Source organism: Dinoponera quadriceps, unplaced genomic scaffold (genome assembly GCF_001313825.1).
Source record: "Dinoponera quadriceps isolate SergipeBrazil2010 unplaced genomic scaffold, ASM131382v1 scaffold2167, whole genome shotgun sequence".
Lineage (NCBI taxonomy): Eukaryota > Metazoa > Arthropoda > Insecta > Hymenoptera > Formicidae > Dinoponera > Dinoponera quadriceps.
This window is the reverse complement of record NW_014556702.1, coordinates 640,051-770,022: the sequence shown is the minus strand read 5'-3', so window position 1 is coordinate 770,022 and position 129,972 is coordinate 640,051. Positions and strand designations below refer to the sequence as shown.

General features: G+C 44.0%; 11 protein-coding genes across 34 annotated transcripts; 8 read left to right on the top strand and 3 right to left on the bottom strand.

Moving 5' to 3' along the window:
- Window positions 1–12,857: 12,857 nt before the first annotated feature.
- Window positions 12,858–31,171, bottom strand: LOC106748007 (transcription cofactor vestigial-like protein 4). Of its 2 annotated transcripts, XM_014626138.1 has the most exons (5): window positions 30,898–31,171; window positions 24,031–24,357; window positions 16,074–16,232; window positions 14,261–14,467; window positions 12,858–14,129 (listed from the first exon to the last, which is right to left on the bottom strand). In XM_014626138.1, exons 2-5 carry the CDS (start codon window positions 24,086–24,088, stop codon window positions 14,050–14,052), a joined length of 504 nt encoding a protein of 167 aa, XP_014481624.1. In that variant the 5' UTR covers window positions 24,089–24,357; window positions 30,898–31,171; the 3' UTR covers window positions 12,858–14,049. The 2 variants fall into 2 exon arrangements, with proteins under 2 accessions (XP_014481624.1, XP_014481623.1); XM_014626137.1 differs by lacking the exons at window positions 24,031–24,357; window positions 30,898–31,171 and adding an exon at window positions 19,019–20,400.
- A 1,133-nt stretch (window positions 31,172–32,304) lies between these two features.
- LOC106747994 (ubiquitin-like modifier-activating enzyme atg7) lies at window positions 32,305–37,543 on the bottom strand. Of its 7 annotated transcripts, none has more exons than XM_014626107.1 (10): window positions 37,330–37,543; window positions 37,087–37,250; window positions 36,751–36,983; window positions 36,077–36,554; window positions 35,635–35,954; window positions 35,242–35,542; window positions 34,270–34,620; window positions 34,016–34,131; window positions 33,499–33,796; window positions 32,305–33,247 (listed from the first exon to the last, which is right to left on the bottom strand). In XM_014626107.1, the coding sequence occupies exons 3-10, from the start codon at window positions 36,963–36,965 to the stop codon at window positions 33,188–33,190; spliced, it is 2,139 nt and encodes a 712-aa protein (XP_014481593.1). In that variant the 5' UTR covers window positions 36,966–36,983; window positions 37,087–37,250; window positions 37,330–37,543; the 3' UTR covers window positions 32,305–33,187. The 7 variants fall into 7 exon arrangements, with proteins under 7 accessions (XP_014481593.1, XP_014481594.1, XP_014481595.1 ...); XM_014626108.1 differs by having other exon boundaries at window positions 37,108–37,250; XM_014626109.1 differs by having other exon boundaries at window positions 37,147–37,250.
- Window positions 37,544–38,339: 796 nt separating this feature from the next.
- On the top strand, window positions 38,340–46,898 carry LOC106747993 (cyclin-G-associated kinase). Of its 2 annotated transcripts, none has more exons than XM_014626105.1 (8): window positions 38,340–38,641; window positions 38,990–39,277; window positions 40,636–40,697; window positions 40,782–41,367; window positions 41,758–42,530; window positions 43,150–43,941; window positions 44,111–45,265; window positions 46,515–46,898. In XM_014626105.1, the coding sequence occupies exons 2-8, from the start codon at window positions 39,148–39,150 to the stop codon at window positions 46,620–46,622; spliced, it is 3,606 nt and encodes a 1,201-aa protein (XP_014481591.1). In that variant the 5' UTR covers window positions 38,340–38,641; window positions 38,990–39,147; the 3' UTR covers window positions 46,623–46,898. The 2 variants fall into 2 exon arrangements, with proteins under 2 accessions (XP_014481591.1, XP_014481590.1); XM_014626104.1 differs by having other exon boundaries at window positions 38,987–39,277.
- A 1,472-nt stretch (window positions 46,899–48,370) lies between these two features.
- On the top strand, window positions 48,371–62,848 carry LOC106747979. Its single transcript, XM_014626073.1, has 8 exons — window positions 48,371–48,501; window positions 49,235–49,771; window positions 49,861–50,879; window positions 52,061–52,928; window positions 53,723–54,072; window positions 54,594–54,966; window positions 55,410–55,480; window positions 55,756–62,848. The coding sequence occupies exons 2-8, from the start codon at window positions 49,319–49,321 to the stop codon at window positions 56,738–56,740; spliced, it is 4,119 nt and encodes a 1,372-aa protein (XP_014481559.1). The 5' UTR covers window positions 48,371–48,501; window positions 49,235–49,318; the 3' UTR covers window positions 56,741–62,848.
- Window positions 62,849–64,171: 1,323 nt separating this feature from the next.
- Window positions 64,172–71,606, top strand: LOC106747980 (kelch-like ECH-associated protein 1). Of its 8 annotated transcripts, XM_014626074.1 has the most exons (8): window positions 64,554–64,742; window positions 65,803–66,982; window positions 67,481–67,800; window positions 67,944–68,108; window positions 68,433–69,100; window positions 69,190–69,459; window positions 70,029–70,327; window positions 70,933–71,120. In XM_014626074.1, exons 3-8 carry the CDS (start codon window positions 67,492–67,494, stop codon window positions 71,118–71,120), a joined length of 1,899 nt encoding a protein of 632 aa, XP_014481560.1. In that variant the 5' UTR covers window positions 64,554–64,742; window positions 65,803–66,982; window positions 67,481–67,491. The 8 variants fall into 8 exon arrangements, with proteins under 8 accessions (XP_014481565.1, XP_014481560.1, XP_014481562.1 ...); XM_014626079.1 differs by lacking the exons at window positions 64,554–64,742; window positions 65,803–66,982 and adding an exon at window positions 64,172–64,454; XM_014626076.1 differs by having other exon boundaries at window positions 64,554–66,665.
- A 452-nt stretch (window positions 71,607–72,058) lies between these two features.
- Window positions 72,059–75,313, top strand: LOC106747957. Its single transcript, XM_014626014.1, has 6 exons — window positions 72,059–72,116; window positions 72,216–72,411; window positions 72,528–72,779; window positions 73,541–73,783; window positions 73,863–74,027; window positions 75,072–75,313. Exons 1-6 carry the CDS (start codon window positions 72,059–72,061, stop codon window positions 75,208–75,210), a joined length of 1,053 nt encoding a protein of 350 aa, XP_014481500.1. The 3' UTR covers window positions 75,211–75,313.
- Window positions 75,314–75,447: 134 nt separating this feature from the next.
- LOC106747982 (glucoside xylosyltransferase 1) lies at window positions 75,448–79,343 on the top strand. 2 transcript variants are annotated; one of them, XR_001374708.1, is made up of 3 exons: window positions 75,448–76,398; window positions 76,512–77,294; window positions 79,020–79,343. XR_001374708.1 is itself a non-coding variant. In XM_014626082.1 (2 exons), the coding sequence occupies exons 1-2, from the start codon at window positions 75,949–75,951 to the stop codon at window positions 77,166–77,168; spliced, it is 1,107 nt and encodes a 368-aa protein (XP_014481568.1). In that variant the 5' UTR covers window positions 75,448–75,948; the 3' UTR covers window positions 77,169–78,526. The 2 variants fall into 2 exon arrangements, 1 of the variants encoding a protein (XP_014481568.1); XM_014626082.1 differs by lacking the exon at window positions 79,020–79,343 and having other exon boundaries at window positions 76,512–78,526.
- A 592-nt stretch (window positions 79,344–79,935) lies between these two features.
- Window positions 79,936–94,874, top strand: LOC106747988 (PDZ domain-containing protein GIPC3). The gene is made up of 6 exons (XM_014626099.1): window positions 79,936–80,341; window positions 89,330–89,718; window positions 91,944–92,040; window positions 92,307–92,689; window positions 93,237–93,318; window positions 93,482–94,874. The coding sequence occupies exons 2-6, from the start codon at window positions 89,338–89,340 to the stop codon at window positions 93,637–93,639; spliced, it is 1,101 nt and encodes a 366-aa protein (XP_014481585.1). The 5' UTR covers window positions 79,936–80,341; window positions 89,330–89,337; the 3' UTR covers window positions 93,640–94,874.
- A 1,230-nt stretch (window positions 94,875–96,104) lies between these two features.
- On the top strand, window positions 96,105–99,974 carry LOC106747987 (succinyl-CoA:3-ketoacid coenzyme A transferase 1, mitochondrial). Its single transcript, XM_014626098.1, has 7 exons — window positions 96,105–96,497; window positions 96,917–97,297; window positions 97,389–97,814; window positions 97,935–98,043; window positions 98,449–98,665; window positions 98,735–98,946; window positions 99,176–99,974. The coding sequence occupies exons 1-7, from the start codon at window positions 96,408–96,410 to the stop codon at window positions 99,361–99,363; spliced, it is 1,623 nt and encodes a 540-aa protein (XP_014481584.1). The 5' UTR covers window positions 96,105–96,407; the 3' UTR covers window positions 99,364–99,974.
- Window positions 99,975–100,072: 98 nt separating this feature from the next.
- Window positions 100,073–119,989, bottom strand: LOC106747986 (ATP-binding cassette sub-family G member 5). 6 transcript variants are annotated; one of them, XM_014626094.1, is made up of 7 exons: window positions 119,912–119,989; window positions 119,312–119,448; window positions 103,425–103,676; window positions 102,240–102,815; window positions 101,691–101,913; window positions 101,186–101,400; window positions 100,073–100,798 (listed from the first exon to the last, which is right to left on the bottom strand). In XM_014626094.1, exons 3-7 carry the CDS (start codon window positions 103,618–103,620, stop codon window positions 100,131–100,133), a joined length of 1,878 nt encoding a protein of 625 aa, XP_014481580.1. In that variant the 5' UTR covers window positions 103,621–103,676; window positions 119,312–119,448; window positions 119,912–119,989; the 3' UTR covers window positions 100,073–100,130. The 6 variants fall into 6 exon arrangements, with proteins under 6 accessions (XP_014481580.1, XP_014481577.1, XP_014481582.1 ...); XM_014626091.1 differs by lacking the exons at window positions 119,312–119,448; window positions 119,912–119,989 and adding exons at window positions 105,610–105,888; window positions 106,351–107,145; XM_014626096.1 differs by lacking the exons at window positions 119,312–119,448; window positions 119,912–119,989 and adding exons at window positions 105,610–105,879; window positions 106,440–107,145.
- LOC106747985 (ATP-binding cassette sub-family G member 8) lies at window positions 105,152–125,522 on the top strand. Of its 3 annotated transcripts, none has more exons than XM_014626090.1 (8): window positions 105,152–105,531; window positions 118,078–118,202; window positions 119,149–119,414; window positions 119,932–120,153; window positions 120,478–120,760; window positions 122,127–122,632; window positions 123,197–123,663; window positions 124,296–125,522. In XM_014626090.1, the coding sequence occupies exons 2-8, from the start codon at window positions 118,090–118,092 to the stop codon at window positions 124,890–124,892; spliced, it is 2,454 nt and encodes an 817-aa protein (XP_014481576.1). In that variant the 5' UTR covers window positions 105,152–105,531; window positions 118,078–118,089; the 3' UTR covers window positions 124,893–125,522. The 3 variants fall into 3 exon arrangements, with proteins under 3 accessions (XP_014481576.1, XP_014481575.1, XP_014481574.1); XM_014626089.1 differs by having other exon boundaries at window positions 119,869–120,153; XM_014626088.1 differs by having other exon boundaries at window positions 119,854–120,153.
- The last annotated feature ends 4,450 nt before the right edge of the window (window positions 125,523–129,972 follow it).

The following is a 129,972-nucleotide window of genomic DNA, read 5'->3' as shown; positions in this document are numbered from 1 at the left end:
TATATATGTTGGATCACCCTGGAAGTTTTTTTTTTTCCTGTGCCATTCGAGTGTATGCGCGCGCGAATAGTGTCTATATTTATTTTTTAACAAGAAGAAAAGATTGTCACTACAATAGTTCTGACGAACTGCGTTCAAGCAGAGAAATTCAACAAAGACCCTCCCCCCCGATGATCGATTACCTTCGTTGAAAGTGCAAAACGCAAATGTATAAAATTGTTGTATATTACTCTCTATAACGTACGTCTGTATATAAAGTTATTTCTATCGTGTTAAAACGCCATACTTACCATGTTTACTTATTAAAGGAATTATTTATAAGCGGTTGGCAGTTCTCACTTTTCTCCCCAAACGTGCCCCGCTCCAGTACGTCGGCCGTACGACGTTTATTTTTATAGACAAGTGCGACACACTTGATAGACGCAAAATTGCCAATAACAGTCTCAATAGTATTTTTAACGTAATCCCCTGTATCTTCGCATGATCATTCATGTTTATTATGAATTATACAGAATTGCACAAACAAATAATATCCGAATTAAGGGAGGAGATACGTCGGAGCAAGAATTAATCTTCCAATGCGCTCAGAAAATTCAAATTCTTTCGAATTTTTCTAGAAGACTAAGAAGACTAGTAGCTAAATAAACGTAATTAAAATTCATTGTATGAAACTTTCGAATCGACCGATTTTTATTAGAAATTCGAGTTAATATCGATGAGAATATTTCAAATGTGAATATCATATATTAATACTTAGGATCCTTAGTTGAAAAGAAATTAATTTAAATATATACAATTTTTTGCAGCATGCTGTAATACATTAATATATGATATTCAATAAAAAAAAAAGAACAAAAGTAGTTTAAAGGTGATATCATATATTAATGTATTAAAGTTGCAAAAAAATTACATATATTTAAATTATAATCTCTTTTTCTCTTCAATTAAAAAAGGATAAAGGTAGTTTAAATGTGGCTATAAATTAATATATTACAACGTTCTCTCTCTCTCTCTCTCTTTCTCTCTCTCTCTTTGCAAAAATAAATTATATTTAAATCAGTTTTCAATTAAATGAAGAATGTATGCGAAGAGCGATCGTCGTTGCATTGAACACTTAAACCTCTCCGAGTCGGAGATTCGGAGTCGGAGGATTCGTTAGACTAGTCCAAGTGGTCTAATTACCGGTGATCTGAATGCCAGTGTTGGGGCGCAGCTAACTACGAATGGAAGCTAAGTGAATCTTTCTGACTGCGAGCTTAGTTAATCCCAGTCGGTGACTGTCGGTTAGAACAGGGCACGATTGTCCGCCCCGTCGGGCGCGTGGACTCTCGTCGCTTTGTCGCCGGCCAAGAAGAGAAAGCAAAGAACGCGCGACAATAGAAGAGAGGGTGTTCAAAAACAAAAGAAGTTTATTACTGGGCTTGGGTCGCCGCCCCGAAACCGTAGGCAGAAGGGGATGCTCGACAGAGAAGGCTGGTGGGGGGAGGGGGCAACCACTGGTTCCGCCACGAGTTCACCCCCGTCGTACTTTGTACCGCTTCTCTCTTAACTAGAACTTCATGAGTCGGCCTGGTCTTTTAACATGAGTACGTAGCGCGCATATAAAACGAAAAATCAGCGGTTTTTCCGAATTTTGTCGTTCAACAAATTCGTTCTCACGCGAGTGAAAATATTAACTGTAATTGTGTAATTTCTTTACAAAGAAATACCATGAAATTATATACGAATGTATTCAAAATACATTTCTTATTTTATTATCTACGGTCGTTGACAGGTTGAAGTCGAACTACAACAGATAATATAATTATTATTAAAAGCCTCTAACGGGTTAGACACAACTATAATTATTTGTTATTAGCTTAGAACAAATCGTCATCTTATTTTGCCACCTTCACCTGCCTTTCTCCTACATTAGATAACTTGGGAATGAATTCGGAGCATCTCTACTGCAATACTCTCGACCTACCACGAATTTGCCGGCCCTTCCGGATCATGCGGGTATATTTGAGATCGGAGCGGATATATCAAAAGCACATCTGCGCACGATCTTTGTTACTCGTCACTATGAGAGAATGATTTCAAATGCCGCGCGCACTGCGTCATCGGCGCCTGTGCGAGTCGATCGATCCGCGTGTGATCGATCTATTCGACCGCCAAAATTCGGGCGCCCGTTAACTCGGCCAGTCAATATTCAAGTGGTACGCAAATGTTACCGCAAGATTGACAATTATCAACCAGTGGCACATAAGCCAACACGCAGAAAAATGCATACTGCATTCAAATAAATGTGACTTGCTTTGAGGTCGAGAGGTCTGTGTCGAACGCTTTACGTTCCTTCCGTGTGACAACGGGAATAATCCGAGACACATGAAAGCGATATTCCATTAAACGCGTGTACCCTGATAGACACAATTCTTCCCGAGGATATCATTTAGCTTATCCCGACTTTCACTAACCAAGTTAGATGGACAATTGAAACTTCGGTCACCAGGCTCGGCGTCTTGCAGCGGAACTAGAGGCGCACACAAAGCAAGCGTGTCTGTGTGAGCCGGTTTTGTCCCTCCATTCTTTAAAGAACACTTATATGTTATAAACTAACTATTAATAAATACATTTAATAACTCATGATAAAAGTAAATCAGGTTTTATTCCAGTAAAAATAAAAAATATAATGATTAAATTGTGGCATAAGTAAGAGAAAGAGAGAGAGAATTGCACGTCACCTTTTCACCTGGGAAAATAAAGTTACTTTCAATCGCGTACGCACGAAAAATTTCTGTGCGCGTCCCTGACGGGGACATTTTGTCGGGGCGCAAAATAGCGTCGTAGGGGGAGAGGGGGGTGAAGGAGCGAAGATCGTCGGAGGGGCGCGCAGAGGGAGCGTCGAGGGCTTCGCGCGTCGTAACGAGGAAGGGGTACGCGGAGAAGAGGACGAGAGCATCGAAAAAAGAGAGAGAGCGAGAGGAAAAAGGAAAAAGAGGACGGGGAACGGGGATAAGGGGACAGAAGGAAAGCGAGAACAGAGGCCATTGTGCGAAAAGAATCAGGTACCGCTCGCGTATGCGTTTTCAGAAGGGGGTTCTCACCCGTGGCGTGTTGCGGCCCCCGGGCTCTCTCTCTCTCTCTCTTTCTGGCGGAAAGAAAAGAGGGGGCGCGAAGAGAAGGGGAGGAGAAGTAGCGGCCATACGTGAGCGACGTGACTACCGCCGAACGAGCGGCCCTCGCTTACTCTAACGAAAGAAAATCGATATGCATGATTCACGCACGCGAGAGCGTGCCGTAGGGGGTTGGAGGGGGGCGAGCGGGGTGCTTTTGCGAGGAGAGCAGAGGGATGGAGGAGAGAGAAAGAGCGAGAGAGGGAGAGAGAGAGAGAGAGGGGCAGAAGAAAGTCGTGCGACGGAGGGAGAGAACCAAGGGGGGAGGGGGTCTCTCTTTCTCTCTCTTTCTCTGTGCCAGCGCACTTCTCTCTTCCCTCGGCCGCCTCGTTCTCGAAGCGCATGGGGGACGAGCCTCCGGGTGTACGACGTGGAGTAGTGTACGCACGAATACGCGTACGTACGCACACACACACACACACGCGCGTAATTCTATACGTAGGCGCGCGCGCCCGCGCGTCTGTGACGGGAGGGGTATACCCCGCGATGCTACCCCCTCGGTCACTCGATCAGTCGTGTCCGAGGTACCCGCGCCGTCATAAACCGTCGCGTACGCGTCCCGCGTGTTTTCTCTGGGCCGGCGACTACGCGCGACTTCCGGTTAACCGAGTTTTCGCCACCCCGCGACCGGCTGCGCGCGTGTTCGCGCGCTTGTGTGCGTAAGCGTATGTGTGCCTCAGTGCGTGTAAAATCGTGTAATTTCGGTGAGCTTATGATTATTCGGCGCGGAAAACTATCTGTCTCTGTCTCTCTTTCTCTCTCCCTTCCGCGTGAATCACCGAGCGCGCCTCGCGCTGTCACGCGCGAAGAAATCGTTTTCGGGCCGTCGTAATTAGAATTCACCGAAATTGCACCGGTTCTGATCCCCCTCCCCCCTTGCTCTTCTTCCCTAGCCGTGCACGAAATGCCGTTGCGCGTGGAACCCCGGAACTGCGTCTTCGCGCGAAGCCGGGAAACTGCGCGACGGAATCCGCACGGACAAACGCGAAGTGCAATGTAAAGCATTCGCGATCGGCACGTCACGCGGACGTTACTCGTCGTGTGCGCGGACGAAAAAAATTTGACGTCGACGTCGATTAACGCCGACGATCGGCCTTCGATCGTCCGAGGATATATTAGGGGCGGGGCGCACAAAAATATAAGCAATATGAAAGCTGACTAGTTGCGACAGATTATTTTTCTTACGGTCGAGAAATAATCGACTGTGATTGGTCAACTTGCTTTTGCTTCTCACGTCTTATCGCTTACATTTGTCCGTGTGCCGTGGACATATTTTCCAGAAAAGTGAGGGATTTTCGGAGTTCCGTGATTCGTACACAAAATCGGCGCGAATCTGTAACTGCGACGAAATAATTCGGAAAATAAGGGTCGACGACGCGCGCCGCCGCGGCTGCGCGCTTTTCCGCCACGAGGTGTAGTAACGGCGTAAGAATGAATGGGAGTGCGGAGGGTGAATCGAATCGCCCCGCGCGAGTGTGCCGTTGGCGTTGCAAAACACGCGCTGGCTCAATGGAGATAATTTCAATGAGAACAATCGGCTTTTCGGCGCGCGGCTCCGCGCGAGAATATTCACGAGGAAAAAAATTGGTGTTGAATTTATCTGAGAAAATGGACAAACTAAACGCGTCTTCGAAGTGCGTTGAGTTTTCTGCGCTGAGATCGGATTACTCCTCCAGATTTAAAATAATCCAATCCCAGCTCGGAAAATTTCCAACAGTTGCAAAAAATGAACGTTCCGCTGGACGCGTCGAATCTCGAGGAGGTGCGTCGAGGACCGGAAAAAAATTTCGTTGAATTTACCAGACAGCGAAGAAACCAAACCGCGTTTTGATCGAAGAAAACAGAATTTCCGATTCTTGTGAACGAAATTCGATTGCAAGAACTAGAAATTCCGTTTCCTCCAATCAAAACGGGTTTGGTTCGTTCATGATCCCGTTGATCCGATCGATCTTTTCTCTCCGTGTACTTTTCAACATATTCACCTTGCTAAAGTAACAGACAAATTTGAGTGAACCATTTGTAACAGAAAATATTTTTACTCTGTATGTTTAAAATGCTTGCATATCTCCGACTTGAAGATCGAACGAAAAAAGTAGCAGCAGCAGCAGTTCTGCGTGAAAGCGCTCGAATGTATTTGTACGTTTAAATTAGAGGAATAGCCTGCGCGCTTTGATCGCTTGCTAAAAAATCAGTACTTCGAGCAATGAAGATAACGAAAGTGTGACAAATATTGACAACGTCCGATAGCGTATCGATGATGCAATGACTCACTGCTCGAGATTCGCAGAGTCGCACGCGTGTCCCATTCTAGTTTGCAGCGAGGGGCCGAAATAGGGGACGAGAATCGACGCGCGTTTCCGTTAGATCCGCGATCGTGCAAGGACTCCGGCGGTTCGAAGGACTTGCGCAATCGTTTTATGCGCTCGCTCGCTCGCTCGAGGCCCGGTGGCGGCCCCGCGAGTTACAGCGCTGTAATGGGATTACGAAAGGGACGGGAGCAGATCGATTACGCGTAAACAACGAACGACAGCGGCCAACTTTTCCAACGTTGGATTGACAGTGTGCGCTTTCCCATTTACACAGTCAAAAGTTTTGTGTAAGCAACGGTCCATTGCAATTTTTGTGTCATTTTTAACATGAGAATATGTTAAAAAGTACACAACTGCTAAATTAACTTTCGAATAAAGATAAATAACAAGATTAGTTGAATGCGACGGATATTCTAATGCTCCTGCGAACGCGCTTGTAAAGCATTATATTTCAGGTATTTTTTTTATTTATTTTGCGATACATTTTATTTACTTTTAAATATTTTCCAACTTATCGTGAGAATAAAAAGTGCCTAGTCGGAAAAATTAGTTGAAAAAACTACATTCTACAGGTCGGATTCCGTATGAACTTTTGTTAACATGTTACTTTTATAATATACCTTGTTAAAATAACACAAAAATTTCAGTGGACTGTTATTTATATGAAATTTTTTACTGTATAATGACACAAGTCGACACGAGCATCATTTTGTCTTCGTTCCATGTTCAATGAGTTCAATAAAAGTTTAATAAAAGGATAATGTTTGTGTGTCGACATGTGTCATTAGATGGAAAGCAGCCAGTACGACTCAGAAGAGCCGATACGCGGGTCGGGAAAAAATTCGCGTAGAATTGGCGTGACGTGCTGAAATGCACGTCGGACGGATGAGTCAATGGCGCTTCCGCTTATCCCCGAGTGCGATTCAGGGATGCGTTCCGCTTCTGACAAAAATTCGAATGGGAGGCGATGAAAAACACACACGAACGCCTCTTATCCCTCGTTCAATCGAAAGCGTGGGTTTAACGGACTCTTCGTTCCGAGATTAATTACGGCGATATGTAAACTTGAAGCGACAGGAGATGGCGAAGGAAGATCGCGCAAAGTGCTCTTGCCGGGTCGTGAGCGACCGATAGATAAGGGCGCGATGACGAATGGAGGATAACCCACGGCGGGACGACAGAGTATCGACCCGAGCCGACCGAAGGATCGAGGATTATAGCCCGTTTGTCGAGAAGTCACGGAATAGTAATCGGCCTGATTCGCGTGATAGGGAGTGTTTTCAAGCGGGACGATTCGCCGCGGCCCGAGGGGACCCGCTCGACGTTCGCAGGGGGTGGCTCCGGGGATTTCGATGCAAGGCGTGCGGCGTCGCGGCACGAGTCAGCGCAACGTTACGTCCTGCCGCGGTCCCTTTCCGTAATAGTAATTTTTACACACTGAGAGAAAAGTCTAAAAAAATAATAAAATATTCATTCAATGGATGCTAATAGCATATTGTTCTAATTAGTAGAAATATTTTTACATTGTGAAAAAATTTCTTCAAATGAGAAAACATACATTTTCTCAGATAACTTTTCATGTGGAAGCAATGGTTTATTTCATTTAAATAAAAAAATATTGAGGTTTAAGTAAATATGTACTCATCGAATAAATATTTTTTATCTTTTAGATATTTTTCTCTTTTAGTGTATCTCTTTTTTCCCTCGAGAATAATGTTCATCCGTAACTTTTTGCTGTTAAAAAGAAATTGGTCAACGAGTCTTCTTCGTACGGGCACAGAGAAAAAGATTTCTTTGGATTTGATAAAATTTCTCTGATTGAAACAAATTTATCTTTTGGAATAGAGCAAACAAACGAATGTTTGATTCAACAAACAATAAATATTTTTCAAATAACATATTACTTTCATCCAAGCGTTACTATGGTTGTCACATGGAGTAAGTTATTTGAGAAAAAGTAACGCTATGTTAGACAAATATCAAAGAACTTTTTTGTTTCGCTGGAACAATATTTAATATATAATAAAATGAATTTTTTCTATCGAAAACGAAATATTCTTTCTTCTAAATAATACTATTCTTTTGCTATTAAACAGAACAATATTTGATATTAAATTATGTTGTTCGTATCAAATTCAAGTCAGACGAACACGTATACTAAGTTCAAAGGAACCTTTTTCTCGGTGTCGGGTCTAAAGTGACCGAGGGGAAATATTGATTCGTGCGCGTTCATGAAGTGATAGTTTTCCTAAGATGAAGCCTTGCTTTTCGAAAATTTTCCCCGGATACCTCAGAATCAATATACATTTTTATTCCGTTGTGGATGAATTTTATGGTATCATGCGGTTCGGTTTCAACTTCCTCGCTCACGAGTCGGGCTTTGCTGTATCTACGAACGTTTCACTCGCTCTTATCTTCCTCGTCTCTCCGCAAATCGCTTACGAAACGTCCACTTATCAACTGATTACCGTCGCTGCGACTCGCGCGCGCGGTTACTTTGTGTTTTCTTTGTAATTTCGTACAGCGTTCCGCGGAGAGTTCGCCAAGAACGAGAGAAAAAGGGTAGAACCGCGCGCTCTGTTCAATTCTACCCTATTCTTCGGCCGCGTCGCACCTTCGACTTCCTGCTTCTCTCCCTCTTTCTTTTTCGCTTTTTCCGCGGACGCCGCCGACGTGGACGCGACGCGCGTAACCGTAAGAGAAGAAAACGGGAAAATGACGCCGGCCTGCGGTCGGCCGGATCTGGTTCCGAAACGAGATACGCCTGAGAGACTTGAGATAAACAAACGGTGATGTCGCGTCTCCGCGAGCGTTGATAGAGACTAGAACGCGAGCAACGCCCGATACGTGCCTATCGATCCTGCCAATCGACGACACGTAAGTGCCTAAAAATTCATCTCATCGCACGATAACGGTCGATTTCACAAAACATTCTCTGAGCAAATGATTTCTTATTCCATGCGCGGAAAACAAAAAGTTTGATTGAACTTATCGAACAGTAAACACGAACTAAACGCGTTTTGATTGAAGGAAACAGAATTTCTGATTCTTGTGACCCGAGTGTGGTTCTTATAATTTCGTTTTCTGATTAATACAATCGGACTTTTTTCGATGTAAATTTGTTATTGAAAAGTACTATTGAAAAGTGTTTTTTCGACGGATCAAAAGTGCGCCTTTTCGATGAATGAATTAAAAACGCCTCGGAAATTACTGGCGCTTCGACATTTATGTTCACACATTTTATTTGCTCAATCATATTCTTTTCTTTTCTTTTTTGTCATGTAAGCGAATATAGTCTGGAGATAATTTGTGGACGATTTCCTGAATTATCACGACCGAGACTGAGAACGAGAGAATTTCAGAGACGTGTCTCAATCGCGGAACGAGCCCTTAGACCAGACGATATTCGATTTTATTTATTTTTATTTTACTCAATATTTAATATTATGATGTTAAAAATATTGAAGTAAAGTTTTCTGCTTTCGACGTTTAATTTTGTGTGTTTGTTGTGTTTCGAAGTTTATGTGCACTTCCATGCTATAAACGCAACTTATAGGGGTATTGTAAAATCACAGGATGGACGAGATCGTGGCTTCATATTTTACACCTTATCTCATATAATCGTAAATTTTTCCCTATTTTAACATTGTAAACCACGGAAAAGTAGTGACACCCGTTCAAACATGCACGAAATTTGGATTCGCTTGACGGCTCTACGACCAATATGCCTTACCGAGGCGAAGCAACACCTGCGCATTGTCGGGAAATGTTCGAATGCGAGCATCTGCCATAACGTGATCCACTAGCCCATTTCCAGCTGCGCTATGTGTCCCGGAAGCTCACCTCGATTAATTATAGATTATGACGGGAGAACGCAACGTAAAAGTCTACTCCATTTACCCATCCCTTACCTGACGATGAATTAAATAGAGTCCACGGAAAGACCGCATTCTCTGATACTCAAAAATAAATCGGAAATCGTTTGAGAAAAAAAAGATCTCTAAAATTTTAGCAGTAAATGAATATTTTTCGAATGTTTACTAATACTGTCTTACAAATTATAGAAACAATAATAATGTGCTTAATATTTCTTCTGATTTAATTAATTTTTGATAATTTTTATCATTTTGAACAGACTCGAAAGCGTGCGAGTTTTTACAAATTGTTTGATCTCCGAAACGAACTTCGATCGAGGTTATCCAAAGAGAGATCTACATTTCAAACGTTATTAAATAGCGCGTAGAAGAGAAATGCGTAGATGATAATGCAGTTGGCCTCAGCCCCAAGGCCGCTGCACTTTGAGGACACCTGTCTCGCATTTCATTGCAAATCGCTCAGTGGGGAGGGGGGNNNGGGGGGGGGGGGGGGGGGACAATCAGTACCACTTGTGTCGAGCATTTTCCAAGTTTTCCAAAGTTAACTTTCTGCCGTCCCCGAAGGGGGATTTTTTCAAAATATGGCCACACTGGACCGCGACGGACGACGAAAATAAATAAAGACAAAACCGCTATTGTGAAGGTACAGGGTGAAAACGGGGGCCGGTATGAAAAGCGAACAGGACCAGAGCGGAACACTACAGCAAAAGGGAAGAGAGAAAAAGAGGTAGAGACGTTGGCAATTTGCACCTAGCGCAGAGAGAACAACCGATATCTAGTATCCCACCGTGTTATTACGCTCGAGGGATCCCGGGTAAGAGGGAAACGAGGTCCGGAGATGACTGAAGACGGGAGGAGAGGAGGAAGGGAAGAGCGGAAGAGTTGGTACGTCGGGGACAGGCAGGACGAGGAGGCGGGGAAGGGGAATATAAGGTGTAGACTTACTTTGGACTCTGTGGTGTGGGATTACCGTACTTATATTCAGCTCTAATATTAAGTTACCACTTTGCTTTACGGCAAGTGAACAGGCCGCCTGCATATAGGAAGCCATCCGAGCGCTCCTGGGACAGTCTGTCTCGCCCGTCTGGGCCCACCTACGAATTACAACGTTCGTTCGTTCGTTCGTTCGTTCGCACGTTCGCTCGCTCGCTCGTCGGCTCGGGGAAAGTCCAGCGCGTACCCCAGTTGTTCCCCCACGAAATATCGGCGAGCGCGAGTTTCCCCGATCGATCGCGGTCCTGTCGCTCGGCCAAGGGAGGGTGCGAGTTTTTGAGACAGTATTCACGTATAGGTCCGTCTAAGATCGCGTGTTCATTCCTCGTGTTACATTCACCCCGAGACGACTGGCGGCAAACGTCACCCTCTCTAATCGAATGAAATTGCGTTGTCTTCTGCGACGAGACGAGGTATGTAGTAATTGGATCAAAGGACGTTTCTGCATAGAAAGAAAGGTCTCTTTGGATTTAGTATACGTGTTTGTTTCAATCGGGTTTGTTTAATACAAACAACGTAATTCAACATAAGTAAACAACATAATTTAATATCAAATATCATTTTGATGTTATCCTAGGAAATAATATCTTCTTTTCAATAATAAAAATTTATTTTGTTATATATTAAATATTGTTCCGTTGAAAGAAAAAAATTCTTTAATATTTGTTTAATGTAAAATATTTCTATTATATTGTTTTAACATAGTATTATTTTTTTCAAATTGTTGTTTGTGACAGCCATTGTAATGTTTGGATGAAAATACAAAATAAATATGTTATTTGACGTAATGATATTTATTATTTGAAATATCAAACAATTCTATTTATCGAATCAAACATTCGTTTGTTGGCTACAATAGACAAATTTGTTTCAATTAAAGAAATTTTATCAAACCCCAATCTTTTTCTCTGTGCGACGATATTCTCTGTGAGTCGATTCCCAATCTTCGAAATCGGGGGTTGTTTCAGCAATTTTAATGTTGCTAAAAAAGAAAACAATCGAGCAGTAAAAGCGAGTCGAACAAAAATAATGTACAAAAATTTGTACATCCATTTCTGATTCTAAAAATTAGAAATTCGTAACTTCGGGGGATGAATTATCACTCCGATTTCTTGTGATTCCATCACCGCTTATCGCAGTTTTGCGAATTAACCTTGACCTTTCGATGGCGACTACTTCGTAAGGTTTCACAGTAATCCCGTTTTAAAGTTTTCCATCAGTTTGCAGTGCGCATAAAATGACGTGGAAATTCCGGAGCGTGCTCGAGAATTCGAAATTTTGCACGAGAGTGCTCAGCGAATGCACGATTTACCTTCAACACTCGCTGAAATTGCTGCGACTCCAATGTTGTTTTTCATTCATCATCTGGAAGCTCGACGAACCCTTTCGTCTCGTCGACGTTATATAAACTCTTCTTATCCATCTTGCACGGAGTGTCGTTATTACGTAAAAAGTGTCGTGCTCGAAATACGCACAGTCGACATGCGGCTTGAATCTTTTGCCGTCACGAATAACATATTTTTACCGTTTCTGTGTACAGGGTGTCTCAGCAATCGCGCGTTTTCTACGAGTTAGAGACGTCAGAAGCAAGAGGAAAGAGTTGTTGTTCTATTTTCGTATTTTACACACGGAGCAGAACTCGGTTAATGTAACGGATTTTCTGCATAGAAAAAAATATTATTTATATTGGAAAGAAAAACAATTATTCGGTTTATTTATTTTTTTTTTTTTAAGTAACGACGAGAATTTTCGATTGCGACAACAGAGCTATCGTTCCTTATCAAACGTAAAACGTCTCGCAAACTCTCTAAAATAGATCAACATTTCTTTCGACGAAACACTATAGATCCGATTGCTTCAATTAATTTTTCTCAATTCTCCTATTTTTTGCAGGTGCGACTGTCAAAATTTTCCTAATTTATTTTTTCTCTATTAATAAAATACGAAGAAACCGGATGCGATCGAATGCTGGGAGGTTTGCTATATCCTATACGCATTAAACTCAATAATATCGCGAAATCTGGACTTTCAGGTAGCGTAATCGTAAACGTCAATTACGTTTACGTTGCGTTAATTATGAGGTAACAGTAAATATTATATCAAAAACATTATATATTAATAATAAATAAGATAAGAAACTTTCAATAATCGAAGTTTCACATGTAAGAAGATAGAGGTACTGACTTCTGTGCGTGCTGGGGTATGTGCTGGACTTCCTAGCACCATTCGAAATCAGTACTACTCTTCTTAGCATTCAGCAATTTGCCGGAGGAAAGAAGGAAGAAAGGACTTGATATAATTTCTAACGCTTTCTCATATTAAACTGATGGGATGATCTTATATTCGAGGAATCGGGAAAGGGGGAAATTGATTCCACTGTGTGAAAATAATGAAACGTTTCTTTTAATCCTTCTCGTATGCCTCGTATTATATCCTTTCGTTTATCTTTACAGTTTCGGCTTCTCGACCGATACAAAGACGTAATATTTATACGCTATTTATATTATTGCGGTGCTGAATCTGTCTTATTAAATTACACAATCATCTTACCAGCTTTCTCTCCTCTCTCTCTCTCTCTCTCTTTCTCTCTCTTTTACGCGTCTAATTCACGAAGATTTCCCGATAACGATCGTTATAACATGTGTTATAGAGTCGTACGCCTATGTAAATATCGTTACGTACATATGTATACATAGTATAAACTTATTAAACTTATCAAGCTTTGCGAGGAAGTGTGAAGTATCATAATAAATAATTTTATATCCGTACACAACTCGGGACTATACGATAATGACTGGCGATGGCGTCTCGTAATATGGGAATACGTGCCTATATACAATATCAAATTCGCCCACGGTACACACTCACCGTACAAAATACAGCGCGCAGACCAGTCTTCCTGATGCCTTCTTGCATGCATGTCTCCGACGAAAAAGCGACAATAACGAGCATCGAGTTGAAAAGCGAGAAGATCAAGGACACTTGATACCCTTCTTGCGCAACGTACGGCGGTACGTTTTATTAAAGCAAAATATCTACCGAAGATATCCGAGAGGAAAAAGCATACAAATCGTATAATCGTGGATTCTACAAGAAGAAGCAACTTGTGGTAGAGCGTGAAGGGTGAAAAGAGGAGGGATAAGTCAATTTCAATCGAACTTGCAGGAGCATAAATTTAAATTCTTACATAATTTTTCATTGTAACGGTGTAATTTATTTAGAGATTACTTCGAAGACCCAAGAAAACGATACTAAAACCAATTACAACTCGTAGTTCTTTAGACTTTCGATTTGTATCCTTTTTCCCCGACGTCTGCTTTCAACGATACGGATAGGAATAACGCGACTTTGCTCTACGAAAACTCAATCGGACGTCGATACAACAAATCCAGTTGCCAATCCCAGAAATCCCCGAAAAATCCTAGAGACCTGCGCTATAACGAGATCGTACCGCCTGCCAGTTCAAGTTTCAGCGTGTGTGTTTCTTTAAACTTCTCTACTCCAACATCGCGTCGATACGACTCGTTCGAAATGCGGGCGCGTACCTTCGATTAGCTCTTATTGGTAATGATTTATCACTAGTACGTAATTAACGAGCGAGACTGGAACGTTTTCACCCGAACGGGTTGCGACGATCGTCGAGCGACAAACGAAGACGAGGATAACGACGACGACGATGATGACGACGATAAGATTCCTGGCGAGGTTGCCGGGTAGTTAGGTGGACTCCTTGCTTCGACTGGTCGCCTGAAGCCTCGTCCAGGTCTCGCCGAGCGCTTTCGCGAAGTGAGCGTCAACTGTGCAAAGAACGCGTGAGACAAGCTCGTCCGGACTGGATTCAAACCGCAGCGCGTCTACTCTCCTCCTATTCTCCTATCATGCTCGGGTGACGAGTAAACATTTTTTAGCATTTATATTCCGTACTTACCACTTAGGACAGTTTCTTTTTCGGTGGTGGTCGCGTTGAAGACGGCTGCGTACTCCTCCAGCCCCAGTGACCGTTTGAAGTGCTCGTCGATCGCTGGGTCGCTGTCCGAATCCACGTTTCTGATGCCGGTTCTCCGCCCTCCTGCAGCCGCCGCGGTCGGCGTCGCCGTCGGGGTAGGCGTCACAGCCGTGTCTTCGATCGTGGTGCCTGAAAAAACATTGGAAATCAAAGGTGATTGAGACTTTCCGCTTGAGAGGACGATATTAAGATAACGTACTAAACTGTTAAATTTAATTATTATTAATTATTATCTCTCTATAAATATAAAATATCTACGCAGAGAAAAAATTTTTTTCGTGTTTAATACGATTTCTTTAATTGAAATAAATTTGTCCTTTAGAATGGTGCAAACAAATGAATGTTTGATTAGAGTTTTGTTTGGTTTCTAAAATAATAAATATTTTTTTACGTCAAAGGACATATTTCTTTTGTATTTCCATCTAAAATATTGCAATGGTTGTCACAAGCAATAAATTATTTAAAAAAGTAACGCTATGTAGAAAAATATTAGAGCTTTTTCATTTCAGTCAGGAACAAATTTTTATAATATTTATGAATGATGTGTTATTTCTCTAACAATTTGGGGACAAAATCTATTCTTGTAATAAGTATTTATCATCATCGTCGAGATTTGAATATCCATCACCGTATTATTCTGTCTATGACTAATACGAGGATTTATGTTTCAGGAAAGCCTGTAAACACGTAGGAATGTCACGGCATTGTTGGCATTAACCGTATTTCTATTGAAAGTAGCATCTGCATCTGCACCCCAGTGCAGCGCGGTGCATTGTCATCAAACGCACCCCTGAAAGAGCGCGGACAATGGGGTCTCGGGACACGATGCCTAACGACTCCACAACCGTTGTTAGATGGGGTTCGGTAAAAAAATACAAAAAACTATCAGGCAGCATGAGGCTGGAAGGCGCGATTTGTCGGTAAAATTTATTTTTCACATCTTACGTTTAATATTTGCACATAGTGTTCTGTGCAATGAGGGCAAGACGACATTCTCCATCGAATTGTGAAATCTTAACGAAAGATCGACAGGAGACATTTTCACTTGAAATTCTTGAATTTTTAATGTAAATTTTTTGTTAAGTGCAACTATGTTCTCGATGAAAAATTCATTCATATAATTATATTTTAAATTAAATGATAAGTGCAATTTTGCTACCTATCTGCGTGGCGAAATCATATGTGAAAATAATTTAGGTTTTGCCTTAATTTTCTACGTATTTTGTTTTAAATAATTAAATGCAACATCCGCTCGTTGTATCACGTTTCTTGAAGAATTTCATACTCTAATGTCAAAAATTATTTCAATTTGAAAAAATAAAAGTTACAAGGCTCTGCGATATCAAATAAAAAAGAATATATAGGACCAATTAGAACCAAAGCACTGATTTCTTAGTGCCATTAATACAATCAAAGCACATTTTTTATTACAACTGAACAATGTTAAAAGATCGAAAGAGGTCTAGACGCTTCGACTTTAACATCGTTCAGTTGTAAGAATAAAAGTTCGTTACAACGTCGAATTATTGCTTTGACTGAATTCACGCCACTAAAATTCCGTGCTTTGGCTTTAACTGACTCTACCCATTGATTTTTCTCCTAAATTTGCTTTCAATATTAATACTCCTCATCTCCCATTGCTTAAAAGTTTTAGAAATCAACATGAAATTGTTGTGCTCATTTCCTTTCTAGCCCGAGACTCTCCGATTTCCCGACATCATTAACGACTGCTTACCGGCTTGCGGAGTGGTAGGGACGATCACACTCGGCCTGCTGTGGTGCACACGTGCCGCCGACATATCCAACGCCTCGCTCTGGATCGGATCCCTCCTACGCTCCTTGCGCCACGCGCTGCTCGGTTTCCGATGCAGATTCGTCGTCTTCGGTCTCCCCTCTGCAACATATATAAATACTAGAAATGCCACTGTGAACGAGGAGAGATAGGAATTATACGTTACATCATTTCTAACAATAACGTTACCATTAAGTTAGTTACATTCAACAATTACATCACACTAAATTTTTGTGTTTTTTTATCTCCCCACGTCTCCCCTTCACCTTAATTTCGTCACAAAGTATTTGCCCTCTTCCAATATCACGTGACATTTGAACTTATCTCCTCCTCTCCACCGATATATAGAATAAAAAGATAACTTGTAACTATATTGTGGATAATAATTATTAGACTGCACGCTACTATCTTTTTCTAAAATACGAATGATATTTTTAGGCATATAATATCAAGTTAATTACTTTACTTTATAATTTTGATTAATAAAAGTTATATTTAGAGAAAAGTAAATATTAAAAAATTAACACTTTCATTATTAACACAAAACCATGTCAAAAATTGTCACCAAAACATTATAACAAATTATACAATTATAACAAAATGTATCACAAATGCAAACAAAGTTGATAACTACGCGCATCCATATTTACAAGTTATGCCATCTAATATCACGTTCATTGGCCTTTACTCTCCTTTCCCTGCTATCACCGACTGTCACGCAAGTTAATAGACTCCACCTCCCATGATGTAACATAATTGTTGAATGGTCCTTTATATATATTTTACAAATAATACAAATATCGTGCGTCGTGCTATTTGTGATCGCATGTATAAACACGATTAATCATTATCTCGTGAAATAGAGAAATGCTGAAATAGAGACTCCGTTTACTTGAAGAAAAAGAGGAGTATTTAATGCGCGTTTCGAAGAAAGCAATTTTGTGATACAGCCTATTTATAATAAGATCGTGACCGGGCAAATTTCCGTTTGGAAACCGTTACATCGAAAACTTTTGAACGAGTAGGTAAGAGAACTCTTTCCTATGATGCGTTACATAGAAAGTTATTATTTGACGTTTGCTAGAGAACGACGTATCTAACAATGAATGCTAGAGTGTAGGGTAAACCAAATCGAATCGGATCACAAGGCGAATCAGATTAATATAAGATTTGAGTTGTCGTTAGTTTCAAACGAGTGCGGGGGAAGCGCACGGAGGTAACTGGCACGATAAAACAGCTTGTTTGAAACAAAAACTAACTACAATTGTCTAAAAATTTATATTGACCCAATTCTCTCTCATTGCTCCAATTATTGTGTAGTACGTGTGTAATCTTTTTCATTTTTTATGATAAATACTTTTAAAAGTCATGTCGGTCTCTTATTAGACAGACTGTATGTGATCTTTTATGCTCCCGACTTTTATGCTCCCGACACCACGTGCTGGCTGTGCAACGGCCCACCGGAATCCCATCGAGATAATTCGTAGCGGGAGGTTCTGCTCGCATCGTGAGATAACTCGCGAGGATGATAGGCGGAGGCGGTGCGTGTTAGACTTCAGAAAAAGCGCCGGCAAGGGTTTTTCCTCACGACGACACTCCCGTTTTTATCGGGCAACGAGACGGAAGAACAACGCGTAGAACGTCGACCGACATTATTCCGAGTCGAGGGTCAAAGCGACGACAAGGAGAAGGATGAGATACGAATTCCGTGCGCGTGTCCTTGCAGACTGCGTTATCGATCGGAGTCTATGAAATCGCGAGGGTCACCTATTTCCGCGCGGCGATATATCTAAAATTAGAAAGCTATCTAACGACAACCCTTCGTCATGATCGAGAGACACGGACGAGAAGGAGGAAGAGAAGGTGGACGAAGGACGAGAGAGACGATAAAAACGGGTTCGGTTCCCAGGATGGGCAGGAAGTGCCTAATAGCCGTGAGAGGATCGCCAGGAAGACGGCGAAACTGGTTTAGAGCTGCGTAGAGCAGGGAAAAGATGAATGGACCGGTGGAGGAGAAGAAGATAGGGAGGGTTTCCTCGAGAGTTGATCAACTTCTCGATATGTCGCGCTGATAATTACCAAACATCCAAACGACTCTCCTTCTATTTATCTAAAGCGATAATGGCTGTTCCTGCGTTTCCGGCGGTTAAACTATCGAATCGAAAGAATCAGAATTCCTTTCGGTTCAACATCCCAAATTTTATAGCAGACACATATTGTACTCGTGCATATATCTCTCGTTGTCCGTCGGACACGACACGATAACCGATATAACCACTTCGATAAACGCTAATTAAAACATTAATTGTCTAGTGATTTTTCCTGTATTTCTTTTTCACTTCTATACACGATCTATTCTGAGACACTCGGTACGTCCGGAATGTAAAATGCTCTTAATCGGCTATAATTACGCAAGAAGGATCCAATCCACAAAATTATGATTTCTGAGATTTTATTACCAATGGTTACTCTATACACTGAGAAGAATTTCCATCGGATAAACCGATTGAATGATGTATCCGATTGTTATTTTTATTATCCGATCAAGTAATGGACACCTTTATCCGATGAATATCTGATGAAGTTACCGATAAAACCTAATCGGAAAATGAATCGCCTTTCGTATGTCGCCTTGTAATTTTCATCGCATAATGACTTGATCGGATATATCCGTTTGTTCTTTTTCAATTGAATTATCCGATTGGATTATCAGATATGATCGGGCATTTATCTCAATGTACTCCTACATAAGACTAAAAGCCTTACGGGCGCCTAAAATTAATTAAAAAAAAAAACAGTTTTCATTTTCTACTAGTTGTGCCACTTTTCACTAGTTGCCTCTCTCTTATCCATTTTTTAAGGGTTAAGCTTGCTGATAAATGACGTACCTTCCGGTTTGCGAATCAATCGAAGAGTATCGGCATTGAGCCACGGCTGCCAAAGACGCCGTCTCCTGGTCGAGATCTCCATGTTACCGCCCTTGAGAGCATCAATCGCGAAAGTCAGACCGCGGAACCGCCTCCTCTCAACGACCGAAACGAAATTGCGCCGGAAATTTTTTCCTGTCCTCTCTCAGCGAGCACGCGCACTGAATTTCTTCTAGTCGAAACCTCCGTCTATCGTCTCTCGCGTTCGCCCCAGCTGGTTTCCTCGAGATTGTAATAACTCATAGTAATTCTCTCGATAAGCTCTATCGTCACTTCTCCCGGTGAATTTTTTTACTTCAGACGCAGCGATAGAGAGACATTAAAACGGACAATCGCGGCGGGCGCGACGGACGTGATAATGAGCGTGAATAAAATTCAGCTTTGACACTTTGACCGGACAAAACGAGTGGTCTTCATCGATCTTCGTCGATGAGTTCGCTTTCGCTTCTTCTCACCGCGCGATTATTTGCGGCGACTCAGCACCGGATATCTCGGCGTTTCGCGAAATCTGCCCGGAAACAAACATCGGCGGCTGCACCGTCGCGCTCTCGTTAAGATCCCGACCGACGCTTCCCACACATGATACGACATACGTCGATCATTTCGATTCAGCGAATGGATTAACGGTCACTGCTCGATCATCCCGTTCCCGGAGGAGGGAAGACGAGGAACTCGCCTCTGAGGCGCAATTTCTTCTCTCTCCTTTTCCTCTCGCTTCCTTATCCTCGGCGATTTTTATTCCTTCGCGGTCACAGTATCACAGTAATAACCATGCGATAACCGCTGCCATCGTCCACAGCCCGATTCACCGCACTCTTGCGCGCGAGCGGAGACGCGGCTCGACCGCGTTGACGATCACAAAGTCGGGGAGCGGCGCCAAAGTGTTCGGGACGTGCGACAGGGAAGCCGAGCGAAACCGCAAACGATGCGGAGAAAGAGACCAACGGCGAACGAGGCAAACAGCGAAGTTCGACGGCGAGTTCCTCTCTCGCGAAAGACGGATGGCAAAAACGACGAGAGACGGTAAACAGGGCGAGAGAGTAACACACGGGCACACTCGCGCGACGTGTGAAAGAAAGTGTGTGCGGGAGGGAGGGAGGGAGAGAGAGAGAGAGAGAGAGAGAGGTGCACAATCGAGAATCGCGATTGTGTATATGGACACAATGCGCAGGAGGAAAACGACGACGAAGCGGCGACGACGACGAGCGACGGCGACGTTGAAGAAAAGCCGCGATCTTCAAAAAGCGCGTCTCTCAAAGGCGTCGTGGTTTCGTGAATGCGCTTCTCACGACTGTCTTAAGATTCATTCATTCATCCGCCTCGGCTCATCGTCCGTCTCCCCCCCCCCTCACCCCGCCTTCCACGTGGAACCGAAGGAGGTTGCCTTCTACGCACGCACACATACACACCGCTGCGGCACACGTGCGCAGCACACATCGCGCGATATCTGCACGGACAGGCCGTGGATTAAACGTGTATTTATAAGGTGGATACTAAGCGCGCGCGGCTCAAAGCCAACTCGTCTCCTTTCTCGCTTTCTCTCCGCCTCGCTCCTCTCTCCGGCTCTTTCTCCCTTTCGCAGGTAGACGACGCGATGTACAGGGTGTGCCGAGTTTAAAGGTGCGAATCCCTTGCGGCCACTCGGCGGCCCGGCGATATAAAAACGGGCCGCCGCTCAAAGTGACGACGACATCGCTGTTCTCGTGGGCGCTACTTGAAGAGAGTAGACGGACGCGTGGAAAGTCGCTGCGGCGCGATTACCTCGCGAATAACGCACGCGTGCCATGGGAGCACGCACGTGGGAGAAAACACATGCGCGGTCGATTCGGAGACGTGGCCGAATGAAACGCGCGCGCTGTGTAAGGCCTCTGTACAGTACGTCGTGTGTCGATAGTCCAATGAAGAGAACTCGTATCTTATTTCATCTTTAAGCGAAATTAAACATTTTTGATTTGTCGTACCAAAGCAAAAGCGACACCTGAAATGCTTTAATTTGCGCTTATCCCATTAAGATTAGTGCAAATTAAATTAAAGTATTTCAAGTGTCGCTTTCGCTTCAGTACGACAAATTTAGAGTTCTAAGTTTCGCCTAAGGCTAAAATAACGCCGGTGCAATCAGGCCTAAGTTGCTTTCCAACGCGCACCATCGTCGGAGCGCCCGTCAAATGACTGGAATAGCTCGCGTATTTGTCGAGCTGCGCGTAAGCGGAAGGACGAAAGACGACGGTTCTTCTTTGCGCGCGACCCTGTACGTGCATGGATACGCCCGATGCACCAGGCGCATCGATGCGATGCACGCGCGAATGCGTCGTCGGCTGTGATAGCGCGGCGAAGCGTTTATTTCAACTCTTTCGATATATTCATGCGCCATGTATCGCACATCGAGTACCATTCGCTCGAAGCTTGCGATATTCTTGCGCGAAGCGTGTTATTTTTTTAAATGCTAATCTCCACTTATCTCTTTCTCTTTCTTTCCCCCGCGACGACAATCTTCTTAACTACATTATTTGATAGAGAAAAAGAAATAAAGTTTATTTAAAAGGGATAATATTTCGTTTTCAATAAGAAAAAATCGATTTTACTATTTATTAAATATTGTCCCACTGAAACAAAGAAATTCGTTAATATTTTTTTAACATAGCGCCACTTCTTTCAAATAAATCTATTGCTTGTGACAAACACTGTAATATGTTTGGGTGAAAATACGAAAGAAATATATATTTGACGTGAAGATATATTTATTGTGTTTTTCAGAAATCAATCAATCTTGATTCAGAAATCAATCAATCAATCTTGTTTGTTGAATCAAACATTCGTTTGCTTGCCCTATTCCAAAACACAAATTTGTTTCAACTAAAGAAATTTTATCAAATTCAAAGGAGTCTTTTTTTCTATATTCTACTTTCTATATTCTAAAATTCTTCGAGAAGTATCTCAAACTGTCTATGATAAGTCGATAAGTGAAGATTAAACAGATAAATGTAAAAAAACTGAAAAGATGTAACTAAGACTAAACTATTATTAGCTTATTTACATTAAACGTTCAACAAAAGTCCTCCAAATATGATACGCTATCGCATCGCGATACTTTATTCGCTTCTTTACGCCTAATGTCTAATTAAAACCGTTCGATTCGAATTGATCATTCGAAGCAAAATCGTAAGTTCGCGAGTTGTGCGGTCGACATGAGAATATTGCTCGAACAGTTATGCATGAAGGACCGAATTTGCGGTTTGTCCAAGGCGAAGCGAATGACGGAATAAGACACGAGACTCCGGTTAAATGCATCGGGGCGGAGGACGTCGTGTGGAAGAATAAAAATTCGAGATCAGCAAATGCATTCGCGCGACTCGCACGTAGTAGAACACGTGTACTCAATCTGCGCTACGTGGAATCGCGACTATAAGCGGTGACTACGCGGAAGCCGTTGTGACACCTCGAGGTAGCGAGCTTAAATAAGATTACAATTCATTTAGATACATGTAACTATCTCCTGACAATAATGGCAGGTGAATATAGTTATTTCGTATCCAAGTTACTCAATCGATATTTTGAAAAACGAGAACGATACACAAATATAATGATTCAATAAATACAGTCATTTTGTTAATATATGTAACATTATATTGTAACATTATACTTTTTGACGCATTCCCCGTGTTAAAGTAACACCAAATTTCGGTGAACCGTTTTTAATACAAAACTTTTACCATTGTGCACTTGTGTTTAATATCTTTAGTAGGATTTGGAATCTGACACCGTTACGAACCTATCCCATTGCTGACGTTTCGAAAGTAGCAGCTCGCGCGCCAGCTAAGGGTACGCGTTTGAGAAACCCTCTCGCATCTGAAATGCACCCGTTCGCTTTCGAGCACCTTGTTTCAGCAATCGTGCAAAAGCGCTCGGATCGATCCGCGAGGAGGATTTCGTAAGGCACGAGTGACCGAATGAATACAAAGCGAAGAATGCGATTGCTCATTGGCCGCGCGCGCGATCGATTCCGTGTAGAAAGAAACGATTGCGTGAATATCCACGGTGGGTTGTAGCGGTGGTGTGTTATGATTGCGAATTTATGTCAGGTAATGGCACATTGCATTACGAGTGGCGGCACCTGCGATAATAATAGCGATTCCTGTGGCAATCTGTCCGCGGCTTGCATACGAACGAGCCTGGTTAACGCCTGCGAGCACGCGCGCGAAATATAAAATTACTATTAGACGAGTTATGCGCGGAATGTCTGTGGAATGTCAAGCGGTCGTCGTCATGGTTTCTGAATTCTTTGCATTCCACGCGTGGTCGATCGTTTCATTGTCGAGTTATGTTCCTGACCGCGCATTCCCGTGAATATCGAACACAGCGATACGAAATTGGAGCCGACGGGGGAGATCTGAGAAGCTCTCTTGGGAAAACAATCGGGGAAAAAAATAGCACACAATCGAGCTGAAAAATTATCATTGACGATTGATATGGGAGAGAATTCCAGTGAACCAAGATATAGCACATTAAGTCCGATTGAAATAATTCGTTGGGTATTCGCGGAACTCTGATTGCTTTTTATCATCCTTCAAGAATAAATGGATCGAATATTTCACTTTATGACGAATATATCGCTCGAAAGCGATTAGCCCAGGGGTTTCCTCCGAGGAGATTCCAACACATGGAGGTTACGATAAATTGCAAAGGAATGTGGAATATGCGGGTGTTATTAGCGGTAACGTTTGAATGTGCAGCTTTCAAGTTTCGACGAGGGACCAACGCGATCCCAAACGGGACGAGATGCAGCCGTCTCTTTGATCATGCATCGCAAGCGCACAGAATTAGCGTAAGACGGGACGAATTTCAAAGAGGCGCCGCGACACATCTCGGAGGGTAGGCAGCTCGAGAAAGAGGACACGTCCTCGGGACACGTCTGTGTGTCTGATCATCCGAAGATTCGTGCGGAGCCGCGAGGAATTTCAATAGTACAAACTGACCTTGCACCATCGTCGCCGCTCTGGAGAGGACGTCTAAGGCACTCTCGACGGCGGACATATCCTCCCTCTTCTGCTAGTTCTCCCTGCTGGAACTTCTTCCTCCTGCCTTTCCCTCTTCGTCTCTCCTCCTCTTCTTCCTCCTCCTCTTCCTTTTTCTCTCTACTCAGTCAGTATCTTTTTAGCCACCCCCGCACACACTATGAAGAGCAAACTCGCGAGTCCTCAGCCTCCTTCTCGTGCGTGCTTACTTGCCACCTTCGTCGTCCTCGTGGCAAGGATACGTCGTCCTTGGCCTGGCTGCGATCCGTCGCCGCGAAAGGAAGCGCTCTATAGGGACAGAAGTCAAACTTTAACTGTTTGGGCCTTCCTCGCGGCCGAAGGCGGCGCAAATAAAGTAAAACGGGGATTAAAAAACGTGACATTGTCTGTGGAATGCGGACCCCTCACCGTCGACGCCCCCCCCCTCATCCCCGCCCCCACGACGCGGTTCAGAAGCCCCCTTCTTCCCCCTGTTTCTCTCGCGAAGCCTCTTCTTGCGCCACGTATCTAGCGACGGGACCGACACGTTCGCGTGAGCCGTATTATTACCAAGCCGAATACTAGTCGCTTTAAATAGATGCAGAATCGCTGCCGCGACGATCCTTAATAGCATCCCTTGTTGTGGAATTTAAAGCCGGCTCTCCCTTCGGGGGAAATGCCGAGGCATGGATAATTTCGATGTTACGAGCGGCTTGAGATAACCGGCTTCTGTTAAGCTTCGGAGATAAATGGGCAGAATTATATATTATTTCTCGCTTGGTTTATCAGACGGACTTTCTCCGTAGAAAAAGTCCACACATAATTGCTGAAGCTTCTAACGTCGACATTTAAAAAGTCTCAACGGGTGATGATCTCCTTCTCTCTGTGTTTTCTCTTTATTTCTCGATTGTCGGTCTAATGAACACATTGAAGAAATTCACCAGAGAGAAACTAGTCGTTAAAGAAGAAACGAGACCGCTGAAACGCTGACGTTCGTTCTCGCTCGCGAGAACAAAAAGAACAATGCCTTCGAGTCAACGGGAGATCGTTCGAACCCGTCACTACTTGTATCGCGGCCTCTCTCATTCCTTCTCGTCCTCCTCGCGTGCTTTTCCCACCTCTCACAATACTACCGTACGCTCGACATCACGATTTCATCGTAACAATATAAACAACCTTCTATCCATCTCCCTTCCGCTCCACGCGCTCCTCTTTCCGGTATTTTGGCTTTTCCCTCGCTCGTTCGAGAAAGGGAGAGAGAGAGAGAGAGAGAGAACGGCGAATTTTGCGGCACGCAATGAATATGGAGCGATTTCGTTTTCTCCTGCAAGGATCCGACCGTTTTGCTCCCATTAATATTAATTTCTAGTTACGATTTGGATCTCTCTCAACAACATCAGTGATTCTTAAGTACGATAATAAAAAGAGGAAAAATCATGACACCTTATAAAAATTCATAATTAGTCTCTGTTCTCACTTGTGTTCGATATTTTTAGTATAATTATAAAATATGAAAGTGATTTATCCAGTAAATAAACAATATACTCAGTATATTGTTTCAATATTGTACAATATATTCAGATGATTATATTCATCACAGTCGACTGAATACAGCAATGAAAGTAACGGTTTTTTTCTTTTATATTTATGAAAACTAATTTTCATACGACCTGCATTGACATATTTATGTCGCTTTAATAATCTGTTCCTTCTACTAGAGTAACAAAAAATTTTTTTGACAAACAAAACTAATTTAACAAAACTATCTGGTTCATTTCTGAGCGGGCGCAAAGTAAAAGAAAATTATCTCGAAGGGATATAAATATTTCCGCTCTTTACAAGAAATTATCATATAAAGATATAAGTGAGAGAAATAAATATACTAGAAGAGGATGTCTTTCTATGACTAATAAGGAATTTACGAAAACTTTAAAACTTCTAACTTTGTTCTAATCTTGATACTCTTCAATGAGATAAAATATGTTATAACTAAATTCTATAAAGTACAGATATTTTTGCTACAATATTCATCAACGTTTTACTAAAGCTCAAGTTACTTAGTTCCGCTCTAAAAGAAATAAAATGAACAAAAATAAAGAAGGATTTTGGAAAATTCTAACGTATGATATTATATACGATCTGTCGAATTTTTGAAGATTAGAAATTTGCAATTCGACGAAAGAAAATCATTAATTGTTACATATATTCATCAACATATTAACATTCTTCGTTGTCGGTGCGAATTCCTTTGGGAATTTTTGCGCGCTTTCGTGGCACCGCCCGTTTCCGTGTCGTCATATTTGTCGAGTTACTCGTGTGATAAAGCGATCAGATAAGAGGAAGAGAGGATGAATCTGGTTACAAAGGCATGCCGTTCCTCGGCCGTACCCCTTCCTCTTCGTTCCACGAGTAGCGCACAGTGTACAGAGTCTTTATGAATCACGCTTCGTCAACCGCGTGCTATTTAAACGAAAGGACGGCCCAAATAAAGTGTACCGCGCGATCGAAAGTCCCAGGCGATGTCATTACGCGCGCGAGTACGCCTCCGGTGTAAGAGCGTCGGAATTCGGACGCGTGACTCTTTTTTAGTACGCTGTACACGTAACGCGCAAGAAATTCTGCTGTAATTTGACGCGATTATTTTCTCACGTTTTTCCAACTCATTCCTCCTCTCCGCCGTCTCTCGGGCTTGTTTGAAAAGGAGGCAAATCTGACACCTGTGTTCAAAGTAACGGTGTACAAAACAAGCCCCTTTCATATTTAATTCGAATAAATTCGATTAGCGAGAGAGCGTTAAATTGGCGGCGTGTAATCCGCCGAAGAGAACGGTGAATTTTCGCGGCTGCGACTACGCCACGCACGCGAGATCGAACCGCTCGATCGGCGGATTCCCACGCGACGCGTTATCTCGGCCAAAGATTCGATCGAGCACGTACACACAGGGTGTCCGAGAACTCTATCGTCGCTATCGAGTGGCACGGATACTGGAAGCTACTAAATTAGAAGGAATGCCGGTCGTTTCAGTGCCAAAGCGATAATAACCTTCGATTTATAAATACATCTAGATTGCAACTTTTTTTGGGGGGCCTCCTTGACTCGAGTTAGAAATTTCACTTGAGGCTCGCTTAATATTTTAAAATAATAGTGTCGTTGACCGACTTTACTGATAAAATCAATAGGGTATTTAAATAAGATAAAGGCCAATAAAAGTCTGTGAATAGTTGATTTAGTGCAATAAAAAAATTAATTATGTTTTCTCGTAACTTCGTGAATGTATAAAATTATTTTATATTTATCCAAATCTCTCATTAATAAACCAAAAAAAGGATGGTAAAAATAAAGTTAGAGTGATAATTAGGACAACATTATTATTTAGATTTAAACATGGGCGAAAGAATTCTTCATTCTAATTATTTTCTTACTCATGACATTGTATTTTTTGAGTTTATTAATGAGGCTTCTGGACGAAGAAGTATAGAATAATTTTATACATTCACGAAGTTAAAAGAAAATATATAATGAATTTTTTCATTGTACTAAATCACCTGTATACAGGTTCTAATTAGCATTTACCCAAATTAAATTTATATTTTAACATCGAAATTATTTAGTATTAAAAATTGCAATTTCACGAGGGATCTCGCTGAGGAAAGATCGACCGTGAGTTCGCCGTAGAATCTGTGACACGTACACCCCATATACATACAAATACATATATATACGCACTGAATAGCACGTGGTATGCGAGCGATTATACACGCGACCGCAGAGCGCGAGAACACGAGAGCTCGAAACCGCCAATCGAGATTTCTCGCCGAGCATTTCTCGTCGACGAAGCCGCGAAAAGAATTCCTTGCGGGATGAGAAGGGGTATAAAACCTCAATGATCTGTTTGTACAATTGACCTTCCTTGATTTGCACAACTTTATTCGACTGTTCTGATTTCACTTTCCAATAATAAAAGAAACACAAATACAAGTGCATCTCTTCACGCATGAGAGTACTACCATTTTATGGAGAACCGAAAGTGACAAAAATAAGTAACAAAGAGAACTCTTTACGATCCGTTTTTGCGCGAGAATATCCGGTAGGAAGTTTCTCTGCTGATCGCACAAACATTCGCATCCGCACAAAGTATGCAAAGTTAACGAGTCGAAGTGCAACAATGAGTTCGCGTTACACGCGAATGTCGCGTGATAATCGCGCGATGACAATCAAGATTTGACAAACTCGCTAGGAACGACCGGGAGAGAAAAGCCCGCGTCCTTCGTCCTGGATGTCTTACACAAATCAACGTGCCACTGCGAAGACCGCTTTTCCCGAAACGAAGATCGGTACAATCGCCCGAGCAAAGTTCGACGCACCCGATGGAATTCCAAACGCGAGCGCGTTCCGGCGAACTTTTACGCGCGGATGAACGAAACGTCAACTTCACGTTAACTGCCCCCTCTGATTTACGAACGCACGCGACCGTCGTGTCCCCCCTCCCCCCCTGCCGGAATGTAAAGATGCGATATTTCGCCTCGGTTACGATCGAAAGTGCGAAGGGAGGTTGAACAACGAAAAAGGAACGCTTGCGGTCGAAACATACGGTATTTCCTACGGTCGGTGTTTTCAGCGAACATACTTGACGGTTCGAGAGAAAGAGAGAGAGAGAGATATTTCGGGAGAGAACAAAGAACCACGTTCATATGACAGATCCTTCACACGTCTGTTTACGTCGCTAGCCTGACGCAGAGCGAACTCGACTCGGGCGCGAGAGCAAAATGTAACGGGCGAGAAGTGCAGAAAAGTGCAGAGAGCGCAATGAGGTTGCGCTCGTGTTGGTATTCAGATAGCGCGATGAATTTCTACGAGTGTTCCTCGAGTTTTCTCCTTTCCTGAATTGTAAATCTTTGGGAATCCATGGAAGAATATTATAAAAACGATCCGGGAAGTTATATGCAGTATGATTAGAATTCCTTGGAGAACTTCTTGGAGTATTCACGTAGAATTACTTCGTATCAAGACGTATACTTTGCGAATTCAAGAGATTTATGAACAGAAAGAGGAATGCAAAATATCCAATAAATAGCAACTCTGAAGATAACGTTACATCAATGTTATAATTGGTCGCTCAACAATATAATTGTTATGTACGTCATGTGTTATATGTAACACTCATACTGTTAAGTGGGAAATTATAATACTGATGTAACGTTACTGTGTTAGTTGATGTTTATGAGAGAATTTGTTTCTTAGTTGTTCTCAGAAAATACATTTTCCTATTGGATACGAGGTGCGTTGTTGTGAGGCTCACAAAAAAAGTGTCGCAAACTTTCTCCAGCATTATATGTATTATTTGAGGCTTCTTTAGGTCCTCGTTATGTCCTTCTTTAATGACGTCAGAAGCGAGAAATCGTACGGCAAAATATATTACGGTATATGTAGAAATCAAAGAATATGCGCACAAAACGACATTCGTAATCGATTCGACACACTTGTAAAAATATCCGTACGCTTTCCTTGAACAATCAATAATTTTCGGCTAATTTTTGACCTATTTTTTCTCATGATTTCTGTCACGTTAATTTCACGACTGTTCAGATTAAAGGAAAGCGTCCGGACATTTTTTAAAGTGTGCTGAATCGGTCACGATTGCCACTTTGGTCATGTATTCTTTTATCTCCATATTTTGCGATTTCTCGCTTCTGACGTCATCAAACAAGGACAATGCAGCGAGGGACCAGGGACTTGAAAACGAATCCTCTGTGAACCTTCTATTCACCTCTACGCCATCTGGGATATTTCGCAATCGCGAAGGGAGGAGAGAGTGAGAGAGAGACGCAAGGGTCATTTTCGCGCGCGCGCACGGAAATCTCGATTCTCGTCGAAACGATACCGGTTTCGAGGGCTTTCAATTTCCCGAAGCCCGAGCTAGTCGAACACGGGGAGACAGGACGAGTGCGCGCGCGCGCGCGCGAATGCCGCGGTGCGAATTCTGACGTCGTGGAATCCGCTTCTTCGAAAACTTCGCTCGTCCCGCGAGCTTTTCTCCTCTCTCGGAAACGCCGATGTCTCGCGTTTCGTATCCGCTGAAACGCGGATATTCGTGCTCGCCGAGATATCTCGATGCAACAATACGTACCGGTTCCGTACGACGAAGCGGTTTCGGAAACAATGGCGCTCGACGGTCCTCCTCGGCGCGCGCGTTAACGCGAATCGCCGAGTCGCGTGAATTTGCCGCGGATTCCGAACGCGTGTAAATTCCGAAAGCTGCGCGGCCTGCGCGCCGCCGTCGGGTCGTCGGCGACCGCTCGCTCATGGCGCGCTAACTTTTTGAAAGATCGCCACGAAACGAACTCCGGAACGAACATATATCTGCTGCGAAATTCCACGCTAAACTCGACGACAGCGACGACGACGACGACGATAATGAGACGACGCGTCAGAAAGCGACGGATTCCTTATTCCGCTCGCGGCGTGACCCCGAACCTTTGTGGTTTTCAATCGCGAGGTCGTCGAATTAAACATCGCGCGAACGACGACGACGACGACGACGACGACACACGACGACGGTAACAACACGGTAAGCTACTTCGCGCGATCGTCGTCGGCGCCGCCGCGCGCGCGTCTCTCGACGTTCGCGAGGAATCAATAGAGGAATGCGACGTAGCGCAAAAGAAAAACGAGAAGAAGCGAGAGAGAAAAAGAGTCGCACGCATTCCACGGGGGATCGGCTCGCCGTGTTTCGTCGCTCCGCTTTATTTGACGTGCATGCTCGCTCACTGCGTGTGCGTACGCGTTTGGTGTGCATGGGTATGCCGTGTATTTGCGCGCGCGCGTGTATTATGCTTAACCTACTCACACGCTCTGCACTGGTCGCAGCCCGCACGCGAAAGCTCGCGATTTCAAGTCGTGACACTCCTCCGCCGGCTGTTGACACTCGAGTAAACGCGACGTCGGTCGTGCGACGCGTCCGTAGCCGGCGCTCGGTGTTGCAAGCGGCCGCGTGTTTTCATTGAAAACGACGAAAATCTAATGGTATGCGGGCGGACGCGCCGGAGCCCGTTTGACACGACAGGCAGCCTCGTTGTTTGCCCCGCGCCCCACCTCCGTTGCCGCGACCCATGGCACCGCACGCCCCCACCGACCGCCGTGGCCGCGCTGTTCTCTTCACCCCCGCGCGCGCCCTCGGCCATTACGCCGGAATGCGCGGCATTCGGCCGAGCACAGCGCCACGCCGGCAAAACCGCCAACTAATCCGCCCGCAGCCTTGTAAATACGCCGGAGTATTATCGCCGACAGAAATGATACAAGCGAAACTCTCTCTCTCTCTCTCCCTCCCTCTTTCTTTCTCTCTCTTTCTCTATCTCTGTTTAAGTATTGATACCCCCCCGAGTCGTAGTCGGGATGATCGAGACACTTCTCGCTTTCCGAGAACACGTGCCCTTCTTGACGTTGTCGTCGAATATCTCGCAAGTTTGCGAAATTTTTCCCGGCTTGTCCTATTTCGTCGTATTTACAATGTATGATTTGACAATTTAGGCACGTCTGGGGCTCCGATTTATCAATTTATTGGATTGTTTTAGCTCCATGATCCGGTCTTGGCAGTTATTGCGGCTACACATTACTGTGATTTATTTTTCTCAACGATATTTATAAAGAGAAATTTATAAGAGCGTAAAGAAGAGGGACGTAGGCATATACTGCGTGTGATACGCCCAACTAATAAATAATGATAAAATGATGAAAAAGCCTTCAGTAATCAATCGGAAGAATAACAAAGGATGAAAATATCTTAAAGAGAAATTTTCAATTCATTCCAGCTTTGTTCAGGTATTCGAATTCCACAATTTTCTATGCTGCTATGTTAGCACGAATCCTTCGAATACCTCCGACTATGACTTTGCGATCTTCCACAGCTGTCGCTGCAACAATACAATCGGTCACGACTGGAAAGTAAGGGAAAAATCAGGTAGCGCAAATATTTTAGGTCGAAACAACTGCACGATGATTTAACTCAGTGTTAAATTCCTTAAATTTCTTAAATTCCTTTCCTTGACTTGGTCTTTCTTTGATTTCGACTGCACTGGGAAAATCGATGATCTGAACGAAAGATCGAAACGAAGATCGATTTTCTAGTTATTGCGGGATGATGTTACATCTGATAACAAAAAAGATCGGTAAAGATTAAATTTGCATCACAGAAGATATATCGTTCTTGGAGATGACGTTTCTTGATCAATTAAGTAAGAAATCACTAGTCGATTCAATGACATTTATACGAATTATTTATTTTCGAAAGTGATACATAATGTTTAAGAAAATTGGTGCGATGTATTTATATATTTTCAAAATTTCTGCCGCTTTTTCTTTCGAACTAAAAAATTCGTAAACATATCTTTATCGTAACGGTGTCGCAGACACAACATATAGAGGTTCATGAAAAATCAGTTAACTGAAAAATGTTTTATGGAACAATGTGATGTCGACAAGTCGACAAGTCGTGTAATATCATCTCTATTCAGAATTATGAGTATACTCTCTAACATCGCATTGGAGTCATAAAATTACATGTATAGTGACTTCATATGTATGTCATAAATTGAAATAGACCTTGCATCTAAGTACTCAATAGTGAAACAAAAAATTGTAGCTGCTTATAGGTAAGATGAGGCGCTCGTATTTTGACAGAAAAATTTTCGCAAACAAAAAAGATGTATTATTATCTACATTTCTATAAAAGCTTGAATATAAAAGTTACGACATTAAATAAACAATAAATCACTGTTAATAAGAAAACTACGCATCACAGATGTGTCGACTCCTAGTAGAATGACAACACTCAAACATTTTAACAACATTCAAAGAGTGTAGTTAAAGGAGCACAGAAGCACAGACTTTTCATGTTTAGAATATACATCTCTCTCTCTCTCTCTCTCTCTCTCTCTCTCTCTCTCTTCCGTTAGTAAATCTGTGCCTTATCTAAGTTTTTGATTCTACAAAATGTACTTTGATTAAATCGTCTCTCTTAGTATTATTCTTCTTCACATTTTATATAAACATCATATATTATTTTTATGTACAAACAGTGCAAACAGTCTAAATGTAAAGCTCACTTTCTTCGTTTACGTACGAATTTTATACGTTGCGGTGTTTACATTGCCTCGAAAAATGCTTCTTCGTCCTCGCTCGTAGTATCCATTTCCTTACATAACTGAAAAGAGTGAAAACTATAACTTAAACGAAAAATATGTGAAAATATACTTTATATGAAAATATACTTTATATGAAATATATATCAAATATATGAAAATATTTGAAAAATATATCTCCTACAAAACGCCTGACACTTAAAAAAACTCAATTTGTACAAAGAAATAGAAACGTGCTCCGTACAAAGTTCTTTATTTATTTTTATATTATAAATATAAAGCTTAAAAGATATTAATCGGTCGATACATATACCTCGTCCAGATCTGGTCGTTTTAATATCTCCTCGAGTCCTGACAATTTTTCAAGATAATTTGGCACGTTGCAAGCATCGAGCACGAAAGCCAATCCTCGTTGTTGATACTCTTTGATTAAAGGTACGGAGCAAGCCGTGCAGGATGCAAATCTATACGTGACTGTCAATTTCATGTCGTGACCCCAAAGTGAGCCACGTATCGTGTGAGGTACGCCACCCAATATTCCTACCAACGGATTATCTACGTTCTCTGTATGATCGTCTGTATTGTTATTCGTAAGTGCTCTAGCTGAAATCCTAGTAGTTATAAAAATAATTTATGAAAACGAAATAAAACAAAAAAAAAAATATATATATATATATACAAATTATGAAACAAAGGGTTTATCTTTGTACAGATAAAATAAGCCATCGAAAAAGCGAAGTTACATCTAATTACAATGTAATATATACAATGTAATATTACAATGTACAATGTGTATAATATTACATATGTCTAATATAGTTGTAGCTTACCCTTGAGGATGTTGCGTTATCGCCATGAGTAGTTCGACCGCCAAACCCGCGGCGATTTGTGATAATCCCGGCCGAGTGACAGTACATTGTTGGTCGAGTGTTCTGTCCGACTGCGACTGGAAGTAAAAATATAAATAAATATTCCACCCAGAATTGAAACGTATCTTAAAATTAAAATACGCTAATTTACATGATAAAAATTTTCATAGTTTTATGCTCGATATTTCAAATAAAAAGAGCAAACGTATACTTACATTTCCCGGTTGCGTAACGTCGTTACAAAAATAACATCCAAGATCCTGTCCCTCGGGATATTGTACTAATAAAACGTTAGACGAAGGAGGGACGGAAACATCGCGCGTACCGTGCCGCTGCACTGTATATGAGTCGAATCCCAAAGCAGCATTGATAGCTATCTTATTCATCGTGGCACACAAAAGGGTTGGCAGCCACCTGGCTTCTCGCGAGTCCAGAAGCAAGAACACCACGTCGTGAGACTGTACGAGTTCTTGCAGTTTATTCACAGCTTCCTCGGTCTTCTCCATCATACTTTGACCGACCGCGTGTCCGGGCATAGGAATATGCAAAACGATACCTTCCACGTTCTGCAGCATTAAATATTAAGTAATGTCTGTAATGAGATTTCTAATGTATGTTGAATTATTTAGGAAGCTAAAATACCTTACGTAATCTCTATAAATTCATGAAATCAAATAAAATAAATACAGGTTGTCCCATTTTAATTGCTCCAGGCAAAGATCTTGAAAAATATGGAAGATACGGAAAAACGTTTCAGGCAAAATTTGTAGGATCTGAAGGTGGACATAAGTTGGTGGCCTTAACTTCGTTAGTCAAGAAGATCATTTTAAAGTCAACTTTATATTTTTTAATGGAATCATATAATTTTTCTAACACAAATCGACTCCTCTATTCATTCTGCATATAAAAGTACCAAGGTGAGATCATCGAAAAATGAGTACTTTCCAAAATATTTTACTTTTTATTTTGATATTTCTTAGTATAAAATATGAAATATCTCATAAAATATTCACTTTTCGACAACATCATTTTAACATTTTTTTACATAATATGAGAGAAATCATTTACTGATGTTAATCATTGGTGTATCAATGCATTTGCAATGAATTTTTGTTCAAGTTTTCCCGCTTGCTTACAGCGGTCGATTCCACCTTTTATTCTACGTACAAAAGTGTTAAGGAACTTACCATGTCAGGACGTATTCTAAGTAGAGCATCTTTCGCAGCATAGGCCTTGTGCCGACGTTGCACCGCGTCTTCGTGAGTATACAGGCTCTGGCGAACCGTATTATTGTAGGAAACGTTAGAATTATCTACGAGCGTCATGTTACTAATACCCCATCCCAGGAGTATCCTTGCCACGGAACATCCTAATGTACCGGCACCCAACAGAAGACATCGCAGACCACTGATCTTTTTTAAGTCTAGATCAGGGGCAAGGCGCCATTTCATCAACTTTAAATTCAAATCGATCGCTCTTTCTGCTAATCTAGCATAACACGTAAACGTAAACGGGCACTTGTAAGTTTTCATGCTTAGTGACACAATTCCGGGTAATTTGTGGAACTTAAGGAACCTTACTTGGTCGGATCCATAACGTTAGATAATTTCGCGATTGTAGGAGCCATTTTTCCATGTGCACCAGTTTCCCAACCCACTAGGTGACCCTCAGAAATAGCTTTCTTCATGGCTTCCACGTCCGTGTGTTCTTTGATCCTAAGAGTATATATAACTGCAGCCACTTGCGCTCTATCACATCTCATAGACAGGATCTTGATACTCCGTGTAAGGCAAAATGTAGTGCAATGGAATAGCAACAGGCACAGCAGATTTCGCAAAGGCCATCCAGGCTCTGTACTCGTGCAAGGATCATAGAATGCAAAATACACTTCATCCTTTGCCTGGTAAAATTAAAGATAAATTTATCATCGTCAAGTTACCATTGATTTTTGTTAGTCTCGTAAATCATTAGAACCATTGCCTCATTAATTGATATAAACTTATTTATTGATATAAATTGTACCTGTTTTGAATCTCCTCTGTTATCAGCATTTGATCTTGCATGCTCTACTCCTTTCGATAAGTCAGCAATACTTAAGTCATTATTTTCAGACACAAACACTGAGAAGAAATTCTTTGATCTTGCATCTAGCTGAAGGAATTCTGTATGCAATTTATCTATTTGATCAGTGTTAAATAGACTATGTGCAGGTTTTGATGGCTCGACCAAGTAGATCTCCGGCAAAGAGAAAGGTGTTGGATGTGCAACCCAGTAATAAAACTGATACTTCTTGAGGTCAGAATATGCAAGCATTAAGAATACTGAAAGTCGCCAAGGTTCTCGCAAAGCTGTGCCATCTATGATACTGTCTGTAATACATTTACCCATGGTATCAATAAATTCTTCAGGTTTTATCTGACGATATGCTTCATAAGTATTTGTATTAATCATATAGCCACAGCAAGCTACTGCCATATTGCTAGCAATTGTCTCGGCATTTCTAAAATTCACCTAAACATTAGCTTATCTCTCATTTATTACATATTGATATATAATTTATAAAACAAATTTAATCACATTAATAGAGCTAACATTAATAACATAGATAATACTATATAGTTAAATCTAAATTGATCTAACCTCTATATATATAAGAATAAAAAGTCATATTATCTTTATAATTATACAATACTCACTCATTAAATGATTCATAGTCAAGCATTAATGGTTTGGTTCTTATTCGCTCAGTCATTGGTTGAAGGGAAAAACTACCCCATAAATGTATCTTGGATTTCTCATCTAATTTCAATTTCTCCAATTTCAGTTCTGCAAATTTCGCCCAGAACCTGGGGTCCATTAATGTTTTTAATTTACTAAATTTCACCACCTCGGTCGACATCTTTGTTGACATTTAACGATTCACTCGATTCTGAAAGATAATGCAGTGAGCACAATTTACTGCGATAACTTAAAATGTAAACAGGAACAATTGTAATTGCGATATTTTTTTTCGCTGAAAATAAAGATTTTACAGGCAGTTTAAAAATATGTACGAATTATACTCCGGAGAACATATATTTCATTATTCCTACACAACATTGTACAAAAGTGACATTTGATAGGTTGGAACGAGAACGGATTTATTATCGTTGTAAAACATCATATCAGCTTTTGGGAACGCAGTATCTCAGTTACTCTGAAAAACACGATGAACATGAACACGTTGACGGCGAGTTGTAAACCTTCGAAACAAGTACGCACATATGTATGTATACCTCTCGGGAATTGCGAATTACGTAGACAACACTCACTACACACGCGCGAGCATTATCGATGCCTTCACATCCGTAACTAAGTATTTCCGGATGGAACGTATCGCGCCCAGAGATTTGCTCGTTTCGTTGGTTCAACTTTTTTGTCCTTTCTACATTCAAAACAAAGTGAATCTACATTCAGAGCTGCGTCTTTGATAATTTCATAAATGCATATTGACATGTGAATGAACGAACCAAACTAATTTTGAACTCACTTTTATAAAAATGCCTTTAACGTAGCTTCTCAGCCAATCGGATGGTTCCTACGCCGCTTTTACAGGTACTTTCATCGATAAAAGTGAGTTCAAAATATGGACTATAGAGAGAAGAGGATTTTTTATACTCATCAATCTAATTTTTCGATGAATACAGCGTGTTTTTCTCCTAGCATTTTATTTAATTAGAACATTAATTCTAACAGTGCCATACGGAACGTTTATTTCATTTCTACGACTCATCGGTACTCGCTGTCGTTATCGGTTTATTTATATATACCTCGTAAAATATGTGCGGAGAGGCGTATCGATACGCGAAGAATATCTATATACATGCGTGTATGCAGATAACACAGCTGGTCATAAAGGGAGGAAAAGTGTATACGTAGCGACGTAACATTAGAACACTACATATCGTCATTTTAATTATTTTTATGGGAAATAATAACTAGAAATCAGAAATTAACCAATCACACGATCTTCGGACGAGAAATCCAGTTTCTCAGGTGGAACAAAAAGTGACGATGACGTCAGATTATAAAAACTCATTTGTCGATCATTTCCTCATCATTGACGTCATCGTCACTTTCTGTTCTACCTGGGTTGTGTATCGAATAAAAATTATGAAAATTACGCTGAATGTAATTAAAATGTTAATTCAAGAATAACGCTTTTCTTCTCCTAAACCTTCGCTTTTGCAAGATATATCGTAACGAATCTATTCTGGCAGCTTTGAATCTTTGAATTTTTTCATCTGGGACAAAGCCAACTTCACTCTGACAAAGAACGCTGGGCCCGAAACATTGCATTGTCCGTCGCATCGTGCGTTTTCCAGTGTTCGCGCGAGTATAACGAGCGAGTAAAATTTCCTCGTTTAAGTAATCGCAATCTGTGTACACGCTGTGTAAGCAAGTAGGGCGGAATAGGAAAGTTAAACGCACGATCCTTAGACCTCACGAGGACGAGGATTTCGCAATTGACCCGCGATTGACGTTGTGGTCGAGCGTCGTTTGTGCATGTACGAACAAGGGCGCCAACAAGCTACTTCTCAGTGAGAGGTACATATCCACAGAAATACTTCTCCCCGACTCCATGAGCATCTCTTTCTCTCTCTCTCCCTCGGATGAAAACGACATTGATAAGAATCTTATGTATTTCATACAATTATTACGCAAGAGATGAGAGTTACACATTAACCTCAATCTTGCGATCACGAGATATTTAGATATCGACTGATCGATAATTTACAACCGGTGATTACATCCGCCTCAATTGTTCCCGTCACTCGCTAATTATGATCGCGTATCGCTCAATAATCATATCTATTAAATTAATTATACCGCTATATTGTTTCCACTTAGTCATCGTTAGATAATCTAGTATAGTAATTTTACGGACCGAAGTAGCGTCTGAAGTTGGCAAGTCTCCGGCCGCGACGGGTACGGGCCTGAGCTGCGCGCGCAGATGACATCAGCACGCCAATATGGCCGGACGACATCGGCTGTCCGCAGCGCGACTGTGAAAACGGGCTGTCCGGGGGTATCAAGGGAAGTCCAGGGAAAATATGTCGGACTACCTGAGGTCCGCGCTCGGTTACCTGAACGGTGGCACCAGCGGCGGCGACGGCGAGTACGTCGGCCAGACTCTGGAGATCAACAATGTAAGACTGAAAGTAACGCGGCTGATCGCCGAGGGTGAGTCTATTTCTCCGCATATAGCGCGTGTGTACGAACGCTTTTCAAATCACGGGGCTCTCGTCGGTGACACCTCCGATCTCGCGCGATTCAGGTCGGCGACCGATTCGGCCGCGGCGGCGTCCGCGTGAAAGAAAAGAAAAACGCCTCTACGTTGGCGGGGGAAAAGAAAAAAAGCTCTGAATCTCTCGCGCGGCATATCCGCCTCTTGACATGTGTCAAACGTGTGTTTTGACACGCGGGCAAACGCGCGCACGCTGCGGGCGATCGGACTCTCGTTGTCTTTTTATCTCGCTCGCGTCATCTTTCGCTATCGCTACATTGTCGGTCAGACTCGATATTGCTGAAGGCTGTTCATTCCTATGCAATATTGACGGGTATTTGTTAACATTCTCGCTCACTCCTGCAGATGGTTTTTTTCGCCGTGCATTTTGGATTCGCATGTTAAGATTGTGTTTGCTTAATCTTCGCGTCCTCTTCGTTCGATGGCTTGATTTACGTTTTTTAATGCTATCTTAAGATTTTCATTAACACGTTGACTGCCAGCTACGAGTTATCTCGTAGGTTGTTTACTTGCCCAGGACGCCAACTACGAGTTATCTCGTCGCTTCATTACTTAATTAAATCAAATTGGCTTCTTAGACCAGAGTCGTGAAAAGTTCCGTGGCAGTCAATGCGTTAATTAGTATGTAGTATCACAAAGAACTGATCATTGGCACTGCTTGTTGTGTGTACATTTTTTGTTTTGTATGTGATGTTTTATTTATTATGTGATTTAATATATATTAGATCCTTTATGTACAATATATTTTCTTCCATATAAGCACATATTCATGTGTATATTTAAGTGTAAATTGCTTTTTTATTTTTGCATAAATACATGTATAAGTTGTATTCTTGTAATAAACATAAACATAATAATGTAAATAGTAAGAAATATACACATATGTTATACCTTGGTGAATCATATGAGTGATCTTTGATATGTTCCATATAAAAGACAAGGTTTTTGATTATCCCATTATTTCATTAGTTTAAGTACGTTTATTTATTAGGATAGATATGGTTTAGTGTATAATTTATTTATTAGAATAGTGATATGTATTTTGTTCCTCTGTACTTTATGTTTAACCCCTACAGCAGACTTGAATGTTTACTTAGAAATGCATCCTTGCATCGTACTTCTCAAGATAACAACATTTAATCCCATACATCGTTACATAAGCAATAACATTCCTTTGTGCACGCGATAAGAGAACACAAGTGAGAAATTTATACATGTACATATGGATAGATGTAATTGAATTATGTATCGTTATTAACATTTGGCTAATTTGTGGCAAACGTCGTATCAACAGGTGGATGGTCATTGGTGTTCGCGGTAGAAGATGTTGCCACGGGAAAAGAATACGCGCTTAAGGTAATCGAAGTAATTCTTCTCTCCTGCCATGCGGCGAATCATCATTATTCATTAACACGGGATTATTGTCTTTCACATCGTCAGAGGCTTATCGCCCTCGACGAGGAGACGAACAAAGACATTATACAGGAGATAGAAACGCTCAAGAGGCTGTCGGGTCATCCGAATATTATTCAATATTTGCACGCGCAGCGGCTGGAGCGAGAGAATCAGAAGGGCTACGAGTACCTGGTCGTCACCGAACTGTGTCCGGGCGGTACCGTGGCCGATATACTCAGGAGCGTGTCCGTGAATACGCTGACTCTCGCCCAGGTGTGCAAGATCGCCTATCAAGCGACCAGAGCGGTGCACCACATGCACAGTCAGCAGCCGGAACCGCTCATCCATCGGGACGTTAAGTTAGAGAACTTCTTACTCGGGAGAGACGGCCTTGTGAAACTCTGTGACTTCGGTAGCGCCTCGACACAACAGATACTACCGAGCCCGTCATGGAACGCTCAAAAACGCGCCACTCTGGAGGACCAGATGGCCAAATACACAACCCCCATGTACCGCGCACCAGAGATGATGGACACGTGGAACAATGAACCGATAGGGCCTCCGGTGGACTGTTGGGCTCTCGGGTGTATATTGTACGCTTTAATCACACTGCGACATCCTTTCCCGGGAGGTGAGATCTCTCGATCGCGTTTCACTAAGCGTGGTGAGGCGTCACATTTGCGCGACCTTGTTATTAGATAACTTTTTTACGCATAAATATATATATATATATAAGATTGATCTTTTTTCTTCTACCTAAAGGATGTGACTACATTATAATGTACACGATATCATGAGATATTGCATGCAACTTTTTCTTTTGATCAATATATTTATGTAAAAAGTGTGACCCGGTCGTCTCCCCTATCAATTTATTATTGATTAGAAACACACTTTCGATAAAGATAAAATCACGTTATTAACCACTTTGATTGCAAATGTCCGTTTAGTGCAAACCTGACAATATATTATAATCTCGTGCTAAGACGCCAAGACCGAGATGCTTTTTGTTGCTTTGCAGATAACAAGCTATCGATCGTGAACGGCAAATATTCGATGTTACTGCCCAATCCGCGATATGCGTGCCTGCACGACCTGGTGAAAGGGTGCCTGCAAGTATCGCCTATCCAGAGGCTGACGACGGCGACGTTGTTGGAGCGCCTGGCGGCGATCGCCGAGTCGAACAACTTCGACCCGAGAGAACCGCCGCGGATCGAGGTCGCGATCAAGCCGTCGCCACCACCACGTCCGACGCCCCCGCAGCCGACGAGTGCGCCGGCGGCACCACCTCGTCCCAATCCTCCAGCGGCGATGCCACCCCCGCGACCGGTGCCCGTGAAAACGGTGTCAAAGCCGCCTCAGGGGTTCGGCCTATTCAACTCGATCAAGGGCACCATTCTGCGCAATCTCAAGGACACCTCCAGCAAGGTGATGCACTCCGTCCAGCAGAGCATGGCCAGGACCGAACTGGACGCGAGTTACCTAACGTCGCGCATACTCATCATGCCGTATCCGGCCGACGGGATCGAGTCCGCCTATCGAGCGAATCACGTGGAGGACGTGAGGGCGTTCCTGCAGACCAGGCATCCTCCACCGGCCAAGATACAGCTGTACAATCTGTCGCGCGGCCGGCCGAACGTCACGCGGCTTCCCGGCAAACACGTAGACTGCTCGTTCGCCTACGCCACCTCGGATTCGAATGCCCTCATGCTGTTCGCCTTGTATCAGATCTGCCAGGACATCTATCAGTTTCTGAACGCCGACTTCAATCACGTGGTGGTGCTGTATTGTAATGTAAGTACACCGCCCAGGATGTCTACTATTTGTTTGTGCCTGGAAAAATATCGGGAGAGTTTAAATGGATGTTTGTTTGCAAACCGTATTATCGCGTTTTTCTGCATAGATGAGTATAGTGTGGTTGAATTTTATTTAATAACAATAATTGTTTAATTAAAACTATTTATTTTAATATATTTATAAAAGTTGCATTTTTCTTGGCATCGGTTATGTATCACATAATTTTTTTTTAATCGGTAACTTTCGAAAATAAAATTTGAAGATTTTATGCACAATATATTTTTTAGAGTCTTTAGAGATTTTCAAAAAATTTTTCAAATTTAATCGTCGAAACTTGGGTGATTTTTAATTTAATTTTATGATTTATAAACTTTTATGAATGAAAAATATTAGGGACTCTCCGCACAATAAATATATAATACAATATATAATATGACATATTTTCATCCGCAAGATATGTTTAGATATATTTTCATTTTATCTGAAATTTTTAACCAATTTCCCTGGAAAATCGGGGAATTCTCAGGGAATCTTTCAGGTTTGAGCAGACACCCTGACTGATCAGTCGATTCGATCGAGGAATTCGCGAGCGCTATCTCACCTTTGATCCTTCCAGGACGGATACCGCGCGTGCGCCACGGTGGCGTGCTCCCTGCTGATCCACTGCGGCGCCTTCGCCACCACCGAGGAGGCGATCTCGCTCTTCACCACCAGACGCTGCCAGTCGCCGAATCTGCAGGTCGAGGAGCTGCGCAGCATCAGTTACATGAGCCTACTGAGCAACGGTACACGCCCGCACACCAAGCCGCTGGTCCTTCGTTCCATCACGATGCAGCCGGTGCCGCGGTTCACCCGAGCGAAGGACGGCTGCCGGCCGTACGTCGAGGTCTATTGCAACGGCGCGTTGGTCTTCACGACGAGGAAACCCAACTACGAGGAGATGAGGCTGTTCAGTATGATGGAGGGCAAGGTCCGCCTGAAACTTGGCGACGTGACCGTGCGCGGCGACATTACGATAATAGTGTACCACGCCAGGCAGCAGCTCGGCCGCGTGATCGGCATCAAGATGACCTCGCTGCACTTCCACACCGGCTACATGTGCTTCACCGAGAGCGAGTCGACATCCGAATGCGCGATGTCGCCTGAGGGCGCAATGACGTCCGAGAGCACGTGGACATCCGAGGGCACCTTGACGTCCGAGAAATGCGACTTGGACGACGCGCCGGAGGTCGGTGGTAAGTTCCACATGATGCTGCACGTCGTCAAAACAGAAGAGAACCCGAAGCTCTCGAGAATACCGGCACCCTGGGAGGCGGAGACGTCCGTCAAGCCTGTGCCGGACCCGCTGTTCGGCTCGACGCTGGAGATGGAGGAGACCTTGGAGAACTTCAGAACCGTTACGGGAAAGGTGAAGTCTTCCCTCGTACGAAATTATCGATTACACCGGTCAACACAAACTTATTTATTTTTTATTGGCCTGAATTTACATTTAGGATTATGTTACTAAACTACTAAGTTTGTGTTGCTCTTCTAATGATATAAGCTACCGTTTCTGCAATCCTTACTTCTTATTGCAGACTCAGCCGGCGGTGTCGTCGAACGAGCTCGACGCCACGGTGCCGCAACACGAGGTAACTCACGAGGCTGACAACTCGAATGAAGAAGAGGAAGAAGTGGCGGAAATGAAGAACGAGGAGAACAGCTTTCAAGAAGCCGACCTGCTGAACCTCGGCATGCCGGACAGCACCAGCATTAATACTTCAAATACTCCCACCGCAGCGACGGTTAATCCAGGATTAGACATATTCTCTAATTCTAGTCAGAACGAAAGCGATCTCTTAGGCGGGTTCGGCCTGTCGTCGACGCAGGTCGAGACCGCCAACTCGATACCTTTAATCAACAACAGCGCCCACGGTGACTTATTGTTCGGGCACGAGGAGTCCACGAAGAGCAACGCCGCCCACAACAACGGTAGTCTGAACGACTTCTTGTTCGGCCAGAATCAAACTTCCAACGTCAAAGAGGTCAACGACTTCCTCTTCGACCCATTGGGCGGTAATTCCGCGAGCAATCTTATCGGCGGCCTCCAAGCTGGCCCGAAGCCGAACAACCTGAAGAGCCCGAATACTGAGGAGAGCTTCCCACGGAACGCCAGCGTGCCGAACTTCGGCGCGCAGAGCAAGGACCCATTCGCGAATCTCGCGGGCTCGCTGGGCGCCGGTCTAACGTCCAGCTGGAACGGCACGCCGAAGAACTCCAACACGCCGCAGTCGGCGAGCCCGGCGCCCGCCAGCACGCCTATCCACTCCAGCCCGAACATCCACAAATCCAGCAACACCAACAGCACCGTCAACAACGACGCGACCAATCACGCGGACGCGTTCGGCAACAAGGCGACGAAGGAGAAGTCGAGCGGCGACGCGTTCGAGGACCTGCTCGGCAGCCAGGGCTACAACTTCTTCAGCTCGCGTAAGGCGGACAAGGATAGCCCGAAGACAATAAACCAGATGCGGAAGGTGGAGGCGGCCAAGACGATGGATCCGGACCGGCTGAAAATCTCGGAGTGGACCGAGGGCAAGAAGGGCAACCTGCGCGCGCTTCTTTGCTCCTTGCACACGGTCCTCTGGCCAGAGGCTGACCGGTGGCAACGCTGCGAGATGCATCAGTTGGTCACGGTTGCGGATGTTAAGAAAGCGTACAGGAGAGCCTGTTTGGCTGTGCATCCCGATAAGGTATCTGAATCGTGCGAATGTACAATCTCACCGCGCAATTATCAACGTCTTCCTCTCTTTCTCTTTGTTGGAGAAGTAATTAAGATAATTGGTCCGTGAGAAACTAATACTGTTGGAAATGATTAATATAATACGAAGAAGTTCGACAAAATTGGAAATTAAATAGGCTCTTAGATTCAACGATCAATAAGTAAGATTAGATGGGTTTAGAGCAAAATGATAGTGCGAAATAAATCAAAGAGATTAGTCCTTTAAATATTGGAATATATACAGGGTGAGTCACTAAAAACCTCACAGGTTAATATTTCTGAAACTAAACGAGACATGAAATTCTTATTTTCCAGCGACCGTTTGGTATCGAAGCACACATTTTCTAAGATTTTCTAATATTTACTTACAGCGATCGATTCCATTTGTCGTTTTACATAAAATATGTTGAGGTGATGTTATTAGAAAGTGAATATTTTAGGTGATATTTCGTATTTTTTATTGAAAAATATCAGAGTAAGAAGTAAAATGTCTCGAAAAGTATATTCGCTTTTCGATGATCTTATCCTAGTATTTTTATACGCAGAATGCGTATAAAAATGGATTTAAAGTGAAAATGAAAAATTTCTTTGTATTCTTCGCATTTTTATATATTAAGTGCAGATCTTTAAAAATATTCAGCCATTCTGTCTTTAGAAAGATGTCTAAAAACGAAGAGACAAAGAGAGATATAGCGCGTTCACTATTGCCAAATCTTCACAGAATAGCTATGTCATACTTCAATCGTTATCAGAAATTGTGCTTTATATATCAATTTCTGGAAAATGGTCAACAATTTTATAATATTTTTATAATATTTCTAAAATTTCTTTTGTCTTCTTGTTTTCCATTAAAACCGCAAGAGTTAGTTTGATTGCTAGAATTAAAAACGTGATATCGGAAGCCGATTTTATATCTGTGATATAAATAAATATTATATATAAATAATGCTAACTTTGATTCCAATTATCTCTGCTTCGGTATGGTCGATCTTTTTCGAATTTTACACGTGTATAGATCATATTTCGATTAATTAACGTGCTGTTAAATTTTTGAAAAGATTCCTGAGAGAATTTATTTACGGACCAATTATCTTAACCGTTTGATCAGACCAATTTAGTTCGGTTTAAACGGTTTTTTGAAACGTGTGATCTCTTAATATGCGTCTCGCACATGTGATCGACTCAATATGAAACACTGTGTCTCTCTCTCTGTGTTGCAGCAAGCGGGCACGGTGAACGAGAATATAGCGAAGTTGATCTTCATGGAGCTGAACAACGCGTGGAGCACATTCGAGAACGACGCGTCGCAGCAAAATCTATTTAACTAATTTTAATGACCGTTATCTGTTATCGAGAACCTGTCTCTGTAATTAATTTAGTTCCTAGCGGAAGGGAAGTTAAGAACAGGCGAACGGGGGGAGGGGAGTCTCGTTATCCGTGAGATAACCGCGCAACTGCATTCCGACTACGTTATTTTAGCTGTTAGAGAAAGAACGGGGAAAGTGTAATCGTCAGAAACGATGACGACGAGATGGGAACAGCGCTTCGTGGAAGTATCTCCTTATCGTTTCAACGCCTTGTAAACCTAGTAAAAAAAAAAAAAATGAAAAGACAGAAAAAGAAAGAAAACGCTCCCAGTTATGACAGTACGGCGCAACGTATATGTATATAACGTAAATGTAAATTAAAAGAAGATCCCAAATATACGAAAGATATTTTCCGGTCGAAAAAAGAAGCACTTTTTTGCTTTGTCGCTGGAATGTGAAGGAAGTTCGGCGTTCTCCGTAGAGGTATTCCATATTTTTGTCTCCGCGCGATATCTGTCGGTTTCTTAATCATGTACAACAGACTCCACTGATGCTGTCGCATCCCCTAGATTTAACATTGGAAATTTCCAATTAGGCGTACTATTTTTTAATATTTATGCGTGATAACTGCTGCTCTGGAGGATCATTGCCGAGATTCATCAAATTATTGACAGTTGTGATGCAAAGTAATGCTGTTTATTGGAAATTCTCGATATCGCTATTCCTAGAAAATGGGATAGCATAAAGAACCATTTACAAACCGTAAAATAAGCAATAAGACATAAAAAGTAAGTTAAAAGACCAAATTGGACTCTCACGATCCAAGAATAATCGACTGTGGTTGGTCAATTAGCTCGCTGCTTACGTCTTACTGCATATTTTACGGCTGTTGTAGACGGTCTTTTAATGGAACCCGCTGTACGAGCGTCACACGTGGAATAACGACAATCACCAAGTCGATAGAAGCTACATTTTCAAATTATCTAAAACGTGTGGAATCATTTCTGCTGAGAATTCTCGTAAGCGACACTTGTCGATAATTTCAGATACGGAATACCATTACTGTGGGTAATACCTGATACTTCAAAGACTTTATCTCCTATCCTTTGTTATGTTTTTTACTGCGTACATTTTAATTTATTTACAAGGATAATTCTTTATCCTCGATGAAATCGTTATCCAAACGAGCGCTCGGATTCCCGCGCTCTTTTTGTATTTTCGAAAGCCCCTAATGGACTGTCATAAATCTCGACCGGCGCGTCAGTTTCGCCCGCGAGTTCATAAATAACGTTATTTACAATTTTCGATCTCTCGTAAGCGGGGAGCTATTATTTTCCCGACGTCTCGCTCGAAAAAGGATTTATCTCGCGTTCCAAGAAGAATCCCTCCTCTCGAAATCAGGTCGCGGCTTCTGGGACACCTCGTATCGCAGAAGCTCGCGAGATCTGTTCTTTTTTAATTCGCGGGACGCGCTGCGAGACATTTATAACGGGCGTCAGCAAAATCCGCGAGTGTTGGTGGTATTGTTGAGGAGCCGCCGATACACACTCGACACGCGCCACACACACACATATATAATGTACACACAGAGGGAGAGAAAGAGACAGGCGCAATGGATGAGAATGACTGAGCGCGCTCGCGTGGACCACAGGCCACAGGGGTGAAATTTAAAGGGAGGGGCTGCTCGAAAATGGCCGTTACGCACGGGGTAGATCGTCCGGGGGTGGGCAAGTGACGGCTCTTCGTCCCTGTCTTCCAACACGGACCAATTGACCGGCCGCCTCGGGGCGATCGACACGGTTTACCAATCGACTGTTATTATGCGGTGGCCGAAAAGCGATCCCTGTGCTCTTCACAAACCCCCTCCAGACGCGCGACCTTCCATCCCTTCCGCCAAGAGGTAAGGTCGTCTCTGTGTTTTGTGCACCCTCGCGCCGAGTCTTTCGAGTGTGACTGGGAATCTCTCTCGCCAAGTTCGCGTCTTCACGCGAAATGTGTCGGCTCGCTCGCACCGAGGGAGTCGTCCTGAAAACGCTCACGGCGAAAAAAGTCGAGCAGGATGAGCGGCCCTCGAGGCTGAAATCCTTCCTCTCGCCGAGTGTAACGTAAGAACACCCCCCGCGAAACGCGGGCGTGACAGCGTAACTTGGAGGGAGATCTCTCTCAGCGAGACGTGCACGTTGTGTGCTTGCAGTTTTGCGCTCAGTTATCTCATTCCGCACTGCTGTCACTGTACACCTGTGTACACCTCGTGCGACGTATCTTTCTGTTCCACGCTCGCCGTAGAATTATCATCTTGTTTGTGTGAGCATTTTTTGCAACACCTACGGGTATTAATAGTCGCATGCATTTTTGTAACCACGCACAAGGTGCGGCGGTTTTGTTGCTTGGCACGTTACACGGGTGTCCTGTGCTCGTACGAGTTCTCTGCTCACAGGAAGCATGACTTAGACGCGGTATGCGACACCCAGAGAACGTTGGAACGTCGTAACAGACTTTGAGATGATAAGACGTCTCAAGGACGTCTCTGAGATATCTTTTAGACATGTGTATTGTAACACACACATATACAGAGAGAGAGAGAGAGAGAGATCTGTCACACGGCCGCTAACAGTGATGTATCTGATTTGCAGATTAGACCCACGCTTCGACAATGTACGTCAGAAAAGCTAAATAGAAAAAGAGGAAGGGAAAGGTATACAGGAAAAGTGGGGAAGATGCCCGGCTCCTATACGGGAGTAGTAATTCTCCTCTTGTTAGGGGCTTCTATGCTAGTATCCGGCACTGCGGATGCTGCTAAGTCTCTCAGAGCGGCCAAGGCTAGGCTGAAATCGTCTGAAGCATCGTGGCGGATAGTGGTATGTTTAACTCAGCCTCAGACTCCTTTGAAGCCAGACGTACAGAGAGCATGGGAGCAAGCGAGACTGGAATCATTTCACGCGGACATGGAAGTGTCGTATATAGAAGCAAGGATGACACCCATGACGGATTCCTTGTCATATCCCTTATCATTGTTAAACAAATTTTGTACAGACATCGAAGGCGGAAAGACAGTATTAAGCCTTATTATAGGGGGAGGTTCGGCAGCTAGATTTCTCGTCACGGCTGCCGCCGCCTTGAATCTACCAGCTCTGTGGTTGCCATTTACACACAGAGACTTTCTCCGGCAGGTTCGTGCCCGCTCGCGTGCGATTCTCGTCGGCAAATCCCGCCGACGGGCCCGACGATTAACCTCCTTGACGTGTGTTAATCGTTACAGGGAAACCTCGGTCGGTTTGAGAACCGCATAGGCTCCAGCTCGAAGGAGGTCGGAGCCGCGGCTGCCGCTCTAATGCATCGGGCTAACTGGCACGCGTTCACCCTCCTCATCGACACCACACTCTTACCCGTGACCCACCTCCTGCAGACGAATCAGCCGACGCTGACGCCTCGCGCGATTATACACCTACCAACGAACGACAGGACACTGAGGTTGCGACTGAGGCGGGTGGCCGAGGAGGGTGGCACCGGCGGAGTCGTGGTGATGGCCTGCGACCTGAGCAACGCGCGGAAGATCCTCGGCGCGGCCGGCAAGTTCGAGATGCTCACCGGTAGATTCCTGTGGCTCTGGCTGGACCTGAAGGCCGAGCTGCGGCCCAATGAGCCCAACATCATCAGCTCGCACGTCCTCCACAGCCCGAGAGTCGCGGTCGCGGCGACGAACGACAAGACGCCGCTCGAGCGGATGACGAATCTCGCGACGTCGAACGAACGGGGACTCTCGCTCAATCCGTTGCCGAATCTGGCCAATGACATACATCGACTGCAGGAGTACAGGTGGAGGGACGAGAAGAAGACGGTGAGCAAGCGGGAGGACAGGAGCTTTAATTTCGACGAAGACGACGACATCAGGCTCACCAGCGACAAAGAGCTCAACTCCAAGAGCTTCATGCCGGTCGGCATGCTCGCGCTCAGACCGTCCGGCATCAAGATCATGAGCGGCGACACCATACTGTCCAGGATACTGCGCGGAATGTCACAGGCGTTGGACGAGACCTTCCTGGAGACGAAGGCGAGGGTCGCCCGTCTGCGAGAGCCCCAGCTCAAGGAGCACTTTACATCGGAATGCTTCCCGGAACGTAACGCCAAGTTCTTGACGAGCGACGTCCGGCAAAACGTGTCTATGACGTTGACCAGGAAGTTGAGGAAATCCATGGGACAGATCTCCAAGGACAAGGCGGAGTTCCAGCTGCTGAACCTGCAAGCCATTCGATTTCCTGGGAATAAGACTCAATTAAGGTTCAGCTCGAGCTCATAAATGTATTAATGTTATAATAATTATTATTATCACATATTCTTCATACATGTATTAATATTATGTCAAAGAGTCATTCGGAAGAGAAAGATCTCAGGCGGCAGAATGTCCAGGATCGGAACATAAGACGCTGTAAAAATGTCTAAACTCGGCTCTTGTCTTCAATCTTGCTTCAAGACGTAAGCAATGAGCAAACCGACCAATCACAGTCTTTTATTAGAAGAATAATCAACCGTGATTGGTCAATTACTTGCAGCTCACGTCTTAGACATCTTATGTCCCGATTTTGGACATTGTGCTGTCTCGTATAGGCAAGTAAGAGCTAGACGCTGGTGTTGGCCCGGAACAAAAATTTTAATACGAATCTTTACACATTTTCTCACGACAATGGTCGTATTTTCATTGTATTTTAACGGATACATACTTCTTTATATCCATACTTACACAGTCAGTCACAGGACGATTGCAACAGTTTTTTTTTACATGTTTCGGAATGCTTAAAAAAATACGACGAAGCGAACCTATGTTTTACGAACATGCGTAGTAGATAATCGGACAACTATCAAAATGATATATCATGTAATACATATAATTTTGACATATACGTATCTAATTTTGACAATTGTCCGACCATTGCGTATGTTCATGAATCATAGATTCGCTTCGTCGTATTTTTTGTATGTTCTGAAGTATGTAAACTGTTGCAACCGTCCTGTGACCGACTACACATTTGGGTCGTCCTTAAAGTCAGCTGCTCAGCTGTTGCCCCATCCTTTAGTCGCTTCTGTATCACAGAACATCTTTTTCCTTTCTCCATATCACTCTGCGCCTAACAAATTGTAATTTATTATTTATTTTATTAATAACATTCCTTTTCTTATACATAATAATATATTATTATTATTACTGATTATATTATTATTATTATTATTACATATATAAAAGACTAACGTTTCGGTCCCGATCATTTAGGGGTTCGTTTCACCGCAATTGGCAATGTTTAAAAGCAAAACTTCGCTGTCACACGACGCTCACTGACCGCAAATATTTGGCTCTTGGTTGTCTTCCTCTCCTGATTGTATATCTTGAGAGCCGTAGTACGTTGCAATCAAAGTCACTCGGTTCTTGGAAAAGCCGGCTGTTTGATATCGTCGTCGTTTCACAGGTGGACCAAAGTCGGCACCATCAAAGGCGGCAGAGAGGTGCGGCTGGACACGATAATCTGGCCGGGCGGCGGCATCATGCCGGCGTATCTCGAGCAGGGCGGCGAGAAGATCGGTATGCCGGTGTATCGCATAGTGACCGCGATGGCGTCGCCGTTCACTATGGTGACGAAGCTGCAGGAGGGCTTCTGCCTGCGCGGTCTGACCTGTCGCCAAGGTAACGACATGGTGTGCTGCTACGGCCTCAGCATGGACCTGTTGACGTTGGTGGCGCGCGAGCTCGGCTTCCGCTTCAACCTCTACCTGGCCGAAGACGGCCTGTTCGGCAAGCGAAACGGCAGGAGCGGCACGTGGAACGGCGTGATGGGCGAGCTGGTGTCCGGCCGAGCGCAGCTGGCCTTCGCGCCGATGAGCGTTTCCGCGCACCGGGCCGAGGTGGTCGACTTCACCACGCCGTACTACTTCAGCGGCGTGAGCTTCCTCACGGCGCCGAAGCTGCGCTCCGAGATACCGCTGTTCGCCTTCCTCTTCCCGTTCAGCACGGAACTGTGGATCGCCGTGTTCACGTCCTTGAACTTCACCGCGATCGCGGTCGCGCTCTACGAGTGGTTCAGCCCGTTCGGCCTGAATCCCTGGGGCAGGCAGCGCAGCAAGAACTTCTCCATAGCGTCCGCCCTGTGGGTGATGTGGGGCCTGCTGTGCGGCCACCTCGTCGCCTTCAAAGCCCCCAAATCCTGGCCTAACAAGTTCCTCATCAATATCTGGGGCGGCTTCTCCGTCATCTTCGTGGCCTCGTACACCGCCAACATAGCCGCCCTCATCGCCGGTCTCTTTTTTCACTCAGCAGTGAGCAATTATCATGACAAAAGCGTAAGTATCTCCTCTGTCCCGCTTGATGTTACTATAAGTTGTTTTCCTTGGAATTATTAACGGAATCGTGAATAATTAATTAATTCTTTGGAATTGCTAATTAATTATCCAGGGTTTACCAAAAGTGTGGAAACACTTTGCTTGCAATTCCCTTATTAATGTACTCTCAATTGTATTCTCTTCTCCGCTACTCGTTTTTTTGTCTGTCCTGAATTTGCATTCAGGATTATATCATGTTACTAAACTTTTAAGCTTGTGTTGCTTCTAATAATATAAAGTACTTTTCCTGCAATCCCTGCTCGTAAACGTTAAAGTTTAAGACTACATATTGCTCGTGGAAAATTCCCCACTGTCGTCTGGAAAACATGGAAAAGTCAAAGAATTTCAAAATTCATTTTCCGCGGCAATCCTGTTAAGAAACATTTCCTCTATATCTCTTTCTATTATCCGTGTATCTCCCTAGTAGGTCAACTGATGCATAAATTAAATATGGCATTAATAAGAAAAGCAAAAAATATTTTCATATTCATAATATTGTTTACCTTGACTTCGTTTTAAATTAACATTTATTATTTAGATTAGCGAAATAAATGCACAGTAATTTTGCTTGATATCAAATATAGTGGGAGCGGCTCCCTTGGTACGTCGCTGAAAATACGATTGAACTTTACAATCTCAGGTCACAAAGGAAAATATTTCTCTGTATTCAGATTGATATTTCCGGCTTTCAGAAATTAAATTTTCATTCTTTGTATCTTTTAAGAGACTACACTGAAGAATGCGTTATGTTGCAGCTGCTGGCGCAGAGGGTCGGCGCGCCGAGGGCGTCCGCGGCCGAGTACTACGTGCAGAGAGCGAATCCACAGTTGTGGTCCCACATGTCTCGGTATTCCCTATCGGACGTCGCCGAGGGCGTAGAAAGGTTGAGAAACGGCAGCCTGGACATCCTGATCGCCGACACACCAATTTTAGACTATTATCGAGGGACCGACGAAGGCTGCCGCTTGCAGAAGATCGGCGACACCATCAACGAAGACACTTACGCGATCGCGCTCACCAAGGGGCATCCCCTCAAGGAGAGCATATCTAAAGTTATAGCGAACTACACGAGCAACGGCTTGCTCGATATTCTGCAGGAGAAATGGTGAGTCGCAAACAGGCGCAGAAATTGGATAATCGATATTATCGGTTCACGTGCGAACTTTCTTTTTATTCGCGCGGCTACGGGAGCGTAATAATTACTTTAGACTGAAATATATTAAGTGGTAAATAAAGTATGTCTAGAATGCACCGAACCGGCTGGAACAATGTGAGCATCAAAAATAGGAACACCTGTGTTTACCGCGTTTTATGGCTCTCTGTCGGATACGTATTGATTTTATATATTTTTTACGCGTGCATCACGTACGCCGGACGCGCGTCGCTCGGTAACGCAACTGTCGGCGATGCGTGAGCGCGATGTCGCGTTAAAAGCTGGATCAACAATGCGGTCGCCGCAGTCTCGTTCGAGTCGGTCCAATTCCAGCGACTCGATTCGATCGTGGTCGCTCGGACGAGATTGCGACCACACGACAGTGACGTCGCTTATCGTAGAGAACCTCTTAAAGGCCCTTAAAGTCAATTTGCGCGAAAGCACTTCGCGCCTAAAACGAGGCAACTTTGCAGGTACGGCGGTCTACCCTGCATCGGCGGCCGACAAGGCATAGACCCGATGCTGGATCCTGAGCCGGGCGGCCAACCCAGACCGCTGGGAATAGCGTCTGTGGCCGGGGTGTTCTGCCTGCTTCTGATGGGCCTGGTGCTCGGCATCATCATATTAGCGGGCGAGCACTTGTTCTACAAGTATACGCTTCCGCGACTGCGGCACAGGCCGGAGGACTCGATCTGGCGCAGTCGTAACGTCATGTTCTTCTCGCAAAAATTGTACAGATTCATCAATTGCGTGGAGCTGGTCTCGCCGCATCATGCCGCCCGCGAACTGGTGCACACGGTGCGGCAGGGCCAGATCGCGTCACTTTTCCAGAAGAGCGTCAAACGAGTACGTGTCTTGTACTCCCTGAGTACGGTCAGTCACGAAAAGGTCGCGACACTTTTTCTTCATAAGCTCCGGAACGCATCCTGTGTCCAATGGGAGAATTTTTTTTTAAGGGTTCATTTTTTCAAGTAATTCTCTGGAGATTTTCCTATTGGACACGAGATACGTTGTGAAACTCGTTGAACAAAAAGTGTTGCTACCCTTTTGTGACCGACCGTACGCATAGATAGTCCGCAAGTTCGTGAGCACGAATCTTGGCAATGAAGAAAGAGGTCTGCCGTTCTGTGTTTGTCCTGAGATAAGTAAGTAGTAAGTAGCGAAGCTTAGAGAACCGAGAACCGATTTTCCGAATTCGGTGTCTGTCTAACGGAAGACTTATGTTCACGAACTTGGGCGGTACGCCTCATTTGTGGTTTCTAAATATCTACCACGTTTCCATGTTCCAGAAGGAACACGAACAACGCCGCAGACGTAAAAGTAAGGCGCAATTCTTCGAGATGATCCAGGAGATCCGGAGGTGAGGGAAGATCAATTCACTCTACAAGTTCAATATATACATTATATGGCAAATCAGACTGTTAATTATTCTATTAAATAACTTGCACTTTTGGCACTTCCATCACCTGCATTCTTTTTCCTATGCGTTTTAAACCGTCCGAAAAGTAAATTTCTAAACAGGAGAAAATGTTCCTATCTAACCTAGTATTGTACAATTAATGATCCTCTGGTTACTTCGACGGTTAGAAAGAGAGAAAATCGTCCGTAATCAATGAGACCACCTGTACCTTCCAGAGTTCAACAAGAAGAGAAGATTGAGACGGCGCCGGAAGAGTCCGACGCTGCGAAGACGCTGAAGAAGGACGAGAAGCTGGGGAAAGGCCGGGAGAGGAGTCGCAGCAAGAGCCCGTTGATGCCGCGCAGCCCCAAGCGCTCGGAGAAGAGCCGGAGCTCCACGAACCTGTCGGCGTCGCGTCTCGGGCTGTCACCGGTGAGTCTGGACGCGCCGATGAAGCCACGCGAGTTCACGCTGAGCAGCACGAATCTGCGCGCGAGGAGCCCGCTGGAGACGGTCGGCCGCAGGCTGAGCCACGGGGACGGCGGCTCGCCGCCGCCGCGTCTCGGTTCCCACTTCGGCGGCAGTGCCACGTTGCGCCCGTTGGCGCCCACTCGAAGCGACTCGACCGGTGGTACTCCCGTCGTCGCGAAGGGCGACTCTTCAGTGAGCGGCGCGCCCACGCCGAGATACTCCCGCAGCCCGGCCAAGCGAGGCCAGTCCTTCCCGGTGTTCGCCACCCTGAGGCCGCCGCATTCGGCCAGCTACCAGGCGTCGAAGAGCCCGCTGTTGTCGCCGAACAGCGAGCTCACATCCGCCATTGGTAGGAAGCTGTCTCGCGAGTGGGGCTCCGGCACCATAGACCTCACCAGGTCGTCCGAGGCCATAGGCAGCAACGGTGGCGGCGGCGGCGGTGGCGGCGGCGGTGGCGCTGGTGGTTCGACGTACACGTTGAATCAGGAGATGACGCTCTCGCTGGGCCGTTCCGAGCAGGACAGCTCGCAGCAGGAGATAGCGTTGCCGATGAAGAAGCCCATACGACGCGCCAGAAGCCACGAGAATCGCGAGAGCGGCAAGCTGATGGCGGACCTGCCGTCGCCGAGATTGACCCAGCCGGTAGTGGGCGGCCGTTCGGTGAGCGAGCGTACCAAGAAGCAGCTGGAGTCCGAGCTGAAGGCGATTCTAAGTGCCAGGGCCCACCATCGCGACCTGCATCCCCCTTGATAGGAAGAGCCCTCCTCGCGCTGAGAGAGTTCTTGATAGCGACGGCGGCTTGAGGGGAGGAGGATCGCTCTCGAAGCCTCTGAGGGGCTTTCATTGATTTAAGCAATATCAGATTTATAGGTCAATTTGTAGAGGAAAATCCGACACACTTATCAAGAGAAATTACGAACTGGTTCTCGCGCGCGCGCGAGGCCGCGAGGAAGAGAGAGAGAGAGAGAGACACATACACACACATACGATCACTTCGAACACGAGGGAAAGTTTTGTGCGTGAGGAGGGACAGGGCGGTAAGAAACGGGCTGGGACTGGAAACGGGGGAAAGATCTCTTTGATTGTTCATACGTTGTTACGTACATTAATAATCTAGGATACGTTGATAAACAAAAGTGCGCTATAAACTTTAGTAGAGATGTCTTAAATAGGTAGCGAGGTACACGAATACTAAGATATTTTCTTGTTGGCATTTTAACTCTACATTAACCGGCAGCCTGGGTGAGTCTCTCTCGATTGCTATGGTATACCAGACATTGTAACGCTGCAGCGTTTCTCAACTCGGAACTTTCGGCGATCCACGGACACGCACACGTAGCTCCGTCGAGTTTCCGTCGCGTTAGTACGCGACGACACGAGAGATTTCCTCCAGACGAAACTATTGACTTTTGAACTTTAAAAAGCGACACGCACTACAGCATCCATTAGACATTGTCCCTCTGGGAGTGTAAATATGTCAAAACAGATCGTATATATAACATACGAACATTGTAAATATGGTAGAACGTTTCTCGGACAAGACGATGACAAACGATAAACTGTCGGCTGTCGGTTATTTTATCAAGCGGCGCGATAATGCCGCGAGACAAGTCAAGTACATAAATTTATCTATATTACGAGAGACTGTCTCACGGGAAAGTTGAGAAACGCTGGTTTACCGAACTTCGTCGAATTGGACTGCATACTGCCACTTTAATAATTCCTGTGACTGCGAAAGGAGAGAGACTCGCTCGATGGACTCTCGGCGTAGAATGACCACTTTAACTGCGAAGACGCATAATCTTACAATTATCGCGCGCCTGTCGAAACGAGGCTGGGGGGGAATTAGGAGCGGATGAAATTTCAATCGAGTCTGAAACGGTATACTCGTGAAGAAACGAAAAAGAGAGGAGATGACAAACGGGTTACACTCGAGACACCGGCAAGTCAGGTCCGGCAAGTGCGTGAGAGAGAAAGAGATTTCGCAGCCGTACCGCGGACCCTCCGCGACTCACCATTATTTCCTAACGAAGCAGTGCCAAAGGATCGGTATCACGCGACAACTTAGTCGATCGATGATAGTTTGCTTTCCGTTTACGTGAGATTTAATGTAACATACGTACTCTTAGCGAGGCGGGAACCCGAGATTATCGACGTTTAACGCGATAATCCCGACCGTGTTCGTTCGCCGCGACTTCGCGAGGCACGACTTCCGACGGTTTTACTAGACTGATAGATGAGAAAAAAACTTTCATTCAGGAATTGTAAATGAAACATTATCGGAATTGAATAATTGTTATTTACTGATCGATGTGCATGTCCCATCTTCGTCTACGAGATCTTTCGATTCACTTTCGATGAGAGAGAGAGAGGAGGGCGAATTCGTCTAGTCTCGTTAATTATTACTTAACTTAGATAGTAGCGTGGATGTGTGGGACTAAACTGACTAATTACTTTAAAGGGAATTAAAAGAGGAAGAGAGAAAGAGAGAAAGAGAGAGAGAGAGAGAGAGAGAGAAAAGAAGAGAAGAAGCAGAGAAGTGAGAAAAGGGAAATTCATGAGCGAGGCCTTAGGAGTAGTCGTATCCGCCCAAAATACTTTACTCTATAGTACTACTGTACTCGAATATTTCACTACATTATATTACACTAGAAGATAGACATTTAGTTTTCGTAGTTCTCTCGGTAGAAAGAAAGAAAGAAAGGAAAAAAAACGCTACTGTATTCGGAAAAAAAAAAAAAACTTAACGACTAAGTCCCTCGTCGAGTCCTTATTAGCGGGTAGTGATCTCCGTGTGTGAGTGTATGCGCGACTATCACCGAATGCAGCGAGTGATGACAATGCTGCTAACTGCGGGCGAACAGCGGCAGCAACAGCAGCGTAGGGTCGTAGACTACACTTCCACATTCGGTAATTAGAGAGTGTCACTGTCTTTGTTAGTAGTCGTGGTCGATAGTCTTGTGAGAGAGAGAGAGAGAGAGAGAGAAAGAGAGAGAGAGAGAGAGAGAGAGAGATATCTCGGTTGCACGCGCGTGCAACGTCGTCAACGTGACGTGAACGCGCGCCGGCGAACCGCTGTTTCGATGAAAGTGTCTCCTGAATGATTGCGCTAAAAAAAAAACGTTAATTTCGCGCGTTCAGCAAAACTCCGCGCGCCGTCGTTTCGTTACTTTCTTCCTTTCTTCCTCCTTTCTTCCTTTCCTTCCTTCTTTCTTGCGCAAGCTAAATTTCCGGTCGATCGCGACTTCGCACTCCTCGTCTTCTCGCTTACGTTCCGCTCGCGCGACTTTCGTAAACTTGTTCGCTAACTTGAAGCTCCTTCTCCGCGCGTTTTTCCCCTTCTCCTTTCCTCTGTCGGTCCTCTTCTCGCGCGCGCACGTCACTTTCTTTCCCTTCGATCGCGCTCTATTCGATCTCGTTATTCGGACGGCTAAATTATTATTATTATTAGCGTCGCGTCGAGCTCCGAGGAGATTCGCGCGATTATTCGGAGCTTGCATTTCTTGCTGCTGAGAGAAAACGGCGCGCGCTACAGCGAACTGTAGTGTGTTCCGTGCCGCCGCGATTAATTCAGGAAGTGATCAAAATATACAAAACATAGGGGGCCAGTCTAGAGTCACCCGCGCCTAAAGAGAAATCAAAGATAGACTTATTAAATTATAATTTTAGCTGTAATTCTCTTTGTAAACGTGTGGGTTCTGCCGGTAATTTGGTTCAGTAGGGCTCTGCTCTCCGTTTCCTTTTCGCGCGTTTCCGTTCCCGTGAAGCGTCTCGGGGGAGGGAAGGTCCCGGCGTCCCTCCTGTGCGCTCACCCCTGTACATACGTGTCTTCTACTAGATACCTGAAAGGAACACTATTGCACTGAATTAAAGGTCGAGCCCCCTACTTCTTTGTGCGCCAACAAGAGCCTGTTAGTCACCGTCACGTGCGCATGGAAAGATAAGAGCGAGGATGCGCTTAGTCGCCCCCGTTCGTCGTCGTTTCCGAGCGAGGATCTCACCCTTCCTTTCTAACGCGCGAAATCTCCGGGACACGCTCGCAAACAAACACGTTTCCACACCGGTCTCACTGCGGATGGATGAATGAATCTGCGATCCCGTGTACCGTTGCAACGCGATAATGATGAGCGAGCGACGCGAGCGGTGGATGCTGGAGGCTCGCAGGCAGCCTTGAGAGCGCGACCACGACGTGTTTTCACGATTACTCCGGAAGAATGTCGGAGACACTTGATGTTGTGATGAGACACAAAATATATATATATATATACACACACTCGCGCGTATACACATATATACATATATCAGGATTTCACTCTTTCACCGTTTGATAATTTTTATCGAATATTCTCTGAGGCGCATCTTAAGGTGCTTATCATTATCTCATTGCAAAGTGCACGGTGTTAATATTGTATCAAGTATCTGGAGTTACCGGCCTATGCACGATACACGAGCGAGCGATTTCATTCGTCATACGTGTCACGCGTCTCTCGTTCCGTCAAAGAGAGAGAGAGAGAAAGAGAGAAAGAGAGAGAGAGAGAGAGAGGAGCTCGAATCTCCGATGCGCAATGCTCTCGGTCGCGTGGCGCGGTGCAGTCGCTCTTCTCTTTCCACAAACTGAGACAGCATCGCGCATTGTACTGGACAATGCAAGGGGAAAACAAGTACAATCCGCATGTACTGCGCGCAGCGCAAGATCGCACGAGCAGGCTCGTCCCTCGATGAGAGGAAACTTCTCGCGGGAAAACAAGCAGCGAGCGGATACACTTCGATCATTACGCAGTCAGAATCCGTTGTCTCAAGAAACGTGCTTAACGACGAATTGAATTATCGGATTTTCATCACACAAACACACACACACACACACGCATGGTTTACCACGTGAACGCCTCATTGTCACCATTGTCGCGTTGATTCACGGCGTCATATATTAATTCACTCACTCAACGGGCAATAAGATTATTCTACAAAGCACTGCCATAATTTGAACTGTTGTTACGTTGATTTTAAAATCCTGCCAAGTAATACCACTATTTAATATTATCTAACGAACGGGTCCTATCCTATGCTAAGTGATGAATTAACGTAGGCAAAAGTCCCGTGTGCTGCTGTCAAAGTGTTCCTTTACGCTTTATCGTCCGAGTTTGTATCGCGTCAGAATAATCGTTACATCTTTCCGACCCCTTCACTGCCACACCATTTTTCTCGATCGGTCTTGAAACGCCAAAAACGAAAAGGTCCTCGAAAATCAATGTCATTTACGCAAGGGTTTTTGATGATACTGACGACGGATTTCAAGTCAAATTATAAAATTTTCTTGTCATAAACTCAAAAAAGGATAGCTAATATGGCGAATTTTAATTGAAATTTGATGTTAGTTTGCAATGAATACAGAAGTCTTTTGAACTATCTAAATGTTATATTTAATTAATCGTAAAACTTGAATATACTAAAATATCTCGTAACGAGAATACCCGAAAATTCGACAAATTCTCTTTTTTCTGAAGCAACATTTTGCAAATACGACTTTAAAATCACATTCAGCACACTCAAAAACCCTTAAATATATCGTGTTTCAATTCCCTTCCTTATATTCTTTTCTTGAGGCAATATTTTGCAAATCAGATTCAAAAATCGTGCACAGCACACTTTAGTTACACTTTGCTTCAATGAATAAAATTACTTAGGGACTGATCACTTCGGCACTGGTATAACAAAATATTTCACGACAAGAAAATGCATTTCCGCGATAACGAAGACAAACTCCAAAATTATAAGAATTCTCGTCATCGGCAGTCAAGGGGTTAAATAACTCTTGATCATTTCTTTCTACGTGTAACATATTGTTATATATTTGGTCATTTCCTTCGATATATCTTCTAATTATTACATACTAATTTAAGTTACCTTTTCTTTATTACTTCGAATCATTGTTAGCAATTATTTCAAGCGCTTTCAGTCCTGGTTAACATGTTCGCGTGTTGTGATCGTACAGCAACAGGTTTCGGAAAATCCTCGAGAGATATTGCCACATGATCGGACATCGTCATTACGTATCGCATTGTAGACTTTCATTTCAGCATGCGACCTTTTGATTTGTCACTTGGTAAGGACCGGCTATAATATAATGTAACGCATTAGACTTTATGGAATAATTAATCGTAAGATTAATATAGCATGGCTCTTCCGTTCGTATAATTATTAAGTGAGTTACCGTGGCGCGTACCCTTGTTCTCACACCGCATACTTGGATACGCAAACCGCGTACGAAGCGACAGTTTAATCCTCGAACGGTCGCGCTGGCGCACATAATGCGCCGTCCGATAGATACTTCAGACTACCTTCCCGCCTTTTCTCCTCTCTCTCTCTCTCTCTCTCTCTCACTCCCCCCCTCTCTCTCTCTCTCTCTAGATATCCTTCAGAGTAATATTAATATTATAACTTTACATACACGCAAATCGGCATCGAAATAACGAAAAGGAAAAACGGGAGAACTCCAGTTGCACCATTTCGAAAAAATGCCAAGATGTTCATTTTAAAATGCAAGCAAAGTCGTATTCTTCTACATGATACTTATTATATTATTGCGAACTGCACAAGGCGATTTGCAATGGTACAATAATAACTACGGTATTTTGAGATGAACAACCTATGAGCAAGTGGCGCACGCAGTGCGCCAACGCGCGTACGATTGAATTTTATCCCGCAACGGCTGCTCGCCGAGCCGCAGACTGTCGATCCCGTTCGAGAATTAAACATTTCGCACGTAGTTTACGCATAATCGCCCGACATGCGCCAATTTATCGTGACGATAGTGATCGCTCGGCGTCGTAGCGTAGAGGAATCACGCATACACACACGGAAAAAAAGGGGGAAAAAAAATGAAATAGACGCCACGAGGATCCTTTCCAACCGCGGTGACTTGTTGGCGTACGACATTAGGTTAGGTTCCTCGTAACCTACCTCGTCTCTCTTGTTACGCCTACTGCTACACTGTTATTGTTGATGAAAACTCCATATTAATAAGAAATAAATATATTATCTCAAAAGAGCGGAATTCTCTGCCATCCTCTTTTCTCTGAAGGTAATGACCAGATTGTAGCGAAGCTCTCCTGCAAAGCGAGTTGCACACTTTGAGAAAATATCATCAGTTTGTATCGATCAAATCAAGTTACATTAACAAGCGGTCTTAAAGCACGGACAAATGAAAACTAAAAAAGTATAAAGTTTATTTAAATATTGATGTGCTATTTATATGAAACTTTCGTTTTTATTTGAATTCGCCAACATTTAATCGATTTAATAGTTTAGATCGAAGTATTTTATCAACAAATGTTATTGCTGCGTTACATCGTGAAAAATATCGCAGGTTATACAATGATGTCCCAAAGATATATCTCGAATTTGGATTTGTCTAGTTTTGGGCAAATATTTGGAAATTTTGTTCCGACAAAACCGTTGCGTTATTTTGACCTTTATATAATTTTTTATTTTACTTCAGACATATATATGACGTAGTGTGTACGTCAATCTCTTCGACCTCGTCTAAATTTCATTAATTCGATTTACCCGATTCGCGATCGCCTCTCTAATTTCTCCGCCACGGCTAACGCGCTGAAAATAATGCCGGCATTGTAACACTCGATTACAAGTCTGACCTTCCTCCTTGCGCGATCACTTCCGGAGCGTAGGGGGAGAGGAGAGGCCGCTGGGTTTGTTGACATCGCCATGTTGTTCGCCGGCGAATATTTAAATTTAAATCACGCGTATTCACGCGCCGCTGTTCGTACTCGCTCGCATATCGCGCGCATATATTGTGTGATAATACGCCGCGTGCGTGTGGGAGTGTTTGATAATCGAACCGGCCATCTTGGATTATAACGCGCGCGCGGAAACGGCGGGAAATTACGGCGCGATAATTCCGGCGGATGATCGCGCGCGAAGTGTGAGGTCTTTTGTAAATCAGTTAACTCATCCTCGGCGCGTGGAAGCCGGCCGACGACGCTGTGCCGAGCTCTTAACTGTGTATATATATATATATATATATCGCGCGGCCTCTTATCGCGCCATAGCGCTGTTCCGTTGGCAAAAATTATTTATGCGCATGTAAATCGCGATAATCGTTCGCGTGTTCCTCCACGCCTTTGACGTCACGACACAAGATGACTCGTGACTCTGCAAGCGATTTGAAATAGTTCAAACGTTTCGACGAGTTCGCCCCGACGAGTCTGCAAGACTCGTCGTTGCACACACGTGCCATCGCTGGGCCCCTCAACGTGCACCGAGTGTTGTGTTTCAGTTCGAGAAAGTCGCGGTGCACGACGATGGTAATATGATACGCAGGATCATCGGGGATCGCTCGAGCCCGAAGTCACGAGAAGGAAAGGATCATCGTCGTTCCGTCGCCGGTCGGCCTCGTCATTCCTCGCGGATCACCGTCTCCGTCCTCGAACCGTCCGGCCGTCAAGTGAGTTCAGACGAATTCTCACGAATTTTCCACGCGAAACAGCTGACGCGGCCGGTGGACGCGTCCTCGAGCGCGCGGCGCGTGCGAGTACGCGTTCGGTCGCGATGCGAGCATGACGCGTGAGCGGGCCGCTGCGGAATGTGCAAGTCATCCGAGTCATCTACGGTCACGATTGCCGTTTCACGATCGGACCTCTCGTCGTCGAGGGAAACGGCGCGCGACCCGAGTCCTCTCCTCTGCGCTCTACGCAGCATCCGCACGCGCTCTTCTGCTTGATCTCACCTTACCGTACATCTCCTTTATTCCACGTATAAATCTTTCATGAGAAAGAGAAAAAACTGCGTCTCGAATACCCCGAGTCATTCGGACATTGTCGTCGATGCATGACACGACATATTGATAATGACTTAAAGATAAGGGGGAGGTGGAGAGGGAGAGAGAGACAGAACGTGTATACTTGTGTATATGTTTATTATTTGATTTAATATTGCTAAAGTATGTATAAGATTGAAGACGCGAGGTACAAGTGTAAAAGAATCGAGTTCACGTCCACCGTGTTATCAAAATCTCCGCATCGCCGAACTAATCAAGTTTCGAAAGTTTCTGTTCGGATACGTAGTAAAAAAAACATTTTGTACTTGTGTTAAAATCGGGCCCTTGTTAAAATTTTCGTGTTAAATTTTTCAACATACCTGCGCGTTAATTTAACATATTGCGTGTATTATTTTAACATTTTGCATTGTATCGTTATTCAATACGTGTGAGTGTTAAATTAACACATTTTCGCGCATACTTCAATGTCGATCAGTGTATTAATTTTGTGTTAATTTTGGACATAATACTTGTGTTGCTAATTCATTCAAATAAGTTATTGACAACCGTTGTAATGTCTGGATGGAAATACAAAGGAAATATGTTATTTGACTTAAAGATATTTATATTGTTTGAGGGACAATCCTATTTGTTGAATCAAACATTCATTTCCTTGCTCTAATCCAAACGACAAATTTCTTTCAATTAAAGAGACCAAGGAAGTTTGAAATTTCGAAAAAATCAATTTTCGGTTTTTTGCATATTCCGATACTGTGATCCCTTAGAAATATCTTCCCCGTTTGTCTTTTTGAAAAATTCGTCAAACTGAAGTCAAGAGAGCGTAAAAACGTGACAGGCGGCCGATCGAACGCAGGTAGTCGCGCGGCCGAACGGTCCGGACGTTATTCGAATTCTTCGAATTCTTTTCTCCCATTTGCGCTTTGCCCCTTGAATATAACAGAAGGGATGTATCGAGAGTTCGTCGCATTGCGATCGATTTTACTATATAAATACTATAAAAATGTCTTCGTCGAAGAGCGAAAAGAAGAATCCGCCGTATGTCCGTTCGAAGCAACCGCGAGAAAAACGCTTGCGCGACAACCTTGGAAGCGTACGAAAATTACGAGAAATCGGACGATAATCCGCTGTGCCATCCGCTGCGTCGAAGAGAAAATTGAGTTCAGATCGCGATACAAGTGCGCGTAAAAATCCGAACATTGCGTATGAAACGATGAACTCTGTGACTGTTTTTAATGCGCTAAGTGAGTACCGTTCGCGTGCAAGGTTTGCGAAGGAGATGTGAAATGCAGTCGGTTTTTCTCTGTGTGTACAGCAGTCTTCAGCGCGCACCGATGAAGTGTGCAAGACGGGTTGATCAGATTTGCTGGAGTTTTGAAATCAAAACATCACCCGGAGCGATCTCTCTCCCCCAGGCCGAGTTTCTTTCGCTCCACGTTCAATTACAACATATTCGACGGTGACTGACGTGCGGAGCAGCGCGGAACAGTTTTCGCGAAATCGGAAGCGACCGGCGAGAGTCGCAGCCTCACGGACTCGATCACCCGAAAGACGTTCTCCAAGACCTCCCCGAGACTCCGCTCGGGACCTCTCGCGGGACGTTCGCGCGCTCCCCGTCGACTCTGTCCCGTTTCCCATAAATCTTCACACGCGCTTCGTTCACATTTCTTACCGAGTCACGCTCACGTTGGATCGCCAGTCGGGCGCTATCGGTGCGCGCGGACAAAGGTGCACGTGTGTCGTGCGTAATCTACGGTAAATCGTGACGAAGCGATCTCGCTCGCTCGCTCACAGCGGCGGCCGTTGCGAGAAAGTCCCGCCCGTCGTTCGGACTGTGCGCGGCTGCTGCTCGCGCGCTGATCGTCGTTCGCCCGAGAACACGTGCGTATGTAAATCGTCTATCCATTCGCACGCACGCACATACATCAGTACGCGTCCCGCCTGTGCCTCCTGCCTGACTGAAGGCGCGCGCGCGTGCGACGACGCCAGCGTCCGGTGACGCCGCATCTATCGCGATCGCCGCAGCCGTCGCTGCCGAGGTGAAGGAGAGATGCCTGCGTCATCGGCGTGTATCTACCGTGAGATCGATCGCAACGACGAAACATGATCACGCCGTCGGCTCCTCGCTCCTCTGCCGTCTTCTCGTCGCGTGTCCAGTGATTTCTCAGCGCTAGATTGCCCGCGATCTGGCGAGCCGGGTAAGTGTCATGCGCGCGGCACGAGAGAGAGAGAGAGAGAGACGGATGACTTCTGCTCCACCGAGCACGACGACGAAGGAGTAGAAGAAGACGACGATGACAACGAGGTCGCGATTCTCACTGTTGGAAAAACCTCGTGGTCACGTGCGACGCGATCAGTGATACAACGCGTAACGCTGCGTCGCACGATTACGATGCCGTTATTGCGCGGCGCAACGCGCTACTGTGTCGCGCGCGCGCGACATGCTCGGCCACGGTAGATAGTTACATGTCATAACGCTGTGTTAGGCTCTCGGGGGTCTTTCCCGGAACGTTCCGTCCGCTGTGTGTTGTTCGCTCGGCTCAGTAGTTGGCGTGCGAATGTGCCTTGAGAGAGACGGGGGTAGAGATAGGTAGATTACAATCTGATGTGTGTGTGTGTGTGTGTGTGTGTGTTGTTTGTGACACAATGAACGGTGTGCGTGTGTAAATACGTGTCTCCGTTGTTGGCTTTTGCAGCTCTCATTTTAATGGATGGAGAGAAAGATTGCCGGCGGCAGAAAGGGGCTCAGGGCAGCTCCCACCAGGCTCACAGCAATGCGTCAAATTCGCTGTCCGTATCAGGGGAAGAAGCGGATTGGGAGGACGCGCTCAGCACGGAGAAGCACGGCGACCTCGGCGACATGACGTTCTGCATGGCCAACTATGTGAAGGAAGCCATGAAGATGATGTTCATGATGCGCACTCATCATATGCTGACTGATGTGATACTTGAAGTTGGTACCGAATTGTTCCACGCGCATAAAGTTATTTTAGCAGCTGCTAGTCCCTACTTTAAGGTGAGTTCAGGTTGAGACCATCTCGGTGAGTTGTATCAGCATGTTAAGCTGTTTTCTTTGGTTCGTTCGCAAAAGTAGATTCATGTCTCTGTGAGAATCAGGCGAGAGAGGGAGGCGACACTGAACGTTTCTCAAATTTCCAGGCGATGTTTACCGGAGGATTGAAGGAGTGCGAGATGACAAGAGTGAAGCTCCAAGGAGTCTGCCCAACCGCAATGGCTCGCTTGATGTACTTCATGTATACTGGAGAAATAAGAGTTACTGAGATTACCGTGTGTTCGCTGCTCTCAGCAGCCACCATGTTCCAAGTACGTTAAAGAATGATCAAGAATATCAAGGAATGTTAATGTTACTGGAAGAAAGGAATGTTGCCGAGTCACTATTTCAATAGACGTCGTGCTGTCATTTTCGACTACCCGAGTACGCAGGTCCTTCGGTAACTGAGCGTACGTCGAATTTCAAACATTACTGAAGATTTCTCGAACGATAACAGTTAATAATAACGTCTGAAATTATCCGTATACTCGCTTACCGAAAGCCTCAAGTAGCCGGGTAGTCCGGAATTGACCGGCACCAGTAGATACTGTACAGTCGAATGTGCGTAATATCAGAATACTTGCGTGATGACACAGGTTACCAATGTGATAGACGCGTGCTGCGTGTTCCTGGAGAGACAGCTGGACCCGACGAACGCGATCGGCATCGCGAACTTCGCCGAGCAGCATAGCTGCCAGGATCTGTACCACAAGGCGAACCAGTTCATCGTCCAGCACTTCAACCAGATATGCCAGGAGGAGGAGTTCCTGCAACTCTCGGCCATCCAGCTGGTGTCGCTCGTCAGGAAGGACGAGCTGAACGTGCAGGAGGAGCGGGAGGTGTACAACGCCGTGCTAAAGTGGGTCAAGTACAACGAGGAGGCGAGGCGGCCGAAGATGGAGCATATACTGCACGCGGTGCGCTGCCAGTACCTCACGCCGAACTTCCTGCGGGAGCAGATGAAGAACTGCGACGTGCTGAAGAAAGTACCGGCCTGCCGCGAGTATCTCGCGCAGATCTTCAAGGATCTGACGCTGCACAAGAAGCCGGTGGTGAAGGAGCGCACGCCCAACACGCCCCGGGTCATCTACATCGCCGGCGGTTTCCTCAAGCACTCGCTCGACGTGCTGGAAGGCTACAACGCCGACGACAAGTCTTGGACGCAGCACGCGAAGCTGATCGTGCCGAGGTCCGGCCTGGGCGGCGCCTTCCTCAAGGGCATGTTCTACGCGGTCGGTGGCAGGAACAATTCACCGGGAAGCAGGTGAGCACATTCCGTCCGAGTTGCCGATCGATCGCTTGTCATTCCACAGTGACGATACGAAGGTCCATTGCGAACGTCGAATTCTCAAGACGTTCGCGTGATGTTTTCAGGTACGACAGCGACTGGGTCGACAGGTACAACCCGGTGACGGACCAGTGGCGACCGTGCAGCCCGATGTCGGTGCCGAGGAACAGAGTAGGCGTCGCCGTAATGGACGGCCTGCTGTACGCCGTGGGCGGCAGCGCGGGCGCCGAATATCATAACAGCGTCGAATGCTACGACCCGGATCAGGATACGTGGACCAGCGTCAAGCCCATGCACATCAAGAGATTGGGCGTGGGAGTGGCGGTAGTGAACAGGTATGCTAGCGATCGCGCCGGTATTTCTCGAACGCTTTCGGCATATTAACTCAACTGCCGCTTCATTTAATATTCAAATTGTCTACCGGTTTCGCCGTCATTTTTTCCTCTTTTTTTTCTCTCTCCCGTCGTTGTATAACTCGAATACATTTTGCGCTTTTGATCTCACTCTTTCTTATCTGCTTTATGGGAGAAAGTAAATGTGGTAGGTTGCAACGACACGAACACACGTGAATTTTTTCTAAATGAATTCTTGTACTCTTGGGGCGGAAAATTCCACCGAAAATTGTCGGGTCTCGGAGTTCGTTTAACGCGGAGGGTTTATTCACCACGCACCATGAGCGTAGTTAAGATTTATCTTCGCAAATTTTATTATAGTTTGTTTATAATTAATTAATTAATTTAAGGATATCCGTGAATCATTGCACGCAAAACATTTACATCCTCTCAGATAATGAAAAATATTACATCGCTGCAACGAAGCCGCAATTAGATTCTCAGGGGCTCGTCCTATCTTTCCCAGTTAGATGTAAATTCGTTCAGTTGAACGTGAGAATCACTCTTGATAGATTGCTGTACGCGATCGGTGGCTTCGACGGAAAGGAGCGGCTCAGCTCGGTGGAGTGTTACCACCCCGAGAACGACGAATGGACGATGGTGTCTACTATGAAGTGCAGCCGTTCGGGCGCCGGGGTGGCTAGCTTAGGTCAATACATATACGTTATCGGCGGATACGACGGGAACTCGCAGTTGAACTCGGTGGAGAGATACGACACGGAACGCGACGTGTGGGAGTACGTGAGCAACGTCAGCATCGCCCGCAGCGCGCTCAGCGTCACCGTTCTCGATGGCAAACTATATGCGATGGGTGAGTACAGGTAGTCGCGTTCGCAATATTCCAACAGGACTTTACAATCGATGTCATGTATGTTATTATTATTTTCTAAACGGCGTGTTACACGATTCTCAGCCTTGCGCATTACGCAGGTTGAAAATCGCACAAGTAAGCCTAGTTATAACGGTAGAATTGTAATAATTCCAATTATTTATTTTGCATTTATTGCGACCTTTATGTGGCTTCCGCCTTCCGCGTATATTTTTGTCCATCGTTTTTACATTTTTTTACATCTTCACATTACATACCTTTTCTTCCCCTTTCCCTGTTTATCCTCACAACTTCCTGTTCCATCTCTGAACTTGTATGATACTTTGAATCGATCCTATTAATAAAGTAAAATATTTCGAAAAGTATTCACCTTCCGATGATCTTATCCTAGGACTTTTATATGCAGAATGAACAGAGGAATCGATTTGTATTAAAAAAAAAACTATATAATTTTATTAAAAAAAAAAATGAAGTTGATCTTGAAATGACTTTGAATTATTAACTATGCATCAAGGTTAAGATAAAAAGTTTTCGTCTACACATGATTCGGCGGATACATTGTAAAGAAAGTCTTCCTCTGTCTTCAGGTGGATACGACGGTGCGACGTTCTTGAATATAGTGGAAATTTACGACCCCGTCAAGGACCAGTGGATCCAAGGTGTTCCTATGACTTCGGGGAGGTCCGGTCACGCCAGTGCGGTGTCGTACTACCAGTGTCCCATGCATTGCGATCACTTGGACCACAACATCACGTTGGAGAGACCGCCGTCGTGATACTGGAACGGGCGGTTCTTCTTCTTGAACAACGCTCGCGAGTAAACAACGGCCGAGTCAGTCCTCCGTGTCGCTATGGAAGTGTACACAAAGTGGAGAAATAGGACCGTGACGATGACGGAAGATACGATACAGAGATCGGGACGATTTCGTGAGAGGGCGATCGACGTTTGTGCGGAGAACTCGACTGAGAATTGTATTTATATAGTGTAATGTACCGAACGGCACACGAAGTGTGTCGTCGAATCGGACCAAGTCTGAAAGTTACGAAACCGGCTGGCGAAAGACATTCTTGAGAGGGAAAACGTCAACTTCTCTCGTTTCTCTTATTTTACCGCGACGGCTCGACTTGCTGAAGGATCAAAATTCGCCTTGTCCACTAGGATAGATCAGACTGTAATACGTTTTTATAGCCTCGATCATGGACGACTCTGTAATTAATATAATTGTACATATGTCGCATGTAAGAAAGTTATTTTCAAAGAATCCCCGGAGTGTGTTAGCCTCCTGTTTTGCTCCTCACGGTTAACGCGTCGACTGTGCGCGCGACTCTGTGCCGTATGTTACAATTCACTTTTCCCGGCACGTCCTCGTTGAGAGGAATGACTCGGTGATATTTGTTATCGAAATTGTAGCCTCGGAAATTCGACGGATGTTAAAACACGCGTATTAACATACATGTCGATTCATGCACGTTAATGGCATTACTTGAACTTATCTAAATACCAAAGTTATTTACCTCGTTATCGAGTGTTACGTAAAACGATGTTTACATGTTTAAAATGGAGATTCCGAAGCGCAGATAAACGCAGATAAATTCCTATCGCTTCGAAACGATCGGTCTTTTGTAAGATATACGCGTGCACAAATCTATTCTGCAAGAGCTCGCACGCGCGATCTCCCCCCCTCCCTGCCCCCTCCTGACGGAAATTCGCAAGATGACGTCGCACACGGGATGCAAGAAGTATGTCACGTGTCCTCTGTGTAAAGGCGAAGGTAGGAACGCGCGATTGACGTCAAAATCTCTCGGGTGCGCGTCCGTGTGTGTGTTTTGTGATAAAAAGTATCTCGAAAAAAAAAAATAACATCAAAAAGGCAAGTCTACCACACGTACCGAAGAAGGAACGACCTTGTTGTCCGCTCAACATGAGGCTGCAGGTTTGGGGCAAGTTACGAAAACACCGATCGCCGAAGCAGCGCATTCCGCAGCCTCGGGAGATTTGCGTTTGTCCGCGTTATCCGATAGGTACGATGTATTAGACTTTTTAACGGGCACTAACGTATGCTCAAGGTATGCCGTTTAGCTCTGTGATACTCTCCGATGACTTACATAAGTGCAATATGAATATACAAGCTGCTGTTCATAATTTATTTATGCTTTTGTGCCAATTCAATGGCATGATTCAGCAAATATCCGAGAGACGTTAATCTTCCCGCGACTAGTCATGGGGATTACGTAGCCGTGCTGGGGGACGATTACACAGCGACGCCTGAGGAATTTGCGAATCCGCAGGAAACGCTGAAGCTAGCACTGCAAAATTTAAAGCAGGACCAGTGGCAGAGCAACGTGCCTGCTCTGATCAAGCTGATACACGTCTCAAGGATTCAACCGGAATTGCTGGACTCCAACATGCCTCGCATATACAGAACCTTGTGCAGGTCACTTCTTCAAGACTCCTGTTACCTCAACAGTACACCATTCGTGTTCATTTAAGTCTGTTTTTTTTATAGCTGAGTTAGCAATATTTTGTTTGTATCATGACTAGTATAAATACGTTAAGTTACGTTCTCACATAACAAATATTTCGTCAATACAGGAAGGTTCTGACAAAAGTTACATTATCTGTCACGTGGTTATAGTTGAGGTCAATATGGACGAAAAAGTCCAACATTTTGCAAACAACCAGGCAAAATTTCGAGTTATTAATCATTGAAAATGGCGGTGTACAGAGACTTCTTTAATCAATAACTGAAAAATTCGCATGTTTATGGTTGTTTGCAAAATGACAGAGAACTTTTTCATTCACATCGACTTAAACTACAAGTATATGACGGATAATACGACTTTTGTCGGACACTCTGTATAAAAGAAGATCATTTAATGCCGTGAAAATTCCGGCAATATTGCGGCGATATTCTGATGGCCTAACTAAATGTTGCTGTTTATTTTGCCCGAAAGAGAAATTAATCTGGAATTATTAGTAGTAACAAATAATAATCTGGGAGAATGCACTTTTAGCCTATAGAGTGAGACAAGTATATAACCGAGCGCTGAAAGGAAAAGGTTCGACGTTCCAATGCAGCATCACTTCAGCTGTGAAGAACAGATTTTTTGTTTGATGTGTCGCCGTCGGAACTTTTCCACTTGTGCTCTTTCCTTATTATTTGTTGATTGTCATTGTGCGCGCGATGAATTGTAGTTTGCTGAAGAACACAAGGCCGCACGTAGTCAGGACTGTCTGCCAGGTGGCAATGGAGTTATATAAAACGGTTCAGTGTACGCAGAGGCCCGAGTTTGACGAACTCGCGTCTGCATTACTCTTGAAGAGCACGCACACGAACAAGGGAATTCGAAGCGACGCTCAACGCGCCTTGGACTCCATGATAACCCACTTATCCCCCGCGACGTGTATTCGGATATTGGCCAGCGAGCACGGTGCTAGGTGAACAGACGGATTCTCTCAATTAATTACTCCGAATCGCAAGTGTTACACGATTCTTAACATGACCCTTCATCCGTAGCCACAAAAATCCATTGATCAGAGCGGCCGTAAGTCGATTGCTCTATAATATTATCAATATCATCGGAGTAGAGTGTTTATTGTCGAGTGCAAGTATGAAAGATACTCGCCGAAAGATCTTCACGATGTGCTCGAAATTCCTTCTTGACGGTAACAATGAAACGAGGTACCTAATCGAATTAAAGATACTATTGTAAATATACTATTTGGCTCGATGAGAGTTCGTAAGGATTTTTACGAAAAATTCCAAACCGATATCTTTATGGTCAAGCATAATTTAATATTTTTACTTTATTGTAATTAGGTTTTCTTTATGATCACTATCGAAAGGAATAGTCAATATACGTTGTTCATTAAAGTTATGCCTTGCTATAAAAATATTGGCTTGGAATTTTTCGTAAAAATCTTTATGAACTTATCGGACAACTTTGCGGGAAAAAAATTTCTCATATAATTATATATAGAATGATTAAATATGGATGAATTGCCGTCGATATCAGCGTTAACTGATAGACATCGCGGGAAGGTTGCTTGGTCGAACTTTCCCATCATATGACCCTGAAAAGAGTTGATCACATCATGCATTCTTTGTGTGATCCTAACCCGCGATGTCCATTGGGCAAAATGCTGGTCAACATTTAACCGTTCTAACTTCTGAACTGAAGATCCGAATTGGGCGTTATCGTAATGTTTCGAAAAGGTGTCAGTTATTAAAATTTGTGGAAAAAAGTGGGGATACGAGTTTTTTAAGTTCATCTTGACAGGTCATTCCAAGATCATTTCAAGGTCGCAGAACATTGCCATCTAATTTTTTGAGCACGAATTTCGTCTCAAACATTTTCTCATAAAAACAACTATTTCGGAGATAATTGGTCGTTTTCCTTGAAACTACACTATATAATTATATATAATTGTACATACTTATATACATGGAACATTTTTTTCCAGGCTAATATTTTATCCATGAAAGTTTCTTGTCATTGTACTTAACAATCGTTAAGGACTAGTTATTTCCCGATAAAAATATCTGTCTGATATATATGTCTCTACGGTACAATTTGTAAAAGTTTGGACGATACATTTCAAGATATTTTTGATAATCTAATTTATATAACGTTCTGTGAAATCCGGAAACTATACAGGAAAGATTTTCTCACTTGATAACAGCGTAGAAATGCAATGAGTCGCTAACTATATGCACATTCTGCAGGAATAACGCGAAGAAGACGCTGAAGGCGATGATGGGTCATCAGGACTTCGACACTTTATTTTACCAGGACGTGGACTGGAAGATCGTCAGCAGCATAGAGAAGCAATTAGTTTTTTTAAAGTATAGCCAAACCGTATAATACCACTATATAGTGTGTTGATATCGCACACCAGCGTAATAACGATGCTAATCATTCATTTCGTGTAATGATCTCGGCAATAAATTATATCGTGAACCCTCCTATAAAATTAATTCTACTCGACGAACGATTATTGCCAATGATTAATCGTTATCGAACGAAACGCGAATTTAGCAACACCTCAGTCACACAATCACGCTTGGCTTTCGTCCACATTTTATTCGGCGTGATTACGTAGTGATGTTTCCATCTGTTCATCGGTGTACCCTCGAGTTCCGTCTTTCCTTGTTTACGACGCGATGCTTTGAATTGCGTGCCAAAATACGGCGCTCGTCTAACCTGACCCTGCTCCAACTGCGGCCTGAAGGTCTGTTCTTTTGCGCTGAACCACCGTACACTGTGTTGAACTTAAAAAAGGACAGATATACAGTGGAGACTCGATGGGAGAAAGAGGAGAGGAGAACTGACACAAGCTGGTGTAGCCAGTTGTCAGCGAAGAAGAACAGACTCAAGGATAATACAACCTGAGCAGCCCAACCTAACTCGAGAGATCCGAGACGCAGCATCGGGAGGTGGCAACGCGAGAGAGAGAGAGAGAGAGGTTCATCGCGTTCCGCGACGGCGGATCATCATCGTCGGCGAGGCGAGCCGGGTGTCAAAATGCCGTCGGGTGTCTGGTGTCGATGCGCAGCGTCGACGTCGCGATTCGGACGCGAGGCCTGAGAAAAGCGCGACGCGATGCGATACGTTTACAAGTTGTTCCTGCTGTGCCTTATCCTGGCCGCGCTCATCATACTGCTCAATGTGACCAGCAATTTTCCCAGCAAGTTGTACGACCAGCAGCAGGCAGCCGGCAAGGAGCGCCTGGTGCTGCTTCACAGGAAGACCCCGGCGATTGCGGCGACGAGCGAGGTGACGATATGCGTGGTGGTGTGCGGGGACAGGCTGCACGAGGCCCTGACTATGCTCAAGTCGGCCTTGGTCTTCGCCAACAGGCCGCTGCAGCTGGTGATACTGGCGGAGAACAATCTGATACCAGCCTTCAGCGAGAAGCTGTCAGAATGGAAGCTCATATCGAACAAGACCTTCGACTTCGTCGTGCGACCCATCACCTTCCCCGAAGGCAGCGACGTGGCCATGTGGAAGAAGCTGTTCAAACCTTGCGCGGCCCAACGACTGTTCCTGCCGGTGAGTCAGGCTGCAATGTCGCTCTCCTCTCCTCAATCTTTCTTTCTTTGATTAAACTAAGGAAGAGTCGTTTAGCATATATTATTCCACTATATAATATTTGCATTTTTCAGACCGTGCTGAATGACACGGACGCGGTGCTCTATGTGGACACGGACACTCTGTTTCTGGCGCCGCCTGAGAAGATCTGGGACGAGTTCAAGAAGATGAACTCCAGCCAGCTGGCGGCTCTCAGTCCTGAGCACGAGGATCCCAACACCGGCTGGTACAACAGATTCGCCAAGCATCCGTATTACGGCAAACTGGGCGTCAATTCCGGCGTGATGCTGATGAATCTGACGAGGATGAGGGAGTTCCGATGGACGGACTATGTGATCCCCATTCATAAGGAATACCGGCTGAAGATCACCTGGGGCGATCAGGATATCATTAACATAATATTCCACTATCACCCGGAAAAGCTGTACGTTTACTCGTGCCGGTACAATTATAGGCCGGACCACTGCATGTACATGTCAGTGTGCAGCGAAGCGGAGAAAGACGGTGCCCTGGTGTTGCACGGCTCGCGCGGTACATTCCATTCGCAGAAGCAGCCACCGTTCAAGGCCGTGTACAGGGCCATGCAGGAGTACCAGCTCAACACCGACCCGTACGACGAGCTGCTGGTGCCGATGAGGAATTACCTGGCGATGGAGGACAAGTCCAACTGCGGCCGCGTCTGGAAGGTGTTCATCATTCAGCCGGAGCTGCACTTGGGCCACAACTTCTGAAGGACCGCTCGGTGTTCGACAGCCCGAACGAGACCACTTTTCCACACGTTCGTTTTGATAATGTCTTCGTCGATATATACATATAGATGTCGTGTGCAGATATCGAAGCAGTAACGAGAATAGGATGTAAGTATTTGTACGTAATCGTTTTTAGTCGTGACGTAATCGCCATCCCGTGCGTCCTCCCCTCTGTCCCTCGGAATTTTCTCGAGAGAGTTTTTAGAATCTAAAAATATTTAACTGCGTAAAGCGGTGTCCACAATGATTTAAAGGGCGTGAGATTTGAACTTTAAGCCTTAAGTCGAAAGAAATTGACCGATCACAGTCGATTGCGAGAGGAATGATCGATTGTGATCGGTCAATTTCTTGTCCGCAACCTTGTTTTCAATGGACGTTAAACTTAATGGCTTAAAACCTAATGATAAAAGCAAGGTTGTAGACAAGATCTTACGACTTAAGACTTGAAGCCCAAGTCTTACGCCTTAAATTTGCTCATTGTGCACGCCGCTTAAATATTTATGTGTATACTTATGTATGTATTTTAAATCGGAGCGCGAGATTCTCGTAAGCGATTGTCGAATCCAAGAATGTAATCCGTGTTGACTGCATGTGAATTCCGTATTATAGACTGAAACTTTTCTATGGTGCATTTGAGTTTTTTTGTTGACAAGTGCGCTATGTTGTTACTGTTTGTACAAGAAGCGATGCAGCGAATATGTTGTTATACATTTTTATCCGAATTTCGAGACAATACTTAGCTTGTGGCTTCCCACCAAGGGAAAGCGTCGGTTAGAGTCTATCTGTGGCATCACAAACGAAATATCAAAGATATCTCAGGACCACATTTTAGTCATGATTAATAATTTAATAACGAAGAATAACAATATCTGATAGTCGAGAGGGAAGATCGTCATGTTCGTTATAAACAATATCGCATTGTCCATTTGTCTGATGACAGATAGGCTCCAATCTCTAACTAAAAGACACGCGACGTTACTTTGAAACTGATGTACGTTCAGTTTCGCAAATCTCGCCAAATAAGGCGACAGCTTTTTTTTTTACTTTTATCCGCGAAAAATATTTAACTGGACTTGCAGCGTTTTCAAAGTAAACGTTCCATCTTCCGACGAGACAGTTAATTATAAGTAAAATTAATTACAAATATTATTGTAGTGTTATATACAAATAATTGAATTTCGGCTGAAGTGTTCAAATCTTTCACACGTGTTCAAATATTTCACATGATATTTTTTACGATCAATATGCGCGATTTGTGTCGTTTCACTGTCCAATTGTTGGAGAAACCATTTGTGATACTTTTCTTATAAAACATTATACAAGGCTTATGATAATAAAGATAATATTAATATTATAAATATGAAGTCTCAAATATAAGAGAGAGTATCTGAATATTTAAATAAATGTTTAAATGAATATCTATTATAATGTCTTAATGATACGAGGGAGAGTCAAAAAATTCGCGGAATGGAGAAGGGGATTGAAATAATAACCGGTTTTTTTTCCTTTTCAATATATTTTTCCTTAACTCTCAATTATCAGATCTTTTAGTTAATTTATCAAAATATGTTTTTGAACTATTTCGATAGCATTACTTTTAATTTCCAATAACGCTTCTGATTGGTTGTCGCGACAAGCGTTGCGTCTGCTCGCGATGGATTTTGTTACTAATGTAGAACGACCTTTAGGAAACCAACCAATCATGATCCGTGCAGAAAAAAGATGTTTACTATATAAGACATATGATTGATTAATTTCTTTCTGCATATGCATTTATACGACTATACAAGTTTGTTTGGATAGGCCTTAAAACTGTTTCACTTTTTTTTGCAGTGGCCTTTGTCAGACCAACAATTTGTGGTTAAAATAATGGCTTTAAGAAATGATCAGGCTCGTTATTTCCACCAGTGACATTGAACATTAGTTCAAAAATCTCCGCTACGAGGCGCCGCTTTCCTTGATGCAGGCAGGTATTCATAAGGCGATGTTCATAACCGGATTTTGTATTTATAAGGCCGTTTTAAGTTCAACTCCAGGTATTTCATGTGTGCCATTAATGAAATGAGCCTTACAACATCTAAAAAGAACTTAAGACAGATTGTCGTTGATTCGATGAGTCATTTTTCACTGGGTATATTAAGTGAAATGAGAAAGTGACGACCGTTTAATTTTGAATCTTACTTTTTAATTGAGTTCTTATGTTAAAAATAATCTGTGTCAAAAATCTGATAAATGCATTTTAAATAAAAAACTTCAAATTTTCTATTCATTTTTCAACGAACATCGTATATTGATTGATTTACTCTTTACAAGCGATTAAAGAGACGCTTTTTGCTTCAACTCTGTGAAAAAATCACACCGTGAGTTACCTATAAAAATTAATAGAAAGATCCTGCTGTCAAATACTTTCAAATGGTATAAAGATCGTTTGCGTACCATTTTTTACTTACGTGACTCTACAAAATCGATACAAAATTGTGACATTTGACAGATCCTAACTTATTTTCGTGTAGCATTGTAAAATATAAATGCGCTTTATATTCGTAAATATATCTGAAAACTAGAGACTTTCAATTTCAAAATAAATTTCAAATTTTATTATTATTTTTAGGAATATTACCAGTCCACTGAAATATCGTCTATTTTCTGGCGGTCGAGAAAACCGATCCTGAAATTATTCCGTCAGGTCTATTAATGAAACGTGTAGTTAGCAAATCATTATTTACGTGCGAAAATTATAATATTATATCAATACGTAACGGATCTGTCGAGGCGGTCATATGGACCGCTGCGTGTGTGGTGGGGACGACCATTCGTGGTGGGAAAAATTCTTCCATCTGGTACGATTGTATGCGATCAGTCTGCTCGCCGCTGCTTTCTGGACGCGACGACACGCGAGTTCGCGAGATCGGTGCGCGATTTTCTCCCGCTCTAATGTGCTGTTGCTCACAAAAGGCGTCGGTGGTGCTGAAAGAAAATTAGCAGAAACATTCTGTCGAGGTGTCACGTCGCGGCAGTGGGCCCACTCGATCCATCCTCAGGCCGGGTCGGCACCGAAGCAGATCTTCGTTAACCAGTTTCCGCAACTTTCTCGTTTTATCACCACGGATGCCGTAAATCGGCTTTGTAAATATGCGAGAGGGAACATTTTAAAGGTACCATGCATATTTACAATGTATCCGAGTTGCTCGTTTTAGAGAGAAACGTCTTTCATAGAAATATTTCCATAATTATTCGTAGAAGAAATTGCTAAAGTAGGTTAACCAGATTTTAATATATATATATATATATTTTTTTTTTAACAAGCGACAGAAATATCACGAAAAAGTAATAAGTTCTTTTTTATGATAATCATGTTCGTGGGAAATAATAACAAATCGCTTTTGTTTAATTGTGCCGAAAACGTTTTTCTGAGAAGAGGAAAGGAGAAAAGGGAAGAAGAATAATAACACCATTAAAAGCAACGTGGTTAATGGGCGATCCACTCACAGCTGATTGCGGGAGTATCAGCGCCGAGCGGCGATTAAGCAATGAACTTCTTTTGTGAAGCGCTTGATTATAAAAAAGAAAAAAAAAAAGAAAAAAGGTAGCAGGTTCGCGTGCTACGTCCAAACACGAGATAAAAACGTGACTGCTATATTCAGCGGTTAACGGTGTGCGCGCGCGGTGAGAACCTCGGCGGAAAGCAAGTGAATTGAAAAGGATCGCCGTATTACTCGTTGCATTTTCACGACTAACTCGCTGATACCCGTCTCTCGCCTTAATGTACCTGAAATGAATAAATATGGAGCGGAAAGAAATTCGCTTTAACGCGTGTTAGGTGCGAATCCAGCGTTTAAAGTGTCCCGCCAGCCGACCGTATTATCGCACGTCTTATCAGCATCCCAAATGCCAAAACTCCCAAACGAAGCGCAAAAAGTTAACGAGACCTATATTTTCAAAAACGCAACAGCAGGATTGCTCCGTTCTCTGAATCGTGAATTGACGCAGAGCGAGCGAAATTGCATCGTGATTTCGGTCGGAGGATTTTTCTAATTCGCCGTTTGAACCGATTTATCAGTTATAAATTAATTCACAGATCGAACTAATTTGAAATTAAACTAACTCGCAGATTGAATTAACTTGCAAATTGGACTAATTTAAACTGAACGAACGAGAATAGAAAGAACCGACCGAATAAGATAATTTTCCGGACAGTCCAAAATCGGGACATAAGACATCTCTGAGATATCTTTAAGACTTCAAAGATATCTTAAAGACGTTTTATATCCCGATTCTGGACATTGTGCTGGGTTGGAGACAATTTTTACGTTTCTGAGGATTGAAGGGAAAGTCGCAGCTGCGAATTTCCATCGATCTTCCGCTTTCGTTTTGGCCCGGTGATTTTCACGCAGCGATCCGCGATTTTCGCGCAACGATCGGCGCCGTGATTTACGATCTAGAGCCGGCCCTGATCCGTGATGATCGTCGACGCGGCTCTCGCGCGCGCGCACGGATCCGCGACGAGCGGTGATAAGAATCGGGCGGAATGATAAGTGGCGCGATAACGGGTGAGTGAAATAAAGGAACGAATTAAAGGTAAGAAGAAGTTGAGGAGAAATGTGACGGTTTCTGTCAGTTTTGACGACGATCGCAGCCGCGGTCTCGTCTCACCGTCGTGTCGCCGAACTACGTTTTTTCATGTCCGTGAAAAGAGCTGCATGGATACGGACAGGTGTGCGTCGATCGTGACGGGAAGAGGTGAGAGGCCGTATCTTCTCGTTGTTCCGTGCGTGTTGCGTTGCGTACGCCAGCGTGTACGCACCCGTAGCGTTACGGTATCGATGTACCGTAGTACAGGGTGTCCCGAAAGCCACCGATGAATTTCTCAAGTCTTGTAGAATCAATTAGGAATATTCAACTTCTCTTAAGAACAAAGTTCCTTACATCCTTTAACGGCATGGTGGAATTTTCCACGTATCCAGGAAAATGGAGTGTGTTGGGCCCGACCTCATGCTCTGTTTTGTTCATTTTTCACGCAATCGATACGAATCGATATACAAAAGGGGTAAAAGAAGCAAATAATGACATTTCTTAACACGTTGAATATCGTGGAGGTCATCGGGGACCGGCGTTGTGATATCACCGTGTCTTATTAGGTTGCGCATAAAACATAATTGATTGCATGTAGAAAATAGGATGTACAGCCAATAAAGAGCCGATGAAACGAAGTAAGAGATACGTGTTTACCCAGAATTATATTTATTTACTGTACTAACTTTAGTGATGTAACCCATTAATTGGACGATCAATGGAAATCAGCGCGGCATTCGACATGTTAAGAAGAGAAACAGCGCTGTAAAATAAATGAGCCATGGAGTCGCATCCGACCTCAACCTTACCGTTAGAGGATTACGTATTTTAGCTTGATTTTGTACAAAAGCCGTTTACAGCTGACGGATGAGTTAGAGAAAGGAAGAGAAAGATAGCTTTCTATGGCTATTCAGGCCCGGAATTTTATATTCTTCCGATAACAATAGACTTCAAACAATAGTGCCAACGGTCGAGAGATGTTTCCACGTTCTTCAGATTATTATGTATTTTTTTAATATGAGCGCGAAGTCTTGCTGAAAGTTAGGTATTTTCCACATTTCGGCACTTCGGGACGGAGGAAGCTCGATGTTTCCGAACGCAAGAATAAACGTGACAAAAATAACGTCTCTAATATCGTCGGCATGATACACACCAAAATCAGCAATAAAAATAAAGTAGCGGTAGATTAAGAAACAATGAAATAATAATGAATTAAGAAATAAAGTTTAATTCAATTGCGAGTAAGTGGCCGTATAATTATCGACGATTCGCTGCTGCTTTTCTGGGACACTCTGTATTCGATAAACTCGTATCTGATGCTATGATGCTACCGTGCATTCGTACTCGTCGCAGTTGCGATATCGGTTTTAATTTGTTTTCAAGGTACACCAACAACAAGCAGTTTGCGCAGTTGATTAAAGATGCCGTGTTTCGCTCGCCGGGAATTCCACGCTCGCCGTCTTCACGGCGAATCGCGAATTTTTAACGGAACTGAAAGTTACTCATACATGGTAGAGTCGTTTTTAATAGTAAAATACGTAACGAGGAAAGAACGTGATCGAAATATATAGAATAATATACAGGACAAAGCAAGAATTATCATCGGTTATCTTCGAAAAATAAAATTATTTTATCAACGACTAAATGAAATTGAAAAAAGTTGACGTCTACAGAAATTATTCGAAATAATGACAATTGGTATGAACACATTTTCTGTTATACTGAAAGTTATAAAAAAAGTGCTACATTCAAGTGATATATATTTAATTCAAGTAAAAAAATTGCTCCAATACTTTTTAGCAAATTTTTACTTGAATATAATACCGCATTATAATATAATAATTTTGCTTTCAATGTGTAGATACATCTTCCTACTACACACAGAAAAATACATGCTGCATTCAAATAAATGTTACTTGTTTCAAATATTTCATAAATGTATAAATATATTTATAAGTATTTCGTAAGTAAATAAGTTTATATATTCGAAAATATATCATAAATTCATCATAAGCATCAAATTTACTCAAAATATATTCTGAATTATGTATCGAGTATTTCAATCGAAAATATTTAATTAAAACAAACTTCGGTTTGCTTATTTAAGATAATCGATTTTATCTTTTCTTCGATAAAGTTTATAATATTTTTGAGAGGAGAAATTCTCCTTTTCAATACATGATAATGAGCTGTTCTAAAAAATTGAGCCATGAATATGTTTTAAAACTATTGTAAAAACTATTATGAAAAAAAAACCTTTGGAGATAACAATTTCTTAAAAGAAAGGAAATAAACAAATAAATCGCTCTTCGTAGCAGTAGAATATTTTTCTCTGCGTGTACTCTCATATTTCGAACATGGTAGCAAATTTTGCGTTAAAATCAGTTTCCTGAAATTTTATGTTATTTTAACATGAGGAATGTATTAAAAAGCATACAAATGCTGTAATGCTAAATTAACATATTCACCTTGTCATGTTGTATTATTTTGTCGACGTTCTCCATACTAAAGTTTCAGTGGACTGCTTTCAATATAAAATTTTCCATTGCCAAGATATTTCAATGTGATAATAGTTATTACCTCACCTTGTATTATAACGCGAGATAAAATAATAATTTGGTGTTATAATAACTGGAGAATAATGTTGCAATGCAGCGCCCGGGTCGGAGATTAAAATGAAATTTAAATAAGAGATTGGTCTTATTTAATTAAAGCGGCTCTCTCTGTTAAAAACGCCCCGCTACTTTCACTGCGTTATACTTCAATGCTCTCGCTCGAAGCTATTACGTTTTCTCGTGTCGTGATCCTGTAATATGCAAAATGAGTAGTCAAACGCGTTGTATAGGCATGTAATTATACATAGCACTTGGTTATAATGAAGTTATTTTTCAAAGAACATTATCGTGCCACCATTACTGCTAATTGGAGTCAGAACAGACCAATTGTGAGCTAGAATTTGATCGAATGATTCAACAATCGGGTTTAAGATATAGCCGTTCCTTGCTAGTGTCGTAGAATATAAATGTCAAGTATTAAAGAGACGGAAAACGGCGGATATCAGTTATTGCGATGTACATTTCGATATTTTCTCCTCGATGTAGAAAATTAATCACGATTTCGCGTTTAGTCTGTCATTAAAAACGAGGAGAAATAAAAGATATAGCATTAACGAGCTGGACGAAGGCAAAGGACGAAACTTTGAGGAGAAAACTCCTCTTTATCTTATTAAATGATATGCAAACAAAACAAGGAAAAATTTCGCGAATTTTCTCACTCGATATCAAAATCCGGATAATTGTTTGCTGAGTATCCAGATAGAAAAGAAAATCATGATAACGTCGAAATGACGAGAAAGTGGTTATTAAAAACTCACGTTTCGATCATTTTCTTATCATTTTAATGTCATTTCGACGTCATCATCATTTTTTGTTCCACTAACCTTCTTATTTTGTAACTTGTAACGAAAATTTCGTTAACTAAAACGTGTCGTCGCCCAATTACTTCATAATACATTTTGAACGAGCAAAGATTTGTAAGATTAGTTTTTGCTTATGATACATGTGCAATTTAAATGTATTGAACAAACAGTTTATGTGAAAAGAATTAAACCTGTAAATTCTGAAGTTATAATTTTATCAATTTTCTGTCATTATCAAAAACTGATCTGTGGAAATTACTTTACTGTCATTTTGATATTATTGCAACTTTTTGTTTCTGCTTGGGAGAGTGTTGGGTACTGAAGAAATACGACCGGCGACCTGAGCCACCAGCGTACAATCCGGACCTGAAATTGTTTGATCGTCGATCGTGACAATCGACGGTTGATCGGAGCGACGGTATTGTTGCGTGTCGCCAGTAGTTTACATTTATCCCGGTAAACCGGCCCGTCGTGGCGGGGATCGGCGTTTACGAAATTCATAACAGCTTAGTCAGGAATTGTGAGGTGATGCCAACGACCTGTAAGCCGAAACCACCTGCGCTGTTCGCTCGCCCACTAACGCTGGCCACGCTAACTGCCTACGCCGCGCGAAGTCAACCTGTTATCGCTCACGCGTTCGCTTTGACACCGTTTCGCTGGGCTGCGAGATAAAATTATTGGTGACAGACGCACATACGGACGCGCGAGATACTCGATCGTAATTTCTGTACGAACTGCGGTTTATGCGAAACGTAGAGAGATCGAGCGAGGAATTCGCGAATCCTAATGTGGATTCGCAAAAATTGCTCTGACTAGCAAGCAATTTTGCATTAAGAACGATCCGCTGAAATTTTATGTTTACTTTAACATAGGGAATGCGTTAAGAAGTACACGTATATACATATATGTATTAAAAAGTCTATAACGTAACGTTAACACATATTCACCTTGTCAACGTACACAGGAAAAAAATTAGTCAAATCAAGAATAGATGTTCTCATGTATAAGCACGATGAAAAAACAAGTTTCATCATAAATGGAACAATCGTGGAACAATCAATGGAACAACCACATGCATTTCGGTTGAAGGAAACAGAATTTCTGGTCGTAAGAATTACATTTGGGTCATAAGAAATTCCGTTTCCTTCAAGTAAAACGCGTTTGGTTGTTCATCGTCAGATAAATCCAAGCGAACTCATATTTTCAGTGTGGATGACGATCGATTCGCTTTTCTTCTGATGTTTGTAGCCGAGAGGTGACACAGCGGGTCCGGGAGACAGACATGCGCAACCATCGAGTCACGTTGGATGAAAATTCAATGTGAACAATGAAATCGCACGCTTTGCGTCACGTTTTCCGACCGCGTTTCCTTCGATATTGCACAACGTGAATCGGCAGAAGCGACGTCCTTTTCACAAAAGCGTCCGATGGCGAACGACTTGTCGCGCGGCAACCGCTCGTGAAAATATTTCATACAGATCGCATGACGAGTCTCAAGGATATCGCGCGATACGACGATTATCGAAATCGATCACCGGGTCCCGCTTATTTACCTGCAATTTCAGAATCCCGTGATTCGATTTCAGATTAGAATTCGCGATTGCAGTTCGTCGTGTGTGATCATGACTTTGAGATCGTCACCAAGCGGCACGTATCTTTAGATATCCATCCGAATATCTCGGAATATTCAGAATCCTACAAATCTGTATAATTCGATTAAAAAGTGGGGAAATTAAAGATTTTTATCCGAGGTGGAAATAAAGAAGAAGGAGTCATTTCGATTAAAGAGTTTTCCAAATCTACGGGGGAAAGATCTAAGAAGGTTGCGGAATTTTCGACGAGAGGAAGCGGGCACTCGAATCCGCCACGGCGACGAGAAGAGCGGAACATCTTGAGCACGATATTAAACCGGCATTATTTCTCATCAAAAGCGAAAGCGACCCAGACGGACGGAGAGTTAAGTGTCGCATCTGAGGCGACCTGGCCGCGATGATCGCGTAGAGTCGAGCGCAAACGAGGCGTCGTCGGCCGGTGTCGAGGAAGGCAGAGCGCGCAGCTTTGTTTAAAGGCGACGTTACGTAAACACCGTTCTCGTTCGAGGCACGCGGTTTCTCGGAGCGAAGGAATGAGACATGCGGTCCGAGTAGGCACCCGACGAATAGGAGGGGGAGGAGGGGGAGGTGAAGACCCCGCGTACCTGGAAACGTGTCATTCTGCGAGCGCCGTCTCTGCCGCCGGACGGTAATTTTGTAAAATGCTGCAAATAAGTACATACCCGGGGATATAAATACGCAAGGAGTCTCCGCTCGTGTGTATTCTACGGTTACGGGGGGGCTGGAAGTCGCGACCGACGTAACATGTGGTTGCCGATAGATAGTACTTTTATTCGATCTCGCGTCGCACCACCGGCGAATCGCGAGATTGCAATTACAGCTGCGTGCCTTCTCCTCTACGCCGTGGTTCTCCACTCGTATCTCTAACGTCAATACCGCGCGGCGTTCGAGCGGTATCGCGCGAACAATTATCGATCGTGTGTTATGATTCAACGAATGCTGATTTAACTCCCAGTCCGCGCGATACCGCGCCGATTGTTCCCCGTTACGCGTCCCGTCTTATCTGCGCCGAGATATCTCGGTCGATGAGCAACACCTCGCAATAAAACAATCGTTTAAAGTAATCGGAAAAGAATGTCGCAGAATGCCGTAGATTTTCAGCGGCGATATCAAAGGGCCCCCGTTTAAGTTTGTTATTTACCCGCGAGTCTGGGCATTTCTCCATACTGTCTAAAGGCAACGCCGTAAATGCGTTGATAATTTATAAAAAAAAAGCAGTCGGACAATAACTACACAGAGTGCATTGAATAGATTTGATATATATCTGGTGGATAATAAATGTAATAATAAAAAATATATAATATAAAAGTAATAAACGATACTCTCAATTAAGAGAATTGCATGCGATCATCCTTACAGTCTCAGCCATAATAATTAGAAAAAAAAGAAAGACTCAATGTGTTAAATATCTCAGCATAATTTCAGGGTTAATACCCTCGCTAGACATATCGACTAATTTCCACCTCAATTGAAACGCTTTAAAGAATCTTTTCACAAGGAATGTCTTAATTAAAAGATGAAAGTTACAAGGGAATGCCACACTTGAAAACTTCACCGACAGAATACTGATTTTTTCCGCAAAGTTTACGTATTATTGATTGCACAAAATTATATAAATACTTTTACACAGTGAAAGTACATGTCAAAATGAATTAGAACATTGCTCAATATGGGACGAAAGTGATTAAAATTTTTACGACATTTTTAGTTGTCAGTTAGCGTAAATATTCATGTGATACAGAAATTATAACTTGCATGTACCGAACGTGTCAATGCTTCAATCCAGGAATATTTCGAAGAACATCTTTATATCTTTTCAGTCAAATCTGGAGGTCTAAAAAGACACGAGAAATTTGCAGGACAAATTTTATATACCTTGGTTTTTCTATTAGATATGGTAAAATAAAATGCATGTTCATTTCGTTCATATTTATATCGCGCTTACACTTGCGCAAAATCTGTACGTATAAAAAATACAAAAAGAATAGCACGATCGTGTCAGTGTTTATGTAACATAACATTTTGAGGATCGCTTTTATATTATCGACGCTTATCAAGTTGGTCATCAACTTAGCGCATCCTTTTAAAACTTTTTGGCATCAAATTAACAAGAGGAAAAAGGCGATTAAGTGCCAGAGTACGGGCCGTCTAGCGTCATTAAACGAACAAATTATATTGTATTATATAACATTTATTATCCTGTTAAAAGCTCTATAAAAATTCGATCGAAAGGATTTATATTCTTCGATAGCTCTATAAGAATATTTAAATAAAAACTATATTTCCAAACTATTTTATCAGAATATTTGACAAGAATAGAAAAATTCGCGACCTCTCAGACAACAGAAACGTTTGTGAAGCTTGTCTTTTTAGACATTCGTGCCGTCTGTGTTCGCTTCAGCATAGAATCGCAATCGGATTAAGATGAGCTTAGGCTCGCCTATCTTCTCAATCTGTCGAGTTTCGATGCTAAGCTTCATAATGAGAACGTTGTCCCATCCGACGTGCTAACGGACCCTACCTATGATTTATTCACGCAGGATTGAGAATGCCGCTGTTCAAGCCGCGGGCCACGCCGAGATCGCCGATAACGGAGAAAGCTGCGAACGGCGTGCAGCAGCAGCAGCAACAACAGCAGCAACAGCAACATCGGAATCATCACCATCATCAGGCCGATGACAATAATCACGACGGCGCGAGCAGTAACGGTACCGGTAACCGGCCAAGCCATACCGTGTCACGATCGGCTTTTTCGCCGAGTGCTCCACCCGAATACGATCAGACGAGAGGGTCTCGGGCCCCGAGACCGTCTTTGGTCTTCCACTGCCAACTGGCCCATGGCAGCCCCATGGGACTGATATCGGATTTCAGCAACGTCCGCGAGCTGTACCAGAAGATCGCCGAATGCTACGACTTGCCCGCGGAAGAGGTGAGTACACCGAGAGGAGAAACATCCAAATAAAAAGTATTTATTCGGTGGGTAATATTAATAACATATTTACTTAAATATCTCTATAATTATATTCTCTATATTTACTTAAATCCTCTATAATTTAAATAGAATAAACAATTGCTTTCATGAAAAGCTACAGAAAAAATATATTTTCTCAATTGAGACAAAATTTGTTCTCAGCGTGAAAATATTTATATTAGTATAAGTGTCATATAATGCCCACCGAATACATCTTTTTTTATTTTATTTCTTAGATAATTGATATCTCTCAGTATGTGAGGCGGCGTCGTCGGGAAACCGGGGAGCGGGCGCTGAGAGAGATAGAGAGAGAGAGAGAGAAAAAGAGAGAGAAAACGATTTGGTAAATTGCAATATAGTGACTTTCATTTCCGGACGCTCACTGCTTTCTTATTAGACGAGGCAAAAGTGTCGAGAGTGTCTAAATATTAAAGAAACTGATAGCGCTGATGTTTTCGGGAACAATATTTTACGAAAATGCTCACAATCATTATGATCGCGAACGTTTCGCTCCCGAATGGATTCGGTCTCTCCTCGGCGCGTATTACACATTTAAAAATAAGAAGCGTGCGCTATCGCCTGAACAGATCTATAAATAGATAGATCAGGTAGTGATGACGGTGTGACTTTAGCGAGTTCAATTTCCAACGCGATAGTTTCGCGTTGGAATCCAGGTATGAGCTCAGCGAAACCGTTATCGACCCCCCTGCCCCCTCCGATAAATCCTCGAGATAAATAAATAAATATTAGACGTAAGAAATAATCTCGTGTAAAAGATACCTCTGAAAAATGCAACGAATATGTCTGAAGGAGTGAGAGATTGGTGATGTAGGATAAAGTTGCCGACGCGGTCGACGATAATGGAGTGTCATGCTGGACAACTAGGAGCAGAGATTGGTTTAGTTTATTGTAGCGTACGGGTGCGAGAGTAATATGCACGTGGACGAACGCAACTCAGCTCATTCCCAGCGCGGAACACCCCACGTTAGTTAGGGAGAAAAAACGACACCGGACGCAGGAAACGGCGGTCACGGACCGTGGCCTCTCGTCGACCTGGCGGATATGTCCCGGCGAGAGAGCCGCCTGTAATTCGACGTGTAATGACGCGCTGTAAACGCGACAGACGCGATGTAACCAGGTCGCCCGTGGCCGGCCCAGCTCGTTATGGCTCGCTTGAAGCCTCTCTACGGCGTAGAATTTCTCGTTGGACGTCAGCTGCGCTAATCCTTTCCCGTCCGGGCACAAGTGCGCTTTATCGCGAAATGATTGGAGAAGTAGCGAAATAAAAAGTAGAAGATAAAATTAATTTGGACATATAACTAGATGTAAGAAAGAAAAATATCATAAGAGTTAAGTCAAACGTAACGACGAAATTCGGATAACAAGACGCAACAAAGTTTCGTTTCTGCTTGATCCAAGAGGCATAAAAGAATATTGTATAAAAGAATGTTTAATTCTAGCATTCCAAATCGTCTCTCATATGTTCTCCATCCATTTCGTTCCTTTGTTCCTATATAGGGACGACAAACTTACTTACCTCCAAAAAAAATGTTTTATCTATGATAAAGGTAGATTCTGGTGTAGATCTTGTTACTGAAATATAGTTTAGACTTTTGCCTTTCGAGAAATAATTTCATCCGGCTATCACCCATCACCTCCTCGGTGGTGGATGAGGGTGGAAAATAACCTTGCGAAACACATATTTTTGATCATTGCCTCGCATTTTTAGTTAAATAATTGAAAATAGTAAAAAATAAAAAAATTGGAAAAACAATAATAAGGTATTGTCAAAAGTTCAAATCGTCGATAATGACGATTTCCGTTATGATATAATTCACTAGGTGTACGCCAGGTGTCACTCAAGGTAGATGTTCTGGGGAAAACGGTTGCTCGGAAATTTCTCGAAATGATTTCAGGTTTTTTGAGTTCCTTGAGTCCCAATTATCTTAAGGCGATATTTGGATCTCATGGATCTCAATATTTTTGCATCTCGGCCCGAAATGAGTAAAACGATATCAAAAATAAAATCTCGTCTTATTTATATTACATTATTTTTAAGTTAAATTAATTTAAGTAAAATTAAGTTGAATTATATATCAAGCGATCTGCTCGAATATAATTAAAATTAAGAAGACGGTGCCGACAAGAGGTGCCGAAAATTAAACGAACGTTTCACGTTTCAGATTCTCTTTTGCACGTTGAATACGCACAAAGTGGAAATGACAGAGTTGCTGGGTGGACAGATCGGCGTGGGGGATTTTATATTCGCGCATAAAAAAGGTAGTTATCTATCTCCTACATATTCCATAAAAAAGTTAGTTATCTATCTCCTACATATTCCATATATGATATCTCATTAAACAGATCATTCAATTCACACGGCTCAACCAAGCTGACTCAATGATTTCGTAGAAATCAAAATGACTAATTTGTCGTCGATATATTCAAATATGCGTCTGATCAAAATCTTCCCGTCCAAAGTAGATTTTAAGTGGAAATAAAAATGATATATAATAATCATAATTTAAATTTGCAAAATTACGCAGGCCGACCGAAGGAAATCGAGCTGGTGAAGACGGACGATGCACTGGGCCTGACGATCACCGACAACGGCGCCGGTTACGCTTTCATAAAGCGCATAAAGGAGGGTTCCGTGATCGACAGGATAAAAGTGATCGAAGTGGGCGATCACATCGAGAGGATCAACTCCACCAGTTTGGTCGGCAAACGACACTTCGAGGTGGCAAAAATGCTGAAGGAAATATCGAAGGGTTCAACATTTACGTTGAGACTGGTGGAACCGCAGAAGAATGGCTTTGGCAGCATTGGTCCCCGTGGTGACCTCAGGAAAGGAAAGAAATCCGGCTACGGGTCCGGCAAGGAGACCCTGAGATTCAAGGCTGACGGCAGCGCGCAAATTATAGAGAAGGTGCGTGTTGGAAAAGTAAAAGGAACATGAGACCGCTTAGAAAAATTATGAACGGTCATATAAATAAATTGGCCATAGTTGTGTAAGATGGATCCGCGTAAAGTACGTTTCGAGAAAAATAAAGATGAAAATTTGACATATGATTGAAAAAGTGTAAATGGCACTGAAATTCTTCACAATCGTTCAAAAATTCAAGCATAATCCATTTTTTCTTCTTAAAGGTATTCATTGACAAGCTTAACTTTTAGAAAATAAATTGAAAATAAAGTATCTGCACGGAGAAAAAAGGTTTTACTGAATTAACGAGACAATGAACGAAGCGAACGTTTTGGTTGGACGAAACGGAATGTCTAGATCTTCGTAAGAAGCAGAAATTCTGTTTCTTTGAATCAAAACGCGTTTGGTTCGTTCATTGTCGCATTAATTCGACCAATTTTGTTTCTCCGTGTACATTCTCGAAGAACGCCAAGAATATCGTCGAAAACGAGTTTTTTATTGTGCGATATTTACATAATTCTCATCTTCATTTCTATTGTTCATTGTTCAGGTCGACGATACCGCAGCCATCGGCGTCGAGAAGATCAACACCATCTTGGAGAGCTTTATGGGTATCTACGATACGGAACTAGGTATATTTAATTCAGACATTGAATTTGAGTCGACATTTTAGTTCGACATTAAGTCTTCAAAGGTTTCCTATTGTGCTCCTTTGATGCTACAAATGGGAAATTATATCCATTTTCTATTTATCACTAAGATATCAATCGGTTGTCACTTCTGATTTACGCTTAGCCACGCAAATCTGGGAGCTCGCCGAAGGCAAGTGCAACAGTATAGACTTCGCCGAAGCGATCGACAATTCCGACTTGGAAGCTTTTGGCTTCACTGACGACTTCGTGATCGAGTTGTGGGGCGCCGTGACGGACGCCCGAGCTGGTCGGCATCGATGACGCGAGGACCGATGACGATCAGCATCCCGACGAATATATCGAAGAGGGAGAGAGAAAGAGACAGGAAAAGGCAACTTGGACAAAGACAGCTTGAAGATTTTGCAAGATATTTTAGACTCGGTGGGACAATCGATAGAGTTTCAGGTGGAATGGACAACAAGTGCTTCTTCAAGTGAAAGATGATGCATTGACGTACCATTCGCTCACACTCGCATGTTACCATGATTTTAGAGGTTTCATTCTCGGCGTACATTTTTTGCTCCTTGAGAATGCGTTCAAGATCGCAAGTGCATTACGAGAATCGAGAGTTTAGCATTGGACTTGCGGCGGAAATGTAGGCTGAAATCTGCAATACTCCACGTCGACTAAGAGTTATCGTATAGTGCATCGTGTCATATGGCAAGCGCAAAGTCGAATCAAGAAGGAGAAGAAGAAGAAGATGAAGAAATAACGGAGAACCTTCTGATGGTTTGCGCGCTGAAGAAGGAAAGTCTAAGCGTTTCCTGTATTTCCTACTTTTGCGCGACGAAGCTTCGGTGAAAACATATTTTGCATTTTATCGTTTCGTTATTAAAATTATCAATATGTTATTAAAGTTGACTAAGTAAAATATTATTAAGATTGATTAATAAAGTATTACCAAGTTTTATTAAGTTACGCTATTCCTGAAATTTATTTAAATAATGTATTATATATTTCTTTAGGAATACTTTCTCTCTCGTTTCATTTCCGCTCCTTCTTGGTGCAGGCTTAATTAAAGGCTTCGTAATATTCTCGATGCATTTAATCAGCTGATAGAGTGTCGGTGACGAACGTGTCTTTCGGATTCGGCATATCGTTTTCTATATTACATAATTGCAATGCAATAAGAACACTGTTACGGCTGATATCGATGTTGATTTCCTCGCGCAGTTGCGAAACAGCTCTATTTGTTCGAGTCGACGTCGATCTATGAACACGTGGAAAAGAATTTAATCTTAGCTGCTAATATTAATATTTAATTATTCGCAAGGCAGCGTAAACATGCTGATTCAACGTGTTCGTCATCGTCAGTATCATCGGCGTTATTCAATTGTGAGCCAATTAGTATTCATCAGCAACAAATATTCTAGAGACGCTTGTTACACGAGTGACAAAAATGTGTTATAATATATCTCGATATGCATGTCAGTTCGACAAGTTCACGATGTATAAGATTAAAAGAGTGTGTTATTTAGTGTTACTTAGTGTCAATAAATAAAATCTTTGTAACAAACACGTAATGTTTTTTTTCCGATCAATTCAACGTATACACCGGTTATTATTCGATATAACGAGTATGGATGCAGGCGAAGTTATCGAAAAATTTTGAAGCTTTGATGTTAAGAGAGGAAAATTAGGAAGAACACGTTCTTACGAAACGTTTCTCCTATTATTTTGCCAGATCATTCACTAATTCTTTACCCAAGTCAACATTTAATTTTGCGAGCTTGCAAGAGCCGCTGTTAAAGTGCAAACACGGCGGATGTGATAAACACATTCTTCTTGTAGAGTGCTGCATCTTATTAATGCACAGGATCGTCTTAGAAAATTTAAGCACCTTGGTTTGATAATTAACATTTTTTTTTCTTGCTTTTATCTCTTGCTTGAGTTTTCTAAGATTCGAATGATGAACAGAAGATGCAAGAAGAATCAACCAGAAATCCTTCAACCAAAATGTGTTTGATTGTCCATTTTCAGTTTGATTAAATTAAACTTTCCCAATGTAATAGAATATATTATTATGAGATTACTTTAAAAGTGGGAAATCAAATGATACCGTAACGATAATAGGGTTTTTGTAATAGGGAGTTTTTGTAATAACATTTTTCAGATACGGTGAGTGCTAAAATGCGTTCCGGTACTCACTGCCAACATTTCAAATCTATAGATCTATAGATACGTAACACAAACTATAGATTCGCCGTGAATATCGGAAATCGCAATTTAGTGTTCACCGTATCTGAAAAATGTTGTTGCAAAACTCTTTAATGACGTGTCGTTAAAAGTTATAGGCCCGCATTCTGAACACGCATTCATAGTCGGATTTTATGTTTAAGACCGTCTTAAGTTTATCTTCCTATGTTTCGTGGCCAATGAAATGAGTCGTCTGAAAATAAATTTAAGACGATCTTAACACGTTCATTGTCAATCACGCGACATCGCGTGACACGAGTTCTCACCAAACGGCCGATCACGCGTTATCGCGTAATAGATATTTAGAGTGCATAAATCCTATGTACATAATAATAAAAGCATATAAATAATATATTAATTTATTTTGAGCACAATAAAAACTAAATAAAAAAATAAAAAAAATTTGGCCACCACACGAAATTCGAATTTTCAGCTTGGCGATGAACGTGTTAAATATAAGATTCGATTATGAATACAGACCTGATCGGAAGGACTCGAGTCTGCTTGTATCGAAACGACGATGTGCAAATAAATCTGCTCAGTCAGTCTTCGCGCTTCGAAGCGTGAGCATTCAAAGTGGGGGTGTATTTAGCGATATCCGAAATTTACGACATCGTGGCAGAAGAGCGTTTTGATACGAGGACATTAATTATGTGACGTTGACTTTTTCACCTGAAAAGATAAAAAAGACAATTATAGAAGATAGAACAATAATAGAAGCACGGAGTAACTTTGCAGCAAGCTACACGAGCGGCTTACACTTAACCTCTAACACCGCGTGATTTTGCGTAGAATTTATAAATAATATATATATATATATATAACGGACGAACATGGCGTTCGTATTGAAAAGAGCCGGTGGAATGTTTCTACGTTTAAACGGCGGCTCGCGAGCAATTCAGAGCCATATAAATATATCAAGAGTAAGCGTGATTATTGTGACGTATTATCAGATGCTACTTAACCTACGTCGTTACAGTAGAATTATTTTGATTGTCTCACAACAATATAGAATATCATTGCGACGAATAATCGTACTTGTCTTCTACGATCTATTTCATTCGCGAAATCACGTGAAATTGTATCGGTGATTTTGTAATTTGCGACAAGAATGTTACTCTAGTTGATTTTTCTCATATTTCTTTTCATATATCTTAGCTATCTTGGCCATTTTTTATATATTTTTGATCTCTTACATTTTCATACCTCTATTACTATACTTCATTCTCATAATATTACTTCATATCTTGTTTTATCCAAATATTAATTTGATATATCTTTAAATACTAACATATGTTAGTATCATAAAACATCCTTATGAATGAGAAATCTTGTTCGACAGATATGCAGCGTTAAGTTCTCTATTAAAGCGAATATTCCGCAAGTAGAGGAGGAGAGCAAGAAAATCAAAGCACCGGTGGGACATGGCAAAATATTCAGAAGCATAGAGGAAGCTGTCTCCGACATACCCGATGGAGCGAAACTGTTGGTCGGTGGATTCGGTCTCTGCGGCATTCCGGAGAACTTGATAGCGGCGGTACTGAATAAGGGCTCCAAAGATTTAACAGTAGTCTCGAACAATGCTGGAGTGGAGGACTTTGGACTGGGCATACTATTGAAGGCCCACCGAATCAAAAGGATGATCGCCTCCTACGTGGGTGAAAATCCGGAATTCGAGAGGCAGTATCTCAGCGGCAAATTGGAGGTCGAATTAACGCCACAGGTAACGCGAGAACGAGAGAGAAAAGATATAAAATTGAATAGTGTGTGTATGGAAAATTAGTCTCATTAACTTTACTTCGGTGCACTTACAGGGCACTTTGGCGGAGCGCATCAGAGCGGGAGGCGCCGGCGTTCCAGCGTTCTACACCCCCACAGCTTTCGGCACTATCGTGCAGGAGGGCAACGTGATCATCAAGTACGACAAAGACGGTAACGCGGGGATATCGGGCGAGCCCAAGGGCGTGAGTCAATTCAACGGACGGCAGTACGTGCTGGAGACCGCCATCACCGGCGACTTCGCGCTGGTAAAGGCGTGGAAGGCCGACACCGCGGGTAATCTGATCTTCCGGAAGTCCGCCCGGAACTTCAACCCGGTGATGTGCAAGGCGGCCAATGTGTCGATCGTCGAAGTGGAGGAGATCGTGGAAATCGGCCAGTTGGATCCCGATCAGATTCACATACCGGGCATCTTCGTGAACAGGATCGTGAAAGGCCCCTCTTTCGAGAAGCGTATCGAGGTACTCGCGTCTGCATTCACCTTGATCGATGTCCGCTTGATATCGCCTGTGCCGCATATCGTTACACATATCTGGTTATGTAGATTTCCTCCATTTGAATGTTGTTTTTCTGCCACGCAGAGACGCTCGACGAAACAATCCGCTAAGCCGAAGAAAATGACCCCGGCTGGCAAAGCGAGGGAAAGGATCGTTAGGCGCGCCGCGCTCGAATTTAAGGACGGAATGTATGGTGAGGAATGAGGTTGGAGATTAGGATTACCAGCGCCTTTATTCCGTTACTTTTAACGCGTGCGTTACAAACCTTTGCGCAGGCGAAATGTATCACGAACGGTCCGCTCCAATTAGCTGAACTGGCTGCGTCAGTTCGAGAAATTTGCATACACGTTGAAGCGTACGAAGCGTGTACGTATGAGATTCTCACGCTTCAGTGTGCGTAAATTTCTTGAATTAATGCAGCTGAAAGGTCCGACTCGAAAGAACAGACCAGAAATAACTGCGCAACGATACGTTAATGATGACGAGATTTTCTCGTTGCGAGAATAAGGAGGCTGAATTAGAAGTCGGCCGGTGTCCACTTGGAAAAATGCTGGAGGAACTCCCTCGCGAATGTACCATAAAATGGTAATCTTTACAGCGAACTTGGGGATCGGCATACCCGTGCTCGCCAGCAACTACATCCCGAAGGGTGTGAACGTGACGTTGCAATCGGAGAACGGTATCCTCGGGCTGGGTCCTTTCCCGGACGAGAGCGAAGTCGACGCCGATCTTATCAACGCTGGCAAGGAAACCGTCACGGTTTTGCCCGGCGCCTCTTTCTTCGGTAGTGAGGACAGTTTCGGCATGATCAGAGGGTAATATAATTATGTCAAGTCGATTGGAACGTCGAAGAGAAGAGGCGCTACAGAATTGTACTTTTTCAGAGGGCACGTCGACCTGACCATCCTCGGTGGCATGCAAGTGTCGGAGACCGGAGACCTGGCCAACTGGATGATACCCGGCACGATGGTGAAGGGCATGGGTGGTGCTATGGATCTCGTTTCCGCGCCGGGCACGAAGGTGGTCGTGACTATGGAGCACACAGCCCGAGGCGGAGTCCCGAAGATCCTGAAAAACTGCACTTTACCTATCACGGGTAACGTTTATCACAATCACAGAAAAAATCAACAAAAAATATCACAAAAAAAAACAAAACAGTCAGGATACATCACGTGATGTATCCTGACGTTTTGTTTTCTTTTTTTCAATTGTGTCTGCATTGTTATTTGTTAATATTTCGTCGCTTGTGATATCGTATCTTGTATTTTGTAACACTTCTATGCTGTTCTCGCCTCTGTATCATTCTCTCCCGCATCTTTTCCCAGGCCAACAATGCGTAGACCTGATTATCACAGACCTGGCGGTGTTCGAGGTGGTGAAAGGAGAAGGACTGAAGCTTATCGAGATCGCCGCCAATGTCGACATCAGCGAGGTCGTTAGTTCGACGGGCTGCGAATTCGCCGTCGCCAACAACCTGAAGGAGATGGGACAAGTGGAGGTCGACGAGTCGTAAATTGTAATATATATCGCTCAAATTCTAAATGACACGTGCGAGGCGAGACGAACATCTCGTTGTGATTGCCTGAAAGTATACATATATATATATATAAATTTTAATATCTCTTACATTCTCTTTTATATACGATTCCTAAGGTAGAAATTCTAGGAGACGTAGAACGTTGAAATTCGACAAGAAACGTTGAAGAGCTAAGATTCCAGTAAATATGTAATATAATGAGTAATGAGAGAATGTTATTCTAATTATTTTAATTGCCAGCAACTTTAATTTGCGTAATAACATTATCAATAGGCATCCGTGCTTGCAATACATTGCAACGTTCGAGTTACATTAAATAACAGTACACGAGAGAAAAATCCGTTTCCGTGATATGTGTGCGTTATGTTAATGACGTAATGCACGATACATGTAAAGATATGTTTCTTATAAATGTACAAATGTTTTTACACGTGGCTGCTAAAACGCTCGAACTGATTTTACGGTGTGCGCCACGATTGCGAAAAAGTGAAATCGCGCCGTGTATGCGATGATTAATGCTGCGATGATGAATGAAACATATTTTGTAACATACACTATAACGAATGAAACTTCAATATTTTCAGTAATATCGCCGGTGTGCGTGTTACCCTCTCTTCCCAATCCGCATCAACGCGATCCCCGCGATATCTACTATTTTATATACATCCCAAATCGGAAGTCAGATACGAAGCGCAGCGCGACAGCCGCATTTTTGTCGAGTTGAACGCGCACTTCGCGGTCCATCATTCCCTGAACTTGGCCTTCACTTTGGCGGGTAACGGCAACAGATACAGCACGCTGTTCAATATGATGAGACCGACGGCGAATGCCAAGGAGATCAATAGATTCAGGTTCACGTTCAACACCTCGGAGATGTTCTCGCCCTCCCTGGTGAAGCGCTCGATCAGGTAGGTCCTGCCCTCCGGGTATCTGCAGAGCTCAGGAACGCCCGGGCAGGTGAAGCTCTCGTTGTACGGCAGATTCGACATGGTGGGTACGTCAATCACCAGCTGGTTCAGCGCCAACGAGGCGTATCTGGTGGGCAACGCGGTCGACACCATCGCCAGCCAATAGGGCAGGTTCTTGAGACTGCGAACGGCGCCCGACGCGATCACCAGAGACAATAGGGTCATATACAGGACCGTGGTCGCGCCCGTTATGGGTCGTCCGATCACCATGAGAACAGCCACGGTCACTTGTTCAGCTGCTACGTAACTGGACCACAGAATACCGCAGGCATAGGCCCACGAGGAGATGTCCAGCTCCAGGATGGGTATCAGGATGCCGATCGTTATCAAGGTCGATATGAAGCTAAGCGGTAGGCTCAGCAGGGTGTACGCTGTGAGGAACATGGCGCCACCGTAGAGACCTTCTCGCTTCTCTTGGTAGTACCTCGCACGGAAACCTGGAACTGTGATTTAGATCCCGTGTTAGTTCAGCGATACAAGGTTAAAAATTCACTCTCGGCCGGTAAATTTGTGTCTAACGTCCGCTATTAACCAGTAAAGTAATCTACTTTTATTAGTGGCCGGATAATAGACTAGACAAGATAAGCAAGTCAGTTGATTAAACGAGAGAAATTACAGTCACAAGATGAGAAATCACAATTAATTACCAGGCGTCCGGGTGAACATCAATCAGCAGTAACGTAACGCATCAGTGATATAATTTCTCACTCAACAATGTAAACGTAATATGATACAGTGCGTTATGTAGCGTTTACGTCGTTGCGGGGGGAATTATTTTCCGCTGTCGGTTTTTCTTTCTTTTCGATTCACATATTCGTCGGGCTACTCACACATGAGCGAGGTCGCGGCTATTCCGGCCACGTAGAACAACGTCAAGACGTTGAAGATTAAACCACCGGTCTGTAAAAATATCCTCGACTGTACGGGACTCGAGTGTGAGTACAGTATGCTCATTAGGGCCACTAGAAACGGTAACAACAGCAGGCGAGCAGCGAAGTGTCCCAGGCCGATCTTGTTAAAGGAGAACGTAGCGGACATACCTCTCCTAAAAGTGTAACGATATCGCTGTGATTAATCTCTGCGAAGTCGATCGCGGAGAATCGCCTTGATAAACCCTTCGACTAATTTAAAGAGCGTGCTTTCTCAGAATTCCACAGAGAGAAATGTGTCGCGAAGAGCGAAGCCGCGATCGATAACAATTCCCTTTGCAATTTTCTCCCCCGAGAGGGGAAAGAACGAAGAAGGGGGACGGTACCTTTCCCAAGAGAAGAATATCAAACCCCGGCGAGAAACTTCCCATCGAAATTAGTCGTTCAACCGAAGGGGAAAACTCACAAGTATAGCGCTAAAAGGGTCGAGAAGCAGCCAGGCTTGATTCCGCGACCTAATCCTTTGTGCATGATGCCAAGGGCCGTGTCTTTAACGCTGTGCGGCACTTGCGGGGCTTCTTTCATGTAGAGCATGCCGTCCACTTTGAACTTCTCGACCAACACGGATATCTGCTGATTGGACTCCAGGAAGCGATCTCTGGAACGGCGATCGACCGTCGACAGGCATACTGAAAAGAAGTCGCATAATTCCGATGCACGCTCAAATGTAATCGTCATTATACTAAACGCGTTACGTGGCGTACTGTAGAAATTTAAGGAGCGTGCTCCTGATTGACGTGAACTGAAGTGGAAAATGTTCTACAAACGTAAGTCCAATTTGAATCCAATTTGTCCATCTACGAATGTCTCAAGTTTATAAATGACGGCACAGTTTCTCGGGACATTATACTTCCAATTAACATCGGGAACGTGCTCTTTAAGTTCGCACTGTTTAATACAGCATGTCACGTAACATCTTGTATATTGAGCCACGAATAGCTCTGGCGGCACTCACGATAATACATCAACGGATTCTCCAGTTCCGGGCACGGGAAGCCGATGTAGGTGAAATAATCCAGCATACTCCTGGTGGGTCCCGAGTAGACCACCGCGCCCAAGCACAGCAGAGTCACTCGACTGACGAAGGGCAGCACGTCGGACCTGGGCGTCTCCATGGTGAGGACGACGATGGAGCCGCGTCTGGTGGCGTAGGACCACAGCATCGAGACGATGAGGTACGTATTGAGCGGGTCGGTGTCCCAGGTAGGCTCGTCCAGCAGCAGCAATGTCGGGTCCTTCGCCAGCTGCACCCCCAACATCAGCCGCCGGTACTCCGGCCTGGTGAGATCGTTCACCGATCTGTTGGCCACCTGCGACAGCGCCAAGTCGGCCAGGGTCTGCCGCACTCTGGCCTCGCGGTTGTTCAGATTGGCGAGCCACGTGGCGTAGGTCAGACTCTGGCGGACGGTGAGACTCGGCAACAGATGACACCTATGCGCCACGTAGCCGCCGTGCCGTCGGAACAGCTCCGGCGTCAGCAAGCTGCCGTTCAGGGTGACCCTCCCTCTCTTCTCACCCTCCGCTCTCCCGGCTAAAGCAGTCGCGAGGGTTCTTTTAATCGAGGATTTAACGGCGCTTCCGAGAGACGATGTTGAAATTATAATCGGTACACCGAGATGTCTTGTATTCGTAACTATATAATCATCATAGTGAGGGAATTGCAGTCAGGGCCATTTAAGTCAGGATCAAGCCACATTTAAGGCACTTTTATCGACAAAAGAGTGTTCAGAATACGGGCTTGAAAATAGAACGAAAATTTCGACTCGGGTATGCGCATGGGGAATCGCTTTAAATTAAATCGCACGTCAAGGGGTTAATTCCTCCGTACTTCCGCGTACTTCCTCCGTGATCTCCTTTACTTTTTAAAGAATGTTTCATGACAACTTTTTATAGAACTTGACGAGTGAAACGTATGGAATACTCGGGAATTATTCGAGCACAGTGTAAAAATGCGCCGAGTATGACAAGGAGAATCGGAGGGAGGCGGCGATGACTATTTTGATCGGATTGCGAATAGCGCGATTACTTCCCGCGCGCTATATTCCCTCGCGCCTTCGCACGCGGCCGCAGACAAACGGGAATCGCGGTTATTACGGTAAGCGAAGAGGCGATGATGCTAAAAGGTTGGAATTATATTTACCGATAACATCGAGGAGTGCTCGCTTGCCGGAGCCCTTTGATCCCAGAATAGCTAAAACTTCTCCGCCGTGAACGCGGGCCGATACATCTCTTAGCACCGCCGTGGGCTCGGATTTGTTCAGGCAACTTCCTTCGATCACCACCGCGGTCGAGTGGAACACGTTCGATATGTCCAGAATGCAATCGGATGGAATCATCTTGAGGAACAATGTTACGTCCGGTTCCCACGATCACATCCCCCAAGGCGCGGCACCTGCGAAATAACAATAGAAAATTGCCGAGTTCGACTCCTTCTTCGAGCATACATCGTGAATTTATTATATACCGCGTTCCCGAAGTCGTTTATGTGAAAACCGCTATCTTCATTCGGTCGAAACGACGAGCGCGCGGATTAATTTAAAAACTAAGCGTAAAATCATTTCGACTCGAGATCAAAATTCTATCGTACGCGTGTCGATTATATTTTAATTTTTATATTTATTATCATTATTAATTTTTATATTATGTTATAATTAAATTCTGTACACACAATAGCGTGACAACTGTATATGGAGTATCCAATAGAATCCTCAAATGTTACACGGAAAGAAGGAATTGGCTGTCCGTGTGATACAATCGAAATTTAATTATCAGACCTGATTTTCAACGGTGGAAGCTAAAAACCAGGCGCAAGGACGGGAGGAATTAGCCGAATTAGTGAAATTTCACTTGTGTTATATGAACAACCGATTTTCAGTTGTAGTGGGGGGGCTGCTTCTTCTTTTCCCAAAGTTTAGAATTTTTACCCAGACGATACTTGTCACTCGTTCCCGCTCTCAGCCCGTTCGTTTATCCTCGCGTGTTACCTGAGGCGTCCGGACCAATCGATTAACGGAATCAGACCGAGCATCCACCGTATCAGACCAATACGAACCTCGCAGTCAGACGTCAGGGACGATTTCTACAGGGACGCAACATCTGCATAGGCGCGCGCCGAGGAGCGGGCGCTTAAATTCATCCATTCGAGCCGCACTTGACCGTGTCCCGGCGGTTCGAGGACGCCGGTGTTGCGCCTCCACTTCCACTTGAAAGATGCGACACTCGCGCGTCGACCTTCCCCGAACAGTAGGCGCTCGCCAAAATGGTCGAGCTCCAACGTGGATAACCGTGGTGTGTGAGCGTGCAGGAGGAGCGCCGCCACGAACGCGGACTGCGACGCGAACTGACCGCGCGCGGACCGAGCGGACAGCGCGAGCTGTAAAAGTGACTCGCAGCGGCAGCAACAGCGGCGGCGGAGTTGGGACGGCTGGGAGGAACGTAGCCGCAGGTAACGATACCTGGCTGGGAGTTGGCTCTCCTCGAGGTGAATGTCTTCGACGCGGGCCCGATGGTAGGGAGATCGACCCCGGGAGAGAGCAGCGGCGTAGGCCCCGGCTTCGCTCTTCGCGTCGTCGACGGCGAGCTCGGAGACGGCATCCCGACGAGAGAGGATCGCGTGTCCCCGCGTCGTCTCATTCCCAATCGAGCCCGCCTGACCTTCATCGAATATTCCAATTGGAATCTGCGCTGGTATCTCGCGAAAGGTGACGAGAGAGGCGGCCGGAATCGGCGGAATCCCGCGTGTTTACGCCGCTGCGCGAACTTGACGGGCCCAGCGGAGGGGTGCGTGTCGGGCCCGGAGGAGGGAAAACTCGTGGGGGCCTCGGCGGGTCCGTCCGTCGGCGGCGGCGGCCAGCGTTCGAGCAGGACTCCGGCGAGTCGCGCGATACCGATGGTCCTGACGCTTCGCGGCCGCGAATCGCCGAGCGCTGGAAGCGGACGGTGCTATTCCGAATAAAACGGACACCGGGGCGACGTCGTCGTCGCGACTCCCCTCACGCGTTCCCCTCCGACTCTCCCGCCGGAAATTCGTACCGTGGGTGACGCGGAAAGTGCGTTTTCCTTGCTCGGAGCCGCGCGGAAAGTGCGTCTCTCTCTCTCTCTCTCTTTCTCCGGTTGGCGCGCGCTCGTGCATCTCGGTCGGAGATCCGAACGGAGGAGGACGACGACCGGAGATGGAGAGGAGGCAGCGTCGTCGTCGTGACTCGACCAGCCTCCAAGGTTGAAGGCCCAACGCGAATACACAGCCGGTGAGTCATTGTCACGAAGATCAGCCCCTTCTCTCGCTCTCTCTCTCTCTCTCTATCTCTCCGTCTCTCTTTCCTCACCTTCGGCCGCGCCGCGTCCAGCGCGCTGGTGCTCTCTGCGATTTTTTGAACATTAGACGAGGCATGTTCGTCGGACCTTGTCCATTTGTGATTTTGCGCGGTTCGAACTGGCCTCCGGGACAAACGGAACTAAACTCGACGCGGCTTCTCTCCTAACATTGCCTCTCCTAACGTTGTACTTGAATTTGAGGGCTGGAGTCATCATTCCTCGTGAGATTCATCGGCGTTGTTTTGTATCTCAAAGCAGCAGGGAAGTTGGTGCCACGGGTCCTGGAGTATCTTTATATGTAATTGTGCACGGGAAAGAAAATATTCAATAGAGAATTATATTTGATGTAGCTTCATCAAAGGATCGCGACGTGGAGGAAGTGACGACTCAAAGGGTGCCCGACTAACGATTTACGCATCGAGCCGGAGGACGGAGAAGCGTGACGGAAATCCGATATTGCGCGTGCCATTTAAAACCCGGTGTAATTTTCCTTTCGGACTCGCAGATCGGAATCGAGATCTATCACGCTTCAAAGACGAACGTGAAAGAGCGAAATAACCGGCAGCACGTGGCGGGAATATCTCGGGCACACTTCCGATTACGCAGCGCGCCGATTAGGCGTGGCTATTATGCAACGTGTGGGAAATGTCGCGGCGCTTTCCAGGATGAAAAGGCATATTCTGAAATCCTGCGGAACCGCGGAGCGGATCGACCGCCTTCGAAAAAAGAAGTCCGGCGCGGCTGTTAATCACCTGTTGCTTTCACCGTAACGGCGGAGGCCTTTCTCGTTATGCAAAATCAGGTTTCCCGTCGTTGAACCGTGAATTAAAAGCTCGCATACCGCGTGCGTTAAACCGTTCCATACGTGCCTTCCCTCCTCCTCCCTCCCCCGGAATGGGGAACGAGAACGCGCGACCCACTGATGAACGGTCCTGAAAGATGCGAGACCCCGTGACTCGCACTCGCGTGTACTTCCTTGGCCCTTCGAAGGATCGCTATTGAAGGAAAAAAATTACTTATAAGATTGTTAGTGATTTACTAGTTAATCATCTGACCTAATCGTTTAACCCCCCCCCCCAAAAAATTGTTTCGAAAAATAGAAGAAAATAATGGGAAAATTAATGCACCTGTGAGATACATGATGCAATGCGACCATTCACAGGTGAAAGATATTGCGATTAACGAAGGATTAATTGATTGCAAGTAGTCTCTTTCTCAACAATAACATTATCTTTCCTTCTTTCGTGGCGATTATCTCTGATCGAATTTTAATTTTACTTTAAACCGGCAGTCAGATAAAAAAAGTTCAAGTAAAAACACAACTCCGTTTCGCTTTTTGCCGGTTGTTCTACTACGCGACAAAAAAAAGAAATAGAACGTTCGGGATAAAATAATTCGTTATGAAACGACGTGACGCGTTGCATTACGTTTCGCTACGCTCTAAACTGCAGCACAGCGCAGTTTTCTACCGCGCACGTGAAACCGACGCGTTCCAACTCGCGTTACATGCGAAAAAATGTAATGTCTTGCTTTCCTGAGTGGGCGGATTATTTGCCGATTAAATCACGTGTGCTGAAAGTGGCCGGTCCGAGTGTAGAATGAGAGTGCTGTGCGTTGCTCTTTCGCGGATTTCTCTGGAAAAAGTCATAATAATACGTTTTATTGTTCCGCTCAAGGACTAGTTACTATTCGAGCGAGAGAAAGGGACAGAGAGTCGGCGGATATCCTCTTGGCCTGTGGATTGCGCGGCAAAAAGTCAGAATCGGACTTTTCCCCGGTGAAAACTCACGGGATGCTGCGCCTCTTCTTTTCCTTCGCTTTTTAATTCCTAATGTCGCGCTCATCTCTCGATCAGATCAAGCGACGCGCCGGGTATCACCGAGCGGGCGTAAGATTCAGGCCGAGCTAGTCGCGAACAAAAGACTCCGCTGAATCCCGATATCTTTATTCATACCGCTCTCGAGACGACGCGCGTTTCCCTCCATAAATAAAAGCAAAAGCGTTCACTGCCGACCCGTTACTTCCTCCGTCGCATTCCGCGAGTTTCCACATTAGCAATTCAAAGGACCCACCGCGAGCGATCGCGAGCGGAAAGGTGAGAGTTCACCGTCAATCCGTTCACTTCGATCGGACACGCCGGATATCGCGCGGAATGTCGAATGTTATAATTCTATCGCCGCGATTTCACCGAGATCTTCACGCGGCCGTGTACGCGCGGGCGAGCCAACGAACGATCAGACGAGCGCGCGTCTCTTCGAGTCGCCTTCGCGAAATCATGAAGTCACGCCGGGAGACTTTAACGAGCGCACGGGAGTGCTGCTCGTCGCACGACGCTTCGAACGCTTTGCAATTTCAATTAGATNCCCCCCCCCCCGTCCGATCATGCCTCTTCTGTCCTTCGTCATTCGCTTGCGAGAGAGACATGACTACCGCGCTGGAATATTGAAAAATCTAACTACACCGACCTCGCCAGATACCGCGTTCTCCGATGTAGTTTTACGCTCCGATAGTGCTCATCATCGCTTGTAACGAAGTAGTAAAAGTACTTAAGCCGGTATTCGAACATCATCCAATTTTGTGGCGGAGCGCGACTGCGTATCTCTTGTGAGATTTGTATTTATAGAATATTAAAGTAGAAATACGTTCCACGGGGGGAAAAGATTCGTCTTAAATTGACCAGTTTTCCAATTTTATCTTTTACGTTGGAATCGCTTCCTGAAAATCCGAGTTTCGATGTCGATTAACCGATCGATCTTATTAATCATCGACTAATTGTTTCCTTACAACATTGCGTTTTTGTTCTGCTAATGACCGGTTCAACGATGGGCTCAATCTAACCGACGATTAACTAAACGAAATTGATCAATCGCATTGGCGAATTAACTGAATTGATCAATTGCGATTGGCCAATTCTGTTGAGTTAATCGTCGGTTAGATTGAAACCGTGGTGGTAGAGTCGGGCGCAAGAAAGGCAGAGCGAGCGAATGGTATGACAGAAATCTGCTCTGTTTCGGAAATCGCGATCTCGGGGCTAACGACGTTTCGTTAATCGAGGCAATTAACAATACGCGCGTACCGAATCGTTTGAGACGTGCGCGATATGTAGGTCGCCGGGACGGGATTTTCGGTAAACTTTCCACGGTTTCCAACCGCACATTGCGTGTGCGAGTAATTACAGCGCGGTACAATCCAGGCCATGGTGTACTTTATTTAGGTACACGGACACGCGTGCACGCTTGACTGGCGTACACGCGTGTAGAAATCAGTGCGTGGGACAGTCCCACAGTAGATCCTGCAGATCTCGAAATCGAGATATCGTTTCCGCCTCGTCGTCGAGAGAGAAAGAGAGAGAGAGAGAGACTCTCCTAAATAAACGCAGATGTTCCGTGATTGTGGCGATTCTCGTTTACATTAAATGCCATGGCGCAAACCGCGAGTACGGTGCTTATATACGCCGGCGAGCGATAATTGATCCAATTAGTCGCGAAAAATCGCCGGTGCGATTCATCTGATACGTTCGCTTCTTCTTTCAAAGGAATGAAGAAAAAAAACATGAAAAGCGGAACTTACGAAAGTACTTTAGCCGGTAGAGAAAGAGAGAGTAGAGTGGAGTATATATTTAACCCTGGGGTCAAGATCCCTTAGAGTATGCAGAAATGATACATAATAATTTGTTTTCGGATACCCGTGAGTCGACTTATCCATGCAATTACTTGAGCGCAACTATACGGAAAATAATTAATCTTAAGCCAATGATAGATATTCTCATATATAAGCAAGAATATTATCTTCTTAGAAGATTTTTAGTCTGGATTTGATTGAATTTTTGCATTGATGCAAGTATCGCACTCAATTCAAGACTAAAAATTTTCCAGGGATATTCTAATGTTTTTGCTTATGCATAAGAATATCTATCATTGATTTATATAAGACTATTTTTTTGTGTACGCAAGGAAACAAATGAAAAAAGCAAACAAACATGAAATCGAAGAGTTATCATTTTAGTGACGAGTAAAGGCGAGATAAGAAACGGGCTTTTAAAACGATCTAGAAACTAAAAATCAATATAATATAGTGTGACAGAGGCGAAGAAAATGCTGAAAGTAAAGGGAGAGATATTATTGGCAAGAAATACAATAAGAAAACTATAATTGGATACCAATATTCGAAACAAAGCATGCGGCAAATAACACTGAGTAATGTAATGCAAAAATGTAATACGAAAATAAGATAAAAATGAAGAGGAATATAAAGGAAGAAGCGTGTTTAAAGAAAAGAAAGAGCAAACCTGAGAAAGTGTTTACAGCTACATACAAGACAAAAGCGATAATAGGAAAGTCAAGAGAGAGAGAGAGAGAGAGAGAATTGCTCGCACATTCGCTTTTCCGAGGTCGGCAAACGTAATCGTTTTCAGCCGCTTGCCCCTTCAACTACACTAAACAGCGTGACCGCGGATTTCGCGATGCGAATTCGCGATCGTCGTAATCGCGATCACGCGACCGCGATTTTTTCCAGGTACGTCTGGTGAGATATTAGGCGTCACTTTCCGTCTGCTTTCGACATGCTCAGCTGCGCGCACCGGGTGCACTAGGCCATTTTTCCGAGCGTATCATCGCGCCTTTACGAATATCGCCGGCCATTCCGCACTTTCCTTCTCGTACTATTAAGCGGACGATCCAGTTGCAGCGTGGCCGCTTCGGGCAAAGAGCCGTGATAGGATGCGGACAGCGCGCGGAACGGAGCGTTTAATGGCGAATTCATAGCGCGAAATCGCACGGTCTTGGCTCGATACAACTGTTGCAGAAACGGGATATGCAAATGAACAGTTAACCGGGCCGCGAGGCGGTTATCGGCCGCTGTAAAAATCAGTGCGTTACGCAAATTGAAATGAACATAGGTACAACCACGGCGCGATTCAGCCACCGGTACTATTCCGAGGCAGCTGGACGCGACTATCTCGATATCGTATCGCGCCGAGAAGTTCGCCCCCGGGAAAGTCGCGTGCAGCGCCGGCTCTTCGGGAAAAACGGGATGCTACGGAGAGAAGAAGATCGGCGGAAACGTAAAACTACGCGAGCGGGGTTGCTGGCCGCAAACAAAACGCCGAACGCATGAAATTTTTTATCCGCCCGCCCGTGAAATTTATCCCCAGCGTGAGTCCGTCACTTTTTCCCGCGTAGAACCGCGAGCCACGCGAGTTTGACACGCGACTCGCCGAGTTTCAGTCTCGTCGAGAGGCAACGTCGTCGACTCGGGATGGCTCCGATACGCCGTCCTGCCCACTTCCCTCTTTTTCGAGAAAGGTGTTGGCCGTGTCCACGGCGTCTCTCATCCGTGGCGCGCGGGTTAATCATTCCACGCACGATCGTGAGACCGTGCGGGGAGTACTGGAAATACACGACGTGCTGCGACGAGAACCGCGTCCATTGTCGTCGTGACGATTGCGCGGGCGAATACCCGCGGGCTCTCTCCCGTTCGTATGCGGGCAGATAAGCCGCTCGCCATAAGTGCTGCTCACGTACGAACCGTCCCTCGTCGTCGGACCCTCATCGACGACACGGAGAACCCGAAACCGCGACCTCGTCACCGACGCGCCACATGCAAAAGTCCTACCTCGGCCTACCGTCGACTTGTTAACACACTTCTTTCGCGACCTGCCCCGAAGCGCGTCGTGTCTTTGCATTTTGTGTCACGTCGTGTGTGTCGCCGCTACGTGCTTATCGTCGACATTTCGCGAGATGCTCGGTACGTGAAGAGATTCGCGATCTCGCGGATTTTGGGTCTTTCGGTGAAATTGCGAAACGTGAGTTCCTCACGAAGAGAAATAACGAAGGCTCTGAGTAATCAATCCGAATGACAGACTAATATGAGCCGTCGCTGGATATTGGGCGTGATCGTTTAAATCTTAGCGGGGGGATAAAATTGTACAACGCTTGCGTTCAGTCGAAGAAGCAGCTTAGTGACCGCTTTGTGATTATCGCTCCCGATTGGTATATTCTCCTAGATCTATGCAGGATGTTTCATAAGCTTCAAATTTTTCCGAATTTTCTTCTCAGTGTGCCTAATCATACGCCTGTCAGACTTGTCCTCCGGACTTTCGACGTACGGTACGAGTCCTTGTTCGTTCAAATATTTGTCACGGTTCCTTATCGGACCGGCATTTGTCGTGACTCTACTACCGGTAGTGGTTGGAGTTTCGGAATCGCTCGTCCCTTTCCGAGATAATTCTGCATATGACAGCAGCAAATTCCACGACACGAACCTTCGGTATAATCGATCAGTCGTGCAAATGAGGTCGTCCAACCTCAATCCGCTCTGACATGTAACATCGTGCCGTTACTTCTGGATAAAAATGCCTGCTATTTACAGCTATTTACCGAAGGTGTCGCCGCGGAATCTCACGAAGCTCCGTATCACGATGATCGTCCGCTGAGTTCACCGACGAGCGGTGATCCTCACCATCGGTCCTCGTTACAATAGCACCGCGGTAGATATCGTACTTATTTTCTGCGCGGCGATCAATTCGACGCACGTACCGCGTCGCATGACATAACTAATGCTCGACCATCCGGCACCTCGGCCGGAGGCAAGAGTCAAGTCTCCAGGCGGGAGACTCGGCGCGAGCGAAGATTCCGTTAATTCATTTATACCGCGGGGAAGAAGAATATATCGGGCGGCTCTTCCGGAATTCATCGTTAAAATTGCAGACTAGCCCCGGCGGTAATCTGTTCGCGTTTTCGCGCGGAATATTATAGCCCCGTTAAACGGCGCGTTACAACGCGTCCCCGCCGTCAGCCATTATTCCTTCCCCGATAAGACCGCTCTCGGGTGATTTCAGTCCGCCGCCGTTCTCACGGGCGCGAACAGCGTGCACGCGTTCTCGTACTTGAGCCAGCTCAGTTTCATACAAGGTACTCGCCGATGAGTCACTTCTAACGGGAGATTTCTGGACGCAGGGGAGAAAAAAAAAATGTCATTCGGTCAGCATCTGCTGGCTGGAAACGCCACATGGATCGTCCAGAACGCCTCTGAGCCGTTGGCGATGAAAGGGATTATGTAATTCCGCGCCGTTTCCATTCAGCACCGTAATAAAATGTAACATCTGCGTTGACGCGATATCAAACCGTCGCAGATAACATCGACACTTATTCCAGCGACAAAGCGGGTCGCGCTATCGGTGTAATAACGCCGACGTGTTTCCGTTTGATGCTGCAAGACGTTGGAATCTGCGCCACGCGAAGACGATCTCGTGAATCGATTTCAGCGATTACTTTTTTCCCCTACGCAGTAAAAAATTCTGTGTCAAATTTAACAACCGGACCGGTTCGAACGCAAGTACAAAATGCTTTTACCGTGTGCTGCGTATATTTCTGAGTAAAGGCCAAATATAATGGATATTATCGCCATGCGAGGGTAGCGAAAAATCAAAACGACGGGTGACTTCTGTCACGTGGAAGCGACGGAGAAATTTACGATTGATGTTTGATTTTCCTACTGCCGAGACGACGTCGTAAAATTGCAACCGTCCGCATAGACGTCTGACAAACGTGCGATCCGTATTCCCTAGACACCCGATATAGTTTCGCATTCGCTTGGAACTCGGATAGGTGAACACATACCGTGAACGTGACACGTGGGGACGAATTAAAAGCTGTTGTTGCACCGGCGAAGAAGCAGATGGTTTATGGGTTTCTCGCTCGAGAGTAGCGCGAAATAACCGGCCCACGATATTGCCCGCGCGATTTGCATTATCGTACAAAGAAATAAATGCCAAGGTCGGCTCTCTCTCACAGATAGAGAAGAGGGGCCGCCCTTAATTAATTTAATCATCGATGAGCCTTCCCCGATAATCCGATACACGCTTGTACTCGCGCGCTCAATGTATCCCGTGAGTATACCCTTGATCCGAAATTCATTAAGGCGATAAGCGGCATCCGGAGATGGTTTTAATTGGTTCGTAAAATTAGTAATGACGATTTTTCGATCGTAGCTACATAGTGCGAAATTTTAATTAACCTCTCTCTTTACGTGCAAATGTGTACTGAAAAAATGATTTGGTAACAATTAGCAAGATTTGGTTAAATGGTTTTCAATAAATCGTTTGGTTATTGCAGCCATATCATTTAGTACTATATACTGTATATTGTATTATGGTAAAAATATATATGATACCAAATGATTGCAGTGATCGAACAATTTAGTTAAAACTATTTAACCAAATCTTGGTAATTGTTGCCAAATCCTTTTTTGGCGTTCGAAAACGCGACGGATTCGTCCTGGGGGGTCTGTCGAAGCGATTGACGCGTTCGCAAACGAACATTGCGATCATCATGTGCGAATTGGTCTTCGCGACATCGGAGGCGCGTCTTGTAAAGAATGTACGCTGCATTCGGCCACCCGGTACGAAACGGATCTCGCACGCGTGAAATACGTCGAATACGCGCGAATACAACGTGTCTGCGAAAATCCATTAAAAGCTGCCATGGCAATGGCAATGAAACAGGTGCTGCGTGCGCGTTTTTAGGTCGCAGGCATCACCGTTAAATGGGATGCTGTGCTTCGTTCGAGAGACAGGCGTACACGTGTCCCCACGGCGAAGGCCGATGATATTTATCCCCGTACGAGCGCCTTCGTGGCGCTACGTGAGCATGTCTGATAACGGTGATGAGACTGACGAGCCTTTGATAGCTATTGGCTAGAACGCGACGAACGAGGACTGCAATGGACAATATGAGCGAATGCACGAGGGAAGTGTGATAAAAATAAGTTCTATACGAAGTACTGAAATAAAATAGTAACACAGAGACGGAATTAAATGATGTGCTCGAGTAAATAATAATATACGATTGCTAAATAAAGCGATCGAATAAGCGACGCGATAAAAGTAAGGTAAATAATTAAGATAAAGTAAAGGCGAAAAATTGAAAGATAATGAGAATAAAAAATTGGATAATCAAATAAGAGGTGACATGGAGACGAAGTGAAACGTTATAAATTATTTCACAGTGCGTAAAACCGGAGAGAAATAACGTATGCATGTGTACAGTCAAAGAAATGTTCCCGTTGCGGTAGCTTGGGAGAGGCGTGATAAATGATGAATATAGCGTCATGTACATACAGAGAAAGTCCGAGATGTAATGTAACCATCCGACAAGTTATCGTCGCCTTACGTCGGCGATTACGTAAGAAAATGAACGAGCATACGACCGGTGGCTTGTAAAAGCGATCGATCCAGAATGCGGGTTAAAAGGAAAGCAAGACCAGAATTCATCAATTTTCCGGGTATTTAGAACCTGTCTGCTTAACTATACCCGATAGCCTGCGACAGCCATCTGACATTTCGTCGCAGCCGTTTTTCATAATTGCGTCGTTATGTACGTACTGTTATGTGCAACGATATTACCACAGGCGCTAATTTCCGGCATACGTGCCAATTACTATTCATGCCGTGATTCTTTTTTTTACCACCACGCCCGCTGGCTTATTTTGTGAAACGCGAACGAGCACGTTAGTACGCGGGGAAGCGATGCTCACATGAGACTCGCGAGAGTATCAGTCGTGTAAGAAAAATTCCCGTATTAGTGGCATCTAATTTTAACGCAGTCGCTACCGGCGTCACACGTGCATGTAACGCATCGATCTCGTACTTCAGGCTCATCTTTATTCAATATTTCTCAATTCTAGTTAACAAGTTCGCTACCAACGTCACGTACGTGCACTGAAAGGGAAAAAGTGCTATATTCGAGCAAATATTTGCTAAGGGATGTATTGGAGTAATTATTTTACTTGGATAAAATAAATATTATTTGAATGTAGCATTTTTTTTCTTTCAGTGCGCTACGTTAAAGTAATATTTATTTAACCCAAGTAAAATAATTATTCCAAGAAATATTCATTAGAAAAGATTCACTCGAACGCACACAATAAAAGCATTTTATATTTATTTTAAAATCAGTCCGTATGAAAATTTGTGTGTTGAATTTTTAACATACCTGTGCATTAATTTAACATATTGTGTTTATATTATCTCAATATATTTTGTGTTGAATCGATATTCAACAAGTATAAGTGTTGAAATAATACTTGTAAGTGTTAAAATTATACGTTTTATACTTCAATGTCGATTAACATGAACATATATGGATATTAATTTTATGTTAATTTTCGATATAATGTTTGTGTCATTGTATATATTGTGTACTTTTCAACATATTCACTTTTTGTCAAATTATCACAAAAATGTATATAGACGGATGCGAATTTGACGAGAAATTATCCAAAAAATATGAAAGAATACGCAAAGATTCGTGGATATTTAGACATTTGGCAATGTCGGCGGACAAACGCACAGCGAGGCTTACCTGCGCGGTTTACCGGCGAAGATGCGCTCGCCGCGGTCCGCACGTTCCGTTCTTTACGAACGATCGAGCGCGGCCACGAACAATTTGCTACATCGCGATAAAATTCGCAGACTATTCTCCTTTGTTCGCCAACGGCCAGCGACTCCGGCCGTGATGCCGATTCCACCTTCGGTTTTCTATCGGCGGCAGGAATCTCAAGGGTCGGAGGTGTGCGCGTCGCGTCTTTATTGAAAAAGAGTCGAATTTACATTCCAAAGGGAAAGATATCGCGGCTCTCTCTTTCGCGCACAAAGTTACCACGCCGTAATTTACAAGAGATAAGAAATATCTCTCGTGGGGGTATTTTTCAGCAGTGAATGCTCATCCGCACGTTGTTCCGCCGCGTCTGAATGTGATCGTAGAATAAAAGATTCATCGGTTAGTAAAATATCTAATTACTGTAAAATTTTACGAAGGTAAAAGGTGGCCTAACTAAAAGAAGAAATTTAACGAACTTTCAGGAGCAAAGCACGGATATTTTATAGCGCCATTTAAGGAGGTTTGAACCTTTGATAAAACATAAGATAAATCTGTCATATATAGAGTGTCTCAATACAAGAAGAACACCTAAATATCTTGAAGGCCTAAATATGGAGATCTTAAAGACAATCGAAACAAAGGACCGTAAAAAAATTTTTCCTTCCATGGTATTCCTCTCTCGGGACTGTTCAAATTGTGCTCTAAATACATTTCTTATATAATTAAAAACAAAGAAGATATATATGTAAATGTTCTTCTTAAACTGGGACACTTTGTATATATGATACAAAAGTTAATCGAACTGACAACGCGTAACAGAAATTCACTAATAGTATTATCTAAGAATTAATATCACAATAATAACGTGCATCTCGTCATAATTATCATAATAATACAATAACTTTCACGGACATGCGACTTATATGTTACTACACCGAGGGAAAAGTGATTAAAACTCTCTGAAATTATAGTCATCGCTGATAAAAATTACTTTTGTGACTGCAATAACTCCTCTACGTGGTTACAGTCACACGAATACCAAACACTTGTTTCTCAGTGTGTGCATTTGGCGTCCATCCGCAATTGGAATACTTTAAAACGGTAATAACTAATGCCATCTAACAGCTGTCTTAAATCTTAAGAAACTCCTCTCTCTCTCTTTCTCTCTCCCTCTCTCGCAGTTCGTTTGTCTCTTTTTTTCTCCTCGTGCGAACCGTACGATCATAAATTAGTTATGAAATCGTACGCGCGAGGACGGACGCGTCAGTGTTCGGGCACGGTGTATACCGTTGAAGAACCACGTCGGCATTCCACGCGAAGTCGCGCGTATACTCCGCACTCGCGCTCGAATAATCGGCGCGCCTTTGAAATTGCTCGGCGCTTGCTCGCGAGTCAAATTGTCGGCCGTGGGCACGTACCTGAGGGACTTTCCAGGATGGGCCGAGGATAACACAGGCGAGATAAACGCGAAAGAAATTCCTCCTCGTGCGCGGGCTTTAATAACAGCCTCCTCCTGACTTGTTGCGCAATAAATCCGATCACACGCGGACATCCTCGCGGGCGCAATAGCGATAAATTCATACCGAGCGTCCGAAGGTTTTCCAGCGCGCCAGTCGGCCAGCGTTCTCTCGGCCGGGCTCTCCTTATAAAATTCCCCGCAGTCGATTTATTTCCTCGGCGAGCGTGTACTTACCAGAGGGGGGGCAGGAGGGAACGCGCGAAATTACGTCGAAGAAGCGATATTAGAATTTTTACTTCGCCAGCATTTTACGACAAGACCGTCCTTTTCACCGAAGACGAGGCCCTTCTCTTCCCTCTTTCCGTCCGACGATATTTTCCTGAGTACCGAAGTATGCCTCTCGTTTCATTCCGAGTGGCTCGGATGCGGAGTACTCGTTCTCACGTCTGAAAAGCGCAAGATGACGATTGCTCCAGCCGTCGAGACGGCAATTCGACTGTGCGCGGAGGAGTGCGCGAAGCCTTTCCCTCACTTTCCCCCTCGGCGGCGCCAAAGCGTTGTAATTAAAATAAAAGAAGACAGTACACGCTTCTCTTGGATTAATTTGCGTGCATTTAAACGGCCGTCTGTGATCTGTGCAGCCACTGGAAAATATGGGCTCGGAAGCCTGGGAGCTGGAAAGGAGGTACTCGGTGCCGGGAGCCTTGGACACCAGAGGCCTCGAGCCGCCAGCCAGCGAGGATCTGCACGCATGGTCGATTTACAGGTGAACACTTGTACTTAAAGTAGAAGCGTATAATCCGCGTAGAGTCCCCCTTCCGTACGATCTAAATCACCGGAGGCGGAACACTAAAGCGAATGCAAGAGTGCGATCTTTTTTGCCCGTTCACCACGCGGAATAAACGGCCGCTCGTCTTTATTCCCTTACTATGTTGCATACATTTTCTTTTCCCTTTCTTAATTAACGACATTATCAATATTCTTATAAAGAAACATTAGTATTCATTATTTTTGTAATGCTGATGTTATCATTGTTATTATTATTATTATTATACTTGCGTTAGTTACACACGCTTTTCCTGTAGATGTAAAATCTCTGAGAACACTGGTCGGATTTTTCCCCTAGGTGGAAATCATTTTACTCTTCCACACTCAACATCGTGATTATGAAGGGGAATAATAAATACGTCTCATTTGTGTTCTCGTGTAATTTTTAATCGCGTACGATGAAAAAGAATATTAACACTCCAATCCACTCGTTCGAGTAAGGAATTGTTATCGCAAATCCCTTCTCACATAGAGAAAAGAAATTGGTTGTTCATATAATACAATTGAAATTTAAGTACTACCCTGCACATGTTGATTTCATATACGTTTCATAAACGTATGGAATGTTTCATCATCGTTTATAAAACGTGTCGAAAACGACACGCGCTACTTGAGCAGATTTAATTTTTAATAAAAAAAAATAAATTAGGTACAGAGATAAGGAAAGTTAGCTAAATTAATTAACTTCCAGTTGTATTATGGACAGCTAATTTTGGCCCGTGGGAGCTAGATATTAGCTGTGAGATCTGATTCTTTTTTCCCGCGCGAAGATCCACGGTTGAACATTTCCTCAAAACCGTTCCGCCGCGCGTGTAAGAGGAGCTGTTAAGCGCAGCGGAATGTCGATGTATGCGTGTAGTACATGCATTTCCGCAATTCTACAGGCAAAACCTGAACTCCGACTTCACGGACTCCGCGCTCGGCTCCGCCGAGAAGTCGCCGCTGCCCTACGGGAATTTCCAGCTTCGCGACTCCACGGTGCAGAGCATACTGCGGCATCCGCGATACGGGCCGAAGAGCCCGCTGGCCAATAATTCTTACACGTACTTGAAATTCGGCTTGCCGCGCGTTCTGCCGCCCAGTTCGCGGAATCGCGACGGTTCCAGTGGCTATGACTCCAGCGAGGAAGGACGACGCGTGTCGCACGCAGGTATGCGCACAAATCACGAGTAACGAAACATACACTGAGAAATAAGTACTTAGAATTTTATTTTACAAAATAAAGTAATATATATATATATATATAAAGTAAATATTCGCTGAAATAAACCTTATATTCCACAAATGAATTGTTAAGTACATTTTTCTTACTATATAAATTATATAAATATAAATTACTTCGACGAGGATATCTCGCTCATTCGTTTTTTCTCTGATTCATTATAATTCAATTACTTGGCTATATTTAGCAAATAATTTTCTCTCGGGATGCGCGAGAAGAAGAGAAGATTGGATTGAATTAAATTCAAGCCGCAATGACAGTGACTTTATTAGATTAATTTAGAGATTAATTGCGTCGCTATCATATCATTACGTAATATAAGAATTGTTATATCATATGTCAGTATCAAATGGTGCATTTTATGTAGATATCTTGAAAACAGAATTCCACAGTGTGGAGGAAACAATGTCTGGTCGTCTACTTACCAGTCATGCCCAACACGCAGGTGCTCCTGTGAATGCGACTTCAGTTATGCGTTCGGCCAGAAGTGATCCGGATTTCAGGCATGTCCACGCTATGCCGAGGGAGCAGGCGCACTCTCAGTTGACTGTGGCGAGGGACCATCCGAGACTGAGGAGTGCCAGCGAGGCCAATCTTCTGCAGAGCGCAATCAGGACCAACCGTCGACATAGCATCGCACCGATCGACCCTGGATACATAGCGCATGGTAAGATGAATTTCAATGATGACTTTGCAATTTTCAACGTATATCTAATAACATTAGTCAACGAATAACAATTCTATTTTTGCCAACATAAAGATAAAGCTGTTTCTTAATGATTGAATAAATTCTTGTTAGAAAGAAAAGAAATGATCGTGCTTGCTTATATCATAAATTCTTTGTCTTCTCGGCGAAAATTTCATCCTAAAGTGTTTCTCGAACGGAAAGCTCCGATTACTTTGATCGATTGTCGGGTTCTCCCGATATCGGGATTTTTTGAACTTTGAACTTTCGCCACTGGAACGGATCGGATGTACGATTGTTCCGCAGGGCACGGTATTCTTGGGCCGGAAGGTTACACGCTGCCATTGAGACCCGTGCCGTGCCTGCAGCATCCGCATTTGCAGCTGCGAGGTGTGGAGGCATCGGGCTCGGACGGGCTGCCACTTCTTCGCGGTATCACCTTGGAAGCCGGTGCCGCCGAGGTGCTGGCCGTCATGGCGACTACCGAGAAAGAAGGCACGCAAATCGTCGAGACAATTGCTGGCAGAAGGCGCATCAAGAGAGGCGATATTCTGCTCAACGGAAGATCCGTATCGGCACGTACCCTGAGGTACTTTCCAATCTTCTTCCTTCACGTGCGCTTTGTTGTGCGATTCACGCCGGTAAACCACCACGTGTGTTGCGCAATTGGTAACGTAGCTTTGAAAAATAAATGTTCATTTTATCCGTTCCGGGGAATTTATCATTTTTGAAAAAAAGTACGAGAAAAGATATGTAAAACTTTTCAATAAAGATAAAATCATTAATTCTTTTCGCTTCAAGTGTTGTTTGCTTTACAACGCAAAGGTAACGATATCTCTTTAGTCACCTAACGATTACTTTAATGATAACAAATAATAAGAATAACTGGGTGAAAAATGTATATGTCCGGTTTCGATAGTGTGAGTTGAACCTCAAGTCGATTGATCGATTTGTTCCTTTATAGATCATAAACCCGGCTATGACGTAGGCCGGAGAAAGAAGCTAACCGCGGCTAACGGTAACCGACATTAGCGAAACAAGCTATAACTAGCCGGCTGTAACTAGCAAACGTATTAGCATGCAAATTTAGCCGTATAGCCGAGTAATAAGTTGAATAAGTGGTACTTATTATTCGATTATCACTTCAACTGTTAATATAATTGTTGTTGTTCTGACTATTGTTTCATCCGTAATCTTGGAAAAATAATTCTCCAGCTTCGCGTATTATGCAAACATTCCTTTCTAATATCTCGTTTATCTTACGAAAGCCTACTTCCTGGAGATTATTCAATCTTACGGAAGCCTATTTCCTGGAGGTTATTCAGTACAGTAATTTAAATTTAATTTCTTTTTTATAAATAGCAAAAATACTATTGAAACAGTGTAAAAAATAATATATATACGATATATATATATGTGTAGGATAAAACGAGGTAATTGCGTTTATCAAAGCGGAAACTCTCATACAAGTAGTAAGAAATGTCAGATTCAGGATCTGCTTAATGCAATGGATACTTACAAGTATTTACTATAATATAGACCGATGCAAAAAATTTCATAAACATATGTACTAGAGAGAATGAAGAAGCAAAAAATGAGATTCGATCGGGGTTACCCCGATTTCAGGTAATCGCCGATCAGCGATATTTACCGTGTATAAAACCAGAGAAGATGCACATTTCACTGAAAACCGAACACATTTATTAAAGAAGAGATATGACAAAAGTTTTTCGTGTAATATTTCGAAAAAATAGTCAATCGTTTGATTTGCATCCATCGCAACGATACCCATCAGGGATATCCCTGTCAATGCAATTCTCGTGCGCTCAAAGCCTGCAAAATATGTATCGTACACCTTCGTATACCTTAAAGTAATGTTGAAAGACAATCGAATAATTTCGTTTAAGAAATTCAGCGAAACGGTTCAATGATCAATAATCGTAACGAAAAACCAGATCTCGCGTTGCTTACCTGCCAACGGAGAGCGGCCTGAGTCCCGGCTTGACGGCTCAACAAACCCTGAGCTTCTACATGCTGCTGAGGGGCGGCAACAACACCACCACGCTCGAGGCCGAGGCGATTCTGCAGGAGCTCGGCTTGGAGGCGACCAAGCACTGCCTGGTGAACACTCTGACGACCTCCGAGGCCCGACGCCTGGCTCTCGCGTGCCGGCTGCTTCAGGACTCGCACATCCTCGCCTTGGACAGACCCACGCACGGTCTGGACATCTTCGACGCCTTCTTCCTGGTCGAGTACCTGAGACAATGGGCTAGCCGTGGTCAGCGGCTCGTCATCCTAACCCTACATCCGCCCACTTATGAGATCCTGACGATGGTGTCGAGGGTCGCGCTCACTTCCGGCGGTCGAGTCATGTACTCCGGACCCAGAAGAGACATGCTGCCATATTTTGCGCTCGCCGAGTTCCCCTGCCCTCCGTTCAAGAACCCGTCCGACTATTATCGTACGTAAAATCAAAATTAACGTTCGATTTTGCAAATAAGACGCGGTGATCCCATCCAATTACTTCGCGATGAATATTATTAAATGTGTGCACAAGGATGTTAAAATATCCAGTGCTTTTATCAGTGACAGTTCGTAAAAGAAGTTGAAATTCGAAAACGTTTCATAGCCGAGAATAAATTTAAAAAATAGAAAAATAGAAGGGAAACCGAACGAAAAGGTTACATTTTCTGGCTATCTTCGCATTTTTTGTGTCTTATCGATTTAAATTCCTTCTTGGATATTTCAGTAAAATGGCGGATAATATTACATTAAGATTACTCGTTCTTCGCTGCAAATGTCTTTGTTTGATGACGCCAGAAGCGAGAAATCGTGCGCCAAAATCTATTACGGTATACATGGAGATAGAAGAATATCTGCAAAATAGCACTCGTGATCGATTCGGCGCACTTTTAAAAATGTCCGAACGTTTTCCTTCATCAAAAAAGGACAGACATATCGATAAGCCGTAAAGAGGAAACATTTTAGTCTCGACTTAACTTCATCCACGAATTGTCCGTTCCAGTCGATTTAGTGACGCTGGATGACCTGTCGGCGGAAGCGATGCTGGAGTCCTCGCAAAGGATAGACCACTTAGCGGAGTTGGCCAGAACGAGACTGCCACCTCTCAGTGATCCCGGACCGCCCGGTGCGCTACCTCCGCCGACGTCCGGTCCTAACATATTTACGCAGATCTACGCGTTATTATTGCGAACGTTGATCTACAGCCAACCGTGGACGTTGACACGATTGTTGCGCAAGATTATCATCTCGGCGTCACTCAGTATCCTACTCGGCGCGATATTCTGGGACGTGGCCGGCGATTCGAATTTATATCTGAGGGACAGAATAGGCTATCATTACGCTAGTTTGGGAATCTTTTTTTGGCCCCTGAGCCTCTTGGCGATGTGCGAGGTCGCTGACAGCAGACCAAACGTCGAAAGGGACATTCGGGACGGGCTCTACGGTAGATTTATTTACATCCTTATAGAGGTAAGTTTTTGACACGCGAAAGTAATCAATTTTATCGCAAGAGCTGAAAATAAAGTAACGGCGAAGAAATGAGAATCGCGGCGAAATATCCGAGACACGCCAAAAATACCGTTACTCGTAATCCCGATCGAAATATGCTCATAGTTATAATTCACGCGAATATAAAAAATTTTGAAGTTAAAAATATTAAACAAAAGATCACGTATCCAGTCAATGGAATCACATGGAATATCGATACAAAATCAGACAATAAATATTACTACCTCGAACCAGACAATAAACATTACTACCTAAATATTACTACCTTGAACATCTTCGAAAGATAAATAGGTTCAATTTCAATTCTAAATTTCTGTTTTCGCTGTCTTAACGTCAAAATAGATTGTTGAAGATAGCATTAAAACTTAAACTGTAGAATTAAAGATTCAAGAGAGAAGTTAGAAAGTGCCAGTATCATTAAAGTAGATTTTTATTAGTCTATTAGATCGTCTAACTAGGCACAAACTATTCTTAAGAGCGTCAGAATAGCATCAAAATTTCGAAACCCGGGTAATAATTATTGCTTCACCCCTGTTGCATTTTGCGAAACCTCGTCGAAAAGATGAATCGAGCGCGGGATTTTCCGTTCGCAGCTAATCTGCAGCGTGCCGTCCTGGTGCGCGGTCTACCTGATATACTTGGCGCCAGCGTTCGCGATGTCGGGTCTGCATCTCGTGCCGGACGAAAACCTAACGTCCCTGTGGAACTACCTCGCCATCGGCCTGCTGTACCTGATGCTGCAGCACCTGGTCTGCGTGTTCTTCGCTCACATATGCAAATGGACGTACCTGTCGGCGTTACTCGCCGGCATCGTGGTGGGCGAGACCACCTTGTCCGGCGGCGTGGTGCTGCACATGGACAATCTGTCGTCGTGGTACCAGAAGATCAGCCCCATACAATGGTCGTTGTCGATGCTGTTGCCACGTCTGTACAGGACCGAGAGCATGAGCAAACTCACCAACTGCAAGCCGAAGCAGATCCAACGGCAGGACATTATCATCCAGGCGGCTTGCGAGCCCCCGGACGGCGCGTTAGCCCTGCACGAGGTCGCCCTCGACAGGCTGAACGTGCGCGGGGAGCTGTGGCTGGGCATCGGTGTGGCTGCAATGGCCCTGCTGATTATTCTGGCTTTCTTGTGCTTCAAGTACGCCACCCCGAAGAGGCCCAGAAGCGCCCCGAACAAACCCTGATCAACTCGCGGGGGTCGAGGGGAGTCGCGTCTTTTACTCGCGAGCTGCAGAATCGAGAGACTGTACACTTCCGGGTGCCACGAAGGTCGATCTATAAGTGTTCGCGTGCTTTTAGTTAGCCTCCTTTGTTACGACAGAGAAGACGCTCTGGGGTCGTCTTCGACTCGTTCTTCGAATCTTTCATTCCATAACGAGAAATAGACCCCGTAGACCCTTGGTGGTCTACTTTTTCGTTCTTCTTTTTTTCTTTCTCCCTTTCCCTTCTTTTTATTTTTTACTCCGTCGCACTCGTAAAGTCTTGTTTTCGCGTCTACCCCGCTGCGATTCTTTAAAGGGACGCACTTTAGGGACTCGCAGGGTAGACAGGCGGTACTGCGGAGTACAAAGCTCGAGAAGACGCTCATCCCGTGCAATAGGAGGCCGCCGTTGTAGACGACAAATAAACACGCTTAATACTTCGTATATTGTCTTAACCGATACGTATCGTTGTAATCGTATGAAATAAACATTCTTATGAAACGAAAAATATCTTGGCCCATCCTTTGATTTTACATACACACGTACACATATACGTTCAGAAATCGTGAAACGGTTGAAAATTGTGGTTCTATGATTTTAAGTCGATGTCCAATATTTTTATCCGGATTTCACTATTTTTCAGATAAATATACCTGAAAGGAAGTGCCTTTAACTTACGAATACTTAAATCACGTTTGCAATTCATAAAACTGAAATCACGTGATTGCGTATGGGAAATTTTTCAACATCGTTTTCCCTTCGATTATTCCGAATCGACAGAACGTTTCTTTAGTTCCTTAGTTTGTCAACTTTTCACACGACGTGCCAAAATCGATAACACGGAAGGGAATTTTACCAGCGGATAGCAGCCGACAGCTGTTTCAACAACGGGTAACTGATTTGTTCAAAGTTAGCGTAGCCCACTCGTAGGCTCCATCTAGATATTCTGGATAACCGCCGATACTGAAGATACCTGTCGAGTAATTATGAATTTTCATTAGCGGACGAGAGGTCAACGTTAACAACGAGACCAGTACGTTCATGAGCGAAGCAACGTCCGTTTTTACGAGATACTTTAGAAGGACACGTGTTTCAACGAAGCGCGCGAGTGGCGTGGAGTGTATTACGGGGAAAAAATATAAATTTAGATGAAAAGGAGAGTTTATCGCGCGCACAACGACCGGAAATACATTTCCGCACAATTCTGTCGCGCGTCGTTCGGGGATCGATAAAGAGCCCATCCTTCGTAGGTGCCGCACACTACGCAAATCGAGTTTATAAAGAGCCTATGAGCGTTAGACGTTTATTAGAAATCGATAGCACGTCGAGCAAATTTATCCCGTGGATGACGCATGTTAAGAAATGCGAAGTGCGATTAAAAATAAAAACAACTTGCTCCTTCGTCCGTGCCGGCGGCGGCTGGCGTCGTTACACTCTCGTGCGCGATTTTATTAAAGAATTGGATTCCAGTTAACGCGTCTCCGCGGAGAGGAGAGACAGAGCGAGAAGAAGGGAGAAAGAGCGCGTGATAACCGAGTATCGTGAATTTATTAAGCAGATCTGATTTTAGCCGGTATCGTCCTCTATATTTAGCGTCGCGTTTAGCGCTAAATGCGACCGCCCGACTCCGAATTTCAATTTGTCTGATATAGAGAGAGCGCATCCGGCGAAAATCAGACAGTGACGTTCGCCGCTATCGAATGCTATTTCGCCGCGGCGCTCGCTTATTTCGCGCGATCGATTATTTTTATTCAGCTCCTCGCCGAACTCTCTTCGTCATCGTACGAGGAACGGGCACCGCCGTAATTATAATTCGCTTTTACGTAAGCGCTTACTTTCATCGCGATCGAGCTTGCAATTAATTACGCCAATTAGCGCCGACGTTCGTCGAACTCAGCAACGTTCCGCGCCGCGAGAGATCGTTTATCGTTATCGCGTCTATCTCCGTCGGACGATCTCATGAGCAGATATGAGAGCGGATGATAAAAGTGTCAAGAATGGAAGTCACGCTGTGATTCATATACGCATACTCCCCCTATCTCGAGTGGTATCGCGTTGATTCGTCAAGACTGCGGACGTTTTGAGGAAACGTATGCACTACAGGTCGCCGCAAACGCCCGATGTTCTTCATCGTTCTTGTGTGAACTGAACTTCCAGGCAACGAATGCCGCACGGGAAAAGGAATTTGCTTGAATTTAGCAGACAGTGAACAAACCGAACACGTTTTGATCGAAGGGAACAGAATTTCTGGTCCTTGCGACACAAATTTGGTTTTTGTAACCGGAAATTCTGTTTCCTTCAACTTAAACGGCGCTCTTTCCACGGACGCTCGAAAATCTCTTCGTCCGTTTAATTATTAAGTTGACGATTCAAACGCTCCGGTTACCGGTTTTCGGTAAAATTCTTATTTCAGGTTGTTCCAAGAATCATGTTGGCTGGCATTTTTCTCGGTGTTATTAATAACCGCTGATAAAAATTCCAAACGCAAACTGTGACGCAGTCTGTACGAAGGCGAATAATTAAACGACATGCCTCCAATGACGCGGCAAAGCCAACGTCTAACGTAAGAGAAGTTTGGAATTTTAGGGCTTAACAAAAAAAGCCCCGTTCAAAGCTTCACTCGCACCTACACATTCGATTTATTCTTCACACCAACGAGTGAGCGACGCGATCTCGCTTCGGCAATATCGTTGGTAAATGTCCGTGATATCGTAAAAAATGGAGATTAGTATTTCGAGATAACATGCTTAAAATCATAAACATGTGCACATACACGCTATCCTCTCTCTCCTCTCTCCCCCCTCAGGATTTCTATGTATTTAAATAATTCCACGCAATATTAATTTGTGCGAGGAGAAATATGAAATGTGGAATTCTGTTCGGAACCAATATGTAATGTCTGGCTTTGCTCGCGCAAATATCACGCCAGCGTGAATATCCGTCGGTTTTGAAATATGAGACGAGAGAGAAAAAAAAGAGAGCTCGGATTACAGCCGTTAAATTAAATCTACAAATGAACGGGTTTCTAACAGAATCGATATTCCGTCGCTGTTTGCGAAAGCCTCGGTGTCCCGCTTTCCTGCTGATCGTATTAGGCGCGGAAATTCGTTACGTAACACGTTACGAGCAGACTCCTTAAGACGACGCGCGCCGATCCTTTAAAAGGGACTATCCGCGCGAGTATCGGAATTCACAGCTCGGACATCGGGTCTAAATAAAGCGAAGTCGTCGGCTACAATGAATCGGGTCTCCTTTGTAACTCGCTCATATCAGCGGTACAGGGCGCTTCACGTAGTACACGCGCCACACATACACACACATTACATCATATCCCATTCCAATATCCGTTATTCCCGTCGTATCATATCGCATCGGCGAATCGTATCTCTCTCTTTGACGAGAGAACCTCTCTCGAGTGAATTTCAGTAGATTGTCCACGACGAATTGAAAGTGCGTCGGAGAATCTTAAAAAGGCGATTCAAGGCGTTCTTCCTGGTCTCTCATAGCGGGCTTCTCGGATCTCCTTCTTTCGCTGTACAGTTCGCGCCGGGTCTCTTACATGTGGGACAGCCAGTACAGTTGATTTCTCAATGAATCGACCTTTGTACGGCCGGCCCACAAGAAACTCGTTCATCGCGCTTAGGAGAGAGAGAGAGAGAGAGAGACGCCGCGGGATGCCGGCGAATTATTGCGATACGACGGAAATTGAGGATCGCGCGTTTGTGTAACGTCGCCGAGGAGAATTACCATGGCGATTTACGTAATGAGTCTAAGAGAGCGCGCGCTTTTCCAGGAATTATCGTCATGCCGTCATGCGACCCACGCCGCCGGGACTTAATTACTTTCATCGACGGAAGCGGCCGTTTGCAACAGTAATCGGCAATTTATGCCGGCTTGCAAGACTAAGCTCCAGTAATCAAAGGGTCGGCCCTTGATGATGACGCGAGTTCGACTCGACTTTGTTGAGCGCGTGCCGGCCGTCTTCTCGCCTCGATATCCCCGTGCTTTCACAAGCGAGCAACTCGAAAGAGACTTAGTGGAACGGGGCCTTGATTTTTTCGTTTCTATTTCTTTTCTTTTGAAACATTTCGGATATCAGCCTCAACGTAAAAGGTATCGAAGGCAGATTGTCTCTTCCTGAAATTCTTAAAAATATCGATTGTTCGACTGATCTTGTCAGGTGAATTGAAAATTGTTATTGTGATCATATTATTGAGTGTTAAATGTTATTATTAAGATACAGATACGGATATAAAGAATTCAGGATTAGACCGAAGCAAGCTAAAAAAGGGGAAGGAAATCGTGCAATAAGAGGCAGATAAAGAAAACCGCAAAGAAATTTCGAAAATGTGTAAGTCGCAAGTAGAAGGCGAGCCTATGGCAAAACAAAGATCGTATGCGAAATAACATTAACTGATAAAACTGATAAATAATTAATAAGTAAATAATAAATGTAACACAGTTACACGGAAGTTACAACGACGAAACGGCAATTAGAGCGGCTGATTAGAACAAAATCGAGAGAGAATATTATTAGTGCGCAACATCGCAATTAATATAAATAATATATTGTTATGATAAAGGCGATAAAAATACATTGTTATTGTGATCATATTATTGAGTGTTAAATGTTATTATTAAGATACAGATACGGATATAAAGAGCTCCGGATTAGATCGAAGCAAGCTAAAAAAAGGGAAGGAAATCGCGTAGTAAGAGGCAGGTAAAAAAAACCACAAAGAAAGAGAGAGAAAGAAAGAAAAAGAGAAAGATGAGCGAAACGTGCAAATCATTGTAGTTACGTCGCGTCAATGCATCATTGTGTTATAATATACTGAAGAGCGCAATCCGCAAGACTTTCATACGATAACCGTCGGTTACATACAAGCGGCAAGTGAAGCCGCGTTATTTCCGGTCGCCCGGTTCATCCTACGCGCGGCTATTGAAATTCCTCGATGCTCGCGTGCTGAGGTCGATATTGCTTCACAAACAATATCGGATTTGTACGATGTTAGTCTTGCTGAGTAAATATTAAAAAAAAAAAGTAATAGTAATAGTAAAT

Bases quoted from the DNA above. Each gene is read 5' to 3' on its own strand.
- LOC106748007 (XM_014626137.1), bottom strand. From the start codon at position 19,100: ATGGAGATCTCGACCAGGAGACGGCGTCTTTGGCAGCCGTGGCTCAAT. The intron at 16,233-19,018 runs GTACGTCATTTA...TATATGTTGCAG, and splicing joins ATTGATTCGCAAACCGGAAG to AGGGGAGACCGAAGACGACG. The intron at 14,130-14,260 runs GTAAGTACGGAA...TTCTTTGCACAG, and splicing joins AAAAGAAACTGTCCTAAGTG to TTGACGCTCACTTCGCGAAA.
- LOC106747994 (XM_014626106.1), bottom strand. From the start codon at position 36,965: ATGTCAACAAAGATGTCGACCGAGGTGGTGAAATTTAGTAAATTAAAA. The intron at 34,621-35,241 runs GTAAGTTCCTTA...TTAATGCTGCAG, and splicing joins TTAGAATACGTCCTGACATG to AACGTGGAAGGTATCGTTTT. The intron at 33,797-34,015 runs GTAAGCTACAAC...TATAACTACTAG, and splicing joins ATAACGCAACATCCTCAAGG to GATTTCAGCTAGAGCACTTA.
- LOC106747993 (XM_014626105.1), top strand. From the start codon at position 39,148: ATGTCGGACTACCTGAGGTCCGCGCTCGGTTACCTGAACGGTGGCACC. The intron at 42,531-43,149 runs GTAAGTACACCG...TGATCCTTCCAG, and splicing joins TGGTGGTGCTGTATTGTAAT to GACGGATACCGCGCGTGCGC. The intron at 43,942-44,110 runs GTGAAGTCTTCC...TTCTTATTGCAG, and splicing joins TCAGAACCGTTACGGGAAAG to ACTCAGCCGGCGGTGTCGTC.
- LOC106747979 (XM_014626073.1), top strand. From the start codon at position 49,319: ATGCCCGGCTCCTATACGGGAGTAGTAATTCTCCTCTTGTTAGGGGCT. The intron at 49,772-49,860 runs GTTCGTGCCCGC...TAATCGTTACAG, and splicing joins ACAGAGACTTTCTCCGGCAG to GGAAACCTCGGTCGGTTTGA. The intron at 54,967-55,409 runs GTACGTGTCTTG...TCCATGTTCCAG, and splicing joins TCCAGAAGAGCGTCAAACGA to AAGGAACACGAACAACGCCG.
- LOC106747980 (XM_014626080.1), top strand. From the start codon at position 67,492: ATGGATGGAGAGAAAGATTGCCGGCGGCAGAAAGGGGCTCAGGGCAGC. The intron at 68,109-68,432 runs GTACGTTAAAGA...GTGATGACACAG, and splicing joins CAGCAGCCACCATGTTCCAA to GTTACCAATGTGATAGACGC. The intron at 69,101-69,189 runs GTGAGCACATTC...CGAATTCTCAAG, and splicing joins AACAATTCACCGGGAAGCAG to ACGTTCGCGTGATGTTTTCA.
- LOC106747957 (XM_014626014.1), top strand. From the start codon at position 72,059: ATGACGTCGCACACGGGATGCAAGAAGTATGTCACGTGTCCTCTGTGT. The intron at 72,412-72,527 runs GTATGCCGTTTA...GGCATGATTCAG, and splicing joins GGCACTAACGTATGCTCAAG to CAAATATCCGAGAGACGTTA. The intron at 74,028-75,071 runs GTACCTAATCGA...CACATTCTGCAG, and splicing joins GACGGTAACAATGAAACGAG to GAATAACGCGAAGAAGACGC.
- LOC106747982 (XM_014626082.1), top strand. From the start codon at position 75,949: ATGCGATACGTTTACAAGTTGTTCCTGCTGTGCCTTATCCTGGCCGCG. The intron at 76,399-76,511 runs GTGAGTCAGGCT...TGCATTTTTCAG, and splicing joins CCCAACGACTGTTCCTGCCG to ACCGTGCTGAATGACACGGA.
- LOC106747988 (XM_014626099.1), top strand. From the start codon at position 89,338: ATGCCGCTGTTCAAGCCGCGGGCCACGCCGAGATCGCCGATAACGGAG. The intron at 89,719-91,943 runs GTGAGTACACCG...TTCACGTTTCAG, and splicing joins ACGACTTGCCCGCGGAAGAG to ATTCTCTTTTGCACGTTGAA. The intron at 92,041-92,306 runs GTAGTTATCTAT...AAAATTACGCAG, and splicing joins TATATTCGCGCATAAAAAAG to GCCGACCGAAGGAAATCGAG.
- LOC106747987 (XM_014626098.1), top strand. From the start codon at position 96,408: ATGGCGTTCGTATTGAAAAGAGCCGGTGGAATGTTTCTACGTTTAAAC. The intron at 97,815-97,934 runs GTACTCGCGTCT...TCTGCCACGCAG, and splicing joins CTTTCGAGAAGCGTATCGAG to AGACGCTCGACGAAACAATC. The intron at 98,666-98,734 runs GTAATATAATTA...GTACTTTTTCAG, and splicing joins AGTTTCGGCATGATCAGAGG to AGGGCACGTCGACCTGACCA.
- LOC106747986 (XM_014626094.1), bottom strand. From the start codon at position 103,620: ATGATTCCATCCGATTGCATTCTGGACATATCGAACGTGTTCCACTCG. The intron at 102,816-103,424 runs GTAAATATAATT...CGACTGCTTTAG, and splicing joins AGCACTCCTCGATGTTATCG to CCGGGAGAGCGGAGGGTGAG. The intron at 100,799-101,185 runs GTGAGTAGCCCG...TCTAAATCACAG, and splicing joins AGCCGCGACCTCGCTCATGT to TTCCAGGTTTCCGTGCGAGG.
- LOC106747985 (XM_014626088.1), top strand. From the start codon at position 118,090: ATGGGCTCGGAAGCCTGGGAGCTGGAAAGGAGGTACTCGGTGCCGGGA. The intron at 120,761-122,126 runs GTACTTTCCAAT...ACGAAAAACCAG, and splicing joins GTATCGGCACGTACCCTGAG to ATCTCGCGTTGCTTACCTGC. The intron at 123,664-124,295 runs GTAAGTTTTTGA...TTCCGTTCGCAG, and splicing joins TTATTTACATCCTTATAGAG to CTAATCTGCAGCGTGCCGTC.